Raw genomic sequence first — 144179 nt, forward strand, 5'->3', positions numbered from 1 at the left:
TAGGTAAGATTTCCGACGCTGCTCGACGAGTGTCCCATTCTGATCTCGTCAAAAACCGCCGAGCCGCCCCAGAGGCACCGGCAACAGTCACCAACGCCACGCGCGTTCGGTGCGAACGCGGATAAAACGCCGACGGCGTCGACAACAGTTCTGCGCGTTGCTGGTGCTGCTGCATGTCCAAGTTTATACAGCTGATAAAACTACCACGGCCGCTGGATAAAAACCCTGTTTTTTATCCAGCGGCCGTGAAACTACTATCCTTACTTCGTATAGCTCTCTACTAATTTGCTATCGCAATTGATGCTTCGCCTTTCGGGTGAAACTGCGACAATCTTTTTCGTTCCCTCGCTCTTTGTGCGGTCCCTAACTTGTTCTAGAGCTTCGTGGCATCAGCAGGTGTCGTCTGCTCGAGATTTGCTGCTAACAGTTTTCAGATACTGCCGCTAAATGATCTGTCATGTATGCTTCTTGGCATATATGGATACATTTTGCAAAATGTGCTAAATATAAAACACTAGCGTAGATTTCTTCTTTTTTTCCCCGCTTCCGTTGGAGATTGAGGGAGTAAAAACTTTATTGAAAATAAATAAATAAAAGAAGGCACGCTGGTTGGGGCCCCTATTCCAGGGTTCCACTGGCACGAGCGGCTCGCTGGACTTGGTCCAGAAGAGCCAATTGGCTCTCCCGGCCCTCGTCCGCAAGTCATGCCTTCCACTGCCTATACCTCATGAGTGGATGTTTGAGTACTATTGGGCTGTCTATGTGCGGAGGCATCTTGGGACACTCCCATGTGATGTGTTTTAATGTGGGTATAATGTCTGTGCACCAAGAGTCCCTGGAAAAAAGCTATTCCAGCCAGTGGCTTTAAGCTGAACTAGGGAGCCTACATGCAAAAACGGCGTTGCATGTAGGCACCCTAAGCTGAACACGCCTAATGCGCCATGTATTATAAAGCATCGTAAACCCCACGACTTCTCACTATAATTATAGGCGTGATCATGGTGGTCGTGATAGCGCGGGCGGATTATATCTTTTTAATCACGGTGGAAGAATATGTTATTCCACCCTGCTCTCAATCATTTTTCCTCCGTGATCATTCTCATCATTTGGAGGTTTATGCTGGCCACGACCTACTCAAATACTGACCTGCTCAGTTGGTGGTCCTCTATGGAGCTGCCTGCGCAAGTCTGGGCACCATCAACTTCTCAATCTTCTAAACTCTCATTGAAGGTTAGTGGTGCATCTGTTTGTACCAATTCATGACTTGTCGTTCTGTGACAGACTTTGCGACGTGCGTAATGTATACGACCGAGGGCCGTTTATTTACTGCATAAAACTCGACTGTATAACGTACGTGCTTGTACCTCGTTTCACTTCCTTTTTGCTGATTACATGTGGCTCGATTTTGGTGCGGCAGGCCTCGCAGGTGCACCTAGGGTACAATGGATAGAAGTATTGAAAGCAGTACATCTTACCTTCAGTCTTTATGTCATATTCTGGCCTTTTTTGCAAAAATATTTCGTGCAACCCTTGCCTCGCATGCTCGCAATGTGAATTTTATACCGGTGGCGAAGGTATTCGGGAAATGCCACTAAGTGACCATAAATGTATGGGCACATCTCTTTAATCACAGAACACCTACGTATAACAACTTAAGGCATGTAGCTGCATTTTCGGCACTCCAAAGAACACTAGGTCAGCCTCACTTTTTTAGAAACTTCATGCCTTGATCGATTTTTTCACCCAGGTGCGTAAGCGGGAACTCAATGTAAGGCGTATGCCAGGCGTCTTACCTTGCCGTGATTTACGCAAAGTCACTTAGCAGTGCGGCATTAGTTTTGATTTTGTTTAATCAAAGTGCTTTTGCTCATTTTCTTAGTCGTACAATGTGCATACCCACGCAAACATAGCGGCCTGGCGCGAGCAGACGACAGCAAAAGTGCGGCGCAGATGGGGTAGCTGGTAGCGCCATAAGGCTCGTAGTGGCAGAAATATGAGCTAGAACAGGCGCGCTGGCGTTCTGCTCGCTGGTCAGGTCGGTAGTACAGTAGGTCGCGGTGCTGGCTGGAGCCCACACCATCTCGTGCACGCGTTCGAATCTTCCGAGTCACAAGACGTGGAGCGCAGCGCTCAGCCATCGGGGACACCGGCCGGACGCCTGTCACATGTCTGCAAACGAGATGGAAATTCAAATCCTGAGTGATGACGGTGGCGTAAAAAAAAAGGTGGGTTCCGTGCGGTTTCCTCTTCAGTACGATGAACTGATTGCGTTCATTGATGGCTGTAGCAGGGAGTCGTAGCCACCGTGGTCGTAGCTCACTGCCTTTAAGTGAATGAACCAACGTGCTTTGAACACATGCGTGAGGCTCATGCGCGCGGGCACAAGGTCGGACAAGGCCGACACACGATTGTGCAGAACTAGGAAAGCAGATAGGGTGGCCTTCAGTCGTGAAAATGGTTGCACTGAGCGGTTATCTCATTGGTGCCATTAAAACGTTGAGCGCCTTGCGCAACGCGTCTGCATGCGCGAAGCCGCTTTTGGTGGCGTTTTGGAGCGACGCTGTTGTTGCGGCTTGAAACGTTCCAAACTAGACAGTTTTAGTAGAGTGTTGCTTACGCTCCGCTCCGCTAACATTTCACGCACACCGTTGGCTGCAGGAACTGCGTTGATTTGGCTTGTTTGACAAGCGCGTCTCCCAGAGACGCCAGCCACGCGCGCTCAGCGTGGCTGTAAAACGACAAATCAACCAGTAGACGCAGCCTAACGCTCCGCTCAAATGGCTTGGTAGCGGACCGTGGGCAGCGTTCTTCATTCCGCTGCCGATATAAGCGTTGTGCGCACGCGCATTAGACAGTTTTAGCAGAGCGTTCACGGTCCGCTCCGCTCAGACCGTCGTGTCCGAACGATTCGCGCAGAGCCGCTCAGCGGAACGCTAGCGGGAACCCTAATGCGCGTGCGCACAACGCTCATATCGGCAGCGGAACGAAGAACGCTGCCCACGGTCCGCTACGAAGCCATTTGAGCGGAGCGTTAGGATGCGTCTACAGGTTGCTTTGCCGTTTTACAGCCGCGCTGAGCGCGCGTGGCCGGCGTCTCTGGCAGACGCGCTTGTCAAACAAGCCAAATCAACGCAGTTCATGCAGCCAGCGGTGTGCGTGAAACGTTAGCGGAGCGGAGCGTAAGCAACGCTCTGCTAAAACTGTCTATTAGCGTTCCCGCTTGCGTTCCGCTGAGCGGCTCTACGCGAATCGTTAGGACACGACGGTCTGAGCGGAGCGGGCCGTGAACGCTCTGCTAAAACTGTCTACTAACACAGACGTGGAAGCATATGAAACGCGTAAACTTAAGGGCGTAAGCATCTAGGCGCACATACAGGGTGTTTCATTTTAGCTGCACCAAATATTTAAAAATTGCCTGTGGCAGATAGCACAATTATAATCCAAACTACCTGATAAGGTGGTCATTACTTCCTCGAGAAATCGAAATGCCAAATTGAATAATGAACATAATTACGCTAATTAACTTTTAATTAATTATTTTACAGCACATATTTCAAAATGCAATTAGTGTAATTATGTTAATTATTCAATTAGGCATTTTGATTTCTCGTGGAAGTAATGGCCGCCTCATCGAGTAGTTTAGATCAAGGATTATAATTGTGCTATCTGCCACAGGCAATTTAAAAAAAAATTCGGTGCAGCTAAAATGAAATAGCCTGTATAACTGAAGAGCCAGACGTCGCAGCGTCTTGATATTTGAGACAATGCGAATGTGTTAGTCGCTATAATCGTTAATCTGAACATTTCCGATAGTTTTCGAATACTTGCCGTTGTCGATTGTGCACTTGAAAACATGAAATTGACGCAAAAACGCGATAACTTTCATTCCATCCACACAGTTTTACATAATGTACTATACGATAGGTTTATTTTTGCTCGCTACATGATACGGTAATGCGATACGTGACATGTTAGGAACTTTGCGCATGCGCGTCGCATACCGAGAATTCCTGTGGCAGTTACCGCCGGCAACCGTAATAGCCACCCTAACCGTGATCGCCTATAGCAACATGGCAGCGTCCATACAGCGCTGACCACCCGCTTCGATCCGAATTCGCGCTTGTTACCGGCTCCCGCCCTGTCAGCAAGACACAAGTGGCAAAATACGTCATCGCTAAGTGCGTCTCAAGCTGAGGTCAAAGCATTTGGCATGCTTTGTCGTAATTACTGAGGAACGGCTGTTTGTTTTCACGCTGCTAGGACTGCAGACATGGCGCCGAGCCTTAAAACTGGTTTGATTTCTAGTTAGCAAATGGCGCCGCAGCATTAGCACTGGTGATGCGTTGACGATGCCAAACGCTATAAAGGCCTAATGTTCACGGCATAATTATTTACTACCCCTCTCTGGCATGGTACAGGATGACGGTAGCGAGCAAACGCCAAGCAGACGCAGAGCAGACGCAGAGCAGACGCTGTGCCGCAGGTGAACATTTATGAGGGCGTTCGTCCTTGCTATACTTGCTAAGGAGGCAGCAGGGAAAGCGTGCAGGTGAAGCGAAGACCCACTGTCACATGTATGTAGACAAAGCTTATGGTTATGGTGTCAAAACTTTTCTTTTTTTTAGTTCCACCAACCATGGAGTTTGTAGCGACAGGATGGCAAGCAGACGTTGAGCAGAGTATACGCGGCGCGGATGAGCACATTTCGAGGGACATTCCGCCTTCTTATTGGTTAAGAATTCGTGTAGCTTCTACAGTGCTGCAAGAAACTACTGAGGTAGAGTATAGAGTGCGCTATGTCGCTCTGGGAGCCAGACTTTTCCGGTTTAAATATGATGACGCACTGTAATTTTGTTTGTTTTGACATTTAATTCGGTAGTGAGTACTGTGCGGTAAAACTTATAGATACAGCACCTAGTATGTGCTCTCATCAGGTTAAATACGAAGACATTTCACTGCAGTATAATTAATGCAATGTTGTGAATAGCAGTATACGTTAAAAAATGTACGATAATAACGGTGAGGATGCTGTACATTATTCGCCAACTATTGGAAAATTATTCGATATTCAACTGAATTTGGGCCTTCGATTCATGTGCGTTTAGGTCTCAAACTGATATTCGCACACCCCTAGAAATTTTCGTCTCGTGGTAGACACACCTCTCGTACAACTAGCAACCTCGTCAACTAGCAGCGCGTGTAAATGACCTGAAAGTGCACGCAAAAGTACGTACTCTCCACACCTCGAAGCCAATGTGAAAATGCACTTCATTTGCTACATAGCGTGTTAACGAAAGCGTAAAACTGAGAAAATAAAATCTGAAGTTTTTTCTCTCTCTTTTTTTCTTAGCTAGTATGTACATTCTACAGGCATATCCACATATGGTAGCTGTGCGTCATCTCTCTCCTCCTGGGCTCGCTTAATGCTTTGCACACGATGCAAGGGAGCAGAGAACGCAAAAGGAGCCTTGTAATAGCAGAACCAGCCAGTAGATGGCAGCACACCATGCAGACTCACTTCTCACCCAATCACTTTTCTCATGGAGAATGTGTTCCTCATCTTGCACATAACCGTGTCCCATGGTGTGCTTTTTACCACAGATAACTAAACCAGGGTCAGGGCCCGTTGTCCCTCAACATGCCACTGTGACATTCCATTACAACGCCTACGTGCAAGCAAGCTGGACCGAGCGGATCGACTCGACATGGATGCGGAACACTCCCCACAGCTGCACGTGAGTGTCGCCGTGAGGTTCGGACACTTAAAACCGGATTTCTGCCGTCGCCGTCGCCGTGAGGTTTCGTATAGATAAAATCTTTGCCGCGCGCCGTATGCCCGAGCGGAAGCGTGCGGGGACGCGCGCTATCACGGAGAGCGAACGCACTCTATCTCCCACGCGCAAGCAAGGAAGCGGGAAGCCAGCGCCGGAGGGAGCGGGGGGGGGGGGGGGGGGCGCACTTCTACTCTGCCAACGACCGCGCTCGTCGCTCGCCCGCACCGTCTCTTATCTCCACACGGCTCTGACCTTTATGCGCTGTGCATTCGCCGCTCAGTTTCCGTTGAAGCGATATAGACCGCACGTACCTTCGCCCGCTGCGGCGTATATGCGCTTGCTGCCAGCGTTTTGACAGTCATTGTCTGCGGTCATTCAGTGTGATCTATTCATGTTTGTTTGTGCGCGCTCACACCACGCTTGTTCATTCAGTTAGTAATAGTCGGGCCACATTTTCCAACGCACGCTACACATGCAATGCTGCCCGGATCGGCAGTGCAGCGCTACAGGTGTGTCCCTTCGCACGCGCTGCCCACGGGAAGCGCTTCTCATCAACACCACCGTTTCACACGCGCCTTCTCGTGGTCATCGCGAGTCTCGTCATGTCGGTCTACTTGCGCCGCAGCACACCTGCTTACTTAATCAGCTCATGTTTACTACAATTCATATTGCTACCAAAGCCGCTCACCTTACTTCGTATGACATTGCTGTGTTGCTATCGCATTCATTGCTTCGCCCTTAGGGCGAAACTGTGACGTTTTTAGATTAGGGGGACGCAAGCGTTGGGGCCCGCTAACGCTTGAGACCACGATACTGCGCATGTGCAGACCCCATTGCGCATGATCAGACTTTTAGATTAGGGAGACGCAAGAGTTGGGCCGCCTAGCGCTAGGGGGCCCCAACGCTTGCGTCCCCCTAATCTACTAAAACTCTCTAGTAACGACGCCTTCCAGTGGGCGCGCATGAACGCGCTCGTCTCGGCTGCACCGCGTAGGCTAGCGTGATCCCTCGTGAGAGCGCACTGCAGGCCGTTGTGGCTGCTCCTGTTACCCATTAACAAGCCACACACGAGCGAATATTGTCATATACTCCCGGCTGCCATGCGCATGCTCAGTTTCGACGCCAGAGAATGACAGCCATTGAATCAGCGTATAGTTATCTGGTGGAAAGTTCAGGATTTATGCTTCACTCAATCCTTGGAATGGCTGAAAATATAATTTGCCTTTGCTTTTTCTTGTTCTTCTTTTAAGATTAACTGTTGTTGTCCACTTGCGTCGGTCTCTCTTCAGGATACTAATATTGTGCAGTATGCAGATACACTTCTGACTGCTACAGATTTTTCAGCGCACCAATTGAGCATTTAGTGTATTCGTCGTGAAATATATATTATTTTGTACTGTAAGGCACTTTCTTCACGCATAAAGCACTTTTCGAATCATAAAAATAAAATTAATCAAATAAAATACATCAACATGCTGCCTAAACAGGAGTGTTTCCTCTGCAACGCAGCCTGGAAGAACTAGGGATTCTCGGCTTGAAGATAATTATCCACAGTATGCGACGTGGCGAAGAATGCCAGGCCACGATCGCGCCTAAGTATGGATTCGGAGCGCAGGGCTGCCGCCCTCGCATCCCACCAAACGCCACACTCTTTTACGAGCTGGCCTTAATAGACTTCTTCGAGATGGAGGACGACGGCGGCGTGAACGGATTGGACATCGACTCCACACAACTACCTTTCGACACTCTCCTTAGGGTGGGTCGACATCTTGCTGTCGCCTTGTATGGCGCCGTCTGCTTGGCAGTGTCGTTTTCATGGGGTGTGGAAAAGGTGTTGGTTAAGTGTTGCACGGTGCTACGACTAATTCCTAAGTATGGAAGGGGCGTGCGGGCGAATTCGGCATTACACATGCGAGACCTAGCCATATAACTTCACGCTAATGCATGGAGTTGTGAGGAACTGTGCGTAGTACTGCTAAAGATGTCGATGCCTCAGTTCGAAAGAGCCCTCGGCATGCATCCCCCATACAAAAAAAAAATTTGAGGACGATTAAGCTTCGCCTTTAAGAGTGGAGCGCGATAGCGTTATCGGGCCCCGTTCGCATCGCATTTTTCTTTGAGTAGGCTTCACTGCAACACAATATGGGAAAGCCAGCTTACAAAGACCAAGCTTACATAGATCCCCTTAAAGTCGGCTGCACGTTTAAACATAATTGCATTGCTGGGACGACTTTTTTACAGGGGCAATATAAGCCGTCTTATATCAAAATGGGAAACGGCCTCAAGAGAGCACCGGAAATATACAGGGTGTTTCATTTTAGCTGTACCAAATTTTTAAAAATTACCTGTGGCAGATGGCACAATTATAATCCTTGATCTAAACTACTCGATGAGGCGGCCATTACTTCCACGAGAAATCAAAATGCCTAATTTAATAATCAACATAATTACCCTGATTAACTTTTTAATTATTTTATGTCATTGCCCCCGCATTTCGTTGCCTCTTTGCTTTAACACCATGCCATTTAACACCATTTCGGGTGCCATGTACAGTGCTCGGCCATTGAAAGATTGAAACGCGATCTTGGACAACATGGCGGCCGGAACGTTTTTGCGCCACCGGTGGACGCTGATGGCACTGAGATGATGCATTTTTGTGTCATATGTAAGCAAGAAGCTTTTTCATGCATCGTAACTGTATTCGGCTCCCTCAGCGATCACCAGTGGCGCAACAAGCGGCGACCATAGAGTAACATATGTTACTCTATGCGGTGACCGCCATGCTGTTCGAGATCGCGTTCCAATCGCCGAGCACTGTACATTGCACCCGAAATTGTGGTGACATAGTCCTATAAGCCCGCATTGCCGATAGGTGCTGTGTCCCTTTGACGCACTTCAGCGAAGGCTGCTTCTCCCCTCTGTCTGACGCAGATCTGTTTTCGGAAATATCGCAACGGCAACCGCTTCTACGTGGCCAACAGCTACACGGCTGCAGAACGCTCCTACGCGGCGGCCGCCAAGTTCCTCGAGTCGGCGCCGGATCCAGCCGATGTTAAGTACAGCAATAAAAGGCGTGAGCTGCTTCTGAACCTGTATTCAAACCAAGCACAGTGCGCCTTGCGCATGCACAATCCCAAGCTGGTACGTACGGGTTAACATGTGTTTGACAAGCGGGCCGCGCGAGTCATCCAAACGGGCTGACCCAACCAAGCCCGGCCTGCAGTCGGACGATTGGCTATAACTCTCAAACAAACCCGAAGACCGGATTTCAGCCCGTAAAACCGACTCGATCCGACTTAGCCGAATCAGGCGCGCTAGAATGCTCGCGCGGTGCGCAGTGTTGCCATTCCAGTGTATTTGTATTTTTCGTTATCTTGCAGTTAGTGGCAGAGCTGACGCTTTGATGTTGATAAAGAGTGCCGATAACAGGTGGTTGATACGTCGTAGAAATAGAGGGCTCACTGACTTCTGTGGAGCGTGTTTGAAGGCGCTGCTTTTTGATGTGCCCGGACGGTTAGTCACGTGATATTTTTCCATATTTCGAGTGATATTTTTATGAGTTGGGAAAAATAAACGGGCAAAAAGCATGTGGCTGAAAACATGCCAGCTTTAAGTTTCTTTCAATTTCCTACATATTGGCAGCATGGTATTCAGAGCAGTAAGAAAATTAGCTGATTGCAATTAATAAATGGAATAGCATCAACATTTTATTGGCGGCTGCTCTCCTTGACAGTGAACGATACGCACTGGGTTACCTTCGCGTAGAATGGCCCGTGTTCTTCGAAAACGCAATGCATGGTAGCTGGGACACCCTGTATATAATGATATCGTGCTTATATCACGCTATAAGCCGACGCAACTCGACGCGAGGCGACGCCGCTAACAATTTTTGCCGTCTGCAAATGCTGCTCAGTCACATCAGTTCCCGCGTCGGATAAAGAAGGAATGCAGCTTGTGGATCATGCATTGCGGCAACGCGTGGTCATCGGGTTACGCCGAGCTAGTTAGCAGGGAGAAATCTATTTGACCTATACTGTGCGAGTCCAACTCGATGACCTTTTGAATACCTCTAAAAAGGTCCCCGCACCCTCGTTCAGGCCGTCATGACCTCCCGGCGCGCTCTGCTGCTGGACCCCACTAACGCGAAGGCACTGCACCGGTGCGCTGTGGGACTGCGCATGCTCGGCCAGTACGAGGAGGCAGCTCGCTTGCAGCGACGCGCCCTCGCTCTGAAGCCGCAGTCCGTGCGCATCGAGAAAGAGCTCGTGTTGCTCGAGGGTGGCCTTGCCAAACTGGAGCGAGACTACGAAGATCCAGACGGGTGCGTATACGTGCGCAGGCACTCTTTCTGTGTTAACCTCTTTGCGGCTGAAGCAAAGCTCTCAGCACTACCAGGTGCAGTTGCAGTGGCGTACCAACTAGTCCTCGAGTGGGTCGCTCTTTCTCTCCATATATAATTTGTTTATACATAGCCAAACGATCAGCGTTCCTGGCAATTATCGGTATTTGCGTAAGTACACGTTAGAAAAGAATGAGTTCGACGTTTCGCCCGGAGACACTGGACTAGACATAATATCAATTGCGAATTACTAGAGAGAAGCTCCATTTCATCAGTGACAGTTGTTTTTCTAATTAACTGACATATACCCGATTCACTCACGGTGATCATTGGGGAATGGTAAAATGTTTGAACTTGTTTCTTGAAATCACATAAAATCTAGAGGGATAAAAGGCAATAAATGCCTGATAGAGGTGTTTGACCTCTCATAGTAGTAGCAGCAGTACAGAGCATATAAGGATACGCATTTGTCACAAACATTCTTAATTAAACAAAAACGTCGCAGTTTGACCCGGAAAGGCGGAGCATTGATTGCGATACCAAATTATTAGACAGCTATAAGCTGTAGGATTGGTAGTTTTATCAGCTGTATAAACTGCTCCAAACATTCGCTTACCAAGTTATCAACCACGGTGTCAGACGCGCACAGGCAAACACGAACACATCTCACTCGATGACCGCGGACACTCGCTGTCAGAACACTGGCGTGATGAATAGCGGCAGCAGCGGCGAGTGAACTCCATTTCGTGCTGCCGCTCGCTTAAAAGCGAAATAGACGCATGAGAACATAGCGCACATGAAGCCATCGCCTATCTCGGGTCGGCTAGCCTCCAAAGCCACCTCAGATTACCTCCAAGAGGCGCCCCAGCCGCTCGACGAGCAGCCGCGGCCGGAGTAGAAGCGGTGACGCGTGCTAACCCGCCCCCCTCCCCCCTCTCCTCCTACCACGCGCAGCCTCCCCGCCTTCCTCCCTTGCGTGAGCGAGAAGACGCGGCCGCACCAAGCTACCATTCTTATTGAATCACTCTCGCACTTGTACTTTATACGAAACCTCAGCACAAATTTTATAGCGATGCATTTTCCCTACCCTATTCCTTTTCTTTCGTCAGTAGTCACAGCGACGCTCCGCTCGCGTCACTCAGTGATCAGCTAGCCGTAAACTGTGGATAAGCGTCCGACCATCAAAATCACACCGCCCTGCCATATTCGAGCACGTTTGTGAACTGCCCAAAGCGTATGAATGGTTCATGCAAAGAACCAACAATGGCGGTGTTATCGGGCGATCACTTTCGGATATAGTTTGTTTCGCGAGATGTCGTAAGACTCGCCACCCGACGCATCCGTGTATACGGCTGACAGCGTTTCTGGCGCTGTGCCAGACTCACTAGTAGTTTCGCACATTGTTATGGCGACCGTATACTTCGACGCGTCCAGTGCCGATTCTCGCGAAATCTCGCGACATAGAAAGTGATATACCACCCCCAATTGCAACGCTCATCGTTTTTCAAATCACATTTAGGCGTTTCGTAATTAATATGTCGCCGGGCTGCTTCGATAATTTTGGCAAGCGCCCTGTCTATGTGCGTTTTAAAGACCAAATGATATTTTTTTTTAGCGAGTTACCCCCACTTTTTCGTATCGCGTGTGTTCGTCCCTAGCCTTCTTCGTGGGCCGAATCCAAATATAGTGCAGTCTAAAGATGTGAGCCGATCCCTGATGTGCTGCAGTCAGAATACTCAGGCAGTTACGCTCCTCCGACTCCCCTCACGCGAGTGGTGGCTTGATAGAGGGCCGTGTGAAGTGACTCATTCCCATTCTCACCCCCAACTCGCTCAGGAAGACTTTCATCGACTTAGAGACATGTCGAAGCAAGGCGTGGGACCGGGACGCGTATATTGAAAATCTAGAAGCCACAGCGCCTTAGCAACCGCAGTTGAACGCGATTGGCTGAAACGCCGCTGGAGAAGCTCTGATGTCAAGCCGTAAGGATTATTGCTTTTTCGTGTCGACTATACGATAGGTTAGGTTCAGGTTAGCTTAGTGTAAAAGGCGTTAGGTGGCGCGGCGTACTCTCACAGCGGTTGCAAAGGGCGTCGAGCCCCTCCAGATTTTCAATATATGCGACCGAGACCGGGCTAGTTGGTAATCCGTTGTAGCAACAACAGCGCACCAACAAACGGAGGACAGAAAGACGAGACGCACACGTGCATTGCGTGTCCGTGTCTTCTGCCGCCCGTCTGTTTGTGCGCGGTTGCTTATAATTCAACTAGAAGTTGAATCGCCTTCCAACTTTTTTTTCATCCCTTGCCACAACAGCTGCTTGACGAAACGAATGTAGTATTACTGCGAAGCGAGTCACTGCAGAAGTGACATTTTGAGTTACAACGCGATTACCCCGCGGCAATGACGTATTACTCAAATCTTTGAGGCATAGTGGTTTCAAGGCATTATCACTATTTTACAGTTTCGTTTTCAACCGAAAATAATTAGCAAGCAGTTAAGTCGCTCAAACGCCCGTTAGAAGTTCCTTATGATTTTTTACAATTTCTTGACAATGTGACGCTAATGATCCAGTTAGATCATTATTGTACTTCGATTTGGCTACGTTAGGTTAGGTTGAATTTACTGTCAACAAAAAAAGTTATTGGCGGCACTCCACTAGACTGTAAAAAAAAAAAATATGCACTGAACTTTTCTCGCGTAATATGATCCATTTCTTGTTATTTTAATCGTTCTGTGTATATTATGTGGAGATTGTATATTGTCCCGTTCTCATGAGGGTGAAGAACGAGACACTGTCAAAGGCGCGACATAAAAAAAAGCCGCAGTTTCGCCCAAAAGGCGAAGCATCGATTGCGATAGCAAATTAGCAGACATCTATACGAAGTAAGGATAGTAGTTTTATGGGCCGTATAAACTCGTAAACATTCGCTTACTAAATTAACCAGAATGGTATCACGGTCGCACAGGCAAACAGAAACAGATCTCACTCGATGAGCGCGGACACTCGCTGTCAAAACACTGGCGTGAGGAAGAGCGGCAGCGTGCGAAGTGACCTTGATGCTACCTATCGCTTCATCGCGAACTATGCGGCGAGAACACAGCGCACACGGATGTATTAGCCCTCGGTGAACGTAGACTGTACTCAAAAAATCTGTTTCAGGCCCCACGCGCCCGCGCTCAGCCGCGCCATACACAGTCACCGCCGGAGTTGAACCCATCCAGTGCCTTGCGCGCGGTGGCAGACGGCGCGCTCCCCGCCTTCTTCCCGCGAGATCAAGCCACCATCCTCGGCTCAACCAACCTCTCACGCTTTAACTCGCATCTACAGCACACGATGCGCGGCCACGGTGTTATCGCTTTTGGTCTTTATATGGAACATCACGGTACATCACGGAACATCAAATGTGCCTGCAGTGCCCATATAATTACTATCGCAATGAAAGCTAACGCTTTATTGGGTGCACTCGAGCTCACAAAAACAACCAACACTCGGAGCACAACGAAACGGCGAGCATGATATCGTCGAAACCAGGGGAGCTATTCTGTAAGGGTCCACCTAGTGGACATGCCCATTTCGTCTGCTGTTGAAGATGTGATTGACTGGGCTGAGGTGGCCGTCCGCAGGCGCCAGGCGCCACAGCCAATCAGCACTTAAGCAGCAGAAGAAATGGACGTGTCCACTAGGTGGACCCTTACAGAATACTTCCCCTGATCTACGGGTCAAAAGCGTCGGCTATTTATACGTGACTCATCGCACATTCCAGCGTAACCAGTGTGATCGCTGGTGCACGCGTGCGTTCTATAATGTACAGCTTCCCGCATTTTAACTATATCGCGCGAGCGTCCATCACGCGTCATTTTAGCGCCTTTAAGCGGCGATAATCAGCGGGACCGGCAGAAGTACTCTCAAGCGCACTAAGCACTCTCCTGTGCACGAGTCGTCTAATGTGATGTTCCCTTCAGGACGACGTACGACCATATTATACTGTTCTTGCGCGATATAGCTAAAAATGCGGGAGTCTGTACACCGCTATTCGTGCAGCTCATGCTACGCGAATGTAGCTTGATAAGCGATAAGGCGGTAACAGTTATGTAAACGGGTGAAAAACGGTGACTGGAAAATGTGTGCACCACTATTCGTGTAGCTCAAGCAATGTGATTAGGCACGACTCCCGCGTTACAGAATCGGCGACAACATTCGAGAGAGTTTCAATACATGAAGACGCATCCTGCGCAAAGCGATAAGGCTGTAACGGTTGTGTAAACGGGTGAAAAACGGTCACCGGAGAGAGTGTGCGTGCCAGTGTGCATTTATTGCCACTCCCTGCAGAGGGCTGCAATAAGAAGCGTAGACTAGGGCATCGAGACACCCTAGCGTGCACGCGAGTCTACCTGAGTGACAGACTTTTTTTTTTTTCGAAAGCTATGAAGAAATAAGCCCAGTATATATCAATTACAACTGTTGACGGCCTCAAATCTCTTCAGTTTGTCCAGTAATTTCTACTTTTTTTTTCAATAGTGTTTTCTGCCTTTACTTTAGCCCACTACAGCGCACGCCTCGCATCGCCACGGTTGGTGAGGTGAAGTAACAGGTACTGGCAGCGCGGCTCAATATGATGTGAAGCTGATGAAATTTGGGCATACAACTCCGAATTCTATTTTCCTGTCACGTTGACTTTACTATTTGCTCCACAGTGCGAGTGCTCGTCGTATATTCACCTTGTTCTCTTGGTCCTGTCCATGCTACTCGGATGTCTCAACAACAGGACTTGGGAGGCGCTGGATTTGAACAAGGCGTCTCAGCGCTTGTCCATCGAACAGGCCGTGGAACCGGCCACCAGGAGCCTGATTCGCCGGGCCTTGGAAGCACTGACTATGGCAAAGCCGGGCACGGAAATCTCTTTCGTGAATATCTTCAGCCAAGACGATCTCACTTACATCCACATGATCTGTTACGACCTAAGGCTTCCGTGTTACGACGTCCAGGGTGGCCTCCTAGCGCGCCGCCCTTCATTGTGAGCTCGCTCCACCTTTGCACAGCCACAAGTGTCGGCTCCGCCAGCAAAACATGGCAGCCGTGGTTCTTCTAAATAAATTCAAGCAGCCAAGAAGTGCCACTTGTGTCCCCATGAGTACTGAACGCTTATGTGATGGAACAATAGCGAAGCCTCTCAGTAAATAATTAGAACTTAACCAGATGGATAACAAAGTGACAATCACGTTCGAGGACGCACACGTCCCAGCTTGGTTACATTAGGTGTGGCCTAATATTCGAAGTGTCGAATACGAATGGGATATTGCACATCAACTATTCGTATTCGAAAAGTAACTACCCGTCGTGATTGCTCAGTAGCTATGGTGTTGGGCTGCTGAGAACTAGGTCGCGGGATCGAATCCCGGCCACGGTGGCCACATTTCGATGGGGGCGAAAGGCGAAAACACCTGTGTACTTAGATTTAGGTGCACGTTAAAGAACCCCAGGTGGTCCAAATTTCTGGAGTCCCCCACTACGGCGTGCCTCATAGTCAGATTGTGGTTCTGGCACGTAAAAATCCATTTTTTTTTCGAAAATTAACTATAATACTTCGCGACCGACTGCTAGAAGTCGGGTTACAGTGCTCCATCTGCTAAGCGAAGTATCACGAGTGATCAAAATTGAAACAATGTCGGAAGTTTCCGAAGCAATGCCGAAACAAATTGGGTAATGCAAGCTTTGTCTTCGGTTTCGCGTTGGAATTTTATATGACAACTTGTGGAGTTTTGGCTGTAGTCGGCAATGTCGAGTTTTGCTTGTAGTCGGCTTGCAGAAGGTTTTTTTTTTGTGCTACAACACTGCTGTTTCCCTTGAAACGGGTCATTTTACATGCGTGTACGGCATAAATTTAACGTCCTTCAGCAACTTTTTCTTTTCCCACAACGTATCTTTTTTCAACCACCATTTATTTAGCGTTCTTGAGAATCTAGCTATACAGCAGCCATTCAGTTTGAGAGACTTTTCGTGGAGTCCTATTATTGCCAATTTGTGATATTCTGCTTAAAATTAATTCTAAGCGTCCGTGATAGTTGGCTAGTCTCTTTTTCACTAGTCTGTACAAGCATGGCACCCAGTCATCGTGAAATAATATTCATGCTCTAAATATATGCGTTTGCGTACACCTATTCAATATTCGATCCGATATCCGATACTTACTATTCATATTCAAAAATCTTTATGTTCGCCCATCTTTGGTTATCATAGAATGAAGCAAGACTGCGCCATTAGGTCACGTCAGTGTAGCTCGGTCTGACTTGAGCGACTTATTTTTCGGATAAGTCGATCTTGTCCCGGTCCGGCTGACCTTATAGGTGTACCCCTCCGAGCGAGTGGAGGGCTGGCATACGCACAGAATGCGGAACGTGGCTGCTGTATGGAAACATCACACACGCGTATACCGCTCACTCTGCAAGCATATTTTCTGAAACATAGCAGTAGGACACGTGACAAAGGAATTTAACGACCTATACCAACATAGTTCCATAATTCGACGCGTTGTCAAGTTTAATATACCCTGTCTGTGTCAAAATACATTGAAGGAGGTCAACTACAGCGGTTCGACATAGTGGAGATCAATCCGCTTCGACGATTTTACTAGTAATTAAAATTCCAAACAGGATGTAATGATGAGCTGATTGATTGGTTTGCCTCTAAGTATGGTTTATACCCACTATGCAGGATTCGATTATTTTTGACGAGATGAAAATAAAAAAGCACGATAACAAATACCTAAGAATTTAGCAAGAAAATCGTACTGAATCGAATAAGTTTTCTCAACGGCTGCGCAGTCATCCCTCAGGCAATGTCCTTGACAATGTCCGTGACAATTTTGTCATTGGGAGCCTCTGATAAGGGAGGACAATATCCGATTCAAAATCTGCGCTTTCCCAGAAGAGTTTCGAACAGAGCTGGACTGCTCTTGGCGCGGGCCCTTCGGCGTGTGCAGGCGATTATTCAAACGTTTCGAATATTCGCACACCCCTAGTTGTGTGCATCGTTGTTCTTGAGAAGATAGCGCTGTCTGCTGTGCGAGGCTACTGGCGTCGTGGTAAGCGAGTTCAGAGGATAGGACGAATCACTCGTCTGCTGTTTGCTTCATTTGTGTTTTTTCAGCAATTAGATGCGTGATGGGCACTTTGTAGCACATTTCCCGTCATGAAATTGTATTTGATTAGGCATTCATGAAAATAATAAAAACAAAAAATCGGGGTAGCTTGCATTGAGCGCGAGTCAGAAATTCGAAAGATGGCGGCCAAGTCCGACGCGCTCGCCATGTCGCAGTCTTCAAGGCTCGTCGAGACATCGGAAATGCTCATCGAATAGGTGCGTAACCACCCCATCGTTTTCGACAAGCACCACGTGAAGCAGAACGTGACCTGACAAAGTGGCGTGACCCAGCTTCTCGCGGTCTTGCAGGACGAACCCCCCGCCACCGCTGGCGTCGTTGTTTTGGCGACTGCTTCTACGCGTCGTGCATCGCCAGCAAGGTGTATGCCAGCAGGCTTAGCATCATCGTCGTTGCAAGAAGGGGTGAAGAGCCGCAAAATAAAAACATGCCAACTCGACACGAGAGGAGATAAGTGCGTAGTTTCTATAGGGTGTATAGAAAGGCGGAGTGGGTCCAGCGAACGCCTTGGCAAGCGCCCATAGGCTGAGGCGAGCGCGGGCTGAGTAGCTGTCGTCTGCTCGACGCACCGTCTTTGTTGCTTCGTTCGCTTCGTTTCTGTCACGCTTTTTTAAAATAAAAAAAATTCGACGGTAGCTTGCATTAGTGGCGCAAGGCTAAAGACACAGCGGAGCTGAGCGGTTCCTAGCTGGTCCTGGCTATACGAAGTGATGCTAAGTTATACGAAGTGTATAACCATTTCCTCGTGGTTCGTGGCATCGGCGAACGCCTCGCGAAGCACTTGCAGCCCGAGCACACGTAGGAGAAGTGAGGAAAACGCTATGCACAGTGTACGCGCGGGCGGCGCGCAGCAGACGACACGCCTGTATGACGTCACGGCGCATGCGCAGTAGAGCTCAGCTGGTGGGAGCTCGGTAGAGCCGCCGCCAGAGGCGCCTGCTGCAGTCACGGAAAGCGCGGATGGCGTCGACGGCACCTCTGCGGGTTGCCTCGTTGGTGCTCATACAATTTGTTTCTCTCTCTCTCTCATTTTCTCTCTCCCGAGCATAGCGCGCGACGCACCGCGAGGTGGTTGCTAGGCAACGCAGTGGCAGGCGGCACACATTACGGCCGGCTTAAACAGCGGAGCTGCCACGGTGACAAGATTTCATCGCGCAAGTCCATGCACACAAACACTTGAACAAACGGGATCTCAACACATCAAGTTGCTTTTATAAACGCACATGGATTTTGCATTCGCAAAATAAGTAACAAATAGGTCGATTATAAAGAAATTTTGAAGCTAACTTTCAAACCATGACTACGCAATCAAGTTCAAACGCGTCACACACGGTGCCACGTCTGTAAAGAACGCTCCACACACACACATACTTTGTAATCCGAACTCGAACAATCAATATGTGAGCACGTCCGAAATATTATGTTAATGAAACACTATTGACATATAGTTCAGTGCAGAATACCAGACTGGCTATTTTTTGCGATCTGAACGCGCACAACTCACAATTGCGCCTGCTGCCCAAGCAGCTGACCCTCTGGGACCCTCATAGTAGCTCTTCAGCGCATGTATCATAATCAACTAAAGCGCCAAAGACATTGGTGCTGCCGTCGCACATTATCGACGTCCCGCGCGATCATGTGACGTTGCATGTCGTTTTTGACGTGCGTGGTCATCAAGACGGAAACCTCCTGTCCGTGTGACCGGAACCAAGACGGTTAGACCATCTACTATTGCTTTATGACAACACTGACGTGTGGCTAGCGCAACAAGCGAGTGCACACAATACACTCAAAACGATACTCCGAAATGACAAAATAACGTATCACTCGTCGAGCATTGAAATATAGTCAAACAGTTCAAAATGCACTGCGATATAGTTGAAAGCGCAAACAAGAAATAATGAGCACAACGCAAAAAAAAATAATAAAAATGGCTCGGAAGTGAAGATAAGATGAAGAAATAGCGTTCTTAGATAAAGAGGAGGTGTGCCTATAGTGAAGGCGCTGCCTGTCAACACCAAGCAAGCTGAGCGGCGGTGACTGGCCGCCACGTTAGCGGCGAGCTCAATGGCTGCTGGCTTCGTGGCGTCCTGTTCACGCAGTATGCGACGACGCCGGCGCCCTAGTAGAGGATGTGGGGTCGTATCTGGCGGCACTGCTCGGCGCGTGTTGAGGCCGCCAGCGAGAAGCCGTCGAGCGCGATCTCGACCGTGTCGTTGCCTAGGCCGCGGAACTCGGGCCACTCGGCGCCTTCGCGCAACTGAGGCAGCGTCCTGCGAGGAGACACACAAGAAACGCTGAGTTCGCGTTGCGCGACACCATTATACGTACGATCGGACTAAGCCAAGCGCTACTTCGCTTACATCGAGATGAAGCGCAGGGATGTAAATAAGCGGAAATGGGGAACACACAGCCATGACACCACTTGTTCTACCGTTGTGCTTGTGTGTTATCTGTTGCCGCCTTCTCGACACGCCAAGGAATCTGTAATATTTCTGACGGCCTAATGTGCGCCGAATCTTTGTAGATAGGCGTTTCCACATTGAAGTCCATAACCGAACGCCAGAGACGGAAATCGAGTCCGTGACCTCTTGGTCACCGCCATGCTGCTGTAAATATGGCGTATGCGCGAAAGCACGTACACCTCAGTGCTATGGACGTACCCTTCCTTAGCGAACGTGGCCACGAGCTTTATGAGCCGGCGGCTGAGGTCCTGCTCCTGGGGCGTTCCCAGTCCGCGGCGGAGCGGCACCCCGAACACGAAGTCCAGGTCCTCGTACTGCGCCGGAAACGAATCGTTCCAGTCGCTGAAGCTCGGCTTGTGCACGAACACGTAGCTGTACACGCGGTTATTGCCCGAAGACAGGTGCTCTGCCAGGTACTGCACCGGGCACGAGGACAGCACGTCGCCTGCACACGCCGAAGGGCCCGCGCCAAGAGCAGTCCAGAACTGTTCGAAACTCTCCAGGGAAAGCGCAGATGACCATGTCTCCCGCACGTGCGCCTTGTTCCGAAAGTCCATGATGACAAGGTGAAATATCGCACGTTCCGCTCGATCCTCTCCATTCACTGCGCGCTTGACGCACGTAAGAAGCTACCAGCGCCCTTTTTCCGGCCGCTATACTTATTAGTGTATATAGCTAGGCAAAATACGTGTAAATTAATTAATGGCGCTATCGATCACCCGCTGGGGTTACCCAGGCGACGAACTTGAGCTGATGCGTGTGATAAAGCTTTCTATGATATTAACGCAAGTTATTTCAGCTGTTTTACTCGGGTATACTTCAAGTTCCAGTTACGGCGCTTCCAGTAGGACGAGCGTTAAGAGCTTTAGCTTCTCTAAGCGTGTGGCATTCTTTACAGAATACCAGGTTACCATGTCTGTAAGCGGCAGTAGCAACACTGGAAGCAACATCTTGTAACTCTTTGTCGACTTCATCTGGAAATGTCGACGCTCTACAATAGCAGTTGGGCAGAATATTGTAGATTACTAGAATAGAAGCTCCGGCTCTTCCCTGGTTGTTTACTTGTTTTTTTTTTCTTTTGTCGCGAACTCTAGGACTGTTTTATCTAAAGTTGCAATGTTTAGAATTGTCTTCGCGGCCATAAGGTGCTCATTGATGTGTCACGTTAAATGTATATGTATTTTTTTCCTCTCTTATCATGATCTGCGATGAATTCTGTTTGACGTTTTTACCAGTGCTTGTGTAAATCTTTTGATACCCGTCCTGCATGGGCCCTAGCTTGGGCCTGCAGTATTTTGTAAATAGATAAAAGATAAATAAATCAAATAAACCTGCGCCACAAGACAGCGCCACTAACACGGCGGCTCACGTGAACGTCTCCGGTAACCGGGTGACCCGCGGATGGTAAATAGAAAGCTTTACCTCTTCCGCAAATTTCTTACCAATCGCAGATTACCAACAGAGGACGATTGCGATTCCTGTAGGCATCCCCTTTCATACGGTGCGGCGAAAAACGTCACGCAGCCTGCTTGAGCTAATCAGGTTTTGGTACGTACATTGCAGTTTAGGAATTTCCGTTTCTCCACATAACCTTCCCTCTCGCTAAAACTTATATCTCTATGTTGTGTACTTACCTGTACCTGTAACAACCCCGGCTCTAACGGTCTTTTTCCTAATTGTTAATCATTCCATCCTCTCTAAATCCCAGTGCTTTTGGAGGAAGTACGTTCGCTGCATGCGGTTCTTCTGGGTGAATATATTGGCAGTATACATTACGATGTGCTGACACTGCTGAGTCGTCCCTGAACTTTTTCTGCAGCAGACACGTGCCTCGTCCTGTTGCAAATATTTTCTTTGGCATGTTATAATGCCTGAGCATCAGTGTGTCAAAGTGGAAAAAGTATATTCGTGCGTGCGTGCTCCGGACTAACGTCAGTTGCACTTCGCTCCTCGAAGAAGCAGGACGTGTGTCGCGTGAGCTCCTGAGCAACACTTCGCAATATACGGTGAATGCCGTTTAAATCATGGATCCGGAACCTCGGAGAGGTACGACGTGATGCAATCACATTTTTCTCGCATTTACCGCTAAATCACCACTGAATTTTTTGAGCTCAGGCAGCCAGCTCGGACCTCAACTATAGATGCACTTCCCTTTGTATAATCGTAGATGTTCTTCCCCGAATTATTTCTTGGTATGTTTGTAAATATCCATGGACTTGTTTGTTTCCTTCCCATGCATCGAGTTTACCCTCTCTAGTTATCTCTCTCAATTTTCTTTTGATGACTTCGTGTTGTCTATTTGTACTTCAGTTACCCTGTACTAGGTTGCCAACTTTCTTGACCTCTCCCTCTATTCCGTGTCCACGCTTTTCGCTACCGATGTTGTTGCCGTCGTACACCACCTCTGGTAACCCGTTATTTTGCAAACGGCAATATGTTTACACGACAAGCTAAAACTATCCAATGAACTGTGCGTGTTCGTGGTCCCGGGCTGCAAACCCACGGTCAGACTGCAGCAAGAAGCTTAGGATGCGTTCGTTTTACAAATTCAAGTGACACGAGATTCGTTTACCAAGCAGCTGCTTGAAAGTGCGGTTGTCCCATTGGTCGGCGTTGGTGTAAAGCGCGATGAGCCGTGCCACGTCCACCACGCCGTACGCGGCCAGCAATTCGCTAGGCTTGATGGGCTTCCGGAGGCTTCTGTAGACCTCGGCCAGCACGACGCCCTCACCGGAGACGGTTCCCAGCAGCACCTCCTTCGAGTGGATCGCGTCCGAAAGCAACTGGCTCGGATGCGCTGCAGCGGTGACACCGCCCGCTGTTAGTGTATACGTGTACGTGTAAAACAACTCGGAGATGAAACCCCTTGAAAACGTTTTCTTCCTCACCGAATAGTTTAGGAGCACCGCCTCAGCTCCTACTTCCCTCTTTTTTTCTTAAAGCTTCCCACAAGTAATCTGTACCATTGGGCGAAATGGCACTGTTGTATGCTTTTGCGCGGAGAGACGGCAGGAACGAATGCGAAACACGACGAAAGCGCTTTTGGCGTGTCCATGCATACAACCTGCATATTTCGGATTTCCGCGCTAATAATCCTCCTTAGAAGTCCTCACAACGTGAGTTATGAAATCACCACGGTGAATTTTGGCCGTGTGAGGACTTCGAGTGTGTGAGCTCGACATCACCTGCATTCTTGGGGGTGGGTGGCGGGAAAATGGTATTTTTAGATAGTGCCATTGAACGGGTACGTGTGGTATCTTCTAGTAACAATATCTTACTACAAACAGCTGCTTTTGCCAAACTTGGCGCCGATCCTCGGCTATTAAGGTGCGCATAAGTGATGTTTTAATCCTGCTTGTAAACCTGAGGCTGACATTTCACATCCTTAAGTCGGCGAGTGCAAATCACGCATGTTCCGGTGGAGTGAGTGAATGAATTGCGGGAAAGTAATAGAAACGTATACTTTCATGCTGAGTGAGTTGTGCATCGGATCCGTAATCCAGCATGTAAGCGTTTCATCCCATGCGAGTTTTACGACTACGCAACTAGTTGCATGCAGCATCGAGTGAACGGGTCGTCATGCGGTATAGCACTATGTCAGGTGGTCATTGTTGCCGCGTCGCTGCCTACATTTGAAGGTTTTCTGTGGAATGTCTTTTGAGAACCGAATGATAACACGTTAATGCGACATCGTCTTTTTATGGTATTGTAGCTCCGGATTGAAGGGGAAAGGCAATAAATTATTTACGAGCTTGCTTGCAGGTTGAGCCCGCATATACTATAGAATACAGTGGGAGGCATCAAGGCTCTTCGACAGATAAATCATTCCGGAGCAATCTCCTCGTCAAATTATACTGTACCTTTGTTCCCCTCAAATATCCAGGCCAGCAGAGTCAAATACGTCCATTAACCTCTTACACGCTCCTATGTGTCTCGCTTGGCTTTCCAAGGCAGGAGTTAATGAGCACACAACGGCTGTTCGCTCTAGTCCCTCGAAATACACATTCAGCTGACCCCGCTAACTCCTTCAGATACTTTCTGTAACACTCCAAGCAGGGATAGCTTTCCACATACGTTCGAGAGCCCGTTACGTACCTTAAACGTAAGCAACAGGTCGAGCGTTCATGGTACGATGATTAATCGGATCGGCGTCCTCAGTCTTAAAGCTGCCTATGCCGTCGTATGCCAATGTGCTCCTCAAATAGCCAAGCGTGACTTTCGAGACCACTTCGAGTTTGACCGGGGCTGCCGCGTTACAGTATAATGGTGCTCCAAATCTTGACAGGACCAGGGTGGACACTTCTCATGCTCTTTAATTTCAGAGCACTTTGAACGGAACAGGATTCCTGCCACAGGACCTGGCGAGAGCTCTTTCGGCTCGGAGAGCGGCTTCAAAGCCCTTGGCAATGAATTTCTATAGCCGCGCATGTTTACCAGGCAGGAACTCGGTGTCGAAGCTGGGCCCGAACACGAAGTCGATGTCCTTGTGCGCTTTGCGCTGTACGAACATCTCGGGCTCGACCTTTCGCAGGCATTCGAGTGCCAGCTGGGGCTTCTCTTCCTTCGTGTTGCACTTGAGGTTCACTTGGAGCGAGCGCACGTTGCTGATGCTGGCGTCGCCCGTGTTGTTCTTGAAGAGGCGCAGCGCAGAGCCGCTCTGCAGAATCAACCTGCGTTCGCAGAGAAATGTAAAAAAACTTGTTCTCTCTCGCTTCTTCAAGTGATGTAAAACGGAACGTAAAAGAAATCAAAATTTCTAATGCGACATTCATGCACTGTGTTTGCCCCTACCAGTCGTACTTTTCAATTTATACTGCATGATTTTGTGTTTTCCTGTGAAAAAATGTGACAAGGGTTTGTTTTTGCCAGAAATGCTGAAACAAACCTCAGTTTTCTGAAGGAACGCAGTGTTGTGATTTTATGAGCAGAAATTGTTTCGTATCATGTCATATACCATGCAGTTACGGGCATAGTTTACAACCAACAGAAATGCATTTGAATCGGAGAAAACCTAGAAAAGCAGTACAACTATTGAAAAAAAGCTTGAAACCTAGCTGTAATATATAGAGTGTATTTCTCGAAGCTCGATATATTACAAGTTTATTAAAAATTTGATGACGCCATTCTTGATTGACTAAATTATCTTCAATATTTAAGCCGGATACCTCAGTGCGCTTCCTTATATGTGAATTTTGCTTTGTGTGAAGTAGAAGCTCGACGCAAGCCGCAATAGTACCTTCTTCCTCCGATAGTTCTTTTTTGCTATTCTTACTTTTAGCTCTTTGAACATGGCTGGCCCCATGCTATGTTGATAACAGAAACTTGAAATTTTCATTTTTGACATATTCATCACAATAATGGCGTCAATCAACAGATAGTCTATAAATGTGCCATATTTTTTCCACCAAATCTGTTTTCTCACAGCAAACCAAATCTCTGCTCTCGTCCACAAAGCAACCGATAGCTGCATGCTTTATAATACGTACAGTAATGCTTGTCTCGGAGAACCATCGGAATATCTTCCTAGTTTAAAACATCACGGTGCACTCAAAAAAAAGAGCCCCTGCTATTGTTACTGCGATGCTTTCAAGGGTAAGAATCACGAAAATAACCTGCTTGCTAACCTGACGCGCTGCCGGCATACATATTTTGAGAGGAAAATAACTGAAATCTAATTTTCAAGGTTACCGCTGCTATTAATTTCTATTTCCTTGGTAGAGATGACACAGATCCCGGGTAAATATGTACTGATTTCCTTTGTGTTGGTTCTGTTTAGTTAGAGTTGGCTAGAGTAAGTTGTTCTGTGTGTAACATATGATACACAGTGTGGTAAGTGGTAATAACGGGCTTCAACAATGACCGACAATTATTACTATCATTCTCTTTTGAAACTTTCAGTTCATATTTGCTGCTTTTTTTGCCACTGTGGGATTCACAAAGTTGGCCGTGTGCTTCACGATTAAAGTTAAATGTGAAGGAGCTCAACGATTCATTAGCCTACTAATAAAAAGAAACAGTACGAAGACAGGACACAGAGTGGACGAAAGACACAACGAGGCGCATTATAAGGTTATAAACGGCGGTACCAATATCGCCTCTAGTCGCCGCCTTGTGAACCTCGAATGCAAAGAGCGTTGACTGTGCATAGCTTTCATGTTTGGGTAATCAGGCTAAAGCAGGCAAGATACTCGATATTAGTCATAAGTGTTATAGAAACTTTGCTGGTTGAATTTAGAAAGAATGCTAATCCAGAAGCATACTTTCATTGTGGAAAAAGAAGCTTATGGCGGTAATACCATACATTCAAAAAATAGCACTTAACTAAAAAGGATCACCACGACAGCGGGAGTGCAGTTGGTTTTCACCGCACCACACATGTTGCGGGCTCACTGCATAAATTTATACAGTGACGGGCGCAATAATGTAAAATGCGAGACGAAACACGCAAATAACGGTCTCCCGCTGCCATCCTATGGCACGAATGGGTAGATGCATAAATAAGAACCTGATTAATCAATTGTATTCGTTCATGGAGGTGCATGCTGATCACTTATAGCTAACTACTGCAAGGATTGCTCGTATCAAAGTATGAGTGGTGCCGTTTCTAAAAATATATATATATAGGGTGCAAAAAGAACGTGAGGTATGAAAAGCAGAAAAGCATTATATATATATATATATATATATATATATATATATATATATATATATATATATAGTTCGAAAAATAGAAGCACGTAGGAAAAATATAACAGTAAAGTCCTATTATGTTTTTCCTACGTGCTTCTATTTTTTGAACTACTTCTGTGCCGACTCCTGTGATTGCTTGCTTCACTGATGATGGCGACATGACTGTGTTTGGCTGCTTCCTTTCGCGGCTATTGAGTGGGCGCTTTGATGTGGGTAAAAGAAGCGGGCAAGCGAGCACGGCGGTTCGTTCAGTTTGTCTCCCGTCTATATAATATATATATATATATATATATATATATATATATATATATATATATATATATATATATATATATATATATATATATATATATGTAGACGGGAGACAAACTGAACGAACCGCCGTGCTCGCTTGCCCGCTTCTATTACCCACATCAAAGCGCCCACTCAATAGCCGCGAAAGGAAGCAGCCAAACACAGTCATGTCGCCGTCGACGACAAGGCGAAAGATACAACCCTCTTGTGCAGCTTCAGCGGTGCCACGCTTACTTAATCATGCATTGGCCCTGTTCAATATCGTATGTATATTATCGTCAACAGCGGCATGACTATATAAACGTATGTGTTGCTGCTTCCTTTCCTATTGAGTGGGCGCTTTGATGTGTTTGAAAGACGCGGGCAAGCCAGCACAGCGGTTCGTTCAGTTTGTCTCCCGTCTTCATGCCTCCTTTTTCCTTCCTTTCCCATGTGCCAAACAGCCCACGTAAACGCAATCCTGCTTTCATGAACCATCCACCGGAAAAACGCGCGCGAAGGCTTCAGACGATCCTGACAGTTTCTGGAACATAACTTTTTTTTTCTCCCGAAAAGTACATTTTGCCACACGTCTGCAGAAGACATCCTGCACCGCGGCGTCCAAATCGACGCCCGATGGGTCTGAAATATGGCTGCTAGAAACTGCTGGGGCTTGATGACACTTTTTCTTTGACTAATAGTGCAATACCACACGCGTCAGCGAATTCACCGCTAATGTCCTTCTTTCCTTTTCCCTCTTCTCTCTCCCTGTGTTCCTTGTGTTCCCCTTTCCCATACCACCGGTGTAGGGTAACCATGCCGGACGTCATTCTGCATGGTTAACCTTCCTACCTTACTGCCTTTCTCTTTCTTCCTCCTGCCTTGGTACTTGCTGGGCGTGGTTGTTGGTACGATGGGTCGGACGCTGGATCGCACGTTGAATCGTGTTCTATGTGGCTTCCACATTAAAGTATGGCCAAACTAGCCGAAAACCGCATGCAGCGCGCCTCTTTCGCGCCAAAACTGACGTAATTTTTTTTTTTCCTGCTGCTGAGAGAATAGATCGCTTTCAGTGATTCGGCCTTCGGGCGAAACTTTTCCCGCTATGTAGTAGTATCGATCTATTTTGCGGCCAGCGCGCCTGAGGTGCGTTGTACCTGGGTACCCCCTTGACCCAGTGGGGTTCGGGCGAGAGCAACTGGTAGCCGACGGACACGGCGCCGGCCTCGTAGCCGTGTAGCACCAGACGCTCCGGGTCGCCGCCAAAGTATCGCACGTTATCGCGCGTCCACTCGAGGGCCAGGCGCTGATCGTATAGCGCCAGGTTGCCGGGAGAAGACTCGCTGTTCGCATTCGCCCTGAGGAAGCCCAGTGGGCCGAGCCTGAAGTTGGGCACCACGACCACGAGATTGCCCAGCGCAGACAGCAGCTCTCCACGCAACAACTCTTGACTGTTGCCGCCGTAGTAGAACTGGAAGCTGTGCAGGAACACCAGCACTGGAAGGCCCTGCAGAGATGCAGACTCGATACATTGGGGCCGAGCTGCTGTGCTCATGAAGTAGCGGCGTTTGTTGATTGCTCGAGAGAGTTGCTGTTGAACCGACTTAACACGGTTGGATTTACTTTTCTTCGAACGGCGTTATGGAGGTGCACAAGAACGGATCACGTAAACACAACTACATATCATGCCAACTGTTTGAATCGTAGGTTTCGTGCGCATGCTCAACCCTGTCACGTGAAATTGGCTCGAGACAACGGCAGAACGGGAAGAATCAGTTGATATCATCCTGACGCGTTGTCCTCCTCGTTTCCAGGCACCTCATTCTAGCCAGTCAGCCATAGTAGTGGCCGATCCAGTTCGAGTTGAGCACTGTAACCATGTACCGTAATTTAATGCCCTAATTCCGAAGCAACGCAGTGGCCATGAGAGACGCCGTAATTTATGGCTTCAAATTAACTTTGGGCACGCGGGGTTCGTTAGCGCGCCCGCAAAGCACGGTATAATGCGGTAACGTGCGTAGGGCGACCTTTGCGTTGATGCTGGGCGTCCACAGGTTGAGCCGCAGGCAGTCCTCCGAGCCGCTGTTGGCCGCGTCGTACACGGAGAAGTTGCGGATGCGCAGCGGCGGCTGCAGGCAGGGGGCGCTGCCCGCCGTGGTCTGCTGGGCCCACTGGCCGGGGCGCACGGGCCTCCGGAACCGGAGCTCTCCGCCCGTTGCGTTGCCGAACGGGATGCCGAGAAAGCTGTCGCACTCGAGCCCACCTTCGACACGCTCGTGTGAGCCGCGGTACGTGCCTGCATGCGGACATTCAACGAGCCCGCGGGAGTGTCACTCACTGCCGGCAAAGTGAAGAAGTTTACAGTCGCTTTAACATATGCTAAAGGGGATGAAGGCGAAAGCCAACGCGCTAACGAGGCATTCATTCAATTACTTGACATTCTCATTCGAATGCGTTATTTCCTATAACCCATTTTCTCCCAACAAAGGTCGTGGGTTCGAGTGCCTAAATAATTAAGGTGTCGGGAACCGAGGGGTCGCACCAGAGCGCCAGAGCAAGAGAAGCAGCTCAGCAGGTTTTCAGAACGGACTAGCGCGTGCCGTGCTTGCACCGTTAGCACGCGCCGCCCAACTTTATTGTCATTGGCAGCCGGCCCCAAAGCGCCGGCCAGGAGCGACGCTCCGCTACGAAGGCGGAACGCGGTTGGCGTTTGCCTCTTGCGTGGTGTGGTGCATCGGCTCCGTCATTTACTGACGAAAGCCACGGTCAATTTCGTGCAACCCCATCAATTTTGCTTCCATCGGACTCCTAAAGCTGCCCGGCACCCGAGGACACCAATCTCATCCAGGTGGGCCCATTTTTGGCAAACTTAGAGCGATTTTCCGTTCCGACCTCGCGTTGCCGACGCTGAGCCTAACGGCTACGTCGGCGCGCGGGTGAGAACGGACCGGTCTTGCAAGATGACGGATCTCTCTGCTCAACGCGGTTACGATCCCGACGCCATGGCGTGGGCGACGATCCCGGTCCTCGAGGGACAGCAATCTGCGGCTGCGGACCCCATCCGCAACGAAGAACTCTTTCGCATGGTTGAGCGCCGCTCCCAGCGCAAAGCTATGAAAATGGCTCCATCGGCCCCGCCCGCCGGCAAGGCGCCTTCAACTCAGACAGGATCCGCCACGCGTGCGGCACAAGGATCCGGCGCGAAGCGCAGCAAGCCTACAACGACGTGGAAGCCTAAGCCTCTGCCTCGACCACACCCAGAAGACTTTGTCGTCATCATCAAGCCTCGTGAGCCAGTGGCGCTACGAGACGTCTTTCAACGTGGCGCGCTCGGCGCCGCCTTCGTCACTCTCGTCGGAGTACAAAAGGCGGCGACGCTCAACCTGCTTCTCTCGCCGGAGCAGAACCTCATCATCGCTAGCACGCGGGAGGCCCAAACGGCGGACCAGCTGCTCGGCGACTTCGAGCTACAAACTGACAAAGGCAAGATGGCCGCCCACGGCCACCTGAAGCAACATGGCGAGGACGTCTGCTACGGCGTGGTCACGGTCGCCAACCACGAGACGACCGACACCCTACGCCAGGCTCTGCAGTGGCGCGCAGGCGAACTCTTGGATATACGAAAATTCGGCACATCGAACAAGGCACGACTCACCTTTGCTGGCAGAGTCAAGCCTCGCTACATTCATTACAACTCGGAAATCACCTTCGTTCAACCCTATTACCGGACCATTCCGGCCTGCGGACTGTGTGGCACCGTTGGACACCGGGCTGATTCCTGTCCCAACCCAGCCAATGCAAAGTGCGGCCTGTGTGGACAGCAGGCGGAGCTAGTGGAGGGGGTGCGGACCCCTCACGAGTGCAACCCAAAGTGCGCGGTCTGTGGAGGAAGCCATGCCACCAACTCGCGCGAATGTACAGCCAAGTACATACAACCCAAGATGACCACCCCTCAGCAGAGCGGCCTCCCCAAGTCGGGGAAGAAGACTCGTCATCATGCGGCGTTCTCGCACGGCGGATCACGCTACGTCGACGTCACAACGCAGCAGGCGCCACCACGTGGAGGTGACGTCAAGGGCCAAGCGGCGCAGCAGCAGCCACCACACGACGGCAAGGGGAACCGCGGCCAGCAGCAACAGCGAAAGGATGCGGGAGCCGGTGCCTGGGCGAACGCAGTGAAATATGGCAAACAGGTGAGCGGTCCCGGTGGGGCAGCCTCCCCTTTCCAATCCCCCCCTCCCTCTCCTACTCTAATTGCCGAGGAGATCCGTAAGCACACGGAGCCTCTCCGCGCTAAAATTGCGAGCCTTGAGGCTCAACTCTCTAACCCACCGTCTGCTCCTACCTCCCCCTCCGCCTCCAATGCGGAGTCCATGGATAGTGAGAGTACGCTGCCGAAGCCGTCGGGCCATGATTCTTTTGAGACTATGGAGGCGCGCCTCAGCGCAAAAATGGAGCTCCTGATCGGCACCGCGATGGCCCAGATGCTCGCGAAAATTGATGAGCTGATCACAAGTAAAGTTAATCAAGCTGTCGCTGCGCAACTCCGCACGCTGCGCAAAGCGGGTCCCCTTAGGGACGTATCCGGCCGCCCCTCCAAATTTTCGCGTCGCATTGTAGACATTGACGATGACGAAGACTGCACCCTGGCAGGCCTAGATGCCAAAACTCTGGTCCTGCCGACTGGCTCTGGGGCAGCTCCACTCACTCTTAACGCCCAACCTAACCATGGCGGGAACCCCTAAAGTTAGGCGTTCTGCCCCCTCCAAATCGGCGTCACCCATCATCATAACCCAGTGGAACTGTCGGGGCCTCCGCTCTCGCACCAAGAGAGCGGACCTCCGACTTTTCCTCTCAACCTTCGAGCATCTGCCCGCGGTGGTTGCCCTCCAAGAGCCAGGGAAGGGCGCCACCCTTACGAACTATTCGACGTTCCAGGAGGACCCCTCGTCTTGTCTCTGCGTTCATCGAAATTACACAGCTAACAAGGTCGATCTTGACCTCCAAACCGACTATTCCTACGTAATGGTGACTCTCCTCCCGCTCCGCAAACAGGACCCATCCATTCACATCCTCAATGTATACTGCTCTCCAAAACTCCAAAACGTCTCATTCGCGGACCTCTTCAGTCGTGCGCTGAGAGTTGCGGGCCGGGACCCCCTCCTGATTGTGGGCGACTTCAACGCCCCCAGTCGGGTCTGGGGGTACCGCCGTGAAGAGAAGCGTGGCCGCAAGTTGGCGGAGCTTACGTCCACGCTGGGCCTCACTCTTCACACTGACCCTGTCCACCCAACTCGGATTGGCAACTCCGTGACCAATCCACGGCTTTGCTGGTAACACAACTCAGCTAGCACACAAGCTCAGGGACCAATACCTGTGCACTACCCAGGATACCCGAGGGACGGCATACTCATATGCAGGCTCTGAGAATGCCGAGCTGGATCAACCTTTCCAGCTTTATGACCTGAAGGCAGCCCTGGCCAAAATGAAACGTGGCACTGCACCCGGACGGGACAAAATTACAGTCAAGCTCCTGGCAAACCTACCAGACTCGACTTACAATTCACTGTTGGCATACTTCAATTCTATCTGGCTGGGAGAAGTGCCCATCCCTATCGATTGGAAGACAGCACTTGTCACCTTTATTCCTAAACCTGGCAAAGCCGTAAATCCGGACAACCTCCGCCCCATCTCTCTCACCTCTTGTGTGGGCAAGTTAATGGAGACGATGGTGCGGGACCGGTTGTCTACTTTCATGGAAGACCATAACACATTTGCGGACACCATGTTCGGGTTTCGCCCCCACAGATCCGCACAGGATGTCCTCATCCAACTTAATCGGGAAGTCCTAGACCCCATCGAATGCCCCCATAATGACAAGGTGGTTCTGGCCTTGGACCTTAAGGGAGCATTCGACAACGTCACTCATGAAATCATCCTAATTCATCTCTCTCAAACCAACTGCGGGCGTAACGCTTTTCAGTACGTCTTACAATTTCTAACACAGAGACACGCATACTTGCACATACAGGACACCGAACATGGCCCATACATTCTAGGGTCCAGAGGTACACCACAGGGCGCTGTCCTCTCCCCCCTATTGTTCAATCTGGCCATGAAGAACTTGCCTGCCCAGCTGGAGGCTGTCCCGGGGGTGCAACACGCACTCTACGCGGACGACATCACCATCTGGGCCACGCAAGGCTCTTTGGGAGACATGCAGGCCAACCTGCAGCAAGCGGCGACCATAGTGGACCGATATGCTCACGCTTGTGGCCTCCAATGTTCCCCCCAAAAGTCTGAATTCGTGCATCTCCGCCCCTCGCCCAAATGCACGTCCAAAATTGCTCTCTCTCTAGAGTATGGTCGAATCCCTGAACAACACGAAATTAGAGTCCTCGGACTTTTCATCAACCAACACCGCCGGTCCGACACAACACTAGGGAAGCTGCGGAAGGTGGGGGACCAGGTGGGCCGCATGGTCCGCCGGGTTTCCAACAAGCGCGGGGGTCTCAGATGCAAAGATGCCTTGCGGCTGGCTAATGCATTTGTGACTAGTCGAATCTTGTATTCGACTCCATACCTCCATCTCCGCAAGCATGAGGAGGACGCCCTTGAGGTCATCCTCCGAAAGATGATTAAGCGGGCCCTTGATCTCCCGGTCAGCACCTCTAACCAGCGCCTTCTGGGCCTGGGGATGGTGAATACGTATCGGGAGCTCAAGGAAGCTCATCTTACCAACCAAATCACACGTTATTCTCAGACACTGTCGGGTCGCCGCCTCCTTGCCCGACTACACCTCCAACCTCTCAGACAGATGGAAGAGCGCGTACGTACGCCACAAGAATGGCGCTATGCCCTGCACGTGCGCCCTCTTCCCCGGAACATGGCATGCACACACCATGATGGCAGACGCCTGGCTCGGGCGGAGGCCCTGGCGCGCCATTATGATTCCAAACCCGGCGTTTTCTACGTGGATGCCACCGGCCCACACCATGGGGGATGGTTTACGGCCGCGGTGGTCCACGAAGGCAAAACAGTTAACGGCCTTAGCTTTCGCGCTAGAGACATAACATATGCGGAGGAAGTCGCCATCGCGTTGGCTGCATCCGATTCTCGCTCTCAAACCATCATTACCGACTCGCGAGGGGCCTGTCGGAACTACGAACAGGGTCAGATAAAATTCCTGGCCTATCGCGTCCTTCAATCTAGCTGCCGAACCGGGGACCCCGACCCCCGATACGTCGTTTGGGCTCCTGCTCACATGGGATTAGAGGGAAATGAGGCAGCGGATGCTGCCGCCCGCGCGCTTTCTCACCGGGCTCCTTATTTCTCTGACCCCGCCGATCAGGACTCCACCCCAAAGCCAATCTACTCGTATACAGAAATTACAGCTTATTATCAATCCGGCCACGAACTCTACCCCCGCCCGTGTAGAGGCCTCAAAAAGGAGGAGGAGCGTCTCCTGCTCCGTCTCTTCACGAACACTATGCTGTGCCCGGCGGCTCTTAAACATTTCGATCCGGCCTTTACTGGAGCCTGCCCGCACTGTGCGGAGAAGTCTTCGGACCTCTACCACATGGTGTGGGCTTGCCCATCCAACCCTGCCTTTTCCCCCTTACCCAACCCTACCCGGGAGGACTGGGAGGCTGCCCTGCTTGGTTGCTCAGACCTACGGGCCCAAAAGGCCCTGGTTAAGCGCGCCCAGGCGGCGGCTACTGCCACTGGGGTCCCGTACTAGGGACTCCACCTAGTGTTTGTAAGGGGCGGCCTCTTCAGGGTCGTCCCGAGCATACCTCCTCGTACGTTTTGTCGTACAAATAAACGTTTTTCACCACCACCACCACCGGCCAGGAGCGCCGACCTAAGCGTCCCCGCTTCGCAGCGGCGGTGGGCGCTACAAAGGTAGAGTTAAGGCGCTCGAATGGTGGCACCATGGTGGTACCTTGGTACATGCTAGCACCATGGTGGCGCCATGTGGCATGGTGGTTAAATGAATCATTCGAATACGTTGTTACTTCCTATTACTTGTTTTCTCCCGCCAAAGGTGGTTCGATTCCCACCAAAGGTCGAGCGTTCGAGTCTAGTGCTTTAATGAACGCTGTCTCAATTAATACCAAAGGTCGTGAGTGCGACTCCCACCAAAGGTCGCGGGTTCGAATGCCTTAATTAACTCTATATTAATTAACTGTACATTAGTTAACTTTGCCTTAGTTAACACCAAAGGTCTTGGGTTCGAGTGCCTTAATTAACTCTCGTATTAACCGCGCCTTACTTAACTTTACCTTAACACTAAAAATTGGGGGTTGGACTCCCACCGAAGGTCTTAGGTTCGACCATCAATGGGGGAACCATCAATTTTGGCGCAATTGAATTTTCCGGATGGTCAAATTTCCTAACCATGAGCCATCTAAGGCTACCGCTTTAATAAATTGTTTCCGTTTTCTTAGCAGTCGCGGAAATGTACCACAGTGCGTGGTGAAAAATATTTACAGTTACTTGATTCAAATATACTTTATCTCAGACAGAAGTTCGCTGACCATTGAAATGCTGGTCAAAATGCATCGATTGATCATTTGGCGTCCCGGCACTATTGGTTTGAGACTGCGCGTGCTTGGCGCATCTCCGAGCCCCTGTTGGGACAAGCTTTTCTGCGATCATTTCCTTTACTGGACTTCGATTGTCGATAACAAGGCCAATAGAAATATCGGCCAACGCCCCCCGCCCCCCCCCCCCCCCCCCAAAAAAAAAGAAAAAAAAAAGAAGACAGAAAAACATTGCACAAAGATTCTATGCAAAATGTTGAATATTCTCCGCGCCGACGACTGTCCTTGGATCGTTTCCGCTACAGTTATGTGATCAACGAGTCTCTGGACCGCTGGACGGCAGTGTTCTCGGTGGGTCTACACGCCGGTCTCATTCACGCAACCCACGCGCACCAACTCAAAGCTCGAATGACGGCAATCCTCCGAAATATTCGTATACTGGCGGACAACTTTCTGTAGCAATGAAGGGAAGCTACGAGGCGCAACTACTGCACATGTGTTACGGCGCCAAGTAGTCCGGCAGCACTTGGCAGCGCTTTTGGTTTCTCGGAACAGACGCCGTATCGACAGAACTTGCCATTCGGTCCAGAACAAATTCTTCAAATGTGAAGCTTGCTTGTCGAAGACATCAAATTTTTTTTCTTAGTCTGAGCTAATTCTCTTATAAAGAGAACATCTTGATTATGTTACTGGCTAAAAATCTATGAAGCACTTCTCAGCGGAACGGCATCCCTTTCGGCATACTGAACTCACTTTTTTAAAGTTCAGAGGCCGCAGATATGAAAGGGCTGAGCACTGGATTAGTGTTAAAGGGAAACTACTAATTGCGCTGTTACATTTTGTCGTATAGCTAGGCTGGCCTGCGGGGTCAAGTATTCATGTACCGGCTGCTTCCTTTCTTCTCTTCGCCCCAGTAAGGCCTCGGGCCATCTTGTGCGAGTAATTAAATATGCATCCATCCATCCGTCTTTACTTCGAGGTATGCAGAGAAATATGCGAATTCGCGAAACGCGCTGCACTGTGGCGGAAAGAGTATACCCCATGCGGCGTCCACTTGTACAGTTATCTGCGTCTTGGCCAGCACGGCGAACAGCACCAGCGCCACGATGGGCAGCGTGATGACGAGCACCACGGCGCACAGCAGGGGCTTGCCGCGGCGCTGGCCTGTCTCGTCGTTTGTGGCGTTGACCACGTGGCGTTCGAGCACCTTTTCCAGCATAGTCTCTTCCTCTTCTCCCCGGTAGAGTCCGCCAGCCGGAGCCATTGACGCCTGAACGCGCGCAGCGACATCGTCGATCGCTCGTGCTCTTATAACTCGTCGTAAGACGATCAGATACCGCGGGCGTACCACGGTATAGCGGCGATTCTTACCCTGGACTGCCGCCGAGACTGGTTAATTCTGGTCAGATTGTTCGGTGACATTTGCGCCTCCGAGGGTGCCGAGACCGGGGACACTGGAGGAAACGGGCTACCCTGTAACCCAGAGCAGCATATAGTTGAGCAGGAGAACCGGATCTTAAATCATTTATTCATTCGTTCATGCGAGCAGAGGGATCTATTGTGAGGAATAAAGACTCTATTCACTGATGCAATATGCGGTTACTTTTAGGTTAACCTGTTTTCTTTTACGTTTTGCTGCTGCTGCTGCTGCTGCTGCTGCTGCTGCTGCTGCTGCTGCTGCTGCTGCTGCTGCTGCTGCTGCTGCTGCTGCTGCCGCTGCTGCCGCTGCCGCCGCTGCCGCCGCCGCCACCGCCGCCGCCGCCGCCGTTATTATGGTATATGGTATAAGTTCAATTCATATTCGTTTTCTTCGGGAATAAAGTGATCCTGAGAGGACGGATCTTTCCATTGCAAGCAGCCCTTTTGTAGATACCATCCCAAATCGACCCTGGCCTCCTGGCGCCCTGTCTACAGTACGGTAATAGCTTTGGCATGGCTCTGTTAGGACAAGAGGCTCCCTTATTTACTCTTCCTCTGAAAAAAGTCAGCAACAATCTTCTCAGTTTTAAGAACTTGTTAGGGCATCGCACATTAACCAACTACAGCCACTGTATCTGATCATATTCAACCAGCCAGCTGCCATATAACGTTGTATTATATCACTACCAATTTAACACTTGTACGGTGTTTTGTAATACTTTTTATTCCTATGCTTACGCCTCATCTCACCTGGAGTCTTTTTTTTTATGTTCCATTTCGCTTCCGATTCTTTTGGCCATCCGTCATTACGGATGTCATTAGGGCTTTGGGTACTAAAAAACTCCAGGACACAGCTCGGAGACTGCTTCGCAGTTGTTATCACTGAGATCGACTACTCAGTGCGGTGCATATGAAAAGAAAGAAGAGTGGAAAACAAAATTGAAGGTAAAAAAATACGGGTCCCATCATGGTAAACCACATCAGCGCCAACCAGAGGAAGCCAGTCAGTCATTCAATCCGTCAGTCATTGAATTTTTAATGACTGTCGAATGCTGTTTGATGTTTACGTGCGATATTTCCACTTGGGACTATATATGGCGACGTCGTAGTCGTTACCCTCTAACACACTGGCGTTTTCTGCATGCTGACCCTGTTCCTATCCCTTCCTCCCTCATTTTGCAAGCACCTCTATAAACGCGTACCAATATTCAGATAAACCAGCATTAAGCTAAGCACCTTCTATGCGATCCTCGGAATGTGCTGCAACCGACAGTCCGATCTATTACCCTGCGCTCATTAGCGGAACAAAACGCCGTTGTCATTGAGTCAGCACGGACATATATACTCGTAAAATAAGCGACTTTTCTGGGTAAACTAACATACGAAGTTTACCACCGTCCCCAAACAATATTCGTCATCTATCCTACCTTGCGGTTTTTCTACTGAAAACTCTGCGCTCTTTATGTTCCTGTCAAGGAACTCTTTATGTCCTGCGCTCTTTATGTTCATGTCACGCTGAAAACGCGCATGCTGTTTCTGACCTGGAAGTACCGGGCGAACAGCGTTAAAAAAAGGAAATGCGCTTATGACGATTATCGTTTGGGGACAAGATACGCATCAAAGCGTTGCAAACTTGTGTACTCCCGTTTTGGAAAAACGCACCGAAAATAGGACACGAGTGAGACCGCGAACCAAGCGCTTTATGCTTCCAAAAATCAAGTACATCTCGTTCAACTAAAGCCTTTAGTACTAGACTTCATTCGGTCCACGTATGATTTTTCGTTGCGCCAATCTTCCGACACCTTGGGCTGTCACGTTATGCCCTGTTGTTTGTCGCACCTCTGGATGGCAAGATACACGAGCAGGTGTTACGTACGTAGATCGTCTTGCGCGAGTTGAAATAGGGCGAATTCTCGCTGAAGCTCCCTGGGGACGGCAGCGATGGCTGCTGCGACGTCACCGCCCTGCTCACCTGTCGCCACAGCAGAGAACGAGGAAAAGATAATGAAAAGGTGTTGCGCACTTCGTCAGAGTGTGCTAGAAATATGCCGCTATAACTTCGTCCAAGGCCGAGCTTGGCGCCATCGACGTTATCGCTGCGTCATGACACAGAGCAAGTTTGCTAACTAAAGGTATGATGGTGGTGCTCATAAAAATATACTGTTGCGCGTGTTTCCTCAAACTCCTCTCATGTGCGGCATCTGACGCGATGACAGAAACGGCACGAGCGAGTGTGTCGTGACGTCATCACGCATTCACCCCAATCACTTCCTGGGAAAAACAAAAACAAAACAAAACTGGTTTGTAGAAACGAGCATGCGTTCCATAGTAGATTATTTAAGGTGATTTTCTTACTCTTGCGAGTATTCTTTTTTCGCTGATTGAAAACTTGGACCTTCATTTAACACAATAAAATGACAAGGGGAAAATGTCCTGTCAGCACGGCTTTAATATTTTTGTTTGTAATACTGATATTGTTGTTTTGTTTTTCTGTCATGGTGAAACAGCGTCAGCTAGAATGTTCTTTATTTAGCTCAACATTTTTCTGCAAAGGACATGCTGTATGTCATCGATGGCAGTCCCGTTCTTGAGCCTGAAACGAGTTAGAAATCTAACATCAAGCTCTTCATAAAACGATAATGCCGGCTGAACAGCAACAATGTCGCTTGCTTGATCACACCATGGCCTAAAAATCAACTTGCGATGGCAGTTGCTCACAGTCGCGTCGCGGAAACTCTCCAGAGAAATAACTTCCTCCCTCCTCGGTATACAATGCTCACGTCAATTTGCGAACCATCCTAAGGTATCTAAAGGATGTCTGGAAGTGCCGCGGCATCTCTTGAGAAGTACTTGGGGCCTTGTGAAGTACTTGAGAAGACCTAAGACATCAATGCGTGATCTCTTAGGTATATCTCATTGTGTACCGGCCAGTGCTTAAAGTCGAGGGGGGCCTGGTGGCGCTCCCTCCCACCCACCCCTTTATATTTTAAGCAGGGGCTCAGCTCCCCCTCGGCAGGTCAGCTGTAGCACTGCGGCACCACTTGACGAGCGCTGGGCATGATTTTATTACCAGTAGTGCCTTTGCGGGGTAATCCTAACTTTCTAATTTTTAGATGAATGATTCAATCGTGGTTAATCGGTTGATGTGGCATGAGCAAAAACAGGAAAGCAGCTATTGTCGTACTGCTGCATCCATTTCCCCAGGGCGCTGCACATGACGGCCACCACCTTTGTTCGGCAAGATTCTTGGCACAGCATACTGTTTCATGAGTCACCTGAGCGTGAAGCTACCTGCTTATGAATTGGCGAAGGTTCACCTTAGTTTCTATAGGTTAACTGCAGCAGAACTGATAATTGGGCGAGTTGGTACGTATTCATAGTGAAATATCTAGCGAGCACAATAGACAAGGACACAGTCAAGTTGGACACAAGAGCGCTTACTCACAACTGTTTATTTTTTGGAAAGAGACAGTTAGATAGGCATTTATGCAGTGTAGATAGCTGGTGCATTTATGTTCTGTATCTTTCCAAAAATAAACAGTTGTGAGTAAGCGCCCGTGTCCACCTTCACTGCGTCCTTGACTATTGTGCGCGCTAGATATTTCACTGTGAATCTTTAGGTTACCTGTTAATTTTCATTCATTTGCACATTATGAGTGCTGTGTTGTACCAAAGACGCATGGATTTCGTCCACTTTTATAGATAAGTAGATGCGAAATAATAAAATATATTGTTGTAGTACCTGAGGTTGCCAATGAAGCAAGGCAACTAATGTTCTGTGTTGCAGCTGCACTTATTTGCTTTGAGTTGACATATCTTTAACCCTTCACCTTCGGGGTTATTTTTGAAAAAAAAAAAAAAAACGTTTCCAAGATTCTATTTCTTGCTAAGTGCTTGATTGAATCGGCACATTAAATGAATGCCCGAAATACTCTCAGAATAATACATTTATTTGCAGAACGCCCATAATTGTTTTTTTTAATTCTAGAGAACGTTTGAGCGCGGCAGCACGCGCCCCATGTATACGAGTTAAATTGAGGTGGGGTACAATGGCTAGAGAGCAGAGATCTCTTAACAGGACACTGGTGCGAATTAGTTGGTTCGTGATCTTAAAGCAAACTTTGACCAGCGCTAAGAAAACGAGACGAAAGACGAGGACGTGTTTCTTCGTGTTCCTCGTCTTTCGTCTCGTTTTCTCGCGTTGTTCAAAGTTTGCTTCAGATATCTTTTTGTCTTTGTGTGCGCTCTGTTCTCGCGCACCTAGTATACTAGTAGAACTAGCGCACCTAGTTTACCAGTAGTATACTAGTATACTGACGCACCTAGTAGAATGTCGCGTAATCTTAAGCCTCGGAGACCCGTCAAAGCTAGAGGCAGCGTGGAGCCTTCGTTCGCCCCTGCTGCCGCTCTTCATCACCTTATTGTTCCGACGAGTTTCCGTGATCATCGAGTGAAACTAAGTTCTGCGTGCGGTTTTGCGCGCCAAAACCACGATAATATATATATATATATATATGTGTGTGTGTGTGTGTGTGTGTGTGTGTGTGTGTGTGTGTGTGTGTGTGTGTGTGTGTGTGTGTGTGTGTGTGTGTGTGCGTGCGTGCGTGCGTGCGTGCGTGCGTGCGTGCGTGCGTGCGTGCGTGCGTGCGTGCGTGCGTGCGTGCGTGCGTGCGTGCGTGCGTGTGTGGTGTGTGTGTGTGTGTGTGTGTGTGTGTGTGTGTGTGTGTGTGTGTGTGTGCGTGTGCGTGTGCGTGTGCGTGTGCGTGTGCGTGTGTGTGTGTGTGTGTGTGTGTGTGTGTGTGTGTGATACGAACACCTCGCGCAGCAAGGTCCTATTTAGCGCGTTCTTTAATTGTCTAGTCTGATTACCCGACGTCCCCAGGGCTCGGCAGAAGCCGGTGGCGGTGCGATCGGGGGCGGTGCGGTCGCTGGTGCCACGGTCTGGTCATTTGGTGAGGCGGTCCGTTGGCTTTTATGAACGTGGCGTTCAGGGCTCGCCTTGGACGGAGAAGCCGGAGTTCGTCGCAAGTGCCGGCGCCGACCAGCACCGGACGATTTGCTGCGCACCTGCGCAAGCGCACTGGCACCGTCGCTCTTCGGCCTGCGCGGTGAAGAGCTCACGTGTACTGAGTGACAGGACGCGAGCCGCACAGCTCGTGTAGCACAGTGGAGACGGTTAAAATTGAACTATGCCAAACGCTTGCCATATATGCGTATCACCATGGTTATGCTGCAGACGTGCAAACACCTACATACACGGCCACTTCCTGACTCCTTTAATGAAAGTGGAAATCCACGTCTTGCGTGTTGAACGAGGCTTGGATGTGGGCTAGCTAGTTTTGAACTTGTGGAAATTTATGCTCCTTATTTCTTCTTTTCTTTAGGCAATGCAAACGCACACCCTTGCAATTCTTTTTATTATTTCGCGCTAGCGTCGACCGCACTGCATGTCAGCGGCTATTAACAGCGACAAGCGGCGAGGTCGGCGACAGTATGCGCGCAAGGGCGCATGCCGTCTGCTACGCTGTTCGCTGAAGGAGTGCACGCGCTCAGCCTTATCCGCGAGTCCTCATCGCACGCCGTCACATATGTAGCTGCGGCTACAGGTTTGTGCAATTATCGCTTCTTCTCCTTCTTAAAGCGAAGCTTTCTGTGCGTCTTCCTTCGACTTCTCCACTACTGCTGCTGCTGCTGCTGTTCTCACGGCACGGTCGCGCCGCGACGGAGCAAAGCGGGCGAAACGGGACACCTGCTGCCCCAGTAGCGCGCCAGGTGTTGCGTGACGGGAGGCGGCATCGCCCCGACGCGTCGCCCGATGGGCATCGCCGCGTCAGTGGCATGCGGCGTTGGCACCGAAGGCTGCTGCTGCTTCCTGCCTCGGACAGCACGTACCGCTATGGTACATTACTCGCAGCGCAAAACTCGGAAGGACCGCTCAGCGGCGTCCAGTTGGACATTAACGTTTTAGAGCGCAGCTCTGTTGGGCGCCCGTTCCCGCGGCGAGAGCGAAGAGGCGCGAGGAGGAAAGCGGAGGAGGAGATTATGGCGAAAGCGTGAGAAAAAAAATGTGGTTGATCCCTCTTATATAGGAATCGGTATAGAACACGAAAGTGAAACGTGTCTTCACAGAAGTAGTGTAATGTTTATTGCACATTGATATATAATGTCTATTGGTGTTTTGTGGCTAAAGCGCCCTTAGGCGTTGATGCACCCACGCTGACGCCTGGTGGCACGTCTCCTCCATCACGACTACCAACGTCGATGACCATGAGCAACCGTCGTGCATATGGAAGCTGCACTACGCTGCACACGCTAGCACAACGCGAAAGACGAAGCACGTAACTGACACACTAATACAACGCGCAAGACAAAGCACGTAACTGAATCGTCACCGAGTCAAATCAGCGCGTACAGCGCGTTGTAATTGCAGCCTCCGCGATCAACTTCAGAAACATTTTCAGAGCTAATTGCGGAGGCCATGCTCCGCTGTGCTGAGTACGGTGAACGCCACCTAGGTGGCGTTGGTAATGCTTCTTGATGCCAGCGTCCCTTCGAATGCTGGCATCGAGGCGTCGTAGTGCTGAGACCAAACCACCGAAGCGTTCACTGTCGGTGCGCGTTAGTGTCATAATGCAGTACTTCTCTTTTCTGCTCGTAGGCGGCGGCACCGCCCCGGAGAGTGTTAGATATATAAGGCGCGTCTGTGTAGCTCTCTGCAAATGCGTTTGTGGCGCAATGGGTTAAACGCTCGGCGATCTATCGTCGCGGACCGAGAGGTCGTGGGTTCGATTTCCAAATTTTGCGTGTTTGTGGAACTTTTTCTTCTGGTTTCTTTCTTTGTATTATGTTCGTGTACATTGTAAGCTGACGTATTTCCGTGACGGAAATACGTCAGTGAAGTCTTGGTGGACCCCGGAATAAAACACTTTCGTGTTAAAAAGCGTAGTGCGGCGACGATGGCTACGAGATGGCGCCAGAGTAGCGCGCGTCGTCTAGGAGGTCTGTCGCCGGAGGCCGCTGTGAAAATTGCGCCCACGCGTCACCCACGCGCTGGCTCTCGCGATCTCCAGCTTAGCGAGGCGGTCGCGTAACTTTTATCTCCGTTTGCAACGTGCCGCGATGCAGATTTTCCGCGCCAACCAATACATCGCGAAATGAAAACACCTATATAGCTGCACTCAAATTTCGCATTAAGAAGTATCGTAATCGTCGATGTTTTTTTTTTTTTTGCATTCACAACTCTACAGAAGTGCTTAGGTGTACTCGAATTCTTTATGGCACTACGTACACCACACGTGCTCATAAAATGTATTTCCTTATTAAATATTTATTCCCTGGCGCATGCGCGGTTTCTAGTAGTACGAATAAAATGGCAAGCACATCATCGCAGATGAAACATGTTAATCTATACCTATATAGTCTCGCGTCGGCTTTTCGCAAACGAGGCTGCGCCGATAACCCTGGCAGGTCGTGTGCCCTCCTGATGCGAAGAGCGTAGCAGCTAGACGGTGCTCGCACCGGCGGGTACTTTGCGCCGTTGTAAGGGCGCGGACACGTAAAGTCCCTGGATCTTCGAAAAGTAGCGAAGGGCTTTGATCTCGCCGCCGAGCTATGCGATTTCACAACCAGTCAGCAAGCGTCCATACACAGCTTGCACAATCGCAAAGGCGATCGATAATGTGATCGGCACGTGGTGACCCGGCCTTTCTCAATTGCCGGGCTCCTCTCCGCTTGTTCACGCAAAGGGTACGCTAGGAGCAAGCGCCTTTAAAAGAAACGCCGAACTAGTGGATTTTCCGACTAATGTCGCACGGTGAATCAAGCGGTGCATCAAGCACGCGCAATTTAAATTCTTCTCTCTTTGCACAAACCACGAGGTGCTGCCAGAAGTTGTCGATATACTGTTATCAGATCCAGAAGCTTTACTGACATGCCGTGCGGTCGACGCTCGTGCGATATTATTTTTAAAAATGCAAGAGTGTTCATAATAGTTTGTAAATAACTACGTTTATTATATACGGATATATTGCTATACTGTAAGAAAGGCTGTGAAGGAAAGGAAAAAAAAACTGCAAGTTTCTATTTCTACTGCAGAAAATTTATTTCAACAGAAATGTCAAAGATGCTGTCATTTGAAAAAAAAAAACTTTTTTTTATGCTTACGCTGAAAGAGAGAATTTCTCTTGGTTTTCAGAAAAATTGTTTCTGTAGGGTAAAGTGGACATTTCGCCATGAATACTGTATCAAAATTTAGTTTTGTCTGTTTCTTTACTGTCCTCAATTAACATCTGTGTGCTGCTTCACAACCTATACGTAACAGTAGGCAGACTGGTGTCATACGCGTGAGCGAATGTCCTCAGTTCTGAAAAAGATACGGCTATTCACCAAGTAAGCCATGCCACTCAGAACATTGGCTATATATGCAGGTAGAGTTAATTCTTGGGTGTGCCCGTAGGTGTCCTGTCACTCCTCACATGCTCCATGTAGTGTGATCAGCTATACTAGTATGTTCTGTTACAGCCGCATCGCAGAATTTGATTGTTTCGTATTTCTTAACTACTGCAGTCAGGAGGTGAGGAAAAGTTACTTCCATAGGGGAGCGAAGTATATGTAACAATTTTTATCTGGATGTACAATGACGTTTCCCGTCATTGCACAGGCATTGACGTTTCCCGCAATTGTCAGCAGAAAACTTCACTGAGGCTGTATATGTTTTTTTTTTAAATACATCTTTTCGGCTAGCTAAGAACTGTACATAAGAGTATAGTGAGACAAAAAGGCTATAAGAGCACGCAGCAGACAACGCTATATACCCGGGAGCGTCGCAGATCGCCTTTGCTAAGGAGCCTACGTACATGAACTCCGCGAAGCAAATGCCTTTGGACCCGAGCTAGCCGCGCTGCGACGACAACACTCACGAGCGGGGCATAGATCGCCGTGCGTTCTGGCTGCTCTAGCGCCACGTCCGACCTCTGGAGAAGACGCTGACGGCAAGCACGAAGCCGACTCCACGGGCTTGGTCTTCTTCTTATCCTCGCGAGCAGCATGCTGCTGCTAATGATGATGATCCCGGACATTGGCACATACCCGGCCGCAACGAGCCACTGGCCCAGAAGCGGGTGGCAGAACAATAAGAAAAGACGAAGGGTGACAATAATAATAATAAAGGTAGAAATTATTACGAATATTATTTTACGTGAACATTTACGTCAGAATAGAGGTACAAGATAAACGCATTTTGTTTGGTATCAGTCAACTATATAGAATTAACACCAGTAATTTCAAAGTAAGAAAAAGAAGAGGTTTAAAAAAAATCAAGGGAGAAACCAGGATTACTTGAAAAATGGCTGAAATAAAACTCGAAATTTGCGTGAGAATTTTAAATAAATAAATAAATTTTAAAGAACATGGCCACTGATAACGCGGCGACCTCCTGCTCTTCCAACGCCTCCTCAATAGAGGAGGCGTTGGCTCTTCATTGACACTAAAGGTATGCCAGATATCTATAGCGGAGGATGTACGCCACCAGAGTTACCATTTTAGCGATTTTGTTGCTAAATGTAGCGACTTCGTTATCTGTTTAGCGACATATTTCTCGATTTAGTGATCGGCGACATCTTAGCGACGTGATAGAAAAAAATGTCGACATTTTAGTGACTTCGAAGTTAGGAAAGTTGCTGCGAAAATAGCCTTCTAGAGCGCACTTTATTATTCAAAAGTGAACACGCTGGAATTGGCTGTATGAAGTGTATAGGCTCTGTGACCGTGACCAATTAGTGGTTACGCTCGTGGTATTCGCAGTGGACTAGCAAAACGCGTTTTATTTTATTATTATTATTTACGAAACCGATTTGGATCTTAACGCTCCAGGCTCTGCACTTTCACTAAATATTGTTATGAGCGCGCACTGCGCGCTTTTATGAACGTGCTCTCTTCCTTGCTGGAACCCCTCTCACGCCTGGACATGCAGAGCTGCAACATCCTCCTCCTCCGGTGGAATAGGCCGGCGCCTCTGGCATTCAGTGGCCTTTTCGTCAACGTGCTTCGTCCTTGTTAAGTAAACGTATTGTAGCGTTAGCTACACTGGCCTAGCCAAGCCCGTTTCGCGCGGCACATCAAGAGCCGTGCTGCGCATGCGCAAGGATCAGTGATGTCACACGGCTTGCGCACCGGAGCCACCAGAGCCGGCACCTCTCGCGCACTCCGCCGCCGCCGGTCTGTGCATTCCAGAGGAGTGACGTCGTAGCCGTGGTAGACGCACTGGCGCCGGCGCGCGCTCGCTGCGCAGTCGCCGTCTGACACTGCGCTGGAGCCGCTGCGCTTCTGACTGGCGTTTGTGTGTGTCATTGGAGCAGCAGTAAGCATGACAATCAAGCTAATCCTTGACAATCTAGACAACCAGGAAAGCTAAGAATAATCAGCTGAACCTTTGCTAACGCTACGTATATCCTGGCATAGCCGAGCTAAGCCACTGAAACATTTTTTTTTTTTTTTTATTCTTTGGCTACCTCTTGCCTCGTCACTGTCAGGATCTCCTCCAGCCCATGCCTTCGGCCCTCATGTCACGCTACCCGTGGGAGCCGGGTGCCTCTCGCATAACAATATGTTGGATGACCCGCCGGGGTGGCTCAATCAGCTAAGGCGTTGCGCTGCTGAGCACGAGATCGCGGGATCGAATCCCGGACGCGGCAGCCGCATTTCGATGGAGGCGAAATGCAAAAACGCCCATGTGCTTGCGTTGTAGTGCACGTTAAAGAACCCTAGGTGGTCAAAATTAATCCGGAGCCCTCCACTACGGCGTGCCTCATAATCAGAACTGGTTTTGGCACGTAAAACCCCAGAAAGAAGATTAGTGAGCATTTACAAATTTTATTTGCGAAATTTAAGAAGCACCACTTGAAAGATAAAGCGGCTGTAGAGAGGTGTACACATAGGAGCGGCTCGGCTCGTTCACGCGAGCCTAAACACACTGCTTCCTTGTCGCATGGGATTTGGGGAAATCAGTACTGCGTAAGCGCTCAGATAGACCAAGGCGTAGTATTTGACCTGCATAAAGGTCACGTAATTGTCATCGCGGTGTTCAACATGCGACCTTGTGCGCCTTACAAAATTTTGTTATCCTTTCAAGAGCGCCGAGAACTATAGAAAATTCTCTGGAATAATGAGGGACGAGGGCCTCTGCGTGCTGGGAAAATCAGATTGCTTGTGTGCTTTTGTTTTTCGCTGAATTTATATTCCCACAATCTGAGGGTAAATGCCTAATTTGAGCTGTGATCGTCCGTTGTACCTTAAGTAAGTACAGTAAAAGTCCATTACATACTGCTGGTAAATTCACTGTTTATTATACACTCACACGTACAAGCTTAGACAAATGTGAGAAGTTTCGGCAAATGATTTACACCATTCTAGAGTATACATTAATGTTCGAAAACGCCTGCGTTACCAAACATTTTGTAAATGCTTTAGCGACAAATTTAATGTCCTTGCAGCAAACTTTAGCGGCAATTTAGCTTTTTTTTTGTCTCACTTTAGCGACACGCTTCAAAAAATTGTCGCGACACTGTCCACCACTGATCTGTAACACTGTAAGGTGAAACCTCTCCCATCGGTCGTGGACCCACCATTGTGGCTTAGTGGCTATGGCGTTGTGCTGCTAAGCACGAGGTCACGTGATCAAATTCCAGCTGCAGCAACCGCATTTCGATGGAAAATCCAACAACGCCCGTGTGCCGACCAGTGGGTGCATGTTAAGACAACCCAGGTAATCAAAATTATCCCGGAGTACGCCACAACGGCATGCCTCATAATGTGATCGGCTTTTTTTGGCACGTAAAACCCCTGAATTAAATTTTTTGATTACCCTTGTTTAGCGTCCTCTGGAAAAGCAACCCTGGAAAAGCAACCTATGACAAAGAAAAAGACTTGAAGTAGCTATCAGAAAGGTTCGCTGCCACATACCATCTTTGAATTTTATTTACATAGGGCCGGTCTGGTACCCTCACCAATTTGTTCTTTTTGTAGGAAAGATGAGACCACAGGTACGCTTCCTTATTTGTTGTGCACGATTTATTATCTTAAAAACGGGAACTAGATACAATGATTCCCTTCTCGGATTCGATGTGACTATTACGAATTTGTTGTGCTAGGGCGCCTCGACTCTTGTGCACAGCAAAAGGAAGGTTTGATGCCATACAGCATTTTCTTGTAGGGTCAATGCGATTTGAGCTCAATATTCAAAACTTACTGTTCCCTTTTCTTTCAAATTGAGTTCAATTTTTGGCTTAATTCTCCACTTCCAGAAATTCATTCTCTCTAGCCCATTTCTTTTCATTCTCGCCTGCCTAATATCAAATTTACTTTGAATTGTCTTACATTTCTTCCATCTTATTTTGTATTGAACTACCCGGTTTTGGGCCAATTGCTCAGGGTATGTGCTACTAACTCGAAGGCTCTACGTCTACATCCTCATCTCATCGCGCCATCTAATCTTAAACCATCCTTATCTGTGTTTCCCATCCCTCAGAACCCATCCTGCCGCGTAGGTTTTCGATTGAGCCTTTCTAAGCTCTCTGGCCTAAGACGCCCCTGAGGTAATATGATCAATAAATCAGTAGAAATAATCATCTCACCACTTTTTCACTACATTCTTTATTCAGCAGATTTGCCTGAAGGCATATCATACGCAGTAAAAATAAACAATGGACATCAAATAAATGCACGCAAACTAGTGTGATGCAGTTACTACTAGCAATGAGCTTGCGAATTTTTTGTCCGTTATCCAACGGCTAAAGTCCTATGGAGAATTAGGAAACTTGCAAATGTGCGCTACAGGCAGGGCATAGGCTAAGCGCGATACAACGCGCTTTTGCAAGTTTACCATGAATTACTTTCTCGCTCAAGTTCAAATCGGAGCATTAGGCTTGAGTTTGGCCTCCGTGAGCATCTTGTGTCTATATCCTGAGTGCGAGGGCACAGCCCAGGAAAATTATGAGTATCCGCCGTTAGACGCAGGGTCACTTGCCTCAATAGCCAGTTTAGCTCTCACTATAGAGTGGCTTACTCTTCACAAGTGGTCCTCGAGAGGTAATGTTAGGGAGCAGCGGATTATTTCTTTTCTTCTACTGTTTTAGCTTCGAAGAAAGCACTGAAGCTTGACAATAAAATGTTGTAGAGGGTCACTCCAAAGAACGTTTTATGGATACGATGGAAAATTCAGTGAACGTTGTCTTAAAAAGAGTGCAATTTTGCTCTGACTATGGAAGGCTTACTCCTTCATTTCTTGTATGAATTTCTGCTTAGTTTTCACCCTAGAGAGATATAGAGAGAAGTTTAATAATGCGAAATGCAGAGGGGTCGCCCGGAGGTAAATTCCCCTAGCCAGCTACTCCGCGTTGGGGGAACGAGAAGAGGGAAAGAAACAGGGAAGACAGAGGCGCATGATGGATGACGATGACGGCCGAAGGAGGCACCAACTGAAAATTAAATTTCAAATTAAATTGTGGGGCTTTACTTCCCAAAACCACGATTTCATTATGAGGAACGCCGTAGTTGGGGATTCCAGAATAATTTGGGCCACATGAGGCTTTTTAACCTGCACCTAAATGTAAGTACACGGGTGTTTTGGCATTTTTCCCCCATCGATATGCGGCCGCCGTGGCCGGGATTTGATCCCTCGGCCTCGTCCCACGGTTGTCAGTTGTAGCTCCCTAGCCACAAGTGACAGCAGGTACCAGGGCCACCGCAGCCCTGAAGCTTCCGAAGACAAACTTTTTCCACCCGGAAAATGTTGCGGAAAAAAAAAAAAAAAAAAACAGACGTGCAATGTCGTCGGAGAATTGACTTCTGGGCTAGGAAGAGAGGTCGGAGTTCATTATGATGTATTTGAAAAACCCGCGTCAGATGCTTTGTTTCGATTTCGGTTCCAGTTTCTAGTGTTGTGTTTGCTGGTATCTTCAATGTTCTCTAAAGCTTTTTTACTGCTCACCTTACTGACAGAATTCCTATTTGTTCTACCCTTGTGAACCTTCTTGTGTTTCAAACATCTATGTTTAATTTTTCTTTTTTTCTTTTTTGTTTGGGTAATATGCATCCGGCTCTCACTCCGACAGCTAAGCAGGACTATAAATAAGTTGAAAACACATTCACGCACGCTGAATTGTTGAGCCTGTATAACGTTACTATTTTTGTAGAATTTGGCTTTCACGGTAGACTTTAGTTGACGTCATTCATTTTGCCATCGGCGTAATGTTGATCGCGGCCTCAAGTGGCACTGCAATCGCTTCAACTTTATTGCGCGCATGATCAACGCCTTGGCATGATGCAGCGTTTGCGTTCAAGGAGCGCTCCTGCTTTCGGATACTTTTAATCTTGCGTTGTTTTGCTGTCGCTGTCACATTAGCAACGTTTTTCGCTCATCAAAATCCTGGTGCTGAATAATGTCTGAAGAAAAATCTTCCAGTGATGGCACAAGCTCGTTGTTTCACGAGAGCGAAGCAGACACAAGCTTCCTCGGTATTGGTAAGGCGCCTTTTCCGTAAATTTATGACGTGTCAGCTTACGGCAGTGTGGACTTGTTTGGTTTCATCGTTATTGCATTTGCACTGTCAGAAATTATTGCTGAGGGAAGTATAGTGAAGGATTTCTTCCGTGATATACAGTAAAGTAGGTTACCGCGCAAAGCCCTACTTATACGAAGTAGCCGCATGACGTTCCAGTTACTGTTGCTTCAAGTCTGCAATGAGGTTTTCTTTGTAACGTTTTCACCAAATATGACACCGATGACGCCCAGACGAGCTTGTACGACCGTAACAGGTCTTTGGCATTTTCTGCAGTGCAAGACCCCAATGCTAAGCTGTTTTCCCTTTCTTCAAGGCTAAATGTGCCGTTTCCTTCTGAATGTTGTTCCCACACGACCGTTCGTGAATGACACTATGTGAGGACCGCCAGCTAACGTAGTATGGCATGGTGTATGTTGTGATGCAAAAATGATTGCTTAATCATTTAGCCAATATAAATCAGTGGTGTATCCATGTTTGGACGAGGATCCAGATTACTACCAAGCCAGTACTCTACTTTCGTCAGAAATATGGATGTTCGTTCGGTCAAAATGCTCATGCAGGTAAAGGTTTGTATGTAAGGAAGTCAAGTAACTGCGCAGTTGGTGGTCTCTATAGCTTCTACAGTTCTATATTTCGGGCACACCGCGTGCATTTATTTATTGCACCGCGTGCAAACCATTTATTTCTGAGCAGAATGTTTTTAAGTGTTAGTTGCATATCGAAAAGAGCATTGCACTTCAGCTCCATATCATAAAGAGCATTGCACTTAGAAAAATATTTTTTTGTGTGTGTGAGTATTCGTTAATGTTATGCTTTTACGCTATTTGTGTTCAGGTGGCTCAAAATGCCAGGGGCCTGGCCTAGTCATGTTTGTTTTGCCTATGCCTTCCGGGCCTGTGCAACATGACAACCACATATTTATCTATTAACCAGTGCACTGTGAAATAAAAAAAGAATGCTGTAGGTACTGCGGAAGTTGTCGAAAATTGTTTTGTAAGGAGGTAGCTTGATTGACGATGTAAGAGAACAGAATTCTGTATTTGTAAAAAGGGCACTTTTTCAAGGAATTTGAACAAGAAGGGTCGAGGCATTTTGTCATTTGGAGGAGTGCTGAAACGATGTTTTCGTCCTGTCACCTTTTCTTTTTCTTTTCTTTCCTTTTTTTCATAAAGTGAGTCAATATTCATATGGAAACACTAGATCACCCTAAATAATTTACTGTAGTACATGTTTCTACGAACCAGTTTCAGTACCCTGGAGGTCAATGCGCCTTGACATTGTAATACATTGGCTTGCTGCGTTCCTGTTGTCGCTGCAGTTGTCACATGCTTGCGCAGCCATAAGAAATATGTTTAGCACTCATGTTAAACATATTATGAGCAAACCATATGAGTTAAACACATTAAAAATTTTTTTTATGAGCAACATTATCATACTTAGCCTTATTGTTACATGATGTCAGCAAATTTTCTTTGTGTTATGACATCACAATAATGTCAATGACACTGCCAGCTGGGCTGGTATAATGCAGTGATTCCTCTTGCTCAATTCACTTCTATGCCATTCTTATCCACCGTTCGCGGCTGGCTGATCCCTTAGATAATGCAGGCAGAGCGCTGCTCTGACCGCTGACGAAACATGACAAATTATGGCATTGGAATACAATTTTTACAGTTATCTTGGCCCGGATCCCTCATTTCGAGACCAACTTTAGTATTGAATTAAGATATGTGTTTTCAAACCTTGATACTTGCTTAGTGTCGTCCCTTGACATGTGAGAAGTGTGTGGTAGAGTTCTTGCACCTTTGAAAGTATGTGTCAGTACTCCTTTAGAGCTCACTTGTCAATTGATAAGGAAAATCCGACCAAAGGTTATTTTAAACTAAATGTAATAAATATGAATACTAAAGGAAATAATATTAGTTGAGTCATACAGGGTGTCACTGAGCTTGAAGCTGTTGTCAGTGAACCAAGAATTAACTCAAGATCCGTTTGACCCTTCTTGCAGTTTGTGAACTGATTCGTACTAGTTCTACGCTTGTACACAACTAGTCATACACCTTTTGCACAAAGCCTACACTACTGTTTAGAAAAGTGTGAGAACTGCTGTTGATTTGTTCTGCAAGAGACTTGTACTGTGTAAAAGCGAATGGTGACATATATCAGGTGGATGAGAACATAGCCTTGGATTGCCATAGACATTAACTTTCTTATTTATCTGTCAGGCACCTCATATTGATCAACAACCTCTGTCCTATCTAGTACACTTATTCCTATGTAGCAAAATCCTGTCCGTGGTGGCCGCATTTCAATGGGGGCGAAACACAAAAATACCAGTGTCCCTTGCATTGGGGGCACGTTAAAGATCCCCAGGTGGTCAAAATTAATCCTCAGTCCCCCACTTTGGCGTGCCTCTTAATCAACTCGTGGTTTTGGCACGTAAAACCCCAGAATTTTTTAAAATTTCCTGTGTAGCATACTTATTCCAGGCTAGCAGTGCCCAGTCTGATACAAGAAATGAAGACACATGCTTTCCTAGTTGACTTAGAACTGTATTTGCACTTATTCTTTAGCAGAATAGTGCAACTTTTTTTTGCTTATTGAGCCATACAGTGTTTGAATAGTGGTCTTTATTTTTTAATACCAGTATGTTGTAAATGCACTTAGCATATATCTATTGCAGGATATTAGCTTTAACTACAAACACCAAGTATGGCATATGACTGTCTTTCTGACAGTTATCACTGGTGGATCCAGACTGGGCCCCCTGGGTGCGCAGGGTCCTTCTGAGAATGCTGGCACTTTAGTGCTAACAGTACTAAGCGACCAGTACCCCCCCCCCCCCCCCCTTATTTTTTCTTTATACTTTGATGAGGGCCTGCCTGTGGAGGCTGCCATGGATCTTCCCCTGCTTGTTATAGAATGCAATGATGTACACTTTTCTTTTCATGGACAGTGGTAAGCTCCCATTCAGGGCACTACATTTGGCAAATCAATTCTACAAAAATCTGCAATGTAGAAGAAGTTTAATAAAAGTAGCTTAATGCTATTGTTGGTTGGATTACAGTTTTTCACTTTTGATCACTACATTTATTGAGATTAGTAATAAAACAGAATGAATAAGGGTTTATGTAATTAAAATTATTTGCTGTAATTCACTGTAGCATCTCTTATTGATTGGAACTGAGAACTGTCCACGTTGAGCAATGTTCATCTTGAAGTCTGCACATCACTTACAGGAAACGTAGACAAACAGCAACACCAACCAAAGGACATGTACTGTCATTGTGTGCACTGTAAGAAATGAATATTTGATAAAGCAGCTGCTTAAATTAGAGAAACACATGTCAACCCCTCCTTTTTAGTTGCAGTGTTGCTAACATGGTAGTTGAACCCATTGCCATTAAATTATCAGCTGCAAACACAGCACAAACACTTATTCCCTTAATGATTCACCCTCTTTGCTTCCAGTTCTCAGCTTCATCTCTACAAACGGATGGTTCATCACATTTGGACTCATCGGCTTATACATGCTGTACAAGAAACTGGGCTCATATCTACCAACAATGAGCAGAGTCTCACCACCTACACCACAGAGCTATGGTATGGTGCAGCACTTGTCATTCTCATTTGAGGATTGTCAATTAGAGGTGTTAACCGTGAAGGCATGGCATGCAGCCCAGTGCGTGTGTCCCATTTTGTGCAGGGCATGCTTTCTGCTACTTTTTCATTAGCAGTGCAGTTCGCAAGTCATGATATTGCAAATGTGCTTGCTACAGGCTGCATTTTGTGGCAATTGTTTTCACTTTCCATACTTTCTTACCTTTGTCATAGGCTCGTGCACAGCTGTGCCCCTGCTGCCGCTAAAATGTTCCACCAAGCAGGACAGATGATACGAAAAAAATAGTATTGCACAAAACTAGCATTTACAGAGTATTACCCCAGGTCTCTCTTGCAATGATCTAAGTAACTATTTCATTGATAAACACACACATGAAAACCTTGATGATTGGATGCCTGTATGCCATTTTTTGGATTTGTCTCCAAACCTACACTCTGTCATTCTAAAATTTTCATTTCAGCATTCTGTGATTACATTTTCTCATTATTATGTGTTGTGTTGCAGTTGCATTAAGTTACATTTGGTCTTAATGTCCTTCTGAGCTTTAACTTTAGTCATATTGTGTTTATTCAGACTCCCATAGATCACATATCTTTAAAGGTTCAAATAGCCAATGTTTGAATTTTGCTAAGTTGAATAAATATGAACATACTGTGGTGGCTCAGGGGTTCTGACACCCTGCTGCTGAACACAAAGCTGTGGGTGTGTTTCCCAGCAGTGACAAGCGCATTCTGGTGGGAATTGAATGCGAAAATCACCAGACTATAGAGACTCTGATTACCTTGACCAACTACGCTTTTTCTTTTTTTCACACTGACTGTATTGGGCTTGTGTTCTGGCTTGTGAACATAGCTTGTGAACTTTCGGATTGTGTGTTACCACTTGGGGAACTGTTTGTGGGAAATGGACCTTCATCATTTGTGGGTGCAGCTTGTATGTTGTGTAATGAGTGGATAAGTTGATGGGGTTGCCTTTCACCACCATTAGTGAGCAATATTGTTAAATGGGCTTGAAGCATTATTTGTTGAAGGGACACCAAAAAAGAAAAAGAAAACTGAATCAGTTTAGGTTGATTATGTATTCTTGAACAACTTTACTTTTGTTGATTTCGCTCTGATAGGTTGATTATTAGAAGAGAAAATGACACTGAAAGTTTAATTTTCGAATTTTGCACAAGAACCCCAGGGTCAGTATGTCAGTGTGACGCCACAGATTGCAAAGCATTCTTTTTTTCTCCATTTCAGCTGTTGTGGTCCAGTAAAAATTCTTAAAGCTTTTTAAGGTACAGTCTTTGGCTCTTCTAGAATACAAACAATTCTATTCTTATCTATAAAAATTTAACTAGGCCTGAGCGGGTGCAGGAATTTCAACGCTGTGTCACCCCCGTCTTTCGTTTTTGCGTCTTTTTTTTTTTTTGCCTACCAAGCATCTTCTCGCCGTAAGAGTGGCTTTCTTTATATTGTGGAAGGGTAATTTACTAACACAGCGAAAATAACTTTACAGCGAAGCTGTATATGGCTAGGTTCTGGTAGATCGCGTCCGCGGACAAAACGACGCGTAAAACAACAAAGTGGGCCAATCCTGGTGATAGTGCAGAAAGGGTCCAAGCTCAGTGGCACATACCCCTGTGGGCTCGGGGACCACCTGTAATGCACCCTTTAACTACCCTTGTCCTACATGGGACCCAAAGAGACAAAAACAATTTGCCGGAGCGATGAACGCTGTTGCGCAAACGCTAGTCCATGACGCGTGTCGAAAAGGCAGTGATAAAACGTAATAGTCTACCAACCAATCGCTGTGCCTCATTCTTCTTTGACATAGCCATTTCTCTAGTGACGGCATCAGTTGCCACTTGGACTCAGTATGGGTTTGGTGGTTAAGTAAACCACTCGCCATGTACCATGGTTACAAAATACATGATGAACACCAGGATCTTCGAGTGTATGTCTCTTTATTTGCTCAATATAGTCAATATTGATAATGTATATAAATTCACTATAGCAATATTCACCATAGCAGACCCACCATAGTCACAGCTTCACTGGCTTCCATCTTCACAGTAGTGGAAGGGCTCTGAATTTTTTCTCTTTAGTGTCCCTTTAGGATTCTTAGTACAAGTTACAGGTACCCACCAAGCTGACAGGAAACCTACAAATATTACAGGGTTCCTAAATCATCACCATTACTTGTATTACTCTGTTTTTACACTCAGAAATATGACACAATCTGTCATTGAGACATTTGTTATTAGCTGCCACACCTTTGCAGTGCCTGAAGGAGCTCTGAAGCACTTTCCTAACTAATCGTAGAATCGCCTCACTATTAAAGTATGTCGTCCCACCAATCTCATGCCACAAAAATTTGTTATATCCTTCAACTATAAGTGTAGTTATCGCACCGATATTTACCCGCCGTGGTTGCTCAGTGGCTATGGTGTTGGGCTGCTGAGCACGAGGTCGCGGGATCGAATCCCGGCCACGGCGGCCGCATTTCGATGGGGGCGAAATGCGAAAACACCCGTGTACTTAGATTTAGGTGCACGTTAAAGAACCCCAGGTGGTCCAAATTTCCGGAGTCCCCCACTACGGCATGCCTCATAATCAGAACTGGTTTTGGCACGTAAAACCCCATAATTTTTTTTTTTTATCGCACCGATACACGGCTTTCTTTCCCTTTTCATCTCCACTGGCATGCTGGAAGCAACACAGTGGACAAGCCAAGAGGACATAGCCCCAGCCAAAAGTTGAGTGTCGCGGTGGTGAAAGGGCTTGTCGTGGCACCCCGTGGCAGCTGAGGTTGACTAGACTACTAAGCACGCCGCTGCCATCTTGGAGGCCATGCTCAGCTGATGCAGCTACACACAGTGCAAATATGAAATGACTTGTCTGCCTTTTTGAGCTCGCAGACATATATATTTTTTCATTTACTTAACCCAAAATTAGGAATTACTAGTATGTATTACTGGAAATGTTCTCGTGATCATGAAATCAGCCAGTAGCATTGGCTGGCTAACTTCTTCTGTTGAGCTTTCGATAACGACATTACAAATGCGAGAGCAAACGTCTGTTCACTGCTTTTGACAAGAGATTGTAAATTCCGTGCTACATACAGTGCAATCATATTTTGCTCACATGTTCAGAGGACCCTCGTAAACAGATCAACATTTTTTTACAATGTTCAAAAAGTGTTTCAGGGCCCCTTTAAAGGCACTTGGCAACACCTTTTCTTCAAAACTGAGAACACATGGGAGTGAGTGTAATGCCTTTGAATTAATATATGCCTGCTGACATTTTTGAAAGGACCTAATAATAATGCGTATAGGAAGAGTGCGATGTTTGCTTTCCCTATTTTTTCTAAACACGTTTCCTTTGATCTTGTACAAAGCCACTAGTAATACCCTGCTCATAGCCAGTTTCGCACTTTTTCACCTTTCCGCAGTGCGCTTATTGTAATAGATCTTTTCAGAAACATGCAGCACTGTGCTTTCTCATGGTGGTCTCTTTTGGCTAGAGAATGTCAATGCGAATGTCAAGGTGTTGTGCAAATTTAGTTTTTTTTTTTTTTTTCTTGTAGTTTTGACTTATCTTTTGTGACTGTCAGTTGCGAGCAGCTAATGTGCATATTTCGAAACCTTCGGCAAGCATTTTACGATTATTTCACTGCCTTCAGCATGCCGCAGAAAAAAAAGAAAGGGGGCAACCGGAGGCACTGTGTACCCGGCAAAATGTTCGATATGCAGCAAGAATAAGAGCTTAACAAAGGAGGTATCGCAGCAAGGGGCTTATATAGCTTCGCCGCATCACCGTTGGGCAAATGTGGTGAAATGTACACAGTGTATTGTTGAGAAAAGTGAGAATTGTGGACAGCCGGTCTTGAACGCGAACACCCCACGGCACAATCTGGCAGCCCCAATACACAGACTGCACTCGAGATCCTGTGCCATCCCCTTTATCATATTTTCAGGTCCTGATTGGCCTGTATTATTTTTATTTTCGCGTGATAAATCGTCTCACAACACTACATATCTTTATTGTGGCAAAGATTAGATCAGCCACTATGGAACGCATGCAATCATAGAAAAAGGATCTTGTGCTTACCGACGCTTCATTCTTGCTAAAATTTTACAGAAAGATCACATTTTATAGCATGGACCGTTCATGGCAATACGTAGAATTGTTACTTGCCTTGTTTGTTAAGAATAAACTGCAAATTTGTCTTCATCTGCACTCTCAGATGCCCGCCGGGGTTGCGTAGTGGCTATAGTGTTGGGCTGCTAAGCACGAGGTCGCGTGATCGAATCCTGGCCACGGCGGCCGCATTTTGATGGGGGCGAAATGGGGAAACACCCGTGTACTTAGATTTAGGTGCATATTAAAGAATCCCAGGTGGTCCAAATTGTTCCGGAGTCCCCCACTACGGCGTGCCTCATAATCAGATCGTGGTTTTGGCACCCGCGAGCAATTATTAGAAGTGAATCTCAAAGGCCATGTGCTGCCTTAGCGTAGACAAAGAAAGTGACTTAGCTAGCGTGTTTTAGGTATTATTTAGACGTATTCAATTACTTGCCAGGTCTGTGAAAAGAAACTGCAAAATTGTCTTTGTCTGCGCTCCTTGCAGTTGGTATTGTCTGAAACATGCCTGTAATGGCACTTTTGCCGTGTGCAATAAGGCAGAGAAAAGTCTTCGAGATTGGATTCCAATAATTGCTCAGTGGCGCATCTAACGGGTGCAGATGAACACAAATTTGCATTTATTTTTTTTTTACAATCTAGGCAAGTATCAATGCCAAGTGTTACTTTGAACAATCCGGGTGAAAAAATTTGATCCTTCTGCAAAATTTGAGCAAAAATGGAGCTGTGGTAAGTGTAAAACGTTTTTTCTACAATTTTAAAGGAAAAACGCACATACATACAACTCATGCCGACGGTGCTCCCAGTAACAAAGAACGTGAAAAGTTCTGACTTGCGTGATTTTTCAAGCTTCGAAGCGCTACAAGCAAATTTTTGTACACGAAAAAAATTCATCAAGAAAATGCTTGAGGTTGCTTATATCTGTCACAACATTCATGCAAATACATAGCAGTAACAGATGATAGTGGACTCGGCACACTTTCATCCGGTTTCTTTAGCGGCTGCCGTTGGGGCACACGTGACTTTCTGAAAAAGTCTGACCTTCAGGATGGCATCTGTGTCTGAAGAGCAACAAAAAAGTAGGGACAGGAGAGGAGAGAGGTGGTCAAAATTAATCCTGAGCTCTCCACTACGGCGTGCCTCATAATCAGAACTGGTTTTGGCACGTAAAACCCCAGAAAGAAGATGTGTTGACAACTGCCACTTTCCCAGCTGCTGGTAGTTTAAAGGAGTGTGCATGCCTGTGCAAGCTTTCGTGCTGGAATAGCTCATGAACAAACGCCCAGTGGCTGGCGTATACGCACTGTTGCAGGGGTCTATGATGTCATATGCGGGACATAACAGAGTGGGCCTCGAAAGCCACAGAAAGAGCGAGCTATCTTTTATGCAGGATTGTGGGCTTCATGCAGCAGAATAATATTTAACTTGCATGCTCATGATATCATAGTCTACAGATCACATATTTTCTTGTCTTGTCCAAAAGTGTTGCAATGCTCTTTTAAAGATATAGATATAAGATTGAAAATATTTCATTTTAATTTTTTTCATGCAGGACCTTCAGATGCAGATGAATTTGTGCGGCGGCAAGAAGCTTTGGAGCGGGCACGTCGAAAGATGCAAGAAGTCCAGGATGCACTAGCTGAGAAGCAGAAAGAAAAAATGGCACAGGTGAGGATGTAGATCTAATTGGCACAAAGATAAATGCTGTCCGGACTAAAACTGCAGATTTTGGGGCACAACTTGGTTTGCTTAAAGGGGTCCTGAACCATCCCTCAGGCTTGGTGAAAAATCATAGTCCACAGATAGCATACGCTGCTGTGAACATCTCAGCCAAATTTTGCACTCGTGTGTGGCACATGAAGCTCGGAAGCGGAGCCCGAAGTCACCTTTTTCTCAAGCACTTTCTTTTCAGCAGAAGCCTGCTTTTCACTCCTTTCTGGACGCCTTATTTCATAATATAGCAGATTCCCATGCGATTATCATCTATTGGCCAATAGCTGACATCAGTCAAGAAGAATGTTTGGATCAGTGCGCTTCTTCTTACTGTTACTGTGCATATTTATCGATGCAATTTATGAAACAGGCTGAAGGAAGCGAAAATCTGCTTTCGAATTTGTATAATAATTACGTACTTCAGGAAGAAGCAGACTGTCGTCTGCTCACGCTCGGCCGCGTGCACAGGAATTAAACTTTGGCCGCCCTGCTTATCGGGGCTGTATCCGTCAGATCTCGCTAATTTCAGCTGGCATTAAACGCTCAACTAGCCTCGAACCACGCGAAACTTAAGGTCCAACCACATGCATGCTTGCCAGCATGCGCTCACTCCTGGCCACTCCTGGTTAGACACATTGGCAGACTTCGCTTCGTATTAAGCTATTGATAACGCTTCAAAATGCGCAAGTTGGATGTGGCTACTATCCATCATTCAAGCTGGTGTAGGACAAAGCCAGTCCGCATCTTTTATTACGGCCAGGCTGGATGTCACACACCCTGTGAACGAGGCGCCAACACCAGGCCAAATCCTAAGCCGACTTACTAGCTTCCGAAAGCCCCATGAAAGCAAGGACAATTAATAAGGGACCCTCTGGTGCGCTAGCGAACACCGGATGTGGTCTAAAGACCGAGTCAGAGCCCAGAGTTGTCAAAACACAACAAAATATATTCTTCAAGTAAGGCAGTAACATACACACGTACACACTTCGGCTAGGTACATCACAGTGCAATTCAGATGGGTGTTAACAAAATTCGGGAAAATGATTAACGACAAGCACTAAGAGTTCTACACGTACAGTACAGAATGAATAGGAACACAAAGTGTCCACTCGTATTTACACGTGCTTGTCTTAAGCCTGACGATCTCGTCGTAGCTCGAGGCAAATCTCAAAGAAGGAACTTTTTCCGGAAATGCAGACGCTCAAGGAACTCGTCAACTAGCTTGCCGGGGAATCCCCTTCTTCTTTAGACGGTCAGTCTTCACGTCACATCTCTTCATCCGTCCGGTCTGATCCCCTTACTAATTCTCGCATGGCGCTTTTATCGCCTTCACTGGCGTTTCTCGGACTTTCTGACGGAGTTGCGCTCCCATAGCATGAACAAAGCCTGGGAATCTTCTAGGCATTTCTCGCGTTATAGGCCGCGGAAACGTCTTCGAGGAGGAAGGTGACTCATCTATTGGTGCTTGCTCGGGCTGACGCCCTCCCTGTCGGGGTCTGAAAGGGTGTTTCAGCGCGCACCCTCTCCTGTCTCTCAACACCGCAACCTTCGCGTATCTTGTCCAAGCTTCTAGTCTCTGTTGATTGTGTTACATGTTATGCACCCAAGGGATTCGTAGCACATCCTCCAACTGGAGGGTGCAGCTACGGTAATACGCTTTTGCAGAGCATGTGCTTCTAGGCCCTTGCGTTCAAGGGTCCTGCTGAGGCATTAGTGCCACTGACACCCACATCTTATTGTATCATCCTCTCATTGTATATATTTTATGACCATCGCATGTCTCACACGTCACGTGTCATTCTCATAGTTTTAATGCATATACAGTGTAGACTGCTTATAACGTAAGTCGCCAGAGTCGCGAATATCTGCACTCTAAGCGGTACTGCACTATAACCAAAACAACTATTTTATTGCGATAATGGGCACTCTAGGCACATTTCTGCCGTCGCTGTCACCGTGCTGTAGGTTCCGTATTCGCTTACTAAATAAATTAACAAGCACGGTGTCACGCGCGCACAAGCAAACATGAACACATCTCGCTCGTTGACCACTGAAACGAACTGTCAAAACGCTCAAGTGACGAAGCGTGGCGAGCAAATTGACCTTCGTGCTATCATGCCTCTCGCTTCAATGTGACCTATAAGCAGCGAAAACATGGCGCGCGGCGGACATTCCCCGTCGCAGATTGCTTTCAAGATAGGGTCAAGGCGATCGTATCGCCGAAGTGGATCGTCGCAGATTACGACCTGCTTCGGTCCACTGAAACCATTTCGCATTGCTTTGCTGGCGAAAATCCTCTCCTTCTGTTTGCGCCAGTCCCGAACGCAAGTTTAGGATTCTCCGAACACCCGTGATGCGGCTCGATTTTCGTCCGTCTCCGGACACATTATCACTTTCCTTTTAAATGCGGCATCATGATGAACTCGGTACTTCATGCTGATAAAGCAGACGCAGAGAACGTGAAGACAGTAAGCACATGTACTGCAGCACATGGAGGAAACTACGGGAGCTAGGCTCGAGAGTAGCTAGGCTCGACGCGCGTGCGAGGTGGCCATTTTGAAATGCCGACAGCTATATGGTAACGCAGATTTAGGGTCGCACTCGATTCTAACACGCACGCAATTTTTGGACCTGTTTTATCGGAAAAAAAAGTGCGCGTTAGATTCGAGCAAATACGGTATTTGTGGCTTGAAGAGAGCGTTTGCCGTCAAGGTTGACTGCCGAACTTCCAGGCAGCTGCACTGTAAGCGGTATTTCGTGCCCCGCAACTGCACTATAAGCGATACGCGTATACATGGAGTGCACGCCCTGCATGATGATCCAATCGCTGGACAGCTTGGATTTTCTCGCACTCTCTTGAAGGATAGAGGAGAAGGTTTACTGAGAGCACATTACCGCCAACATTGCTCACTACGCTTATGCCAACTACACATCAAACCAAAGTATTGACACACATGCTTGTTTAGGTTTATTCGGTTAAATGCAGTCACCGGGGATAAAGATAAACAAGGATGCATTACGATATTTTGGTTTAATATGTAGCCAGCATGGTTGTCGGCCATGTTGCTGGTGCTTCCTCGAAACCAAAACTAGCGAAGCCTAGTAAATCCAGCTGTCACTGACTGCGCCCAAACTGCAGGAAAACTCAAGTCACGCCTTAAGTCATGACAGCTGCATTTGCTGTTTGTCGCACAAGTTCCAGCGTTTCTTCAGTTACAAGTTAAATAGCGACATGGTGCTGGGTGACTTCTTCAAGCAGTTTTAAAGGGCTCCTCACCAGGTCTGGCATGTCCTATCCATGTCCTATGGATAGGACATGCGAGAGAGAGCAAGTGCAGCACATGCCCCACGAGCAACGAGAGAGTGCACGGGCAGCGTGAGTGCCGCGTGCAATTAACAAGAGAACACGCACAGCATGAGGGCCACGAGTGACGTGAGAGCGTGCACAGTGTGAGTGCCACAAGCAAAGAGCACGCGCAGTTTGACTGAGTGCCAGACGTACAGCAAGAGAGGAGCAAACGCAGCACGAGGTCCGTGAGCAACAAGAGAGAAACCACGCAGAGTGCAACTGGGCACTGCGTATGAGAGAGGAGCAAACGCAGTGCAAGCGCCTCGAGCCAAGAGAGCACGTGCAGCATGACTGAGTGTCGCATACAACAGGAGAGTAGCAAACGTAGTGTGAGCGCCACGACCAACGGGAGAGAGAGAGCATGCGCAGTGTGACTGAGTGCCGCTAGCAACGAGAGATAAGCATGGGCACTGCCATGCCTTTGTCTGTTGTCCCACCTACTTCCACGACACCAACGCTAATTCCTCTCGTTGCGGATAGCAGACATCGAAACCGTCAAAATTGTTATGGGCAACAAAACGGAGGACGGGTGAGAGTGTTTCTCGCCTCCTTTAGTAGGCAAGGAGGGTGCCACAGATTCCTTCTCGCTTTTATTTGCCCTGTGCTTTGTGCCTACGCGTACATTATACTTTTTGCCTTCCTTCAAGCTGTACCACATTTGTGCCAACTGAACAAGTTTGTAATTTGCCATTTTATGTAGAATCTTGCGGAGGAGAATATTACCCGCTGTTATACATATTTCTCGCATACATGCGACTCATGTAATACATTTTTTGTCACGGTTGTGCTCTGTTGACCGATTTGTCAACCCCGGTGAACACACACTGTAGCTTTATAATCACATATCATTGCAAGGAGTGTACATTCTGTGGTAATGCAAACAACAATTTGGGATAACTATACCAGTTGTGCCATCAACAAACATTTTGGTAAAGTAAAGGTGCCCTAATAACGGCATTGCTGACTGGGCCAGCCGAGTTCTTTCAAGGTCCAGGTAGTCACTGTCCACAGAATGGGCTGAGCAAATCCTGTTGCCCCGTAGCACTTTCTCCTTGGGCAGGGCCTCCATATCTTGTTAGTTGGTTTACCGAAGCCACACATGAAATCGGAAGCACAAGTAAAAAAAAAAAGAAAAAAAACTTTCGTTTCTGTCAATGTACACATTGGTTGTGTGCTGCCTATTTTTTATTTTTTTTTTCTGAAATATTCTGCACTGTATAGAACCGTGACAAATGAATGGTCGTGTCTTCTGTTGTGCCCGTGCATTGAAGCTACAAACAAACCGACTGCCTGTAATGTAATGCACACGGAAGTTTGAAATATGATGAAAACTAGGGAAAGTTGGTTTAAAGGGGCCCTGAACCACCCCTCGGGCTTGGTGAAATAACTTAGTCCGCGGGTAGCATACGCTGCTGTGAACATCTCAGCCAAGTTTTGCTGTCGTAGACGGTGCGTGGAGCTCGCAAGCGGAGCGCGAATTTACCTTTCTTTCATACGCTTTCGTTTCAACAGAGGCTATGATCCTCACTCTCTTCTGTGTGCTTTATTACGTAATAAAGTACATTCCAATGCGTGGCTGCTATTGGTCGCTGTGGTCGGCTACACCATGACCACCGCTGGGTGCCGCTACGAGCCCACTGTCTGCTCACTGTGGACAACCGCGTTTGGCTTACATTTAGCCCGTCGTAGGCACCAAAATCGGAATTCTTGGCGTCTACGTTAACTCGCTGTGGACAATCGCGTTTGGCTTACATTTAGTGCGTTGTAGGCCCCAAAATTGGAAGTTATGGCATCTGCGTTAACATCCAAAATTAAATTTGAACTGCGTGCCACGGTGACATTACGAAGGCGGAGTGTTGTGGCCCGGCCCCGCCCCACTCCGCCGTAGCCTTCGCAGTGCAAGGCATTGGAGGAGGAAGGGGAGCACAGCGGAGGCCGTGTTTGATTGCCAATAACTCCGCTTCTGCTGAACGCATTGAAATACTTTTTGCGGCAAAGTATTTCTGAAGTAGCATATTTTCACTTCAAATTTCTTTCTCCACTTCGATAAAAAGTGGTTTAGGGCCCCTTAAAGCGGCAGCGCAAATAGGACGGTGACGCAGAGAAAACAATCACCAGCCCTTCCCCTGTCGAGAAAATGGGAGGAAGCGAAGCGTCTCGTGTGTGTATGTGACCTTCGTCAAAGTAACGTAAACTTCATGACATGTCATGGTAATAAAACATAAACGTTTATTAAATGTACACATCGAGGGAAGGAAACGTACAACGCAACAGAAGGAAAAGTTGCACGAAAGGGAAACAAAAGTAGAGGCAAAGGGAAGGAAACGTACCACGAAAGGGAACGAAAAGTAGTAAGAAAGGGAAGGGAAAGTAGTAGGTCAAGTACACACACGACAAGCTTCGCTTACCCCCATTTACTCGACAAGGGAAGGGCTGGTGATTTTCTTTCTCTCTCTCTCGTTCTCTCTTTCTTGTCCTTTGTATGTGCCATTCAGCTTAGACCCTTTCTGGCCTATCACCAGGATTGGCCCACTTTTCAGTGTGACACCACCACCACCACTGAAACTTGAGCCTATAAAGCTTCGCTTAAAGAAGCAGGCAGCATGAGTGCTAATCCAGTGTGCTTTTCATCTGTCTTGCTGTCCTTTTTGTGCTGCCTTAGCATAAAAAATAAATTTTTTACGTTCATGTTAAGCTTTGGATAGCTGGAGCACCCCGTTTATCTCTGCCAAAACTTCTTGTGCACCACACGTTGAAGTTCGTTTCGTCAATATAGTGCTGCGTGACTGTGGTGCCCTCGTCTTGAAGCCATTTTGCGAACTTGCGGCACTCTTCCTTGACATCAGGACGGTTGCAGTCACCCGGCCTCTGGGTTACCAACTTAAGTGTACAACCATAACGTTCGAGAAACCGATCAATGGTCAAGTTGCTGATTTCAGTACCGGGAAACTTCTCTATCATAGACATCCTGATTTGCATAAGCGTGAAGGATGAATTCTTTTTTATAATTTTTCGTAGGGTCTCCAGCACGTCTCGGCCAAACTTGTTTGATGAACCACCACGTTTCTTGGCCGTTTCGCTATCTGTTGCGGCAGTAGAGCGCACAGTCTTTATATTTATTCCCAGTGACAGCTGCTTCAAGTCACCAGGTACGCATCGATGATGCAGAAACAATCCACAGCAGACACGCCAGCGTACTTGGTCTTCTCTTTATCAGGCATCTCTCTTGGTCATCCAGCTGTTTGCATGTTGCCTTCCTTCACAGCGCCAGTTTTCAAAAGATTCAGTTTACATAAAAGTTGAGGTACACCACTGATGATGATCACATAGTGCCTGACACTGGTCATCTGCCTGTCTGCATGGAAGCATTGCGCCCTTTACAGATGCAACAGCATGTCGTCTGTTATAATTGTTTGGTATAATTGTTTGTAATTGAATGGTAGGGGGGGGCCTGCGTTCAAGAATTTGTTTGACATAATTCCAAGACGCAGGCTTTTACGGTCTTTTTTACCCAATATAAATAAGTGTCTGATTTACGACATCCAGACGATCACGGTAGCAGCCCACAGAAAACTGCAACTTCATTGATCATCTGCTCGTGCCCTGCAAGAAATGGCTTGCACTATCTTGCACCTTCGGTGTAATTTGGGCAAGACCCATTCGACCAAGTATCAGCTGTGCTTCGTTTCTTCTTACATTCGGGGACCCAACTCGATGCATTAACACACATTAATAGGTTGATGAATAAAAATTCCCTTGAACTTTTGCTCTACGACATCAAAGCACTCTGATGCTCGGAAGCCTAGCGTGTCGAAGATCCGCCTTGCTTCTTGTGACCCCAGGGAAGTTCTTACTTACTTTTATCTAGTCAGTAAGCATGGTAAAGACCGGAAGCGAAGCTGTACTCAAACTGGGAAATTCATTGTAACCATTCGAAGGGGTTCTTGAAGTCGAACCACGGAAGTGGCAGTCTCATGTTGGTCGCGAGAGTAAGCTTTCCCGCCACTCAACATTCACCATTCTTGTCAACCATTGATGAAACTCAGCTGTGCCGGATGTTTGCGACACAAGCGCACATCCAGTGGACGTACACAGTCAGCAGAATTATGCAGGTATATAGGTAAGAAGAGAGCGTCCACAACGCTTGACATGACTGATGATCACATGCAATGACCGGGAGAGATGACGATATGCAAGGCCTGGCCTTATATTTACAAATAAAGGAAGCTCTCCCTGAAAGGAATTATTTACACAAAGATGCATCAAAACAAAACAAATACAAACATTCTTGGCATTCATTTACCCTGTTCATAGTATGTTCTTTTTTAAGTGAACAAAAACAAAACACAAATAGCAGCACACATGTTTATGCTTGCTTCTCAAGAGGTGGGATGTTTATTTTATTGTAAAGCCATTTTACCGAATGCATCTTGAGCATTTATGTGTCCATCCCAGACCTGTTCGGCATTTCGTCCATTGTTGCCCTTTTTACTGCTTCATGCCATACGCCTTTTCAAGAAATTTATTGGTATACCAAATGGTCAAATTGGCCACCATTCTCTGAACGTAGTAGATTTGTGAAAATGTCCTGTACGTGTCACAGCTAACGTCCGCATTGCAAGCGCTTTAAACGCTGTGTTCGCTTCGGTAAGCATTACCACAGTTTACATATGTGTGATGTACGGGAAATGTGATGCGATTTGTCATCTCTAGGGAGGAAAGCTTATCAGATCCTACACCCCATAATTTAATTACCCTGCTAATGACTGTTAATATAAATCCTTTGCAGTAAAGGATTGTAAATACCCGACAACACAGAACTGTGCAATATCACTATTTATCGCTAATGACTCGCTGATATTATTTATATTCTTCAGCTCATTGCTGGTATATTGACACTTTATTCTACTCAACGGCAGCGCGTACAAGTAAATGCTATCATGGTAAAAAAAGTTATTGATATTTACTACTGGCTCAAACTTCTCAGTTCCCAATTGTCATAATTGAATCACCTTTTAAGCGACCTTTCATTTTATTTCCATGAAGCTGCGATTTGTGAATAGTCGAGAACATTGAAGTTAATATGGCCTCTTTGTACTTTGCACTTCTTGTGTTTTCGAATTTCTGCTATTGTGTTCTGGTTTTCTGGGCTTTGTTTATTGCTAAGAGGACTAGCGTTGAATTTGGTGTAATCTTTTTTTTTTTTTCCTATTGTTGTATAGCCTCGTCACTTTTCAAACTTATTGTTGTAGTGCTCCTCCTGCTTGGGCCAAAGAATTGGCCTGCAGTATGGTTAAATAAAATAAAAATAAAACAATTACTGGTAATCACCACTGTTTTAACCACATCTGCAATCTCAAACAGAGGAACGTATTTAAAGAAACACATTCATTCCTGTGGCAAAATGAATGATGGCTACTGCTATCATACCAAACAAAGTGATTTGCGTTCACTAGTGACTCTTTGTTAGCATCTACTAGTTATTAATCTTGAATTGCCGTTCAAATTATCATTTGCCATTCATGACACTATGCTCTATAATAGTAGGAGAACACTGGACTGAGCTTATCACTAGTGGTCACTAATCAACCTTCATTATCGGTAGCAATGTTAGCAGAAAAAATGCTTATTCAATGATATTTTGATAGATATCAATGATTACATGTACAATTGATGGCTACTGCTGTCATACCAAACAAAGTGATCCAGGATCACTAGTGACAATCCTAGCATTTCCTAGTTATTAAAAAGGGCCATTTGGCTCACTTTTTATTTGATACCCGTGACTTTATCCTGCATGAAAGTACGGAAATACCGAACTGAGCTTATCACTAGTGATGACTAATCACTGTGCATTATCAGTTACCAATGGTAGCAGAAAAATGCTTATTTAATGAAATTTTGATAGATACCAAAAAAGACATGCTCGAATAATAGCTACCACTCTCATATAAAAATATGCGATCCGTGGTCACTAGTGACCACATTCTAGGATCTCCTAGTTATCATAATTGAATCGTTGTTTAAAGGAGTTCTCATTTGACATCCATGACGCTATGCTGCATAAATGTATGAGAACACTGAACTGAGCTTATTACTAGTGGTCATTAATAACTCTGCAATATGAATTAAGTGTTTACTGATTAAAACTCATTTATTGACACTTTCATTTATACCACTTACGACGTGTACGAAGGACTGCTGCAACTGTCGCACTACACAAAGTGATTCGTCATCACTAGTGACTCAAGCTTAGCATATCCTATTTATTATATTGTTACCGGGCGAAAATATATGTATTTACAATATATACAGTTACAAGGTTGTAGCTCCGTGGCCAGGGTAACACCATCTACCGATCTCCTAGACACTTCAACCTCTTCTTCACCTCCCAACGTCATTTTGTCCACAGTGGCGCAAACTCGTATGGGACAATATTGTAGTTATTGAATCGCCATTTGAATGACGTTTCATCTGATATCCATGACACTATTCTGCATGAAAGTAGGAGTACATCTCATTCAGCAGATCACTAGTGATCACTAATGACTCGGCATTATTAGTTAGCAGTGATAACAAAAAAGTGCTCATTTTATTGCAACTCGATAGATACCAATGACGGCATTGACGAATGAAAGCTGCCGCTGTGACAGTAAGATAGGTGAATAATATTCACTAGTGACTTAAGCATACGAGTTCATAGTAGGCACAGTTCAGTTGCTCGTTTAATGACGTTTCATTTGATATACATGACATTATAGGGTACAAAATAGTGAGAACACTGAAATGTGCATTGTAATTCGCTTGTGCTCACTAGTGACTCGACCCTATCAGTTAGGTGTGTTGTGCAATTAATTATTTCATGACCGTTTTAATGGTACAGATGATGAGGAGTTCGATTGGAGGCTACGGATATCGCACTAAAATAGTGAATCGTATTCACTGGTGGCAGATGCCTACCAGTGTCTAATGATTATCATTGGATCACTCTTTGTTGTTCTTTTTGATAGCTTTACCAAATCGTACGGGTGTCATTAACTCTCTTAACGATCGCATGCTGACATTTCCTCTCAATTAATTGCGAGAATTGTCATCTGCTGTGTCGCTTTCATACTTTGATTAAATCACTGGCGTTTGGATTATTTCGCTTGGTGTTAAGATTAAATTGATTGGCGCTTGGATTAAAATCACTGGCAAATGGATTAATTTGAATGGCGCTTGGATAAATTTGCTGGCGCTTGGATTAAATTAAGCGGAAAAACCTGTATAATGAATCTGGTCTGGTCACTTACATGTCTTACGATTGCTGTGGTGTCATGCAAGAGGGGGATGCAACTGTTAGAATAAGGTAGGGCCGAAAACTATCCCTGCCCTTTTCACTTTTTTGATGGTGCTCTTGAAGGCACACGTTAAAGGCCAAACTACACGTATGTGTGCCGGCATGCAAAAGCTCGCGCCCAAGCGCCTCACGCATGCGCAGATTGTGCAGAACAGATCATATGCGTCGAAGCGCAGCTCGAGCACAGAGATGTACGCTAAGAAACAGCATTGTCCAACATGGTGGCACCCATGGCTCCCGCTTCAGCGTGAATTCTCGTTATGGCTACGCTCTCACTCGCAGTGATCGCCAGTAACTATTGAAATAAGCTTTCGCTTTCTCTAAACTGACCTCAAACGTTTGTTATAAGTGCATAGTGTGTCCATTTTGTGAGATCGTTCTGCAATTCCAGTGCCCGTAGGCCTAACGAGACGCGTCCGCATAGTAACAACACAGCAACAACAGGATGGTTGCTAATGGATTCTCTTGGCTTGGGTATGTTTAGCACAAGGCACTAGACGAAACAATGTCTACAAAGGCGAAAATGTGAGCCAAGTAAGCGTGCGCTGGCGCAAGTCTTCTAGGTTCAAACCGCCATTACTCGCGAAGCGTGGCAAATGCAAGGCGCGTAGCGCGAGCTTTTGGGCGTCAGCACGCGTACGTGTAGTTTGGTCTTAAGACACCAACCACTTTGCTCCTTCGTATTTTTGACCACGTTGTTACTGTAGTCGACGAACGAGTTCCAATGTTTCACGTGGCAAATTCGCTTCTTTTTCTTTTTTTTTATTGGACAAGTCAGCCTGCAAACCTCGGACAACTTATTTGGAGCAGAAAAGACAACATTAACACCTCCTCGCTGGCCTATCTTACTTAATTGATGTGATACATGGTGCATGCACTGGTTTCCCGTTTTAAATTTAAAAGAACACTCATCATGTTTGCTCCTTGATGCACGAGGGAAAGTGGAAATGACTGGGTTTCCCTAGATAGACTATTCTTTGCTGTTGTCCATGTCATTGCTCTTGAAGCAGTGGCACATCACACGTATGCACTCACTTACGGTCAGCACATGAGGGTGCAATCCAATCTCATTTTGAGCGACAAACCTGCTTGTCATTCCACGCCTCCAGTAAAGCATTTTTCAGGCTCCATCGAAGTACTAAACACTTTTCGAAAAGCTGTGGCAATGTGGCAAGGGGTGGAGAGCTCACAGTCATGTATATTTTTGGGCACAGTGGTCTCATCCAATGAGTAATAGAATTGAATTTGTTCAGCTAAATGTGGGGATTGATACTGTGGGACTTACATAGGGGCCAACTTTACAATTTTATTGTAATATGCCCAGATTTTAGAGCATGTTCACGATTGTTGTAAAGACGCTAATGGTTGAAAAAATTTTTGTGTCCAGATTAGAGCAAAATCAGTTTCAAAAGATACAAATACAGTCACTGACCACTTTTGAGAGCCATCCCACGTTACGTCGTCCAAGTGGGAGGTTGCTCTACGCAGTCCGGATTTTGAAGCGTAACTATGGGCAGTCCAACGGGCCCTCGACGTGGCGGAGAAGCTAGGCGTTTCTGTCTCGACGTGGGAGCTGCCTGCTACGTGCTAGTGCACGTTCCGAAGCACCTCAATAAAGTTTTTCTATTCCATACCCGCAGCAGTGCCAACCACGTTACTGAACCCGTGTATTATGGCAACCATATTTTCAACCACTGTTACGTATTTATTTCTTAAATAAACATCACCAATAATTGCGTCTGTGACGCAGATCATTTTAGGTATGATTATAGAGGAGTGCGTCTGTTTACAGCGTTACTGCTGCGCAAATGCTGTGAAGTTTTTATTAACGGTCCACATCTTTAGTACTAAAGCAATCAAAATTTAGTATTTTTGGACTTCGACTAGTATATTTGTCGAACTTAAATTTGTCAGGTCAGGACTTATGTTTTGCTTTATAAGACCTGTGTTGTTCGTCTGGTGTTGTCATTCTTCATTCCCTTATCTTTCTTCAAGTTCCTTTTTCTGTTTTGTAGCCACCTCCCTTTTTCCCTCAATGCATTCAGCTCGCAGCTTTTTCCTAAACATCTCCTTTATTCTTTCTACTTGTTCGTCATGTTTCATATCTTAACCATGTGTGCCTTGTTATTATTATTATTATCATCATGGGTTGTTGCCGAGCTGAAATTCAGTTGTCAGGCTTGTAAACAATCTTGGTGGCATCGTGCTGCTTTCTTTCACATGATATAGTTATCTCTTTTTCTCTTCACTGGGGTCTTGTGTTGCCTGCAGAATGTTTGATCAACCTAAGTTCAGCTTGGGTGCTTCTTAGTCTTTGCTGTGTCAGTGTCTCATAGGTGGCTTGTGTATGTAACCTAACTTTGGGAGTTAGCATGATGCCCACTGGAGTAGTGGGCTGATTTCAACAGCTGGTTGCCTTTTTGCTAGCTCACTCTTCTATTTTGAAACTTGTTCTTTATGCGCATTGCCCTTTGTTTCTCTGCTGCAGCTCGAAGAGCAGAAACGACAAGAAAAAATCGACAACTGGGAACAGTTCCAGAAGGGACGTGGCCTGGGCTCGAAGCTTCGAGCCACGTCTACAAACGAGAGCTCTGCCGAGTCTAATGGGCTCTCGCGGAGACCCAAGGGTAGTCAAGACAGCAGTGACCGCCTTCGTGGCTCTGATTACAACCCACTCATGGGTTCCTCGGGAGGCTCCTCGTATAGGCCAGAGAGGAGATGCGTGAGCCAGGGTGGCGGATGAGGTTAAAGCATGGGGTTCAGTTTTTAATTGATGCAGTGGTGATGTTGCTTTTCTTGGTGCTAATGTGTGATGGGCCACTGTACGGCTGTTAAGAAGGCAGTGCATATTTTTATCAACACGGAGCAGTTCTCCTAGCCATAGCAAAACTGCTATGTTAGCCACCAATTGTTTTTAGAAGATAAGAGCATGGAAAACAAGTGAAATTGTTTTGCAGTCAAAATTTAGATTCTCAGAAACTTGCAGATGCGCTCTGTATGTTTGTGTACATGCAATAGAAGCTTGAGGAAATTTTAATGGCTCTCGTGTTTCAGCAACTTCTAAAGTAAAAAATGCCAGCTTGTTTGTTTGCACTTTGACTATCTAAATTGGGCTAACGCGTGCCCGTTTTCCGCAACTTCAGCCTGATAGTTCAGAATCACTGTGATGACACGATTGAGTGAGGGTGTGCCTTTCACCTGGCTGCTGGCACAAGTACAAGAAAATACATGACATATTTTTAAGGGATTGCAGTTTTATGAGTGAATTTTTTTAATGTTTCTATCGTTGCAGCAAATTCTTGAAGTGTAAGTTGCCATCGAGGTGCCAATTCTCAAAGGCTTTTGACTGCAAAAATTTGTTTTACAGGCTCGCAGCATCGAAGTGCTCCTCGACAGCCTGTTATGATTGTGCTGTCCCTCTTGCTCCGTACTGTCAGTCACGGTGTACATACAAGTGAACTCGAGTGCTTTTTCCTAGAATGGGCACATGTGCCTTGCCATCTGAGAAATGCTGCACCACTGCTGCAGAAATATGAACCCCCCTGCTTTCTGCCACTTGAGTTTACCTCACTGCGTGCTTGTTGTATTAGTTCCTTGAGACCAAAGGTAGCATAGGATGTACGCAAGCACACAGACTCATGAAGTCGTTACTGGAACTGGTTCACAACCAACGGTATTGATGGAAGGAGGCATCTCAATGTGGTACCTGCTTTTCCAAGACACAATGTTAATAAAGTTACATCTCCATGTTCATAGTTCAGAATCTCTTTATACATCCCTTTGGACATTAAAATTACATTGTTAATAAACTAATTTGTTCGTTTCAGGCTTTGGGATCTCTCTATTACGTCCCTTTGGGCTTAGAAATTACATGAGCTGGCCGGCCACCATCAGTGCTACTGTTGCTCACTTTGCTACCTGGGGCAGTTGTGTAAAGAGAAATCGTAAATATATAATGTGATGCTGCTAACGTCATGCTCAGCTTGCTTGCTTGCTTGCTTGCTTGCTTGAAGTGATTTAAATATTTATATTACAGTAGAACTCTGTTGATATGTTTTTAAGGACCACTGAAAAAGAATGTATGATCCAGAAAAATGTAACATCTGATAATGCTTGCAGCAGCACTAATAATGATGCATTCATGAACTCAAACTGAACTCAAACTCAAAAAGTTGTCGCAGTTTCACCTGAAAGGCGAAGCATCAATTGCGATAGCAAATTTGTAGAGCTATACGGAGTAAGGATAGTAGCTTTATCAGCTGTATAAACTTGGACATGCAGCAGCACCGGCAACACGCAGAACTGCTGTCGACGCTGTCGGCGTTTTGCCGGCGTTCGCACAAAATGCATGCGGCGTTGGTGACTGTTGCCGGAGCCTCTGATAGAAATAGGCACTTGGTGCCGCAGCTAAACGTCGCCTCCCTTCCCCCCCCCCCTCCTCCCCCACGGCCTTTCGTGTGTCGTAAGAAAGCGCGTTTGCTCTACATATATGGTGATTGTAAAGGAGGAAAGGGACACCTACTTCTGCAGCCCTTAAGGGAGCACGGCGCAGAACGCCCATTTGTTCTCCGCCGTGCGTTCACTCCTCGTGAAAGCGCGCTTCCCTCGCGCCCTTTCACTCGCACATACAGCGTTCGGCACGCGGCGACAATTTCATCTCCATTGACGTCATACGGAACCTCACGGCGACAGCGACGCCAACGGCAGAAATCTGCTTTTCAGTGTCCATATAATTGCTATCGCAATAAAAAAGCTACGGTCACACAAAGCCTTATTTGATGTTGAGTAGAAAGCCTACAAACTATTGAAAACCCGCTCGGTAAAGTACATTATTGCTGCCTGACAGTTATACTGCTTTGGCAACTCTCAAAATCTTCCCTGGAAAGTTGCAAAAAGTTTCCGAAATTTTCATTTACTTCCCCGAGGGCTTGCATATAGTGTGCTCAATGAAAAAATATTAAACATATGCTCTATTTCTTGTACTCAATGACGACATTGAATGACAAACCACGTTTTGAGAAGTCAGTTTTCTTACTTCACATAAATGTTGTGAATAATATTCTCTTAACAGTAAAACAAATGTAAAAAATAATGCAATATGCATGAGTGCCAAACTCAGCAGTAGGATGAGCAGGCCCGTATGACTTGTTCAAGGTGACAAAGCAATAGAAACTTCGGCATGGATGAGTAGGGCTCGCCCTTGGTGGTATTGGTACAAATTGGTAGGACGAGCACAGCTCGGGCTTGAGAGTAGAAGGGTTAAACACTTTTTTTTTTGGAGTGATTGTGGCCGTGTGTCACACTAAATGAATCTTGGTTTCCATCTAGTGTTTTGGTTAAATCTTCGACAATAACAGCCTCTTATCTAGCACTCGCAGCCATTTATTAGTTTTTGTGCAGCCTTGTGCATTAAAGTTATAACACAAGGTATTAAAAGTCGCGAGATAGCATCCATGAATGTGGGTGTAGGGTGACCGCTTTTGACCCCGTCAGCCATGTTTAGTTAGGTGGTGATCCTTCCCCCCACGGCAGATTCTGCAAACATGCGGCAGGCAACGCTGACGAATGGGGCCACGTTGGTGATGTGCTGTTTCCGAGAAGAGAAATGCAACAAACTTGAAGCTATTGCGCTTGACCCTCTGGAAACTAAATTGGACTGGTGCTTCAGGCTGCAAGAGCGAGGAAAATTTAATAAACATATCAATGAGGTGTTTGTGTAATTACATTTTTTAATCAAGTGCCTAGTCCTGTTACTGTGAAGATTGCTGTTTATATGTGTGTATAATTGCCATAATCTTGCCTTTACCTTAAGTGAAAAGCTTATTATATGATATACAAAAGTTCTGTAGTTTTCTTATTGGAGTTCAGTCTGACTTGGAAATGATGGGAAGGCATCGTAAGCTTGGTTTATGGCTATCCAGTGATATGACTGCATGAGCTTACCTCATTACAAGAAAACTATTGGATAAAATGTCTCCTCTGTCTTCTATCGTAATTAGGTTACAAGTTTCTGGCCATGTAATTGTGATAATGATTGATATGCTTCCACACCATGTGCCCTTGACTACAAGAGGTTATGGAGTACAGGATCAGTGAAAAAATTTCATTATGATGTATGCATCAGTCTACCATAAAATAGGTGTGCAGTGCATGCAATCCCATATGACCACCACTGTGTACCCCTGAATTACAGGCTGATTGGAGAAGCTGCAAAAAAATTTCAACATTTCCACAACTTCCATGCTCTCAAAACCTTTTCTTTTAGTCATTTCAAGATGGGCTGTTTGCAGAACAATGTCTTGCTTTTAAAGATGGGAAATCTGCCAAGCAATAGACTAAGCTCGTTCAAACTGATTACCAAATTCAAGGCATGTTGTGCAAATAAGGATGGCCATGCTAAAGCCTTTGCTCACCGTACCCACACGTAAACAGTTTGTTAAACTCTGTTTCAACGTTCAATACCACAACTTTCTGCATTTGTTGTCGTTTTGTGCATTTCCTTTAGTGCTTAACAAATGCTTCGGGGGACTAAACCAGACATCTTCGATTGAGGCTCAAATACACTGGTCAGTGCACACCATGAATACTTGACAAAAGTCTTTCTAATTTTAATAAATATGCCGGTGCCAGCGCAGTTGCATTCAACAGGATCACAAACACTGTTCCCCCACACGGGACCACAACAGTAAGTGGAAGTCCATTCACGAAGGATGATCGGTATGTTCTCAGTGTCCCTCCATTCACGACAGGTAGCTGCACATGTCAGCTACTAGGTGAGGAGTTCGTCTTCACTGTAGGAGTTGGCTTGCGTATCCTAACTGTGCATAGCTCTCGCAGAACACTTTAATTACCCTGCTTGCAAAGCCTTCATTGCATTGCTGACTGAAACTTCCCAAGGGCATATCTGGAGAGCAGCATTGGGGCCCCAGTGCATTTGTAAAACCTATGGCACTCGGCTTCAAACACTGCATGGCCAAGTGTGAATGTGCCACCCTTGGCTGCTTTTGCTTGTGCATAAGAAAGTGCTGTACACGTTTCACTTTGGTTTAGGCAGGCTTAACTAGCCGTCGTAATCGCGCCCAACTTCTCTAGCGGCGTTACGTAGGGACGATTTGAGTATGATGGATTGTAGTGTTTGTAAATGGCAGCAAGCAAACTGGGGCTTGAAGGCTTCTGCAAGCTGGTGAAAAGAGTCCAGGAGTGGCTAATCACAGGTACACAGCTGGCAGTTGTGCGTCACTGGAGCGTGCATGGTCTCGGTTGATGTTTCTTCGCAGAGTTGTAGTGGTGTGCTCTTGTCAGCAGCGCATTGCGTTGGCACTTGCGCCGTTCATCGGCAGCCCGCGCCGAAGGGTCTGCCCGTTCCTTGAATACGACGAGTAGGCGCTGATGTTCCGGCCGCTTGCCGCTTCTTACGTGTTCTTCCGCACTGTGTGTGTCGTGGCGGTCAGCTGCAGAGCGCGGACCCTTTGCCCTGGAGGAAGGACAGGCAGGGGCTCTTTGCTTCTTTGGCGAGCGCGAGGCACGAGTGTCCCGCGTAGTCTTGGGCCTCTATGCTGGCGCCGTGTGACACGAGCTGCTTGACTAGGTGCTCGCGCTGCAGGGCGATGGCGTGGTACAGCGGCGTCCGCCCGCTCCGACCATCCTGCGAACAAAAGCAGGAGGTATGTTACATAACTCTGTGTAAGACGCTGTACAATGACGCGAAAGAAAACATTAAATGTAATTATTATTATTTTTCGTGCGGTACCTAGATCGCTCTAAAGGCCGTGAGACATACTTTTCGCACCAGCTTGGGAATTTTGCAACCAGCATAAATTGTTTCCCGACATCGCAATGAATGAATGAATAAAACATTTATTGAAAATTATATGTTGTATTAGTTATTGCTCGAGAGGGTCGGGCGGGTCCCTATTCCGGTACTCCGTTGGGCAGGGCTGCCACTCCCGCCCGCTCCACGAGGCTCCGCTGGTCCTCGAGAGCCGCGCTGGACAAGGCCTCCTACATCGGCTGCGTAATTTGCTCTATGCTGCTGTTTGCTATGAGGCCCCTGGTCGCGCTGGGAAAACACGGCTGTGCTCTTGAGTACGTGTCTCGCATACCTGTACGCAGCACGGTAGTCTAACCGTACACTGCAGCGGTGACTGGTTTTATCCGACTTGCTCGTGCAGGACGTGTACGAGCTGAGCGTCTGATTGGCTACATGCTGCACCCGTCATTTTTGCATTGTATGTGAAACGCTTTATAACGATCACTTTAGGCTTAACTCGACTGCACGAATTTCGCTGCGAGACTTGCAAAATTAGTGCTTAGATAGTGCTTTATGAATATGGAGATGAAAGCAGATGTTTTCGATCCCCTTCTGTAGTCTAGACTACAGCCTCTTTTTAGTAAAGGCTCTTCCATGGACTTTGCTAATCACTAACGCATTTAGCTGGCTAGATGGTTTGGATTCGTGATAAGATCAAGATGTGCGCTATGTGGGCATGTAATCTTTTTTTTTTTTTTTCCTCTTCGTCTATATAGTCGCGCTGCACGCCCTCTCCCGCCTCCCTTCCATTTTGATCTTGCACGCGTACTTCTGTATAAACTGCAACGGTTCTATAAGAAGGGAAGCCTTTCTACATTCCATTCAAAACTGCTCAATCAGTACTTCATCGTCCAGTCCTCGATCCGCATTATACGTGGCCACGTCAGACAAGACCCATTTTGTGGCTGGGCAGTGACTGGTGCTAATGTGGAGGTGATGATAGAATGCCGACATACTTACAGAAACATTGATATCACAGTTGGCCTTGATTAGGAGATTGACCGCTTCTGGCTTGTTGAGGAGTACTGCCAAATGCAGCGGGGAATAACCTGCGAACAAGATAATATAATTTGTTGAACGCCGTCGGTAAGCATATTTACGCGATCAGTGTGCGCTGCGGATTCGGCTTTGCTTAGGACATCTAGGTAATGTAGCTATAATGCTGCTCATTGTAATTCGTCAGTTCCATCATTTTCAATTAAAAATAAATTGTTGTTTGAAAGCCCTTTGAAGAGCACAACGGGTTATGAGAAACGCCGTAACTGAGGGACTTTGGGTTAACTTTGACAACTTGGCGTTCTTTAACATGCACCCATCGGAATGTAGCCACCGCGGTCTGGAATCGAAATGCCGTAGCCACAGAGCCACTGCACGCTGCAGCTATAACTTTCATTCGGTACCATTCCTGTGCACTTAGAAAGTAATTTAACCTCTACTGACAAGTTGGTGGGTTTCGAAGGCACTCGGTGGCAGTTTTAGCGGAACCGATTGCGGCTTTATCCCAGTGCAATTCCCGCGCTGCCTTCTTGACCAAGCGCAGGCTCGCCTCTCTTTATGAGGGATGCTACACCGGCGAGGCGGCAAAGAGTGCTTGCTTCGTCGGCTGCTCTCTTCGTCCTGTTCCGTTTCGCGTTTTCACTCGCACATCAAATCGTACGAGTTGTGTGTGTGTGTGTGTTTGTGTTTTTCCTACAAGCTTTGCAGTCTTGAATCTTCCCGGAGGGCAAGAGTAACAGACTTAGCCAAGTTTGAAATAGTTGCTTGGCAATTATCGTTCCCATATAGACGAACAGAAAATAATTTTGTCAACGTAGGTGTCCTCGTTTTTTTTTTTCGTTTTTTTTTTTTTGTTGTTGCCTGCACTATGCCCGTTTGTTGACAAGCATCCAGTTTTCCTATATATTGATTGTGTGCCTTCACTCGCTAGCAAACAATGCGTGGCGCCGCCATCTCGAGAGCGCTTACATATGAGCGAGGACAGTTCCTGGGAACTTTGTAGTTCACGCCGAACTACAAATTCGCCGACAGCTCTTGCGACGCTAAGCGCCTTTGTATGATACATGTGCTGCTTCGGACTTCCCGTAGCATCGTGTTTTAGAGAACAGTTGGTCTCAAATTCAAATTATCGGTAATCTTCGGCGGTGACAGCCGCGCAGGCGCTCTGGGGCTAAAGTCGACTGCATACATAGCTTTATGGACAGATGCAATGGTGGACCAGATGGAGTGTGACAGTCTTGGCAAGTTTGTTGCGGTGTTGCCGCCCCCAATCTCTAACTTCACTTTTTTTTTCAACTTTACATTTAATATTGCTGCCGACTCTCGCCTCTCTTAATTCACTTAAATCCACAGCACAGAGTGGCGTCGGCCGGCGCATTCCTGATTTTTGAATGTATTGTTTTAGCCAGCCCGTGTATCGCTACCGTTTTGCGGAATACCAGAACTCGGACGACGCTGGCCACATGAGCAGCCGCTGGTAGCGACCTGTTTTTTGACTTATGGTTCAACCATAATGCGTTAGAAAAGTTTTTTTTTTTTTTTGTGACGCGTCAATATTCTCGTCGAAGGAGAAAAACGGAGCCACTGTACGTTGATAGTTGTGTTGCCCCCTACGCCTTTACGTGAGCAACTAAGCAGAACTAGCTAAGTCCCGGTGGTGTTGGAGAACTCAGTAGGTCATTGCAGTTATAGTTCTGAGCGCTCTGATTGAACTTGGCGTTGAAGTCGGCGTCAGTAGGGTACAAACAACGCTGGCACTTTAAATGCCTGCGTATGTACGTGACCGGTATGCGAAAGGCCCTTTATTAAATTTAGAGGGCACCAGCTGCTCACCGTCGAAGTCGGGCGCGTCGACGATCTTGGCCGCTAGCCGGTGCGAAAGCACGAGCCGCATGCATCCCAGGCTGGGGTACTTGAGCGCCAGGTGCAGCGCCGTGTTGCCGTTGCGGTCCCTGAGCAGCACCGAGGCGCCCTCGCGCAGCAGCACCTCGACGGCCGGCTCGTTGCCCACGATCAGCGCCAAGTGCAAGGGCGTCTGCCAGAAACAGAGGGGACGTACAGTGTTACGCACGAGGGCTAAGTTGATAGGATACTTATACGATACTGTATACTAGGATATAATACTATATAATATAGTATTTTAGTATAGTATAGTAAATTAGAAAGAATAACAGGATACTGTCAGCACGCACGTGTTCGCCTGATAATGAATTGAAGGTCTTGGAAAAGGTGCAATCCAATTTAAGAAAACTATAGCAACGCACCATATTTAATATTATGCCATAGATAGATAGATAGATACTACTGCATAGTTCCGTACCTATTTTGACTACGAGTGGGTAAAGATAACGAAGGCGGTACATACCAAGAACAACGAGACATGCACTATTTCACATTGCGCCTCAATTTTATCGCTGGCGTATTTGCTGCTGTCACCTTTGAAGCCGCTCGGAGTTGGTGCACTATCGCACCATGTGCAACAGCGGGACCAGATACACTGTCGCTGTGTTTTAATCCTCTTTTTCTTTTACATCTTTGTCCCATTTGGCATATGTGGGACCGCTGCTTTTCGCATGCTTTTTGTAAGTCGCCCTGCAACACACGCCTCTGAACTCCTGCCTTTAGGAATGTGTTTGATTAATATCGTACATTTATTCTTCAACGCAACGTGGCCCCAACTGTGACTCGGCATCTATGACAGTCTATTCCAGCACACTAGTTCAGGGGTTATAGCTCCGCCAAGCAGCTATATTTTGGTAGGAGGCCAGGGGCGGTACGGAACAGGTGGTAAAATTATCCGCACACTTTCAGCCAGGCAGTCCACACAAGCGTTAAGCCCGTGCGTTAAGTTGCCTCGAAGTGTATAGTACTCTATGTTCCATTCTGGTAAAGCTCTCTTCGTCCCTTCTCATTACACTTTCGAGCCATCATCCTACTTCAGCTCTGGCTGCGACTGCCATACATGCTCCAGAGCCTGGATACTCGTGTGAAGAGCAGCTCCGCTGCTACATTGCCAACCGGCCAATTCCGGTGGGCGCCGGCAGCTAGGCGCCCACCAGCGGAAGCGCGTTCGTTCACCGTGACCCGTTTGTGCGCCGGCCTCGATCTCGCTCCTAGCATCGCGTCCCTGCTGTCAGCATTTTGCCCCAGCTGCTGCCACGCTGGGAGGGTCAACACTCGCTGGTGTGGCGGGAAAGCCCCATTGTCGGGGCCGGCAGAGGATGCTCCGCCTCTCACCCGCCTCGGGAGCCTCCCTGCTCGTTGTTTTTCCGCTCTTTGTTTCGCCAGCTATGCTCGAGCATCGGGCGCGCACGCGTTCTCTTTTTCGCAGGCCGTGCGCGCGCGCTGAGTGTGCCTCTGCCGGCGCTGCAAAAAAAAAAAAAAAAAGAAAAAAAAAAAAAAGATGAACCGCGCCGCCGCTCGTTGCTTCGATCGTCTTCGTTGCCGGGAACGGGCAGGGGGGGAAAACCCCGGAGCTGTTCCGCCGGTTGCTCCTTTTCACAAAAGAGCTTCAATGATCGCGCACGCGGCGAGAAACAGAGTACCAGAGAGCGAGTGACTTTTTTGCTCGCCTCCTCCCCCCTTATTTTTTCTTTCTTAGCCGCAAGTGCTCTTCGACTCGAAGTGACTTTGGCTTTGCCGGCGGCGCCAGATTTGGTGCTGTGGCCCCTCGAAATCCCACCTGCCTTCACACGCCTTATAAATTAAGCGCCACCGGTGTCATCCGGAACGTCCTGCCAGATGTGCGGGGGCTACCCAACCGTATTCAACACCTACATGTCCTCGGGATAAGTCGATCCTCACCGTATTTTCTCCACATCCCGTCCCCATCCCATCTGCACTCGTGGGTGAGCTGGACCACTCCACCCCGAACGCCTCCGTTCCATGCTCGTGCGGCACAGTCAGCACGTCCTGGGGATTTCCCAACCCCAAAGCACCACATGACATGTCACCAGCGCCAGAGGATCGGACAAAGAGCCGATGGTAAAATAAAGTTGATAACTCTCTCGCTTTCTCATCTCCAGCTATAGTCGCACTTCGCTCAGCGCACCGTCTACAATTTCCGTCCGCTCGGCGCCGATTTTCCCTCGGAACGTATCGTTGGTCGTTGCTCTAAGGAAAATTTCCTCGTCCTTCTTTGCATTTTGCTCCTGCTTCTCCTTGCCCTCGCTCTCAACCACGTACGATGCCGCACCTTTCGTTGCTTCATCCCCTTTGTTCTGCCTTTGTTGGCCTCGTGAGCGACCGCATGCCTGCGCTTTGAGTGGGCGCCTGGGAAAACCGGCCATTGCGTAGCGCAGGATCGCACTGCGCTGGATTGTCGATCAAGATAAGGCGGCAAACCTCCTCTTCCGAGTGCTTCGGCCCGATGAAGGGTTGAGGGGCGGAGTCTGGCGAGAGTGAGAGATGAGCTGCCACGCTTGTCCGCCGACTGCGCTTCTGCTGCTGCGCAAACACTGGTCGCTTCCTCGCTGTTTATTTATTTTTTTTTTTTAACTCTCTCCAACTTTTCTCTTAGCCTGCCTCACTCTCTCGTAACTCTTGGCTGTAATGGGGGGTCTGTGTCGCTGTTAATCATAAAGCGGTTCCGGTCTACTGGGCTAGAGCCACGAAGCGCGCGTTGTCGTCGCCCGTAACCTTGGAGGCGCGACGTATTTTAAACGCTAGAGCGAAAGAAAACAAAAAACTAAGTTCGCCGAATGGTCAGTGCCACGCGCAGCGGAGACGGAGAATGAATGGAAAGGTTGTCAAAACGAGCGTACACCTGATAAAAAGTGGATAACGCTTATTACCTTATCCATCATTCGAACCAATTTCGCGAACGGGAAGTTTGTAATACCACGCCCTCAAGAAGACGTGTTTTAAGAATTCTACCATACGATGAGAATTTCGGGCGACGAAAATGACTAGATAATGAAAAAATAGAAGTTCCTGGGAAGCTGAGCATGCTTCTCTGTGTCTTTGTGGACACTAAATGTTGAAACCACAGCTGGTCTCAAAATGGCGCCGTCGTACGATTTTGAGTTCGAGATTCAACGTTAAGGTTATTACGGCCCCAATGAAGGAAGAACTATAGCGCCATTGTGTGATGCCAGGATACACCTTGAATGCAGACCTTCTTGAAACATTTAATTTTTCTTTCTTTTATCTTGAACTATATTAATGAATGACATGGAAGCTATTTTCACAGGAAACGACGCTTGAGTATACGTGCCTGTCTCACAGGCAGGAAAAGATGCCCTGAAGTGCGCGTCAGGCCGCTGCCGATGAGCATTTTACATCTGCTGACGCACAATAAGCAGCGACCAAAACACCAACGAGCATCCTTAACATCGGCCGCAAGCTGTGTCAGTTACTTTATTGTACTCGGAGTGTCTCCATAATGCGGATATCAATAGCGCGAAATTTCATTAAATCGGGAAAGCGCTGTGTCCTCCTTCCCAGTTTTCAAAACACATTTCGCTGCAGGTCAAGTACGTTGCACGTCCTTCACTCAGTGAGTCAGCTTCGCCAATATTTTTAGTATTACGGTATTTTACCTGATTCGGCGGACAGTCATTCTGTGATCACTTCCGAAAAATTAACAAATGTCCATTTGTAACAACAGCAAAGAGCGAGGGGAAATATATATATCGCGTGATCCACTTGTGAAAACAAGTGGTTTAACAATCAATTCTGATTGGGGATGGGACTTATGGAAGACAGATGTATAGGCGAATGCAGTTCCTTGTGTGCAATTCTCCGGTTTTAAGCTGCTCGCACGGGAGAGAGATTTATCATTGGCCCAAGATTGGTCGAGGCACGGGCCCCTTCGGCCAATCACGAACGATCCCTAAGTGCGAGCTGTACTTGCGGTATAGGTAGTCAAGATTTGCTGGCGCCGCTTTTGCTTTCGCAACGTTCCTGGTTATAGCGAGGCATGCAAATATGTATAGATTCCGGAACTTGGAGAGTCTCTTGTGTGCACCCGCACTCTTACGCTGCACGCGCCAATGTTCATCTATTTTAATTCCTCACGCCCTCTTGCTGTAGGGCTTTTCTTTAGCTTGAGTGGTATTCAAACTGGAAAAAAACCGAGAACGTGTGCTGGCTGACTAAACTGACTTCACATCGCGTCTGCCCTTTTTTTTTTTTTTTTCGGCTTTCTTTTTCCTCCGTTGCGTATATATGCTCCTGGCGACATTTGCGTTTTCTCCCGACGGGTTGCGCAATTAACTTGTCAACGCGGAGGTCACGAAAGCCCGCGGAGTGGTGCGCAACCGTTCTCAGCGTATCGCGTTCAAATATCTTAGTGTGGATGCGACAATGCCAATTTCTGCTGCATTTTCTTTTTTTCTTTTTTAATCTTCTCTTCTTTTGTAATCTTTTCTGCCTTTACCCCATCCCCCTGTGCAGAGTAGCCAACCGGACACTTAATCTGGTTAACCTCTCTGCCTTTCACCTCTTGTTTTCCTCCTTCCTCTGCTGCATTTTCTAGAACTTTGTCTCGCACAGATTTTGTGAACTTCGATCTTATAGTTCCAAGTAGATAAAGCCTTACATTTTATTAGAAATGATATTAGATGTCTTTTCTTGGCGCTATATGTCCATTTGGACGGAGACCGCTTGCGGTGGCAGTGGCAAAAAAAGCAAGAGGTTTACTTTTGTGGAAAACTTTGTGGAAAACTCCGTCTTTTTAGCTGTTTAAAACATTGACTCGATTTTCTATGACTTCTGGAACAAAGTTTTCACGGTACAATATTTCTCTGCATCGACGGCGAACTGCAAAACAAGCAGCCATTGCCGACGCCGACAACTGGGCGACGACGTATATTTAATTTTTTTACAAACCACACACGCACTTAATGCGAAACGTTCCGCGCTGCATTAATTAACGCACATGAGATGGGATTCCTTGAAGCACTTATCCCTACGTGACCGCGTGCTGTTTCAAGGCCGTGCAATCGGCGTTGCGTTACCACTGCTGGCGCAGTGGCAGTACACAAAATAGAGAAGCATAGCTCTGCTTACTTGCACTGTTTACGGTGTCTTCCCCACTCTTGGTGCTTCGTTCAAGCGCCTGTCATATATAGACTGAAGGCCGATAGTTGCACGCGCTGTACAAAGGCAGCTGCTGCCACTTACGTAATAACCTTTGGAATGTCTTTATGCGCTGACGGTGGCGTACAATGGTGACGCAAGTGCTTTATTCTCACCTGCCTGAGGCTGTTCAAGACGTCGACACTGGCACCCGCCGCTCTCGTGAGTCGGCAGAGCCGCTGAACGAGGGTGATGTCGTCATGGAGCACGGCGATGTGCAGAGGCCTGTGTGTGAGTCAGAAAAAAAAGAAATACGAAAGATATAGAATGCTGACTGGACTATATAACCGTCGGGTTGTGGGTGGCGAGCAGTATATATAATAGACGTCGCTTCTATACCGAGGACCGTGTTCTCGACAGATTACTCTCGGGTATATTACTTTCTGTGTGCGATTGTTGGCCAGTTCATTGGCAGGACGCCCGTCGCAGCATGCGAGACATGTCACACTGGGCATGAAGTCACACGAAAGTGAAAATATCCCCGAAGGTGATCGACCGAGCGGTTCTTGATCAAAGCACAACCACGAAAACCAAGTGCGGTCATAAAGCAAGTTCACCGACAAGTATCCTGCACGTGCAGACAAGACGGATGGATTCGAGCTAGCGTCACAATCACGGCACGCTTCAGAGATCGTGGTTGCGGGGTGCAACCTCGGTCGTCGTTCCGCATCGTCCCATTTCTCTGCGTTTCCTAACGTTCGAACAAAGGCTTCCCTTCGCGCATGGCCTGTCATGCGCTGTCTTGAAAACTCCGCGTTTGCGTCCTGCTGGAGCAGGTAAGCACAGCGCAATAAAGCCGGAACCTTGTTCGCATACGACCGCGCTCTGCTTCGCAACAGCAATAAGAAAATAAGGAAAGAAACGATAAACAGGCGGCGGTAGGGAGGCAACTGTGCTCATGTAATTCCTGGCGCTCTGATACCGAAGTTTCTTTTCAGACGCCGCTCAGATTTCTTGCACATTGTTAATAATAATAATAATAATGATGATAATATAAAAGGTCGGTCCACCGACCGAAACTGTTGGGTAAATAATAAACCTAATATAACCGCGAAGTTGTGCTTCTGATTTTCCCTCATATATATATATATATATATATATATATATATATATATATATATATATATATATATATATATATATATATATATATGAGGGAAACAATCAAACGAATATTGCCCTGTAGTGTCTATAGGCAACTTTTTCTAAACAGCCATTTTCCACGCGAAGGTTCAAGCCTGTAAAACGTGTGCAGTGCTCAGGAAGACCAAGCGCAAACACGAAATGAAGACAACGGTTTCACGGAAGCATCGCCTGATTGGGATTAATCATAGCGAAATGTAAAATAGACGCCTACCCCAACCGACAAAAATGCAAGACGTGTGGGAGCCGAAGCTTATTGCATTTCGCTTGTTGGTGGTCGGCGTTCATTTTACCTCTCACTAAAGATACAAAATGCTCCGGGACGAGCGCTGGGCGTCATCTATAGCTTTAGTATACGCGAAGGACTACACGCTTGACAGGCTCACATTCGCGGCAAACTTCGCGTGTATACATCACCATTCATCACGCACGCGTGCCAGGCATCATCATATTCAAGTAATCAGTTTCGCGTAATCGAATATTAAAGTACGTATTCCAGCAATCAATCAGTTTTGAGTCACTGCACTTAAGTGTGCACCAGAGAAAAGTGGCGCTTTAAATGCGTATCGGAGATATTGCAGGTAAGTGCTGACACACACTGTGCATTTTCGAAAGCTCATTTTACAATGGGAACGAAGCAACGCAATAATTCGGTGTTAATTACTCTTTGATTACGCTCCGAAAGTACGCCGCGGAAATTCCCTGGAAAATCGAGGCTATTCTCAACCCGTCCAGTTGCGTGGTCGAGGCAGAGTGTAATGTGCTTTTGCTCATGTGTATATATTTTGATGTAAGCCCAGCGTTATTAGCTTCGTGCAGCAGAACAAAAAAATGTCATCCCAAGGGTACCTGTGCTTTCCACGATTACGGCACACGCTCGTGGCGTGTCTTCGCTCACGCGGCCCCGTTCCCTCGCACGCAGTATACTATAAGCCGCGCCGACGGTATCGCGTGGCGGAAAACAATTCGCTCGTCGTCGATGAGAGGAACGGGCTCGACGGTCTATATATATATACAGAGGCGGCCTGCATGGTTGTGATTGATGGGTTCTGCACGTGGCCACCATGGACTGTGATTTATGTCAGCCTCGGGCGTGAATGAAGCGGACGCCTTTCCGGAGAGAAAAGCAACGGCACGACTTCATTTTCTTTTTTTCCGAAGTGGTTTGTCGTGCCTAACCAATGCTGTGCACCATTTAGATTGGCGCCACTTCAAGAAGAGCCGAATCCGCGGACGTGGGATCGGTAGAAACATTGCACAAATTGTTCGTTATTTTCGAGCTATATATCGGGCGTTATTGCAACTTACGGATGATTTAATATATTGGTGTGCTCATTAATGCGCAGGGCCGTGGTAGAGACCAAACGTGTCGTCTCTGTTATCTTGTGTAGGTCGGTTATTGCGAAGTTAGAGGAAGATGGCTACGCTTATACGTTCCTTCTCGATAAACATGGTAGCTTGCGTACGCGTTGCCGGCTTTTTGTTCTCCTCTTCGTTCTCATTCGCCGGGCTGCGCCCTTAGTGACAATACTATAGGCCTCACACGAGCAAGTACGGTAACCGAAAGTCAACTAAGACGCATGCTAAGTCGCTTATTGTGGGGCTCCATATACATATAAGCCCTGACATTTAATTCGACGAGCGCAGGTCGTGCTCGTATCGCACGCTTATAAGGTTATCGTAGTCAAATAAAACTGCGCTCGCTGCGATCGCACACTGACCGTGGGCGCGCGAACGGTACCGCGCTATCAGCGGCTATCAGCGCAGCCTAGATAATAACAGCGGTAAAAAGAAAGCGCGAACCTGGCATGCAAACGTTGTCACGAAATAATACGACAAGTGAAACCACATTTTTAAAGTCTACCAGCTCGAAATTATGTTTACCGAGTCGCGACTTGACGTCGACAGGTTTTTTAGAACGCTGTAGTCTCGTTAAAATGTCACTTTCCAGCGCTGTACGCAATGGCCTCAAACCAGTTTCGTACTTCTCGTGGTGCGGACTCAAAAAAACAAGATTCTGGGTCGGTGTAGTGCGAGTGTTATCGCTCTGTTTTATTCCGTACATCAGTGTCATTAGGCGTGCCTACAGGTCGATCATGGTGATAAGTTCGTTGCAGCGCCGCCCGGGTCAATGACAAGAAGCAAAAATAATTGGTTTAGAGTTCGTAGAATCGAAATATCGGGCGTTCCAGCGAAGAGACAAAAGTTACACAGTGCATTGCGTTAGAGGTAAGAAGGCGATGATATTCGCGACAACAACCCTCATGAATGACGTGATCGTCTGCAGAAAACTCATTAATTAACGCTCACTAAGTAACTTTTAAACCACGATTCTGTAGGGCACCCAAATTGCTGTTGCGGAACTGCAGCCAGCGACTATTCGAGACATGTTGATTTACTGCGTATGTTGAGCTCATTCATTCATACGCATTCTGAGAAGTGCTGCTTGCTGGGCCAGTTAGTTCATGCATGTATACCTTAAGAAAACCAGCAAAAAAATTCAGACGCAAACACGAAGGTCTCTTCTTTCCTTCGTGTTTGCGTCTGAACTTTTTCGCTGGTTTTCTCAAGTTACAGTATTCTGAGAATATCCTCGGTTACAACTATTCTTGGTACATGGTCGCTCCCTTCACTGGTGCAGGAAGCCATACGAGCACTGCGGCACTTCATGAAGTTGACTGGGCTCAGCGACACGGAGTGCAGTGCAGACGTAAGTGTGGACACGGTATCAATTATCGCCCGCCACCTCTTCTATTCCCATTCTTCTATCAACTCCCCAGAATAGCGTAGAAATCCGGACATGCGCCTGTTGGCCTGGCAGACCGCCTTTCCTTCTCTGTGATATTAGCGCAAATTTGAAATATCAGTCCCCGATTGAAACAGGGCAGGAATGTCCTGCCGCGAGACGAGTAATGAAATACATTGTTAACTCGCATACACTGTTGTCCCGAGAGAGAGAGAGAGAGCGAGAGAGAGAGAGGGAAGAAAGGAAAGGCAGGGAGCTAGGTTAACCAGACGCACGTCCGGTTTGCTACCCTGCACTTGGGGAAGGGCGTATAGGGATGAAAGGAGAGAGAGGATATAGAGAAAACAACTCTGAGATATATATATATATATATATATATATATATATATGAAAGAGGTCGGTCCACCGACCGAAACTGTTGGGTAAATAATCCGAAGATAACCGCGAAGTTGTGCTTCTTATTATATATATATATATATATATATATATATATATATATATATATATATAACAGGAGAAAAAGAAGAAAGAGAGGCCTGCGCATTGCGCCGAATGAACGACTTGCATTTTGATTTCCATTGCTAAACTTTGCGAGTGTAGCTTGCGGTGCTAATATGATGGCCATCATCGTTACCATGCTAACATAGCAGCGTTGTGCAGGTGGTGCTAAAAGCCACTCCCTAATTCTTTTCTCTATTTTAGCTGTGACGATTTTTGCGACGTATCAGGGCGCAGGACGCTTCGCTACTACGAAAACATTCGTTCGAAGGCTTGCCATCACCTTGCCGCGATCACACTGCTTAAACGCGAATCTAGCAGCGAGCTGTCCGTCAGAAGTTTAATTTTCCTATCGCATATCAACTCTCGCTTCACGGCCGAGCCGCGTCGCGTGTGTTGCAGCCACCGCAGACTGCGGAGCTCGACCTCCGGCGAAGAGTGCGAGGGAAGCGAGCCAGATGGACGACACATCCAAGCTCGTCTCGCCAAAACCCGTCCGGCAGTGGCCGCGCGGGGAATCCCCGTCGCCCGGTCGCGTGGTTGTTACGTGCACCTCGAGGCGTGTGCGTGCAGGCATCCCATCTGATGCCGGGGCCGGTCAAGCGAGGTCTTCCTGGGGCGCTCGCGGGCCAAGGAGAAGTGCGAATTCGAATCGCGCAACTGGAGGGGTGACCGCTCGCTATGTTGTCGCACTTCGGCACTTCGACACACGGATGCCGACCGCCGGTGGTGGCGTACGAGCTGTTTTCTACACAAAGCGTGGTTCCATGTAAAATCAGAGCACCATCCTTTTGTTCTTCTTGGTGTTGTTGCTCGCCGTGGAAAACCGTTCTAGAGCGGAGTTTGTTAGGGCTCTATTTCGGAGGTGCAATCTGCCATGCAAGACACATTGGATTGTTTGAAGTGCTGCTTCACTGCTACACTTGCGCGACATGTGGCACGGAACTGCTGCAACAACAACAAAAAATTTGCTGGCGCGTCCACGCGATTTGCATTCGCTATCCGGAATGGTCGTACACAAATGCCGAGGAGGAGGAGGAGTAGATTTCAATGAAGAGAAGGGAGGAGAGGTCGGCCTGGAGATCGTGTCTCCAGCCTGCTACTCCTCACTGGGGTAAGGGGAAGTGGGAGATGCAGAGGTAGTTGGCAGGTGATTATGATATCGTACAATGAGCTACTATTTACACACTTTGTCCAATACGCGGTTGTGCACTTTTCACCACACACTACACGCAGGAGTAGTGTTGTCCACACAACACGTCATCGCGCAAACAGATTTCGCACTTTCTTCACTTCTCAAGTACTGACTTCACAGGTCCTAGAGACGACCGTCTAAGCCCGTCTCACACATAAAGTTCAAAAGTGATCTTATGGTGCGCTGGGCATGATCGGGAGTCCAAACAGTCAACACTACGCTTTAGTGTCCTTCGCTCGGCCGCATATTGAGGGCACACGCAAAGCATGTGGTCTATTGTCTCGTGAGTGTGACAGACGCTACAATCAGGGTCCCGTTCTCCTCGATTCTTGTGAAGGTATTTGCGAGTGTACGCCACACCAAGCCATAATATATGGATTAGTGTTTCCTGGCCTCTCCGCATCCGAAGTGGAAGCCGGAATCGCAAACCGGCCTCAAGTATATATAGAGGCGCTCTTGCCGATGTTCGGGGTTATCCCATTGTCGCGCCATAGACGTTTTGATGGAGTTATGTAGCAAGGCATTGATGTCATAACGGTAAAAGGGAAGTTTTATAATCTTCCCGTCAGTGTGCGCCATTTTGCTTCCGCATCAACCTGCTCATTTCCGGCTATTCCACAGTGGCTGGGAATCCACTGCAGTGCAATGGTATGCCGGATTGAGACGCCTCAGTAAGCAGAGCCATGATGTTGTAAATTAGAGGACGATATGCGCATCTGTGATTCATATAACTGCTTATGAGTTGCAGCGCCAGTTTTGAGTCGCAGAACACTGTCGAGTTAGCGAGGTTTTGTTGCAGTATGCAGCGGATTGCTTCTCGAACGCCGGTCAACTCAGCTGCTGTAGACGATGTGTCCTATCTTGAACCGCTGCGCAATCCCCATTGCATGTACCGCGTAAGCTGCCGCGGAAGAGGTCTGTTTAAGGGAACCATCTGCAAAAACATGTTCGGTATATCCGTACTTGCAAGCAATGTAGGATAACGCGAAATGTTTGAGACCCGCAAGCGCGCAAAAACACTAGGATGACAAAACAACTGTCCATTTTAGCTGGAGTTTACTTTAGCGACGGTGAGTTGCTGGGACAGCCGTGGAACACGAGTATCATTCGCAAGAGAAACGCAAGTAAACAGTGTAGCGTTATGGTATGAGAGATCATTAGCTTTGGACGTTCATATGCAGAAGGGCGCGCGTCTTCGTCAGAGCTGAATATGGGTCTCGCGAGGACACGCTAAGTTTCTCTGTTCCCACGTGTCTAACGTATTTCGATCATTGAAAGAGGCCGGAACTTCACCGTCGCACAGTTGTTGGCGATACGGCCGCTCCGTGTGGCGCGGTCGCGAATCGCTGGCTTGCCGACCCCTTTTGCATTCTCGTCACACGCCCCGTCGTAGCGGTCGCAGCAGCGTTTCCTCCTCCGCGCTCTGGGACTCGTAAGGAGGAGCGAGGAGGAAACGCCGGCAGGGCCGGAAAGTCGGGGCACGCCAACAACTGCCGGGGGCACACGCAACGTGCTCCTCGCGTTCTTGCAATGCGCAAGGGCGTGACTGCCGGCCATTCATGCCGCGGCCGCCGCTTACTACGGCGCCTCTCGCGAAGCTCGTCGCATGGTCCGTGCGCGCTGCGATCAAAGCACGATCCAGGTGCGCTGCCTCGAGGGTCATGCGCCTCTGCAAACCTGCCTCCTCTGACCAGGCCTTGCACCTGGTAGCGCATAGCCGGTTACGCCGCGGTGTTTCACGTTAACGTGAAACTCTGCCGATTGTGCTGCGCTAGAGCGTTCGGCCGCTGTCGATCCTAGTGGTCTTGGAGGGGCGCTACGTACATTTTGTCTTTTGAATAAACTTGCAAGGTAACGGTATCAGTCGAACGCTGTTAATATGGCTGCAAACATAACGAAGACTTAGCTTAATTTGGCGCGCCACATTTAGCTAATCCAGCGCTGAGACGGAACAGTGCCTCCTTCCTGTGGGCCGCTCCCACCACTTGCAATTTATGCGAGAGCAAATCTCTGACCCCAAAGGTGTTGTTTAGGGTTGATTGGTTTGGTTTAAATCCGTCTTATACTAATTAACCACCTCAAAACACAAGTCCTCAATTATCCGTGTCTTTTCTCTGCTTCGGCAATTATCGGTCTGCCGTGCGCCGTCGACACGACGGAACGTCGGCGGTGCATCGGAGGCGCGGAGATTCCTCCCGCTTTCAGCGCGGCCACTTGCGTGCCCCGGAGCTTGGGCGAGAGCGTCCGTCTACATCGAGAGAAAGGGACGGAAGTTCTCGGCACGCTGATATCACAGCGGCTATTACTAAGAGCCGAGGGGATCCCGAGCCTAATGACAGCGTTCGGACAGGAAAAGCTGAAGAAATATGAGGTCTTCCAACTGAACGCGACGTAACGAGACGTATGAAACCCGAAACACGCTTTGAAGCATCAACTTTCCCGCGTGGCGAAGCACACGAGAGAATGAGAGAGTAACAAAAAAAACCCAAGCTAGTAACAACAGGAAAATTAAAGAAGGAAATAGAATGTTACAAGAACTACGCGAGGTAATTGCGTTGCGTGCTCGTCTTACGGGCTTAATTGACTCGTTTGAGACAGAGCAGCCTGCATTGGCTAGCAACGTACACACAAGCAGACACACTTGGCTATTGAGATTGCAGTTTGGAGAGTACCCACTTGTTTCTGAGTTCGGGCAAAAGGAAAAAAAGACACAGAGAGAGAGAGAGAGAGAGAGAGAGAAAGAAAAAATCCGCCATGTTTTTGCTCTTTCCTTCAGAGGGAGTCCCTGAGACATGTTCTAAGCAAACACTGGCCCTCAACAATGTAGTTCAGCTGTCCACTTGACCTCGGCATCAGCTGCGCAGATTGAGTCCGTTTCCTATCTCTTTCGGGCTTCGGTGGCTGCTGTCTTGCTACGTGCCAAAAGCCACCGCATGCTCCGACCCATTTACATTTGATTATTCGCATGACTCTGGACAAAAGGTTTTACATAACCTAATTTTGCTTTCTTTTCTCTCTATTTGGAATTGCACCCTTACACACACCGACCGAGTTGGTGGAAGCATATGAAATGTAACAAAACGAATGTGTGACGAAATTTTAGTTACTCGTAGGAACTTGCGCATATCACGTGAATCAGCTTATTTATTTATTTATTTATTTATTTATTTATTTATTTATTTATTTATTTATTTATTTATTTATTTATTTATTTATTTATTTATTTATTTAACAATACTGACAAATTAACGTAAAGTTATAGCAGGACTTGGCCAATAAACATCCCTGCCACCACTCCCCGTTCTACATACGCGTACATGCAGCTGCCCGGTACCGGCCACAATGGCCACCGGACACCATGTAGATAGTTTTACTTTCAGCCGGTGGGGAGAATGCCTTCTTCAAAGCGCTAAGCCGTTCTTAGTGCTCACTGTTTCTGGCGACAGCTTCAATTAAACCGCCACTAGAGCGCAACGCGAAACAGCCTGCACGACTATATTTCCCGCTGCAGAAACAGAGCACGTTAACGATATACCGCTACACTATACTTCCGCATGAACAATTCGACGAGCGCGTTTCTTCGCTCTTGGTGAAATCATCTACAGAAGGCGCAAGAAGTAAGAGAGAGAGGGAAACTAAAGAAGAAAAAGGAAATAGACTAGAAAGAGAAATTATTGCGCGGCTTAGTTGCGCAAGGTGGCGGAGTAAAGTACGTGCCCAGTATACACTAAAAGGAGACCTTTCTTATGCCGCGGTCTGCTGCCAGGTGAAGAGTGCAGACCAGGAGAACCCCCTTAAACTGACGTCTTTTTTTCTCTCACCGAGTTCAAGGAAAAGAAGCGCGCTGTTCGGGTCGCGTGCGCGTGGTGGGGAAACCACCTGCGGGACGCAGTCGCGATCGGCGTTTCGCGGAATCGCAATTGCGCACTTCCGTCCCTCGACACGCCAATAATCGCATTCGAGCCGACGACGATGCAGGAGATAATGTAGGGCGCATAGACCATATATCTCGCGGCGTCTACTTCGCTCGAACTTTTTTTTTTTTTTTCTGTTGCAAGGTTTGTTGTTTGTGGACTGAACCAGGAAACTCGACAGCGGCTCGCGTGCGCATTTCTGGAGTGACGAAGGCCGCTGTCGAAGCGTGTGCGTGCTGCCCGTCTTTGCCATCTGGGGCGCAGGGCTTTCTGGGAGCCGTTTCTTGGAAGTCGTGCCTCGCACGGCGATCGCGATGGTTCGCTCGGCGCGACTCAGCCGGCGAGGGTGGGGTGGGGAACGATCCTGTCCTCACATGTCTGCAAGGCAGCAATGGGAGGGCTTCTTATTTTTGAAATAGATACACGCAAGAGGTTAGACTCCTTCGAAAGACAGCTAGTGAGTAGCGCGAACGCTCAAACCGTCGTGCGCTCGAACACAGTTGTCCAGCTATCTATCTTACGCAAGCTATGTGCTTGGTGATGGAGTAACGCGACTTTTCTACAATTGTTCTATTCCGGTGTGTCTCTTGTCGCTCACTGTCACTCACGTTTGTCACCAAGTTCTCTTACCTCTCTCTCTCTCTCTTTTACTTTTCTTTTTTCTTGTTTTCGGTTGTCCAAGACGCAGCGGTACCGATCGCTCTTCCTTCCTGTGCTTCCACTACACAATATTTCATCTAAGACGTGCGGAGTCCGCCTTTGCGCGACTCGATCGAGAGGTTAAATTCTCGCTCTCTCGTATACCCAGTCTATGCACTGGCTTCCTCGAGCGAAATGTCCGTATAACTGAATACGCAAATGCGTTACGGTGTCAGGAGAACGTCACTCGGGGAGGCCGCTGAGCTGACGCAGGTGGAAGAGGCGCCCGCGTGAGCAGTGCGTCAGCTCAGGGTGATGCACGACGACGTCTCGCGTCCTCGCGACAGCAACAGGAGGCCGCTGTCTGTTGGCTGTTTCGTTACGGGCTTCTGCTCCGACCATGTTCTGGCCGCTTGCCAGAGCCGACCTCGTGTCTCCACGCGCATGAACTCAACGGCCCGTGAAACCGATCGTCTAAATGCACCGGTGCCTAACTAGTTCTTACTCCCCCCGTTGGGGGAAAGAGCTAATTGGTCTTTGACAAAGTACGAACTACGCTTTCAATCAAAATTGTCGCGCTGATTTCAATGTGACGACGTTGTTTGAAGGACGATATTTGGAGCTCAGAAGCGTCTCGGAAGTCTCGACAGCTCTTGCGAATGTCTCGGTGAGGGATGTGAAGGCGTCGTCGGACGTCAATCACTGTCGCGTCGCAGAGAAGCTAAATTTGGGCCGCTAAAGTACAACATAAGTGTACCCGAGGCGAGCCACACGATTCGGCAGTTTCCTTCCTCAATGTCGGGCAAAAGAGAAGTCGCATTTCATATTATTCTGAAGTTTCAAATGGACCTTCCCTTATTTGCTTTTTCGGCATCTGATGATATTTCTCTGCGTGATCACGATCAGCTTTGTCGTGCTGTGCTCCCTACTACATGTTCTTCCTATTGCAAAAGAAAACATATTGTCACGACTAAAGCAGCTAAGAGCCACTGAAGACAACAAAGTGAGGGACTCGAGAGCAAGCACGTCTCTCTCCGGAGAGGATAAAGTTGGCGCGGCCAATTATATTCTCGAGTCCCTGAGCTTGTGTTTGTGGTCGCACCGTCGTCCTGTGTGCGGTTCTTCGCGTCTTGCGACACTGGTGGAGGTGCGCGGTAGCGGGTAAACGTCCTTCTTAGTGACCTGGTTGAGTTTGCGGTAGTCGATGCAGAAACGCAAGCTGCCATCCTCTTTCTTGACTACCGGCGATGCGTAATAGGCGTATTTAGCGATCATCTCACCTTCTGTTCTCTAGCCCTACGCTTTATTGCAGTCTTTAATTGCCGTGCATATAGCTTGTGGACCCTTCTCACGTTGCAGGCTGCTATGCTTTCAAAACGCCGTGGGGCAGGGGTGTTCCGCAACTTTCTAGAGCGGAAATTTAACCCGCTCGACCCACGAACGTAGCTACACTGTAAACATCTGTCGTCAGCCGCGTAGTGCTGTGAGGATTCTGCCCAGGTTGCATAAGCCGGAGCATGTAAAGTAGCCAGAAAGCGGCGAGAAAAAAAGTAGGCAACATCCTGAGGATGTTGCCGCATCGTCACGGAGTACCACAATATACGATGCAAGTAGCTACAACTGAAGCAGGTATACATGCAGAAGCCAGAAGTTGTCCATGGTTCCACTATTAATGGCCACAGCCATATGGACCCCAGTGTGGCCGTGCACGAAACATAACCATCGGCCGGTGTATACGTATACCACACCGCAACGACTCAACTCGGCGCACGTCAACCAACTAGCGATTCTTTCCGAAGAATGGACGATAATGGAGCGAGCGGCGTCAATATATGCGCGGCAAACAGAACCGAATTGCAAGGCGATGCGCGCAACACGACCACTTCGCACCTGTGAGCGAGCGCCCTCCCAAATGGATGGCTGCGGCCAGGAAAAACCTCGCGCACGCTCCCTAATTGTTGCGCTCTTCACTTGGGCAGCAGACGGACACGGAGCCCCGCGGTGTACCGCCCGCAATGCCGGAATGCCAGTGCCTCCGGGGAAGACCCAGCCGAGCTGCCGCTGCTGCGCAAGGAACTCGTCGGATCGAACCCACGTATCTGCGACAGCGTTGGGCGGACGAGCTATATAACGTTAGACGAGGAAACTCCCAGACAGCGAGCAGAGCCTGCCGTCTGTCATGAATGAAACGTCCCACGGAGACCTGTTTGCGATTTTCTGCATTACCTCCATCTTTGCTACGCCTATAAAAGCACTCTCTCGCTCACCCAGAAATATGGTTATCCTTGGCACCACAGGATACTCTGCGCGCTGTGTTAACGTAGCTAGTTTTACTTTATCTAAAGGCGCGCACAGAGGACCATCGATAGGCGTACGTTGCGCCATTGCGTGCTGGTGGGACAAGTTTAACAGAAAGCAAATCAATCAAACACTGCCTAATAGTCGGCGTGCCGCAACCGGCAGGGTCATTCTGGTAGTGCAATATCCGAAACAAGGGAAGCTGGGGGAGATGAATTTCTCCGAAGGTCATATTTTACGTAATCACAAACGTCGCCGAGTGGCGATAAATATTGAAGCTAAAGTCCACTTGAGCCTGAGGTTCACAAGAACTCCTGTAACTTCCGGTGTTCCACAGGGTTCAGTTTTGGGACACCTGTTATCCCTTATCTACATTAACGATTTACCTTATAGTATTTCTACCTCAATAAAGTTATTTGCAGGCGACTGCGGGATTTACCGCGAAATTCTAACATCTGATGACTCCGTTAACCTGCAATTTGGTCTTGATAACGTTTCGTCTTGGTGTAGTAAGTGGCTAATGACGCTTAACACTTCTAAGGGCACTTTTATGAGGCTTTCCCCGTCATACTCATAGCAATATCCTAACTGCTTATCTGCTTAACAAGGCCCCACCAATGCAGGTTAGTTGTTACAAATACCTGGTGGTTCACATTTCTGAAAATCTTTATTAGCAAATACACGTTGAAAATATATTCTTTCAAATGCTAACCGTACACATAGTGTATCTTTTCTCTCTCCGGCTAACTTGGAACTCCTTCTCTACAAAATCTTAGCACGATCTAAACTTCAGTATGCGTCGTCAGTATTGGACCCGCAAATTACGTATTTCTTGTAAATAATATTGAAGCACTACAAAATCATTCTGTTCGCTTTATTTAATCTTACTAGTGCCGTACTTCCAGCTTCAGCCAAATGAATAGAATGTAAAGATCTACCTAATCTATCGCTACGCCGAAATATATCGCGTCTAATTCTTTGTTTCATAAAATATACCATTTTAACCCAACTCTCCGAGACGTGCTTTTCCCCCCACCAACACATATCTCAGCCCGCAATGACCACATGTTCAAAGTCGGTGTGCCCTGCAGCCGCACCAAGTTTTATACTGATTCTTTTATCCTAATAACTAGCACTGAATAGAATCACCGGCCTGCCTTCATCGCTTCGATCACTGACGTCACTACTTTCAAGATAGCCATCGATAACGAATATTGTGCCTGCTCTGTGTTGTAATTGTATTTTTTTATATTTTCCCACTCCTCTCTGTAATGCTTCGACCTTGAGAATAAATAAATAAATAAATAAATAAATAAATAAATAAATAAATAAATAAATAAATAAATAAATAAATAAATACAGATAATATTGTTTCGTAGTTTTGGAGCTGAACAGAAGCAGGGCCTGTTGCGACAACGTGTTCTTACTTGCGAGCGGTCCTGTTTTAAACAGTGTCGTTGTAGCAAGTTAAAATACCGTTTTTGTGTGTTCAAATGCCAAATGAAAAATAATAAGGGTCCACATTGGCGGCCGATATAACGGATACCTCCACATTCGCACACAATCTGAGTATAGCTGCCATAGCGGATACCAACATGCCTCTCTCTCCTTCCTCTGCATGTGTCACGTGGGAGTGGTGCTCGTCGTAAGCAAACTTTTTTCCCAGAATAGAAGAATGGGTGCTCCTTCGTGTGCATGCATATTTCGGGCCTGCACACGGAGAAAACGCGGTGGGCCAGTTCTCTGCGTCACGTGCGTTTCACGAAGAGGAGAAACTGGCTAATGACAGAATGCCACACTTTGCTGCCGTGACGCACGGCCTAGACACGATTCTAGGAGAATCGATTCTACATCCGTGTATAAAGACGATATAGTTACTTCAAAACATGCGCATATGCATAAATTGCATGATGTATGAAACATGCTAGTGTGAAAGCAGCAAACACTGCCTGGGCGGTTCTGGCGGCACTATAGTGTCTGGGTTTGCTTGATTATACCGTTTGCGAAATCTTTATATATTTTTTTTAATTTGGCTTCAAGATCGGCGGCACGTTGCGGTCATGTTCAGGAAAATAGTGAGCACATGGACCCCTGCTAGCAAAAATAAAAAGAAAAGAAGAGAGAGAGAGAGAGATAATGTGTATGGACATTTATTGCCCAATAGAAAGTGGTTTGACATATATGTTGTCCACAAGCAACGTCATGTATATGCAATGGTTGAGGCCAAATAATATGTCGGTGTTAAAACATGGGGTCCACGCGATGTTTATCGCGTAGTGCTATGCGACTACTGCTTTTTGATGCGGTGGGATGGATGGTTAGTCACGTGATTTTCTTTTTTCATTTTTTGTGGGCTTTCTTTATCAGCCTCAAAATAAATGGGCAAAAAGTACCGTGCTGAAACCATACCAGCTTTAAGTTTCTTTCAGTTTTCTACAAAATTTTCAGTGACAGCACGCTATTCAGGGTAATAATTAAAAATTTTGCTAATCGCAATTAATTGAATGGTGTCAACAAAATAATTACTGGCGGCTGCTCTACTCGACTGTGAACAATATGCTCTTGGTTATCGTCGCGTAGAATGGCCCGTCTTTTCTTGAAAACACAATACATGTATAGTGCAACTGACGGCGCTCTGCTCCGGGCCTTACCGTCACTTGCACTTCGCTCCTCCAAAGGAGGCAGGGCGTTTGTCGAGTGAGCTCCCGAACAACGCTTTGTAATGTGGTGAACGCGGCTTACATCATGCATCCGGGACCTCAAATAGATGCGACGTTATGCTAAGGCATTTTCTCTCGCATTTACCGCTAAATCTCCACTGTTTTTCTTTGCAATAGACGGAAATTCTGTGTCGTACGTAAGCTACGCGCTTTTTGTACTACACAGAGGCATTCTTTTGCACCCCGTCGTTCAATGTAAACAACGATGGGAAGGGTTCAGTTAAAGACGCCGTCCTTCAAGCGAGACGACCTTTGCGGCTTCCTAGGAGCAAGCAGCTTGAAGGACACTAATTCATAATATTGAGTAATATAGCGGATTTAGACATTTCATCAAATCCTCGTTGCACTAGAACGAAAGAAGGACAAAGAAAAGAGAGAGAAGTTACGATTGAGAGAGCCCGTAGATTGTTTGTATACTCTCAAGGAAGAAGGTCCGCCTGTCGAGGCCGTTACTGCGAATCGGAGGTTGGCGCGTAGCAGTGCCTTGAGTTTCCACCGTCCGCGTTCCTCCCACACATGGAAACCCCGAGCGCGCGGAAAGTCCAGTATTGAGCGGGGGGAAAAAAAAAGAGAGAGAAAATGAGAAGGGAAAACCGAAACCAGTCGTTCTCCGCAAGCGACGGCGGCGCGTAGCTGCTGAGTCGCGTGTGGTTTTTCGCGGGTTATGAGTAAAACTTCGCTAGCCGGCCTGTAGTTTCTCGTAGTTGTACCGCGTAGCATTCGACAATTTCGGCATAAAAAAAAAATGTAGAGGCATAAAAAAAAAAAGAAAACGGCTGCCTGGCATCGGTTACTGAAGCAGCTGCATCTTACCTAGGAAAAACGAAAGATTCACGTATGCACATAGAGAGAGAAAAGGATAAATGAAAGGCAGGTAGGTTAGCCAAGACTGAGCCCGATTAGCTACCCTGCAACGCAGCCCAACACTTCAGCAAGCTAGCGCACCGTATGACATTGGAGAAGTGGCACACACCTGAATTCACCCACCATCGATTGCATTCTCTCGGCGCATCTATGCAACTACGGCTGTTACCTGGGCTTCTGCGAAGTGAGGAGACAATGCTAGTGTACCGCTTACGCATGGGCGCTGCATTCATCAATGCATATACATGTTTGATTTGAATGGCCGATAGCGCAGAGTGCAATGCCTGCAGTGTCGATGAGACTATAGAACACCTCCTGTGGCCATCTTTTGGAAAGCAACGACATGACCTCTGCACAGCTCTAAATCAGTTGGATAGAAAACCTTGAACAAGATCTTGGGAAAATGGCCTCGCATATCGCAGCTGCGAAAGGCCACCGAAGCACTGCTGCGATTTTCGAAGGCTACCGGATTGAGCGACCGTCTGTGATCCGGAATGAGTGACTGTCTGTCATATAGAGCAGAAAACTGTCACTACGTCGGCGATATCCACAGCGGACTTTCTCTTCTCTTAATCTCCCCCCCCCCCCTTTTTTTTTCTCCCCTTCCACATATTTCCATAAGGAATCCGAACGTATACACATTTGAAGAGACGTGTGAAGCGAAGTATACCTTAGCGGTTTTCTTGCAGGAATCTACGTAAAAGCCTGAGATTGCATTGAGCATATTCTTCTCCTTTATTAAATGTAAAAAATGTGAGGTTTGACCAGCAGGTAGGGACGGCTGTCCCGGAATCACAGGTATGGAAGAAGAAGTGTTTGGGAATTGGTATCAACGAACTGGTGCAGCGAATAACTCGGCTCGACGCATTGAATTTCCATGCGTAAGGTAATGTTAAGAATAAAAGTACAGACGTTCGTTGAAATAAAGTCATACTTGAGAAAACACGAGTTGTGTAATGGCCGGAAAATAAATTTATCTGCACGTAGACTTGGGTCCAGCTCGTATGGTTTCAAGAAGGCTTTCGACGCGCTCTCACCTTGCTGATGACTGAAGTCAGTATATACCTGCAAGAAACGTAAACCTAACCGAACATGGCGGCTAAATAGCAGTCTGCTACTGTTATGCTGTCTACTGTAAAATATGACACGCATTCAACGTGCCTCGCTATGCTAAGGAAGAGTCGTGCGGTGATGCTACGCTTAGTTGCCTGGTATAGCTGTCCTGACGTTTAGAATACGAGAATGCACTCTCAGTACTCACTGTTACGCTATATTAGATACTCGCAGCTTTGTATCGACTTGTCGAGTGTGCTATTATCTAACGCGTATCGGTATCTCTATGTCGGATCTTTGTTCTTCACTCTGATCAGTTTCTTTACCTGTGCAATGTTGGTAGACCAATGGTGCGCGATCACACACAATCCGTGGCGCGCGGCAGCGCACCACCTCAACTGACTCATCACAGCGCGTCAAACCAGGAAGAAGGAACTCGTGCATGGAGTGTTTGAGACGTGAATTGCGAAGTGAGAAATGTTCCAGCACGGGCTTACGCGTGTCTGATGGAAGGCTGTTGAAAGAGAAAAGACGGTGACTCATCAATGCAGTAAAAAATGAAGGGTGCTGACCTGTCTCCGTCGGCGTCGGAAAGAAGCGCGTACTTCACTTCGAGCGAGCGCCGGTGCTCCAAGCGTGCACTGCGTCGTGCCCTCTTCAGCTGCAGAGCCTGCTGCATGGACGTTGGAGACTTGATGCCCGACACGGCGGCCGTGGTCGGGGCGCCGCTCGCCGGAACAGCGGTTCGCGCGGTTCGCACCACCATTCCGGCAGAATGAGATGCTGGCGTCTCGGGGTGTTCCGTGCCGCTGCCGGCGGACGAGTAGTCCGATGTCGCCGAGTCCTCGGAAGCCGCCGCAGACGACTCCCTGGTCGTCGAAGCCGGCGGTAGCGAGTCGTCACACACCAGGCCGCTGTCGGTGGTGTTCGCCGAGTCGGGACAACCGCTGTCTTCGCTATGCGAGCGCTTCTTGCGTTTCTCGCAGGTCACGTCCGACGATTGTTCCAAGTCGAGGAGCGTCGTCTTTCGCGGCACGGCGCCGCCGCCGCAGTTTACGCCTAGGATCAAAGGTGACGGCGCTCGTAGTGGCGCGCCGCGGTTCACGTCTAGTTCACTGCCGTCTGCCGCCGTCGGCATCACTTCTCGGGGAGCACGAGGGGATTGCGTGAGGTCGCGTCCAACAACCTTCCTGCGCTGCGGGGAACACGCGCGCACTCTAGGAAGAAGTGGTAGGCATGGTTGCACACACACGCGCGATGCGCGCTGACTGACAACGGTGTACCGCTCGCGCGCGCTCAAAACGGCCGCTCGTTTGGCGCGGGGCAGTTCGTCGGGGAGTACGGAGCGCGCGCGGGGGGAGAGGGGGATCACTTATCGGATGCACCACCAACACCACAACCGCCGGTTGTCCCCCGGAGAAAGGAGGAGAGGCCAGGCAAGCGCTGCGGTTGCTGCCGAGAAACGCCTGACGTCGCGAGCGAGCGCGCCGGCCTGGAAAACCCCACCACCGGCGCTCGCGGGCGCCCTTCTCGCAGCTTGTGTGTGAGCGCGCTGCGTGGAGGAGCGGGGCACGGCCAGTCCCCCTTTCCGCAGCCGGCCCGGCCCGTCTGTTGCGCGGTCGGCGTTTGGGACGCCTGCTATGGGCTGCGAGCAGTACAATGCTTGGACGGCGTCGACCCCACCGTCTTCACGGTCACGGGCACTGGCCAGCCGACCTGGAAGAGGCCGAGGGAGAGGGAGGGAGCGTGTCGCGATGTATCGTCCCTTGGCGGCGTTCTCTTTGCCTTGTGCTCGATCGCCGGCGCCCACTTACTTCCTCCCCGTGCGCTCGGAGCAGGGCTGCTCTGGTCGTTAGTGCACCGCCGGACGTGCCGCAGACGGCTTTCGTGCGAGCCAGGGCCGGGATTCCTCCTCGGCGGGGGGAGGTCTTCTATTCACACGGGAGAGCGCTTCTCCGCTCCGTGTGAACTCCACTGGCCTCGCTCCTGCAACCACCCTCAGTTTCCGTTCCTCTATGGATTCTCTCGTTTCGCGGCACACGATTTGCCCGCGTTGCCGTCGAAATGGCGAGCGGTAATAGTGCGGCCAGCAGAAGAATGCAAGTAATGATACCGGGCGGGATATATATATATATATATATATATATATATATATATATTTACTTACGAAGAAAAATCTCTCACTTTCCTCGCAGACGACAATAGTTGACCTCCTCGAATGTGTGAACGCCCCATCCCCCACCCGTCCTCCCTATGCTCCACCATGTACAATCTACATCCAGTTTTTATTTTCGCCTAGCCTTGCTGAGCGGTAGTGTGAGCTGTGTTCTCCGCAACCCTTTCATCATTTCGTTTTTCGTGGGATGCACTTGCTACTTTGACTGGTAGTCTCCGGAGTTCGTCCGTTCACTCGCCCGCAGCTGCAGAGGCGATGCAAAGCACCGGCAATGACACTTCTCTGTGCTTTCCCTGCGTTTCGGTCGGCGCGAGCAGACACGCCTCCGCCTTCTTTGTCCTGGGAGTTCCACACAGTAAGCGCACCTCGAGGCGCTGTGGTTAGGATTTTCTTTTGTGCAGTCGATTGACTGGGTTTTTTTCTCTTCACGTAGCGCCTGAGGTAGCACGTCTAGTCGTTAGTTTCTCATGGCCACACGCAGGTCAACTTCCTCTGGTGGTGCTATACATTTTTTATTAATGCCGTTAGATTTCATGAGATGATGAAATTAATTCTCATGAAATTAAGTTCATGAGATGTCCCATCGAACTGATGCAACGACTATACCGCATTGAATGCTTCAAGGTGGTCTGTAAAATCAGCTTGGTTCTAGTGGTGCAGTGTATCAGGCGAACTAAACTAAACAGGTGTCATTTCTTCATCTATATATAGGGGCTGCTTGGACAGAATAATACGGTAAGGGGTTTGGCTACCCTGGAACTTCGCATTGCACGCGGTATATATTGCTGGGAGAACTTCTGCACTGAAATTCAAGGACTGTTTCTCCTTTTGTGTATTTTACAGGAACCATGTCGCTTTTCTTTATCAAGTTGTGCTGCGAAAATCGCCAGAATTTTAACCTATCCGAAGGTATGTATGAAGTTCTGCTTGCGCCTTCAGTTGTCAGATGGTTCTAATTCTTATAGGCGTGCAGCACGTATACGTCAGACGGGTCACCGTGGCGATGGGCCACCACCATTAGATATATCCGTTGTACTTTATTGTTATAAATAAAAGAACACCATCCTGAGTTGAGTTGCACTGTTTCATCGGTGCCGTGTTATTTTGCCTGACTCATCAACAGAAAATGTCATTTTGTTTTCTTACCTGGAAAGGTTATACTACTTCGCTCAGGAGACGAATTTCCCCAGGGATGTATCATTCTCATGAGCAAGCGTTTGTAGCCGCAAGAGAACGCGTTTAGGAAATTGGCAAAATGCTTGCCGTGTTCGCTTTTTTTGCATTGATTTATTATACATGCTAGCGATGCTGATATTCAGTACATCAAGCGGAGTCCTGAAACCAAAGATTAATCGGACAACGCTTGTGTGTCTGACACTAATCAGGTAATATCCGCAGGCATCTCGCAGAGAACAAGTCTCCGAACACAAAAGAGACACCGCGAGATACGTCCGAAAAGTAAACGTATTTGTCGTCTGTTGCTTTTAGTTGCGCGCGCTATTCTCGGGTGAGGGAAAGAGAAAATAAGAGCGAGATAGAGAGAAAGAAATTGTAGCAGCACCAACGAGGCAATGCGCAGAGCTGCGCCGATGGCGTCCGCGTTTCCCCGCGTTCGCGCCGAACGCGCGGTGTCCGTGACTGCAGCCGTCAACGAGAGTTCTGCCGCCATCGCGGCAGAACTCTCGTTGACTCTGTGGCGAGTACATACATGTAGCCTTGACATGGGACGACCAAAGAAGATCCGGACACCCGAAGAATCCGCCGCTCATCTTGAAGCGCGTCGCGCGGCCAAGCGAGAATCTGCGCGTCGGCGGCGAGCCGATTCGGAATACCGTGCCTAGCAGCACTTAGTATTTCCTAGCAAAACTTAGCCAAGCCTAGTAAAACTTGGAAGAAGCTAGGTCGATCACCAGCTCCGCTGTCTACTCCAGCCTTGCACCACTAGTGCAAGCTGCCCACATTTTTTTTTCTCATTCGCTTCACGCTTTAATCCTTCTGTGTCCTTGTCCTGTGTAGTTTGTGATAGCTTCGCGCTGCTGCGGCATGGCTTATGCGAAATGCATGTTTTCTTAAAAGGGCCCTGAAGCACCTTTCTAACTATATCATAGAATGACCTCACTATTAGTACGTCGTCCCACGAATCTCATGGCGCAAGAAGTTTTCGAGTTCTTCAATTATAAGTGTAGTTATCGCACCGATACCCGGCTTTCTCTCTCTTTTCGTCTCCGCTAGCGCGCTGGAAGCTAGCTACACAGAGGAGCAGCCAAAAAGGCAAAGCCTCGGCCAAAAGTTGAGCGTTGCGCTGGCGAAAGGGCTCGCCTCGGAACCCCGTGGTGGCCGCAGGTTGACTGCGCTACCCAGCTTGCCTCTGCCATCTCGGAGATCACGCGCAGCTGACGCAGCTACGCCCAGTGCAAATATGAAATAATCTTTCTGTCGTTTTGAGATCGCAGACATATATATGTTTCGTTTATTTGACTAAAAATGAGCAATTATGTATTAATGAGTATATTCTCGCGATCACGAAATCAGCCAATAGCGTTGGTCGGCTAAATGCTTTCGATCAGCTTTCGATGACGACGTTGCGGATGCGAGAGCAAGCGTCTGTTCACTGCTTTTGACACTATAGATTCTAAATTCCCTGCTGCATGCAGTGCAGTAATATTTGGCCCGCGTTTTCACAGAAACCTCGTTAACAGATTGGCCAAATGTTTTTACTATCATTCAAGAGGTGTTTCAGGGCTCCTTTAATATGTCAGTGTGTCTTTCTAAATTTATTCCATCCCTCATGTTTATTTTTCTTTTGTGGCATTTGCGAAAAAATAAAGCATGTTGCCGCATGACAACATGGTTGCAGGTGCAGACTGGAAGGCGAGAACGAAGTTGTTGGAGCAAGAACAAGGCTACACCTGGAAACTACGATCCCCCATGGTGCGTTGAGCCATACTCATAGGCACCAAACAAACCAAGCCAAGCCTGGAAACTATGTGGTTACACAGACACACGGTTGCGCAGCTTATAAGCGGAAGTACAGATCAGTTTTAATGGTTCTAAGCTTGTCGAAACGTGGAGTAATTATCATGCCTTAGTGAGGATATAATACTCTAAAACAGTACAGAAGTCATGAGTTCGCTTAGTCACACGGGACGCTTATCTGTCTCCTGAGCCATTTCGTCATGTTCAAGTGTACTATTCCGAGGTTACAGAGTTGCACGCGTTGCTGGGAAGTCATAAACAGAGATATAGACTACATTGGAAATAAGATTGCTATGTCGTGCATTAAAGGTTTACAATCACGCAGGTATGTTTACATGACTACATGGCGTGACTACATGACATGACGCTCATAAGAATGTACCGCGCGCACTACATTGCTGCGATCTTGTAGAACCCACAAGTCCGTTTGGTGATATTGCAGCAGATTTGTACCCTTTATTCCACCGAGCTTCGGCGTCGGGCGGCCCACGTACACATCACTCGAAACAGGCCAGCAGAGAAGAGGGCAGGGTACGAGGGAGGAGACGCAAAAGTAACGAGGCTTGCTTTTTTTTTTATTCGAATATTTCTTCGAATATCCTCAAACATGAATCACCTGCAAAGTAATCTCTCCTGGACGCAATGAACTTCTCATGCGACTTCATTCATTGTTCACAACTGTTCTGCAACTCTTGCGAACTGATGACCCTCTGTGCATCCGTTGTCTTCTTTATCTCCTCCGAATCTTCAAAACGCTTAACGTTAAGCTTTTGTTTCAGTTTTGGAGATAAATAGTCAAAAGAGGCAAGAGGCTAGAGGGTGAGGTAAAGTAGCGTTGTCATCCCATTTTTTGTCAGGAAGTGCTGCATGCTCAGTGTGGTCAGGGCAGGAGCGTTGGGAGGCACAAACCGCTCGCATGAGTTTCACAGATTGTAGATATATTTTTTAAACTGTATGACGCAACCACTTGGGCACTTCGACGTCCAAATTCTGATTGACTGTGATCTGTGAAACTCAGGCGAGCGGTTTGTATTCGGGATTATATATATATATATATATATATATATATATATATATATATATATATATATATATATATATATATAATCCCGAATACAGAAGAGAGCTTGATGTACACACGTTATTTTGGGACGTCTGTCACTGCAAAACCGTCGCTGATGGCGACAGAGGCTCAAAAGAAAGCAATGCAGTCAGCAGACAAAACTTCACACAATGACGCTACTTGGTCAATTGATGGGGAAAATAGCATTGTACACGGGCGTTGTCGCATGCGCCGGTATTAACTACCATTCCGCCTCAGTAAAAAAAAAAAAATTATCGTTACTTCTAGGTCTTCTCTCGTATATGCAGTGAGTGTAGGTGCATCGATATGGGAGCGCCGCGGCGCTTCCCACATCTCATCTGTATACCAGCCAACTTCGCTGCCAGCTCCTTCTGCAAGCCCCGGCTAGGTCCCGGTAGTCTAGCAGCGCCGCGTTTGTTCGCGTTTCAATTAATCGCAGGCGCGCAAGGTCGTCGTTCCTATCACGTCCCACGCGCGTACATCATCGTGCCCTCGAGGCAGCTCGCAGTCGTGCCCGCTATGACATCCTCAACGGCGCGCCGCCGTTGCCGAAGGTCGGGGAGTGCCGCCACTCTCTCGCTGCACCCAACCTACGAGTACCTCTCTTCCTCGATCACAATGGCCAGTATTTTCCTTCCTCGCAGACTCCGCTGCGCAAATGGCCGCCACGCGCCTCGCTCCAGGACATCCTCCGCTCGCTTGGGGGCGCGAAAGACGCGAGCAGCCGAGCAGCGGTCCAAAAAGCGCGCCGAGCTGTTGTTTTTGTCGCTCCCTGGCCAGACCACTTGACCATCGTTTGGCAAGGCGGTTGATGCGCTGCTGAAGCTATCGGCGACGGGGTCCACGTGCGCCGCTTCGTGCGCATCAAAGGGGCGTATGGGCGTGCTGATGAGATTCTATGATGGTGGGGGAACCCTCAAGTCGCCGTCTCCACCCGCCTGCGTTGTGATGCTTCCCTTAATTCGCCCGGGACGGTCTCTAAAGGCGGGCAATCCATTCGCCGTCGATGTATACTTGCGCTAAACCGACTCGAACTGCGGTGTCGTGTCGTGGTGTCGGTGTCGGCCCTATGTGGCTTATCGGAAGTATTGCACCTGGAACTACGGCAGACAAACACGGCCGTATACAGAGTACACGCACTCAGGCGCCATTCTATCGCCTGCGCCACTGTGTGTTTGTCGAATTACTTTTCACCACCTACTGTTCTACCATCTACCACCAAAAGCTTGTTTCATTCCATGGTCATAGGAAGGCGGCCGCCGCGCATCGTACCCGCGACTTCGTGATTGACAGCCGACTGCATATCAATGTAGAAGGAGGTGCCTATATAGTTGGTGAAGCTCTTGTTCAGTGTGTCAAGCGGCGCTTGGAAGTAGCACCACTGGAGTGACGTCTTACTATAGGGTTGTCATGGGAGACAGTGTGGTCACTGTGGCGGGGTCGTTGAAGAACGGCGCGACAGCAACGTTTATTTGTTCAGACGACGGAGAACACCGCGACGGGACCTCCTGACAGAGGAGACGTTCGCTCTGTTCAAAATCCATGTCATTTTTGACGGAAGTATTTGATGAAAAGCTAGAGATGCATGCTTGGCTGGCACTACACCATGCACTGAAATGCACACACGCACTTTGAATACACTTAGCTATGCATATTCAATACTCGCGTATACGCGAATTGCATTGTCTTTCGATGGCGATGGCAAGGGGAAATGTCGCTATGATGATGGGTACGATTCACCATAGGATTTATTAGCGGGTGGCATGAACACATTGGGGGCTCCCCGCGCGTGTTGGTGCTCGTCCAAGTCCCGTCGGCCTCGTCTGCCTCGCCTGTATCAGCACTTATGAATCCTAGCGCTGGCAGGCTGCCCGCGTACCTGGACAGGTGAGACAGTGGGCATCCACCGAGTCCGCCAGGGCCCTGTACTTGCGGCAGACTTGAAGGACCCGTTTGCGGTAGGTCCTATGAAATGAAAGCATTGGCGGAGTGACAGCGGCCCGCTTGACCTTTTCGACTTAGTTCTGACGTCTCGATGAACGTTTAGAAACTTCCGCTGCAGGATGTACGGCAGACATGCCAAAATGTGTTTGTATTATCGCAAATGTAGTGCTCGTTTTTCTTCTTTCTTAAATGCTGTTATTGTTTGCAAAACCACGACGTTCTATCCTATGAAGCACTGCGTGTGAGGAACCTCAGCGAAGCAATGGCTGTACGACTTCTTGAAACCCTCTAATGGCTGTGGCATCTCATATATTGTGACACGTCTTTCTTTCGTTCTCTCTCTCTCCCCCTTCCACTCTGGTAAGTGGTTCTTGAGGGAAAGGGAAAGGTTGGCGCTATCTTCTGCAGCCCTTGAGGGAGCACGGCTCAGCGCCAGCCCCTTCCACTCTCTTTCTCTTTTTATCGCCCTGCTCCTTTCCCCCGTGCAGGGTAGCCAACCGGAACTACCTCTGGTTAACCTCCCCCTTTCTATGTATTCTTTCTCTCTTTTTTAGCAGTTACAAATAACGCACCTCAAATACACATAACAATGCACTTCCTAGAACTTCACTCAAAGTACTCGTGCCCAGAATTTCGCAATGATGCATCAAAGTCGCGTGCCGGGGTTTCTTATGCTGCAGTCGGCCCATCCTTCTCGGAATCCGGCTGTATGCACCGGAAACAAGCACCTTTACGGCGGAAGCTTGTGCACTATTGTCGGCTACAAGACTCATCAAAGAAATAAAACTACAAAAGGGAATTGTATTTACAGATTCATTAAGCGTCATCAAAGCCTTAATGTATCTGCGTCATCAAAGCCTTAATGTATCTACAAAAGAATACAAATTCTGTCTTTACTTAACTTTATTCAATCCTTAGCAACATATCATAATATGATGGGTACCTGGCCACAGGAGCATCGAGGGTAATATGACTGCCGACCATATAGCTACATCAGTAACTACGTAACCAAGTAATTATTCCATAGCTGTCCCTGCTATAGATTTAAAGCCCTTCCTACACAAGAAACTGAGGGTCCATTGGCAACGTACGTGGAACACTGAAACACTTAATAAACTTCACTTTATTAAGCCAAATGTAGGAAACTGGCCACCAATGACAAAAGTACGACAAACGGAGGTTATTTTGTGCCGTCTTAGGACAGGCGACACGTATGGCACTCACTCCTACCTGTTGACCGGTGATGAACCTCCTGTCTGCGACAAATGTGGCGAGACGCTAATGGTCCTTCATGTCTTGTTAGAGTTGTTAGGGAAGTAGGAGCTCAAGGAAAAAAGTACTTTGCCCCGCATAGAGACAACACATTCCCCTCCACCAGGCAATGTTTCTTGGCATTGAACCAATTTTAATACATTCTATGTCCTCCATGTGACAGTAAGCTAGTTTTAAAGGTTTTACAAGATGTTCGTACATTGCAAGTTATCAGCCCAAGAGATTCGTAGCACATCTTCTCACTAGAGGCTGCTGATCCGATAGCATATTCTAAAGCACGTGCCTCCCAGCCCTTGCGTTCAAGGGCTCACTGGTGAAGTACGAGTGCTACCTTTACTCACATGTTTACTACATCACCCCTTTGTAACAGACATTTTATAGTCATAGCGTACATCACTAGTCATGGTAATACTTATATATATTTTACGCGCTTTACAGCGATTAGTCTTTAGGCTAGATCTTTAGAGCCATGCTACATCCACCTATAACAACTCTATTTTTTTTTTACCATCGGCAATCCGTTCATTATCTTTTGCTTGGCGCTCTTTGGCCATATCTGGCCCTTGCGCCAATAAAATCTATGAATCATCATTGTAATTATCACCATCACTAAGTACGGGACTTGTATACAGTGTGCTCCACCGCAGCTAGGTTTTCACACCGCCGGTACTCACGATTAGATTAGTTCGAAAGAGTAGTATATGACGGCATTCAGAATTATCACCGCCGCCAGGTCTCCGCAGCTGATAAAGAGTATCAAATAAGTATATCGATCTGTTGTACATTTCTTCAGCAGGTTCCGCAAAGTGAGTATCTGAAATAGGTAGTGAAGTAATTGATAGCATGTGATAAGAGCTCCCATCTCATCGCTTCTTTAGGATGGATAACGGTATTAAAATTTTCAATTGCACGGGGATGCACGTATGTAAAATAATTTAATTTGGGGGTCTTAACTGGCCATAACCATGATTTATCTGATTATAAATCACGCCATAGTGGTGAAATCCGAATTAATTTTGACCACCTGGGGTTCCTTAACAATTACTCAATGCTCGATACACGAGCGTTTTTCGCATTCCGCCCTCATGAGATTGTGAGCGCCGCGGCTGGGATCGAACCCGGGATCACGTGCTCAGCAGCGCAACGACATAGCCGCCGTGCTGCCCCGGCGGCTACACGTCTACAGCGAAGCCATAACAAACTTGTATGAAGGACAGCGACGAAAAAAAAAAAAAGAAAACAGACAATGTGCCGCTCTGCTGCACCACTTGCTGTTACGTGACGGCAATTGCAATTCTTCTACTGTCTCCATCGGTAGCTTTTACCATTTTCCTCTTCTCTTTCATTGAGTTTGGTGTTGGATGATGCACGTATTGTGCAGCAAATTAGAAAAAAAAGACCGAAAGAGAAAAGGAGAGAGCGTGCCTCGCAGGAGAACCTGTTGCTGCCATGTGACGACAATGTTAAAGCTAAGGCTCGCACGTCGATATCACTTCATTATGGCCTTAATTTTGACTCCTTCGGAGCTAAGTCCTGCGCCTATGCAGCGACCGCTAGATCTTTCCTTTAATGTACATGCTTTGAATTGCTGACCACGCCTCGGCAAGTACGCTTGTGTGACGCCTTCATTACCTGCGCCAGTAAATTGTCACTCCACGAAGTAGAACGGGTTACGCCGAATATGACGCTGCGCGCCTGGTGAACACGTAGAAAAGTTCGCGCTTGTTCGGAAGCTGTAGTGTATAAAATAAATACAAAGTGAAATTAAGTTTCTTGAAAAAATGTTTCTCATCCATCTACGATGCCTGCAAGAATAGTATACACTGGCCAAGGCTCAGGAGGGTGTTAAACGTATACCGACTGGTTTAACGCTTCGCACTTTTCAATCGAATGTGACAAAATCCGCTCCCGTGAAGTTGACCTACAAAACAAACGTGCGCAGACTTTAGGGAGAGCTCGAATCACATCGAAGACAAGTTCGGACGCTATAAGGAGAAGAGAGTGACGATGACACACACGCACAAACACACGCACACACGATTACTTATACAGCGGCGCATGTAAACGATCGGCGTTGTATACACGTGGCTCTCTGAAGGCGCCAGCCGCCATACCAAACTAAGTTGGTTTCAAAACCTCGGGACCACCACTGCTTTCCTAAACCTTCGTGTAAATGATTCTGCTTTACAATATGGAGTGACCCTCCTAGAAAATCCACAAGTGACATTGTTTATATGCACTAAGCTTATTCCCCCCAACATATATTCTTTTATTCGCATATATAGTACACGCATTTCTGCACTGCTTCTAAAGTCGTTCTTCGGTGTTAAACTCCAGTGTAGCCTGGATAAGCGAAAAGTTTTCTGGATTCAGCCCTGGATACCGATTCGATTCGATCATGGGGTTGGTTCGTCAGTTTGGCTCATCGGACACTGACAGACGCATGTTAATACGTTTCTTAAAATCGCAAAGAGGCGTTCAGGCCGATCAATTGCCCACCCAGACTGCCACGCTGACCCTGCCCGCAGCAAACACCTTCACCGACCAACTGACCAACTATCTCGCCCTGTGTCCCAGTGTTTTTTTTTTTTTTTCCCATTGCTTCCCACAGCATTCATACAAAGAGAAAATTGGAGACAGGCCTCACGAACGCGTGTGTTTTTCTTTCCAAAATTCCAAGGACAACGTGTCGCATATGTAGGAAGCGTTTGTAGTAATTGTTTGTCATTGACTGGTGACTTCGACTATATGTTCATTGCCACCTGTGAGTAGTTTAAAACTTAATGTACACAATTTTATTCGGCTGCAGTTCCGCATTGCTGTCGAGCGCTCACCAATGAAGCCACTGCTCTGTACAACACAAAACCGCACACTCCAAACGGATTTCCCGCCTCATGACTCTTTCAACTGGTCGCGCAACTATACCGTATTCTTTAGTATTCTTGAGGCATATAATGAGCGTGTGGTGGAGGTATCCACGGTGCCACCGCTTACTGACCAACGCTAATGCTATACATGCGCCCAAAGATATCCTCGCGAGTCACGGCCGCGCAGCACGAGATGTCACAGCCCGGTGTAAAGCGCGCGGTCCGTTTTCGTCGTTCTGCAGCCGGTATGACCAGGCAGCGCGTGAAGGCTTATGTCTTGCGGTTCGTGCACAGATTACCAAATCGGAGGCAAACGAGGCAGAAAAAGAAAGCAGAAGGAACAAGAGGGGAAAATGCAGAGTTGTGCACCGATAACCGGCCACGGCATCGCAACGGTTCATTTCTGCGAAAGGCAAGGGGGATCGGAAACAAAACCACGACTAAAGTAAAACGGCTATAAGCAAAAGGAATAGGCCGAACGGCATCTCGAGGCAGAGCTTCTGTTCGCTCACGGTCGAAGTGGGGGATTCCCGGTCGACTACGCGTGCTTTGGGAGGGCGGCCGACAGTCTGGGCCAATGTTAGTGGGTCACCGGAGCAGGCCGGGTATCCCCCAACAGCTGGTGAGGTAATTGCGCCCGCCGCAACTGAGGCCCGGTGGACCGTTATGTTGTGCCCGCGATAAGGCCGAGTTATGAAGAGCCTGTTACGTCACGTGACCTAGGCTTTGTATCTCTGGAAAAAGATGGAGGGCCGACTGTGCAGTCGATGGCTGGCAACCCGCTTCGCAACCGCTCACCAAGCGAAGGTTGAAACGCAAGCACTGATGCTCTATTTGTAGAAAAACGTGCACTGCTTCGAATGCCTGTTTTCTGAATGTTGTATAAATAACTGTCATGTGTTCTTAAATCAGTATATTAAAATCATCACCATCATTGCACCCTTTGTTTTACGCGTATGTCCACTGCTGGACGAAGGCACATTCCAGTGATCGCGAATTACTCCTGTCTTTTACCAGCAAATTTCCTAATCTCATCACACCACATAACGCTCTGCAGTCATCGACTGCATTTTCCTTTCCTTAGCACACCGTGCTGAAACTCTAAAAGACCGCCAATTATCTGCTCTGCGCATTACATGGCCTGCCTAACTCCCCCCCCCCCCCCCCCCTTTTTTTTTTTTTTTCATTTCAATCTCAAGTAGAATATCTATTGCACCCTTTATCTCTCTCATCTATATACTTCCGCCTTTCAGGCTCTCACCTTACGTCTGTCATATTCATTCCATCGTTCGATACGGGGCTCTTAGCTTAATATTATTGTACACAAGTATCGTACTATTATAGTTATTCTCAACACGTAACACGTAGAAACTGAGGAAGCACGTTGGCGCAGTCATTCGTAGACAAGCGTTGCGGTGTTCTTATAGTTCTCGTAATGCCGTTGCCTGCCTGCAATAAAGTGTAAAGAGAGGAATAATATTTCATTCGTTCGTTCATGTTATCGCGCTGGTCCAATGACCACGGTTATGAATCAGTCGTGATTATTGGCAACTTGTGCTCACTGAACAGTCTTGTCAAATACCATTTTCAAACAAGATCTGTCGTCGAGCCACGTAGCGATGCCGTCCGTGAACTACTTTCGTTGCTTCAAAGCCCCATAAAATTGAGAAAGCCAAAAGGCGCCCCCCTTGCACAAGCTTCGAGGTAGGACCACGCCTTTTACGGAAACCTTGACGGAGCAGATCTTGTTACTCACCGAATGACCTCGAAAATTTTGACAAAGACTGTATACGTGCGTGAAACCTGCTATTTTCATGAGCTTATTGCAGTCGATTAATCCTTCTTGCACTTCGCGAAAGTGTGATTTTGTTTCATTTCGCACGCCAGTACATTGTAATCAAGAAAATTCAACGAAAACTGACATGTCTTCTGTGGGACAGCACTTCGGTGCATTGGTATCACTGGATATCACCGGTCACTTAAACAAGTATACTAACACATGTTTTAGAAGTTTACATACCAAACACTTCTACAACGCAAAAAAAAAAAAAGATGACACTAAGCATGCATGAATGTTGAGAAACATAAGATATTTTAATTTGGCAGTACAGTTAGGGAAGGGTCTCAAAATGTTGGACCTCGCGGCATCGTCATCATCGTGAAGTCATGACGCAGAGAAAAATTTGCTGACCTCGTGTGGCAATAAGGCTTAGTGTAAGAGCGTTGCTCATAAAAAAAAAAAAAAATGAACGATGAGTACGCCGCGTTTTTATTTCGGCAGAACTCGCGTGGGGTAGTCGCAAGCGATTGCAGGAACAGAGCGACACAGTGTACCATGACGTCGTGACGCGTCTATTCCTTGTCAGTACCGAAACCAGTTAATAGAAACAAGCACGGGGTTATATGGGATGCAAATAATTTAGTACGCCTTGTAGTTTGCCACCCGCCGTGGTGGCGTATAGTGGCTTTGGCGCTGGCACAAATGCGTTCCGAAGGCGCTGGAGCAAATTCCTACCGCGGCGGCTGCATTTCGATGGGGCGAAATTCAAGTGCGCCCCTCTACCGTACAATTATGGGTGCACTTTAAAGAGCCTCAGGGTGTCAAAAATAATCCGGAGTCCCTCACTACGGCGTGCCTCATAATCAAATCGTGGTTTTGGCACGCAAAATCCTTGAATGTAATTATTGTTTGCAGTTTGCTAGTATTTTTTTTTTTTTGTTCTTGTGGGGTGGGGGAGGGGAGGAGGCAGGCTCTCTTTTAAGTCAGAAGTATCGATGTTAGCACGCCTTTAAATGATCCAATAAGTGTTTAAATGCGATCAAGATGACCGTGGGCTAGCTTGATGAATAGACGAAAATACAAGATTTTCTGAATCATGGAGCAATATATTTTCTACAGTTCACAAGGCAACCGTATTACTCTTTCACTCCACTTCGAAACTTTTCTCTCCATGAATCCTGGCGTCAAGCCGGACCTCTACTGACGCCGTACAACGACGGGATTCCCAATAAACAGCAGCTGTCCGCTATCCCTTCACACCACGGTTCCTCATAAGCTGCGTTTACAGCGCAGCATAATTCAAATATTTCTCCTCAATTGCATGTTGTGCTTCTAAGACATTTGTAATTTTTGTCGCGCACCCTGGATCAATAGCAAATGCCGCTGTGCTCTGTAATGAGTGCCTTCCGTCGACAGCTTTATTGTGACAGAGGCAGTATTTTCCTCCCTCGCACTTCCTTCTTTCCCACCACGGCGGTGCGCCCATTGTGACGCGCTCTTCCGGACCGATTTGTAAACGTCGGAAAAACCGTGTCAGAACACGGCACGAGCCTCGTCCGCTTTCGCGGCTACGACCACGTGACCTTCTCTGGTGGCGGTTATTGCAACCTACGGTGGCACAGGATGGCGCAGAACGTGGCAGTTGTCACGCAGCTGCTCGCAAACGATAGAAACGATGAAAAAAACACAGAGATAAAAAAAAAAACCCTAATGAAAGTCAAGCAACTAAGATATCTGAACGTGCCTACTGAGCGACCGTTAAGGTCATTTCGGGGACATGTACACGAGCTTATTCAAAAGTTCCGTGGTGGACGACGGAAGATTCCATGTAGGAACAATTAATGGAGTTTAACTCTGTAATGCCAAAGCATAGTTGTACATCAAGGAAAGTAAAACGTTTTTTTTTCACGTTTATTTCTGGCTATAAGGAGTGTATATATATATATATATATATATATATATATATATATATATATATATATATATATATATAGTGAAGCGTTGAATGACAGGATCCGGCAGTGAAACAGGTAAAAAAATTGAAGCACGTAGGGAAAAAATAACGGGACTTTACTGACGTTTCGGCCGCGGGACCGGCCTCCGACGAAGGCCGGTCCCGCGAGCGGCCAGTCGCGCTACAACTCATTTTGCGTGTATTCGCGGGCTTCTTTCACGCTCAGAAAAACACTTTTACTTAGCGCGTATTGAGCAACAAAGCTGCATCGGGAGTTTTTCATGTTGCTCGAACAGTTTTCTCATTGACACTTTTCATCTAATTATAATGTTTGATAAGTTGATTAATTAATTAGGACTAATTAATAATTATAAGCGGAATGCAAATAATAATCTGAGTGTCTCCAAGCGACGGCAAACAACATTACCTTGGTTCTGTCCAGCCACGTGGCATATGCATATTTTTAAACCTTGGTGCATGATGTGATGCACATCACTGCAGCCCATTTGGTGGGCTTTGTGATGTTAAACCCGGTCAATCGATTAATAAAAGAGCACAGGCAACCCTGTCTCAACGCCAAAAGATGGAAATCAAGTGTATCGTGCTATCTATCGGCCTTTTGAACGTCGCTATTGGAAATGACGAATAAAACTTGAGCGTACGAGAAGTTACAACTTGAGTGACGCTGTGAACAAACATTAGGAAGAACTCGGAAGCAATATTTTTTGTAACTTGTTTGGGCAGTAGCTAGCGTATGTAATGTGGTCCTGTACAAAGGGTTGGGGTCCAGAGACCGCATTTCCTTAACTTTTGACTGGTTGCCCGGATGATCTAGTTTTGTTCTCTCAACGATGCCTAGATCTTCTCGTTTGAGTGCCCGGATAATGGCTCTGGCTTTTGGCTCAAGATCACTTGAAGGTCTTCGACAACGGGAGCTAAACGCATTTCATGCTTAAAACAGCCGAATGACGGGAGCCTCACACGCCACATCACAACGCCGCGCAGTGCCCCTCCAACCCGCGCTACGCACTTACCGCTATCACCGACGCGGAAGCTCGCGGACATCCCACCAGGGAAGGGTCTCCGTTCGCGTTTCCCGCTCTCTGCCGACCTGGCGTCCGCGCCCACATTCAGTTCCGGTGCTCCCACGTCGCAGTTCAGCGTCGTAATTGAGGCATACTGTCGTGCTCGAGTCGAGCACTGTCGGGTTGCTCTTTATCGCCGTAAGCGGTGCGGAATATACACACATATATGTGCGCTGATAACGTACAGTGGTAGTTTAAACTTGCGAAGGCCATTCGATAAGCAAATTCTGCTCATAGTTGTTACTGATACGGCATTGCGGTGGTAATCGCGTGGCTTTGTGCGAGCTTATTTCTACGTTCGTGAGTCGCAGACGCTTTTTTAAAACAGTCAAATTGTGTTGATTCGACATCCAGCATCCAGTGCTGTTTTGTAAGTAACGGATAACTCACCGTCATTGGCATTCACTCTGTGATTACCTATCGAAAAAAGTAAAAAAAATAAAAAAGGGAGTAAAAGAAAACGAGAAAATTAAGGGCTAAAAATTGAACACGTAGAACACTTTTAATAAAGAGGTGCTACCAAACAACTGGCTTCATACCTGAAGCAAGGGCTTATAAAAATACTCGTGCGAGCAGCGAAGCGCAGGAATGTCTTTGTTTATCGACTAAATGGCGTGATGCTGTCAGAAAAAAAATGCATTAAGTAAACCTTAGCCAGAACTGACGGTTTAGAATTTTCGTGAGATTGCGTCGCTTCGCATTTCTTTTAAATTACGTCATCACACGCAAAAAAAAATGCTTATAAGTGCCTAGGGGTTCTATAAAAAAATTAACGCTACATATTAAAAAAGAGTAGCTGAAACGTGTTTAAAATAAATGTATGTTAAGTTTTTAACATTGAACTCGAAATCACTTTGTGGAAAGCTGCGCAGAACAGGGCTTTAGTGTCACGCCAAGCTCGGAACAGTTAGAAAATAAAGATAACTTTAATCTAATTTTTGCAAAAGCGAGACATCATTATTTGCTTTAAGTTAAAATTCGGCGCTTATTTATGTACATACGAAGTCCTACTAGGGCCATCATACTGGAACACTTATATACTTTTTCTGATAGTTTCACTCTCGGCTAACGGGAAGTCGAGTAGAGGACGGTTTAACTGTGCTCCGAGCAAACCTCACCACAGTTGGAAGCCAAAACGTTAGCAGTGAATTAAAAAAGCGAGCAAAAACAAAGAAGCCTTGGGGAAAACAACTTCTGCCGCAGAAGTATTGAAGGTAAATCAAATTAACAGACAAAATATTTGATAAAATCGTGCCCGCGCAAATCTAGAGAATTCAGGGACCTTTCGGAACAAAACGGCATTGGAGGTTGACGATTAACGCTGCTGTACCCGTTGATAATGCTTGGGTATTAAACATGTGAGGAACCTAGTAAATAATAATAATAATAATAATAATAATAATAATAATAATAATAATAATAATAATAATAATAATAATAATAATAATAATAATAATAAAAGAACTAATCAAATCGAGGCATTGGTTGCACAGCATTTTGTGCCGGCTAGGAAATTGTAGTCTGATGGTGGGTGGAAACGTATACACAGATGTTTTGGCTTTTCCCGTGAGGCTGTGGTAGTCAGGAGTTCAATGTAGTGTGAGAAGAACGGGTATCTTTATCCTCAGTCAGTGGGCAGACGTCGTCATGTGATGCGCGGAGTGTGTCGCAGCCTCGGATTGCGACGTGTGTGGCGACGAAAAAGTCCTGCCTTGTTTCGCAGCCTGAGAGCTTCTGCAGATGATCAGCCGTGAAAAGATAAATAAATAAAAATGAAGTGACTTCTAGTCTGGAGCTAATGAGTGTCATTACGCGGCGAAAGAGCTTCGCGGTTTGACTGTAGTCATTAGTACGAGGAAATTTTTTTATCGTAAATTGATTCAGCTCTTCCGTGTAACGTCGAGAACCCCCATTCTTCATAGGCTTATACGACAGACTGCCGGTATAGCCGTCGTTGGCAGAAATTCGCTGCTGCAAGTATGTCGCGTGTGCACTCGTGGAACTGAGGATTGTTATCAGCCAACGTGTCCATCGGTGTACTATTACGTGCTCCTCAAATACGACGTAAATTATTGCACCAAGGTTTTGTTAATGCACTGGGACAGGAAATGCTTGATTAGGAAAGTATGCTATCTTAATCGATGACGCAACTAATGGTGCGAGGAGAGGGGATGTAGCAAATTATGCGTTCTCGTGAGGATTGAAGCCTGGGCTATTTAGTTTGACGTTAGGAACGCTAAACCAACGCGAAAGGCACGGACGGGAAGCGAGGCGTGTACAAGACCATATACATCCCGCTTTCTGGAGGGCTGACTGTTGGGCTTGTTGGTCTTGCATTATAATTAAGTGCCCGTCCTTGCTCACGTTGTTATTTTGTGTCCGTGTATTAGTTAGCGCTAAATTACTATAATTATAATCTCGCTTTCTGTCCGTCCATTTCCTGCTGCCTTACGACTCCTAACGTTCTGATCGATTTATAGGTATTGATGCTCCTTAACATTCCGGTAGAGGAGTATGGTGATAAAAGCCAATGAACGGGCTAAAACGTAAACTGCCTCAAAAGCACTCAAGTATGTTTGAAAACGAGCTCTCCGAGAAAACATGTCGGCACCCTTCTATAGAGGATGCGTGTTTGATGCGGTCACTTCGAGTTCGCTATTCAGTCGATTTTATTTGCATCGAGTATTGTTGCCAGCATTCGTTATCATTTTAAAATTTAGTGCAAGTATTACAAAGGAGTGACAAAATAGCGATCATGTGTATCTTTTTACTTTGACACTGGTCTAGTCAAGAGAAATCATCCCGAACCACGCCGACCACGCAGGCTCTCCGTGTGGCGCAGAGGCGCTGGTGAACTAATCGAATTTATCAAAGTAAAATGCGTCAGAAAAATCGTAAAGTACGACGTAACCACAACCTACCGACGAGGTAGCGTCGGATTGTAATTTGAATATACGAGAAAACATAATTCTCTTACACGAAAACTCAAACACAAGCCCCCTTTTCAGCATTTCTACCACGCATACAGCGGCGCGCTGCGGTTTCCTCCTTGCAAAAATACCATCCAGATGGCGCTCGCCTCCTCGGCAGACTAAAGGCAGCCTACAACAACATTGCATGTAGGCTCCCTACGGCAGCCGCATGCGGAGGCGGAGTTGGAGAAAAAGAAAGCTGCAGTTGTCAAGAAGCCTGATAAGCAGCCAGGGATCTTTGAATGCTATCGCGTTCCACTCTAAGGTGAAGCTTAAGTATCCTCCAATTTTTGTTTTCTAAAATTTGACAAATATTGCCAAAAATTGACAAGCTTTAAGAAAGGGAGGTAACGTATAGAAATCCGTAACTGTTCGCCAAAACCAGATATCGCTGTTATATAAACTGAATCTGCTGAGCATCTGAAGCGGACAAATGTGATGGACAAGTTTACATCGTGCATGAAGTTGTTACAAAACTTACGAGTCTTTCAACTGTCCCGCTCATAAATTGTTCCCTTGAGATGTCTCAATAGGTGGCATTTACCGAATTCTGTTATCGTTTTTTATTGTCGAGTTACAGACTTGTAAACGTCATTCTTCAATTTCCTGAAGTCTTGCGATTTGGAAGAACTTTCCAAGAAAAATAGACCGCTTTTATTGAAAATTGCCCGCCTGCAGTCGGTATATTTAGAAAGTTTTAATGCAACAAATCTAATTAAATCCGGTGCAGTGGGTGCCGAGCAAAGCGATTTCTCCGTTCTCATGAGCGTTTACACTATAGATAATAGCTTCTCAGGTAAACGTACCTCTTAATAAAGCACAACAAGGCAGAAGCGAAGCGGAAGACGTGCAGAGTAGCCGTGGCTGCCACGGAGAGAGAGCGAAATGAACTTTTATTTTCTGAAACAGTAGTCTGAGTCAGGAACCCGGTTCACCCTAGGTGGAAGGATTCCAGGAACCATCTGGCTTGAGTTGCCTCCTTGGGTGTATCCTTGGCTTGGGTGCCTCCTGGCTTGGGTGCCTCCTGGCTTGGGTTGCCTTCTGGACGAGACTGCGCTGATCGTCCAGGTCGTGTCAGAGGGAAGCTTGGCCTCCTACGTTTCAACGGTGATAAAAGCTTTATTCTTGCAAAAAACTGTAGGGAAGCGTCGGCTCGATAAACCCCACCTACAGCATCTCGCCACAGTACGGTACAAACCTGCGACGTTGTGGGCCCAGTAACATCTGGATATATCGATATCATCACATAATCACTACGTCATCACTACAGTCTGCGGCTTAACAGTGTTTCACGGTCTATGATTATGTATAGCTCCTTAAAGTTGCGCAGATTTTTCAGATTCCTAGAGAAATTATTCGAAGTTCAAATGAGAAATTTGTGGAGCATGGTTATTCGTGTTACTGCATGCACTTCAGAAACGTAATCAACAGAGCGCGTATTCGATCTAGAAGTTCTTGCGCTAGGGTTGTTCGCTATAGGGCAGACGCTAGCCAATTGTGACATTGGACACATTAGCGAAGGCGGCCGGCAAGCATCACTTAAAAACGAAATATATATATATATTTTTACTCTGGCCTCAGATTTTCGAGGAGTGTTCTCTTTCTTACATTATTCAGGCGGACGGGCGTCAATTGTGTCTATTTATTTGCAATTTCACGAACTTCGCAACGAAAGGCTGCCTTTCATGTCAAGGTTGTGGCGCAGAGCAGCAATTATGCACCGAACACGCTGAGAGGAAATGCTCGTTTCAACGTGCGGCGTTTGTAATCGTCAGAAAGGTTTTCCACTCACTACCTTAATGGCTTCAAACTTGGGAAATTCCAGCACATCCCTTTCCAGAGGAGGTGCCGATAGGTTGCGTACACCGTGCGGACGGCACGTCGACCAAACAGCGCAGCTGCATTACATGGCGACCAGGCACTCTGCTATGAATACCGCGCCTGGCGTGACTGTCTCGTTGTCTAGGAGTGGCCGTTCATTGGTGTCCGTGGGACGGTGTTGCGTAGCTTGAATTTGGCACTGATACTGTGGTTAGGAACCGCAGCTGTTGCTTTCGTTCTTTACTTTAGAGCGACAGCTGTTACAAGGTGTGTTGGCTCTCTTCGAGCCATTTACTTTTCGCCATAACCAGGATTATCAGTGCGAAAATAAGATACCGCTGTGCTAGGATAAATACCGCTGTGGAAAGGATAAATGTGACCACATTTATCCTTTCCGGAAAGCAGATGAGTGCGTTGTAGTCTATAGAGACACTAACTACATCTTGGCATATGTCGGTTTCGGTATGCATGCGAGAAGTCTATCATTATGACAGTTCTCTAAGATGGTCATTCTGCATGCACAATGTTTATTTGTGATAGATTTGCGACAAACACATAGAGAAGATGCTTTACCGCAGTATGAGGGTAGGGCAGTTGACAACTGTGCACATATAGTACGTAAACAGCAGCTAGAGAGAAGCGTGCACCTAAATATGAAGGGAATAACGCAAGAACGCACCTATAGCACACGACATTCGTTCGATGTAATTGTGATCTTCTCCTTCTTTCTGGGGTTTTGCGTGCCAAAACCAGTTATGATTATGGAGCACGCCGTAGTGGAGGGCTCCGGATTAATTTTGACCACCTGGGATTCTTTAACGTGCACTACAATGCAAGTACACGGGTGTTTTTGCATTTCGCCTCCATCAAAATGCGGCCGCCGCGGCCGGGATTCGATCCCGCGACCTCGTGCTCAGCAGCGCAATGCCTTAGCTGACTGAGCCACCCCGGCGGGTGTGTACTTGTGATCCGAAGCCTACACAAGGTGCAGAAAACTACCTACGTCACGTGCTTTTCCCTTTTCAGAACAAAGGGCTTGTCAGACAGAAGCGCGTACCTAACTCGTAAAACCCCGGCGTCTTCTACTATGCCCTTTCCTGATAAAGTACGCGATCCATACGCGTGTAAGCCTGCTGTGTGCATATCACACAGGGCATACTCCATAATTCTTATCACCGCGTATTCTCTTTGAATCTACGTGGCGTATCTCGCTCAGCCCGCACTATCTTTGAGTAAATGTCGCGAGATATCGCACTCAGGTTAATGGTGTATATCACAACATTCACCTATCTTGCCCGTTCCCGCTTATTTTCATTTTTCCTATTATGCGGCTATCAATGCTCAGTTCGCGAAAGGAGCACTCGTATCGCCACAACACCGTTTCGCCTCCTGCAAAAGCTCTATGCTTGCTACGGAAAGTCTACGTTTGTGAAAAGGCGAGAGCCCGCGACAGTGGGTCTTGGACGCATACTCGCGTGCGCAGAAAAATGTACGACGGAGCTCGAACGGCGAGCCACATGCGCTCTCATCAGCATGTGTTTCCCCGCTAGCACGTTACCGCCTCGTCTTGTGTTCGGCTACTGCAGCGTATGCCGAAGCGAAGCACCCCCACGGGCTTTCCATGGGGATTCCGAGAATCGCGGAGAAAACGCATTAGGTGTCCCAAAGAATTGCGGTTTCGTGGTTCGCGGTGTTGCCGACCTGTTAAATTGCATGTTTAACAGCTCCTCCTGGCGGACAAAAATGGGAGACGAGACTTAATCATGCATTTACATTTGCAACTATAAAGGTCATTCCGAAAGAGATGTGTAGACCCCTAGTGGAACCAAAGTGAACCACGCGTATTTCATGTGTCCGGTTTTGCCCGAAGGAAATAGTTATCAAGCATTCTTAATGACGTCCAAGTTAAAGACTCAGTGTGTTGCTTGACTGCTACCTTTGGTTCTAAAGACAGTGCACCTTTCGAAGCGGATTTGGTGTGGCGCATATACAGGGTGTTTCAGCGAACATCTTCCAAACATTTCTAAAGGTTGCCTGTGGCAGATGGCACAATTCTAGTTCATGAGCTGGTCTACTCGAAGAGGTGGACATTTCTTGCACAAAAAATTGAAATGCATAATGGACTAATTACCTAAAATTCACTAATCAAAATTTTAACTAATTACCCTGTTGATCACATTACAATTTACAAATTCTAGCCGTGGAGTTCGCAAGACGGATCCACTTGGAACGAATTCTTAGGATGATGCCAGTTTCGAGATATTATTTCCCAAACTTTGCGGAAAAAGCATTTTGGTTCCAGTTACTTTCATAACAAAACGTCGTCTTATGCATTGTAGCACAAAAGTAACTGGAACGCCAATGCATTTCTCCGCAAAGTTCGGGAATTATTATCTCGAAACTGGTGTCATTCTGAGAATTCGTTCCAAGTGGATCCGCCTTGCGAACTCCGCGGCTAGAATTCGTAAATTGCAATATGGGCCACATGGTAATTAGATAAAAACCTAATTAGTGAATTTTCGGTAATTAGTTGATTATGCATTTTAATTCTTTGTGCAAGTAATGTTCGCCTCTTCGAGTAGACCAGCTCGTTAACTAGAATTGTGCTATCTGCCACAGGCAACATTTAAAATTTCTTGAAAGTGTTCACTTAAACACCCTGTATATATTATATGCGATGGCGTTGTGCCTTCGTGCAAATTTCTGCACGTTAAACGCAAAGACGTATACATTTTGTCAGACGAAAAGAGCTCTGCAATGATTCGGAAATTGTAGGTTTTTGCCATGCATCTCTTGGTTTTATTCTACGCGATAATAAGGTTCCTGCTGCAAAGCAAGCTCGGACAAGAAAATCAGCAGACTTCAGTGAGTCCTCTGGCGCCAAACTATTTCGTATAATTGCTCTCAAACAGACATCAAGAAAACATCAACGAAGGCACTATCAGCCTTCCTCTGGAAGACTAGTGCTTTTCCTGCACCAGGCACTCTATGGACATTGGTTACCGTGTATGCTTGTTTGGGTATGCTGCCATGCGCCTGCACTATACATGAGCGTGTAATTGCAGGCATCGCTTGCCTTTGCCATTTGGAATAGCATGCTAAGCGTAGGGCCTAGGTAAACATCTCTGTCACCCATTAAAGAATGTATTTCTTTCTTTCTCAAAGCGAGTCTAAAACGCCTGAAAGCAAGTAATAAGGCGCACACAGCTTTCGAAGTTCTGGTGGTTGATTGGTTCGTGAGGTTGAACTTCCGAAAGCAACGCTCCATGGGACAGTGAGAAAGCGCTGAATTAATTTTTACCACCCGGGGTTCTCTAACATGTACCTAAATCTTAACGAGCGTTATTGCATTCCTCGCCTACCTGAATGCGGCCGCTGCGGTTGGGAACCGAACTCGCGACCTCGTGCTCAGTAGCAGAACGTCATAGCCACTGAACATCGCGATGGGCATTTCTGCATTTGCGGAGGACGTTCTGTGGCTATGCACGTAATGCTAAATGAGGGCTTAGCTTCTGCACCCAACGCCAGGTAACCCGGGAAATTGATTTCGTGGTCAATGAAATCGTTTCCAGTTTCGGATTGGCCGCTTCCATCACTATATCGTTGCCGAAAAGCAAAGCTTCTAGCTAAAGCGAAGAAAAATCACTGCCGCAAACAAAACAAACATCAAATAACCAGATTACACACAGCTTTATTGTTCGGCCTCGTTTTGAGACAAATCATCTTAAACATTTGGACATGGCGGCCTCTTGTTCTGACGTCATCTTTTCATAATTACGTAAGCCAACAGGCTTATATGGACGCTCAGTCACAACGCAGCCTTAGGAACAAAGCCGTATTATCACTCAATCTTTGCCATTCAGGTAATCTTGGAAACAAGCGAAAGCCCGTTGCACCACTCGTTTGCTGTGAACGCGACTCCCAGCCACAATGTGACAGCCGTTTGACAGTTTGTGTGTGTTGTGTGTGTATGTACTGGCGATTATTATTATTACAACGCCTGTGTGGCTCTGTCCGTACAGAAAGCTTATCACTAATCGAACGCTAAGGTAGTTTTGTCTGAAAAGTTGCGGTGAAGCGGACTGCATGGCTGCCACCACCTGCCCTGAGGCTTGTTTACGTTATACTATCTGTAGCCGCGGATTTACATCAAATGGTGACGCTACCACTGGCGTACAATTTTTACACAAATAAGAAGCATGATGAGCTGAAACGAGATTGCGCAGTCATTTCGATAAACGAGGTTATCGGATTCGTCTCTACGTGTGCTCAGCAGGGCTATCATACGCGCGCTTCGGTCACAGAAAGTTGTCCGTGATTTGCAGGTGTGCTGCCTTCGCAACATACCGTTGCGGTTTTACCACCACCGGGGCTTAGGCTCTAAACGAACTGTGTGCAGCAACGGATAACACGCCGCCCAAATGCACCGTTCCTTGCACCGTTCCCCCTTCCGGTATGTCACCCAAGGCGCCCTCGACGTGCGTCAAAAGAGAAGGCAGGGCACTTAAGCGAACGACGACACGAATCGCCTGTAGCAGGGCGCATTACTTATGCATTCCGGAAGGGCGCCTCGTTGACGCGTTTGTACCGTACTGCCCGAGTAGAATGTGTGTCAAACATGTCGAAAACAGCCTTGGGTTTTCTCACGTGTCGGAAGAGCCGCCAGCCACGCGTTCTCCCCGTGGGCAAACGAGGAGGCGATGTCAAGCGTTTGTGAATGTTGATAGCTTCTCTCTGGGATGTCCCTACCTGCGTGCACTGCAGTTGACAACCGATGAGGGAACAGTGTGTCGTGGAACAGATTTTGTGTTTCAAGGTTGTTCACGAGTTTAATTTGGGTGGCGCTCAAAGGTGCATGGGAAGCCGATGTTTTGCACATCGGTTATCCCCTGATTATACTCTGCGAGGACGCGCGAATGGATCGGATAGCATTTGACTGAATGAAAAGTTAGAAACGAACTAATTGTAAGTGCGCAGATTCGTACAACGCAGGAAACAATCATTTACTTTGTACCCCCATGCGCCTTGCGTTGCGTGTTTTTACATTCGCTTCGTCGGTCTCAAAAAGTGCAATACTTTGTCGACATTTAGTAAATATATGACATACTTCATTTCATCCACGAAATTATTATGCTATGGTGTAATTTATTTTACCTCAGGAGGCTGTGCTTATAGACTTATCCGTTTCTGCAATTCGACGTGAATAGTATCGTCGGGTTTTTTGCCTGAGCGTATCGCCTGCGCAAAAAAAGTTGTGTTCGCCTTCTCCCCTCAGCATCTGCGCGCTTTTCTGCTTTAGCTGATCTGAAGGGTGTAGTTGATAATGTGTCTGGCCGAACAACAAAAATAAGGTCTACGAGGCTTTTCAAGGGCAGATACGTTGTCAGTCTCCGCAAACACTGCTTACGCCACAGCCCACTTGACCGCAAGGTTGCCTCCCCGAACGCGACTACCGTATTGTGCACACCTGGCGTAGCAGATACTATACCATCTGTAGTATTATTCTCGGTAGTCTTGATTCGCCGAATGATACTAGAAGCAGCTATACGTGTCAGAAATCGTCAGAATATATATATACACGACTTCTAGAACTGCATTTGCGTGCCACCTCACAGCGTTCATTTTTGTTGAAGCTACAAATGGTCCAGCGCAGTTCAAAACTACTGTATTAAAGGTAAGCAGCGATAGTAAGTGTATTGATATATATATATATATATATATATATATATATATATATATATATATATATATACGACTTCTAGAACTGCATTTGCGTGCCACCTCACAGCGTTCATTTTTGTTGTAGCTACAAATGGTCCAGCGCAGTTCAAAACTACTGTATTAAAGGTAAGCAGCGATAGTAAGTGTATTGGGCTGGGCAAAAACTGAGCTGTGATGCGTGGGTGGAGAACGTCTTTGGCACGCACGTTTGCATTGTAGGCGGGGGTTCGATTGCGATTCACTTGGCCAGGCTTCATGACGAAAGACGACAATCGTATTCACGGACCAATTCAAAGCGGGGTAGGATGAAAGATGGTGTTTTTCAAACCACTGCAGGTTCCCTTTTTCACTATCTTATCTGCAAGACAAAGTATATACCTCGTCTTTCACATATGCATATTACTTATGCCATTAGCAATGGCCACGGCAGTACGGGCATATCTGCACGGAAGACTCTCATAGGGCGTTCGCTAACTGCGAAAGGTAATTTCCACAGCGCTTGCTCATGAGAATGGACCTCGACATTCTTTTCCTACCAGCGCAGCTCGAAGGGGAAGCCCGTAACTAAAAATGCTCGTCTTCGCCGGGGCCGTACCCGATGGCCCGAGCGGTAACACGGTGAACCTGTCCATGCGGCCAGCAGAAGCAACAGCAGTGGAAGCTGTATACTGCAAAGGCGCTAAAGACTGCGTTTTTTTTTTTACGCACCAGGAATTCACAGCCGTTGTGTCCGCGCTGACGACGCCCACGGTTGCTTCCTCAAACGTTTTATTCCTCTGTCGACGAACAGGCGCATCGAGCGGCGCTTGCTCTTTCTTGTTTTTCACGTGACGACTGAAGGAGATATGAAAACAGGCAGAAAAAAAAAAGAAAAAAAAAGAAAAGAAGACGGAGTTCTAACTGATGAGGCTTTATCCTTAGGTGCCGTGTTTGATTTGGATTTGACGATATCCTGTTGCGCGAAACACGTATAATGTCGACAGCAGTTGTCGTGGGACATGTAAAACAGGAAAGCCACGCTACACCTCCTGAATTAATGCTTTGTAATGCAAATTATAAGCGGATCATCCTATAATATCTGTGTAATGACAATAATATCACAAAGTAACGCTGAAACAGGAAGCTTTAAGTATTAGACACGGAGGGATTATTGTGCAGTACATAGACGTGAGTAAACGGAGGTGACAGAGTTCGTGAAAGAGGAGAAACTATATCTTAAAGCCTTAATGAAGACTAACTAAAAAAAAGTAATATGAAAGGAAACGCGGTCACAGATGTGACAAGAAACTGAATTATTGATTTATCTATCAATTGACCGACAAAGCATAATATCCGAAATCAACAAATAGACACAGCTGGTTTGAAAGACGCCGCAGACGAGCAGAGACGCTCGTGGATTAATTTTGACGACAAGTCTTTTTTTTTTTTTTAACGTGCAGCTAAGCCAAGTACGTGGGCAATGTCTGAAAGCAGCTGCTGTAGCCGAGAATCGAAACCACCACTTCGTGCTTTGCATCAAAACGCAGTAAGGTGAAGCCTCGTAACATCAGTCCATCCCCCGCTGGGATGCAGCCGAATTGATCCCGTTATATCTTGTGCGCAAGTGACAAACATTCATGACCGCTGAACCACGGCGCTTTAAACTGTTTACATTATACGAAGAATTTGTACGGATGGACCACGTTCTGTTTGAAGTGTTTCTAACAGTTGCAGGAACCATGGGCTGATTTTTTTTTTGGCGCAAGTGCAAATTATAATTTGATGAAGGAGAAATAAATCATGGAAATATGGCAAAGTATGATTAATATAGAGAAACGTACGTTAACAATTTAATCGTTTTGCTTCACAGAAATGACCACAGATGGCTCTTCAAATGTTTCTACCGATTTAATCTATAGCAGCTATTTTCTAAGTGAAAGTACGGCAGTTCCACATAAACTGAACCCGAGATTACGAAGCGGAATCTCCAAAAATTGTTTCCGTTGAGTGTGAAACCGCCGACAGGATTAAAAAAAGTAATAAATAGATTACAACTCATGGCAGATGTAGCATAGAAGGGAAGACCAGATCTGTGAAGTGAAAATTAAGCGGTGGAATACGACAACACAACCTTGTTTGTCAAACTTGGAATCGCCGGGTAGGACACCACGACTGGTTCCAAATATAAATAAGATGCAGAAATGCTATAGATTTTGCTATTCATCGGATTGTTCTTGTTCTAAAGAAATTCCATATCTAGCCGCAGTTCAAAAGAAAGAGAAACAAAAGGGAAAGAGAAAAAACCATGAGAAGTTAAATTAGTATATATAAATAACAATATTTGCATCAAATGAATGTTGTTTTTCTTCCTCAGCGTGCAGTGACGCTTACCAACTCTGGGGGATTGATCAAACGCTGGCTGAATGGTATTACTACAATAAAATACGAAATCTTAAATGTGTTTTGAATTATATTGTATAGTGGGTATAACACCTTAACTGAATTAATACTTATCATCATCAAAGAGCGTGTCTATACATTTCTGTTCTTCTTTTCCTCTCTACTCTGGCGTGGATTGAAGAAGTTACCACCACATCGCAGTAACGCGAAATCATACGTGTGACACCTAACGACAAGGTTGACGACGCAGTTAAGACGGTGGCGCGAAATTGGTGGGCGCGGCTGAGAAGGGCATATTGCGAAGGCCCAAGTGACGGGGCAGGCAGGAGGTTGACGCGTCTCCTTCCTGGATTCGGGTGAAAAGCGGCGCATGCTTTTCGATACCCGCAGAGGAAACGAAGTAAGCAAATGGAAGACTTGGAAAGGTGACGGCGATGCATCACGGGCGGACACGGCGCTTCGCCAAACATTTCCACGGCAGGACAGTTTCAGTCGAGCCGTGTAGGCAGGGGAAAAAAAGGACGTGCCGCTTGCGTCATCGAGTGACCGGAAATGTCTTTCTCGCTCTCTTTTCTTCTCTTTTGTTTTCAGTGACTTTGGATATGCGGATGAAACAGTCATCCTGAAAAGAATAGTTTGGTTGGTCATTTCACTTTATGTGCTCTTCCAAAAGAATTGCGCTGCTAACAGTAAACTATGGTGGCTCTTTTGTAATGAATAGAGGCCCGCCTATATAGGAGAATCAGCAGCTCTGGCGTCCTGCTGCTGAGATCAAGGTGATGGGTTCGATTCCCAGCCCCGGCGGCCGCATTTCAATGGGGGCGAAACGGAAATGCCCTCCTGCACTTAGATTTTGGTGTGCGTTCAAGAACCCTACGTGGTCAAAGTTATTCCAAAGTCTTCTCCTACGGCGCCCGCGGTAGAACGTTGCGCAATTTCTAGACGTTAAACTTCACAATTTACTTTCATTTCATGGTAGTTCCGTTGTCCGTTAGAAATACTTTTCTGTGTGTAAGGGCAAGGATATTGTACGCACAGTAAAATATACACGTAAACCATGTAAAGGCGCAGACTTCAGGTAAACGTAAACATGCATCGGATCACTCGGGAAAGATATGTTCGTAAAATTTAGCTCGCGTGGAAACGTTGAGTACCACATTCTGCACCGCCACACGTCTGACTCAGCTTGTTTTCAAACAGCGCGCTGTTGTGTGTCGCTGTTTCTAGTGGGAAAGTGCTTCCACAGAGAGAGAAAAAAATAATAAAATAAAGCCTCCATAGTTGTAAACAGCACCGCGCATCATACCGGGAATGTTGCCAACAGTATAGCACTCGAGGGGCGAGTTGACAAACGGCGGAGAGTGCTTGACCTTAGTGCCGAGGTATTATGTTTACCGTCCATTTTTTTCTTTCTCCTTCGTTTCCTCGCTGCATCATAGGAATTGTACCGGGGTGTGACACTAGACTGGCCAGACCACTCAGAATTTACGACCTATTCGTTGGACCTTGCCGTTCTCATTTCCCGTTTGAGTGTCCGTGCCCGCTTCTTGCGACAACGATACAAAAGCATAAGACCAGCTCTGCCGCAGACCTTTTTAAATTCGACCTCACGTGCGAATTGGTGTGAAGGCGGTGGAATACTTACGGAAACTTTCCATGGCGACGGAGGTGCTCTTCCTAAACTCAGAGAGCGCGGGCGAGACGTTGCGAAGCCTTTCTTCTGTCCTTGTCAACTGCGCCTGTACCGTATTTACTCGGATGTGCACCCTAGCTCCACAGCGTCCGATGAACTAAAGAAGATTATTTGATCAGCAGTTTATTGGGACATCACACGTAAATTTAATGGACGCTATGTGCTGATGGGTCCAGGGATATATCACGCCTGGACGAGTAGCACATATTGATCAGAAGGTGACACGTGATCATCAGCATCAGCATCGTGGTCAACTAGTGTCAAGAATATACGACGAACATCTCACCCTAAATGAAAATTCTTGCTAAGTATACATGTCTCATTACGAATATCTACGATACTTTTCACATCACTGTTTTAAGACGACGAACGAAAAATGCCACGCGCAGACAGCGAGGCAGTGACAGTGATGTCCGGTGCAATATTACACAGAGTGAGATTTGCAGCAATGTATGCACTGATTGGGAGCTTACCACTGTCGTTGAAAAGAAAAGTGTACGATCATTGCATTCTATCGGTGCTAACATATGGGGCAGAAACTTAACAAAGAATCCCGAGAACAAGTAAAGCACCGCACAAAGAGCGATGGAACAAAAAATGTTAGGCCTAAAGCCCGACGCACACGGAGCGATTTTCTTGCGAAAAACTGGCAAACGGCCGCGCGCGGCGTCCGCCCGGTGGCCGGCGGCTGTTCGCCGTCGATGAAGACGGGCTAGGTACGAGTATGTTCGCAGGCGGTCAACCGCTCGCCGGAATTGCGGCTAATGAAGGCTGCCAGCGCGAACCAATCAGGACGTGGTCGCGTCCGACTCCCTGCCGCCGCATTTGACTCGGCCAGCCAGCCAAAGAACCTAGAGCGAACATGGCGACAAAAGCTGCGCGCATCGCTTACAATGATCGACTGATCACAGCCGTCCAGGCGCGACCAATATGGTTCAATTGCAGAATAATAGTTCAGTTGCAGATACAAAACTATTTTTTCACCTCATTTTACTGGGAATGGAATCACGCTGTTTCTAGCAACACTGAAATCGTGGCGGCGGCGGCCGCCGGGGTGCAGCACGGCGGCGGCACGCTGGCATACCGCCGCGCTGGTGCGGGCCGCGCGAAGTTCGCCGTGGAAGTTCGCTCCATGTGGGCCGGGCTTAACGTTAAGAGACAGGAAGAGAGCGGTGTGGATCAGAGAACAAACGGGGATAGCCGACATTCTAGTTGACATTAAGAGGGACAAAATGGAGCTGGGCAGGCCATGTAAAGCGTAGGATGGTTAACCCGTGGACCATTAGAGTAACAGAATGGATACCAAGAGAAGGGAAGTGCAGTCGAGGACGGCAGAAAGCTAACTGGGGTTATGAAGTTAGGAAATTTGCAGCTGCAAGTTGGAATCAACTGGCGCAAGACAGGGATAATTGGAGATCGCAGGGAGAGGCCTTCGTCCTGCAGTGGACATAAAATATAGGCTGATGATGATGATGCACTGCCAGCAGCAGTAAACATTCGCCGTGGTACGTGAAGTATCTGCTTACCACTGTCAGCCCGAAATCGGCCTTTATATGCAGGCCGTCAATCAGCCATAACGGTATCCCTGGTCTTTGCCCGTGGCAAAGTATGGTGAGTGGTTCTTGCGTGTAGTCAAAGGCCCGGGCCGAGTCAGGGCTGTCTTGTAAATCCGAACGCTTGCAGAGGTGCGCAGTAGAAGCGAAAATTAATAGAAGATTCCACTTCATGCCTTCATGTCTCTCATCCAGAGCTGTGTGCCTATGTAAGCATCTTGTTCTTGTCACTTGGTCCACTTCACGCTCCCGACAGTTCGAGCTGTGGTTGGAAAACACATCTAGATGCAGAGCGAGTTGTGAGATTTGCATATGCTTTCTGACAGAATTCTCATGCTCAGCGGTAACGTTGCGGACTCGAATCACATCAAAAATCTTGATAAAATGTTTTTCTGCTTACCTCAGCATAGGTAAAATCCAAGTTCCTTGCCCAGCTGACAAGGAAGCGAAAGCAAAAAAAAAAAAAAAAAAAAAAAAAAAGAGCTACGCCCTTAACTCTGAGTGTTCATTGTCACAACAAGGCTGGTCATTCCTGCTGCGATGCTGTGTTGGCATACTTGATATACAATTTCTCGGTCTACGGTGTCTAGTTCTGGCTGAGCGCTAAGATAAAGCTACTGTGTCGAGACGGATGTAACATGAGTACACTTAAATACATGTTACAGTCATCTGTAAACAAAGAAAATTTGAGGGCAAAAGCCGCACTTTGTCTAACTACTTTGTCGAAAGAGCACCGGACTGCTACAATTAACTCACACACACACCATACTAAGCGAATATCGAACGAATGAAATAAGTAAGAAAAGCAATTCGTGACACCGTAACCGGCAATTAATAACTGCAATTTCACTGAAATGTCAAACATGGTGACGTTTTAATGTTTTGTAGCGTTAGCTACACTGGCCTAGCCAAGCCCGTTTCGCGCGGCACATCAAGAGCCGTGCTGCGCATGCGCAAGGATCAGTGATGTCACACGGCTTGCGCACCGGAGCCACCGGAGCCGGCACCTCTCGCGCACTCCTCCGCCGCCGCGCGCGACTCACCGCCGCCGGTCTGCGCATTCCAGAGGAGTGACGTCGTAGCCGTGGTAGACGCACTGGCGCCGGCGCGCGCTCGCTGTGCAGTCGCCGTCTGACACTGCGCTGGAGCCGCTGCGCTTCTGACTGGCGTTTGCCAGTGTGGTATAGCCATGGAAAAGGAGAGCGCAAATGCTGCTCAACCGCGCAGAAGAACGGAGAAGCTTGACTCATCGGATCCCGAAGTAGTTGCCTGGCAATTAGCGGTTGAGCGTAGGAGACAACCAGGAAAGCTAAGAATAATCAGCTGAACCTTTGCTAACGCTACGTATATCCTGGCATAGCCGAGCCAAGCCACTGTAACTTTTTTAGTTGAAGTGAAGGTGCACCAGCTGTACAAGCTCGTACAGCTGATGCACTTCTGCGAAAGTGGCCTTGATATGTTTTGTGCTGTTGACAACGTCTTTGACCCTGAAATAGATATTTGTTTTGTTACTGTTGCATTCGTTGGTGTTATAAGCTCACCCCATTGTCTGTTCTGACTTTCACGCCGCCGTTCTCCGACATTTGCGTTGCCGTAACACGCGCGATTACGAGATTGTCGACGCGTTTCCAGAAAATAATGACGCTTTCTCTAACGAGCGCATTGTCTTACCTTGGCGCGATAGCGCTCAGCTAGCGTGAAGGATCGGAGAAAGTTCCACCAATGCGAAAGGCAAACGGCCAGAGACCGACGAAGGCACAACAATTTATTTCAAGAAAATAGACGCCCGCCTCGTTTTTCTGTTGTGTCTTCTCCCGTGACCCGAGATGAGAAAAACAACGCGAGCGTACACAAGTGTTTGTCTTACGTACGGCACTCGTATAAGAGATGCATGCAGCTGGGGTTGCCCCCTCTGAGTCACGCCGTTGACGACATCAGTAACCATGCGATGCTGTTTTGCCAAATGCGGTTTCTGTTGCAGGCACTGTCACAGTTCGCGGCTTCATTGACGTCTAGCTGTATGTAAATGTTGCTTTATGAGTTATTTATTGTCATCATCAGTAACAGTGGTCAATCGGTGATACTGGTTTGTTAACCAGTGTCGCCGTTGGCCAACAAGCATGACGTCAGTTGTGACATGTCATTTGTATGTCAGTTGTGCGATAAGCCGCAACATCTACGATCGTAGAGCGTCTTATCGGAGGACGTATAAATATTAGAAAGCAGCAAATATCAAGGGACCATCTGTTGTCCATAGGGCTTGATTTTATGCTGTACGGAATTAACGACTTCTAAGGAATGATGCGCCGTGATCGTTCCCCTAAAAACGAGGGAGTCAGAACACGAACACTGACAAAATGCTCACAATCAGTTGGAATACAGAAATCATTTTTAAAAGCTACAACAGGAATATTGACTGCCACTGTACCACTTCCCTCAATTTATATTCAGGTGCTTTCAACTTAAAAATCAGTTTCCTTGATTATGTAAAGTCGGCCAAAATTCAAACGTCATATCAGTTCGACAGTAGATTGCTCAACGTGAGATCGCTTAGACCTTGTTTTGGCCGTATTAAGAAGTAGCAGGACCCCACCAATAACACTGCTGATGGTCTGCAAACGCCGATTGTGGCACAAAATGAAATGGCCTAATGACAGGCAGGATTCGAAGTCCTATGACATATGTTCCTTCGTCCGTGTCTTATTTATTGCGCCTAAAACCATTTCTAGTTATGTAGTTATGTGCCTTCAGTACAGTGATTAGATGGTTGAATAGCGTCAACCAAATAACACTAACTAACCTTCTAATCACTCCATTTCTATACGACCATTGTAACTAGCATTGAAGTTATGTCCACCTGTCCAAAAAACGACGCCGTAGATACACAAGCGGCTTACTAGAACGGTCAGATTTATTAAAGTCGGTTAAATATAAAAAAGAAACATTTTGCAGAATTATCTGGTGTGCAGTTATTGTGACTTAACCTTCCTTTCTAACGGCAACTGGTTTGACCGGAGTTGTATCAGTTATTCAAACTAACGCCCCCAAAACCATAGTCCGCTTCAAAATATTCTTTAAATTGAAGCTTTGTTTGTCTCTTCCTCGACGTTGCTAGGATGGTTGTCTGGCCAGTAAATTGGGCCGATCCCAGGGACTCTGTAATCAAAGGTGGTGACATTGGTGACATTGGTGGGCCGATACTAGCGCTCGTTATGTGCCATCGAAAGGGTTTTAACGTGCCATGTATATCGTTTCCCGGTCGTGGAGGCCGCACAGCGTCACAGCATCCACACGTCTCGTTGCATTAACCAACAAAGCTAACCAATGAATGTCCCCTGCTGCCTATATCTGCACGTCTACCGGAACGCTGTTGCACATAGTTTGTTTTTAATGTGGCCTGACACTATTGCTAGCCGAACCCGGAACTTTATAATTCCTCAAGGACTGAAAAATCAAACATAGCACGTGCCTCAAGCGAGTCACAGAAACACTTGGAGAGAGAGAGATAGAGCAAGGAGAGGAAAGGCAGGGAGAGAAACACTTGGAACTTATCAACAAATACACTTGGAAATAGCAAACAGAAACAGTCACACAACACACACAAACTTTCACACAAGGCAGGGAGAGAAACACTTGGAAACTTATCAACAAATACACGAACTGCATAATTCGTCGCACCACCGCATCGAAGTTGACTTATTGACGGTGTTTAACGCCGTAAAGCAACTCGGAGCCTGTGAGAGACGCCGTAATGGAGGGACAGAAACCGCCTCGGTTTCTTCCATGCCAGCATCGAAATCACATTTAGTGCAATGATGCAGCCGCAATCGGTCGTACCATATAACCGACCAGTTTACTCGATCGTCTTTCTCATCTGATGATACCTTGACGCCCGAACTCTGCTCCATGAACCCCATATATTTCTTCTCCCGAATGAACATGTCTTGTAATTTCTCCGCGTCTGTTTCGCCCTTTAATTCGTTTATTCTGTTGCAGTACGTTCCACACTACTGTTTAGTCGTATAAACTAGATGAAGAAATAAAAAAATACATAAATCTAAACGTAAGGAAATCAATTTATTTATAAATAAACATGTACATTTATTTATTTAAAAATAAATAAACGCGAAAATGTACATAACATCACCTTGCTCGTGTTATCACTCGACAGTGGATACAACATTGCTGCATGGCGTTTCTAAACATGCGGTGCACCAGTACATGGCGCTTGAACCATGCCAATATCGATCATGAGACGCCGTTCTGACTTGTTCTCGTTTTAGTTTATGCCGGCAGATATAACTTTCAGAGCACTGTTTCTGTTTGCTATTTCACAACATGGCAAACCATATTGCTGTAGAGAACGACTCGCAGCATAGCTGCGTTTCTCGTACTTCACGCTAATTCTAACGCGAGTGCGCTTCTACGGAAGAATGTTGCCGACCACCAGAGGTGGCGCCAGGCATTGAATTTTCTGTATCCTATAAGCACGCATCGTAGAAGGCCCTTTTCGTAACTCTGTTTGTTTCGTTACACAACACATTTTCCGAGCAAATGTAAGAAGTGTGAATCGCGTGTACAGAAGGTGTACGAGTTGTCAGTCATATGCCATATGCGTACTCGAGGATTTCAAAGTTGTCTATTTCGTCATCGCGTTTGCAAACTGCTGTGGTCACAAAGCTGGCCTTATTACAACAGGAGGCAAGAAGGCTTGCAATCTGAACTTGTATCAGCGATCCTCAGTAGGCCTCATTTCACTCCTTGCCAGCGACTAAATCATTGTTTTTGTGCTTGCATGTGTTATAAACCTTGGTAGTCTGTACGAGCATTGTAGAAAGTGGACTAACTGCACTCTTTCAGCATAACTTCTGTTGCAGATTGCTGACGGGAAATTGAGGATCATGCACAGCCGCCGTGTTCGCATGATCTCCGATGAATTCGCCCCGCTGCCGAGCACTGGCATAACCAACTCGAAGATCGACGCTGAACTTCGCTCTATCCCTTGGACATAAACGATTGTGATGTGCTGGCATAGCAACATAACGCGCCGTTAGATGTTCCAGGAAGCTTGTCATCCCTGTTGTCTCGTGCACCCAAGACATGTGCTAACGTCTTTGAATGTTTCGAATCAGGCGTGGGCCCTCCCATTTACTAGCAAGATCCCGTCACCTGCAGGGATACTTCCTTCTTCATGCGTTCTTAATCGGCCTGTAAGATACTATGCTTATCGAAATCCGCAAGACATTTGGCACTGGATAGAAGGCACACGTGCTTTGCCGCTCGCGACAGTGCTCGAGTTTCTACGTTTAGCAGATGACGGACTGTCGTGAAGAGACATGCCGTGCACATACACGTGCGTTCGCACTATTGCGCTGTCGATTGATTCGCACCAATGGTAGATTTTACCTCAGTTAAGCATAATCGAGAGGAGGAGGAGGAAAAAGAAGAAAGGAAAGGCAGGGAGGTTAACCAGACGCACGTCCGGTTTGCTACCCTACACGGGGGAAGGGGTTTAAAGGGATGAAAAGAAAGGAGAGAGAGGGAAGAAAGCACTCGCAGTATGAACACGTGCGGTTGTCCAACACTTCACAATCGGTCACTGAGACGAAAGCGTACGCTTTCCTCCAGGGCATGTCCGACACACCAATCTGTGACTCGTGCAACTGTGAGGAAACGGTGGAGCACGTGTTGTGTTTTTGTCATCTTTATGAGACCGAACGCGACATTCTCCAGAGCATTGTTACTCGGGCATTGTTACAGTTCATGAAGCATAATCAAGAAATTTATAGTAAAGCATGGAGCCTGTACACGACAACCTGTACAAGCTGTGCACCTACGCGTGCGTTCGCATTACGGTGCTTTTGATTGATATACACTTACAGTAGTGTTTACCCCAGTGCCACATAATTGAGAAATACCTACTGACGCTTTGGGCCTCCTCGACAGACACGCAGAGTAAAAATAACACTGACAGATAATGCGCGCAATTAGAAGTCTTGGGTGCAGGTGACGAGACGGCTGTGTGACCTAAGTTACATGCTTAGGAGCTAACTAGATGCCTTGGGGCACTTACCAAAATTTCATGAATTTCTGATCGGAGCCATAGGCCGTTGTTAAAGGTCGTTAGTGGTGAGGCTGTAGTCGCACCAACAGGGGGCTTCGCTATAAATTGGATTGCGATTCGGCCCTTTATTCTCTCCCTTCTTGTTTGCTTCCACAAAGTTAACCAGCTGGCTCAGATTAGAATTGTTACCGTGGAACGTTATCGATTACAAACCCCACTCAAAGCCTCATTGTGACGTGGCCGTCAGTCCAAGTCTGGCGCGATATTCCACCAGCTTCCTCTGCACCAGGCTGCGGCGGACGGATTCCCGCGGTCTTGAAGAGAGCTTGAAAACGTTAGGACGATCGGATCTTTAACACCATTGATTAGCCTTGTCTGTACATCGACAGTCAAAGGCGCCTGGCTAGGCAATAGCGACGATCACAAAGCTGTCAAACTCCCCATCCCCATCACAGTCATAGCACCGGCGTCCATCATCTGAGAAAGCATTTCCTCGCTGGTT

The 144179-nt window shown here is 47.2% G+C and overlaps 4 protein-coding genes across 5 annotated transcripts; 2 read left to right on the plus strand and 2 right to left on the minus strand.

Annotated features, from left to right (window-relative positions):
• Positions 1–1699: 1699 nt before the first annotated feature.
• On the plus strand, positions 1700–15224 carry LOC119457070 (inactive peptidyl-prolyl cis-trans isomerase FKBP6-like). 2 transcript variants are annotated; one of them, XM_037718897.2, is made up of 6 exons: positions 1701–2225; positions 5602–5735; positions 7284–7530; positions 8706–8915; positions 9872–10095; positions 14883–15224. In XM_037718897.2, exons 1-6 carry the CDS (start codon positions 2166–2168, stop codon positions 15133–15135), a joined length of 1128 nt encoding a protein of 375 aa, XP_037574825.2. In that variant the 5' UTR covers positions 1701–2165; the 3' UTR covers positions 15136–15224. The 2 variants fall into 2 exon arrangements, with proteins under 2 accessions (XP_049524618.1, XP_037574825.2); XM_049668661.1 differs by lacking the exon at positions 9872–10095 and having other exon boundaries at positions 1700–2225.
• Positions 15225–19398: 4174 nt separating this feature from the next.
• Positions 19399–38742, minus strand: LOC119456445 (acetylcholinesterase-1). The gene is made up of 9 exons (XM_049669197.1): positions 38546–38742; positions 36622–36723; positions 36289–36520; positions 28732–29000; positions 27862–28211; positions 24176–24411; positions 22314–22538; positions 19865–20186; positions 19399–19549 (listed from the first exon to the last, which is right to left on the minus strand). The coding sequence occupies exons 2-9, from the start codon at positions 36670–36672 to the stop codon at positions 19399–19401; spliced, it is 1836 nt and encodes a 611-aa protein (XP_049525154.1). The 5' UTR covers positions 36673–36723; positions 38546–38742.
• Positions 38743–50951: 12209 nt separating this feature from the next.
• On the plus strand, positions 50952–75131 carry LOC119456447 (selenoprotein S). The gene is made up of 4 exons (XM_037718234.2): positions 50952–51186; positions 54699–54830; positions 60532–60647; positions 73869–75131. Exons 1-4 carry the CDS (start codon positions 51105–51107, stop codon positions 74121–74123), a joined length of 585 nt encoding a protein of 194 aa, XP_037574162.1. The 5' UTR covers positions 50952–51104; the 3' UTR covers positions 74124–75131.
• Positions 75132–77964: 2833 nt separating this feature from the next.
• On the minus strand, positions 77965–106333 carry LOC119456446 (B-cell lymphoma 3 protein). The gene is made up of 5 exons (XM_049669874.1): positions 104909–106333; positions 87383–87491; positions 82020–82221; positions 80151–80239; positions 77965–79025 (listed from the first exon to the last, which is right to left on the minus strand). Exons 1-5 carry the CDS (start codon positions 105472–105474, stop codon positions 78828–78830), a joined length of 1164 nt encoding a protein of 387 aa, XP_049525831.1. The 5' UTR covers positions 105475–106333; the 3' UTR covers positions 77965–78827.
• Between the last annotated feature and the right edge of the window lie 37846 nt (positions 106334–144179).

This window comes from Dermacentor silvarum, chromosome 6 (genome assembly GCF_013339745.2).
Source record: "Dermacentor silvarum isolate Dsil-2018 chromosome 6, BIME_Dsil_1.4, whole genome shotgun sequence".
Lineage (NCBI taxonomy): Eukaryota > Metazoa > Arthropoda > Arachnida > Ixodida > Ixodidae > Dermacentor > Dermacentor silvarum.

Excerpts from the sequence above, each read along its gene's own strand:
- LOC119457070 (XM_037718897.2), top strand. The coding sequence starts at position 2,166 with ATGTCTGCAAACGAGATGGAAATTCAAATCCTGAGTGATGACGGTGGC. Across the intron at positions 2,226-5,601 it reads ACGGTGGCGTAAAAAAAAAG|ATAACTAAACCAGGGTCAGG; the intron begins GTGGGTTCCGTG and ends TTTTTACCACAG. Across the intron at positions 5,736-7,283 it reads AACACTCCCCACAGCTGCAC|CCTGGAAGAACTAGGGATTC; the intron begins GTGAGTGTCGCC and ends TCTGCAACGCAG.
- LOC119456445 (XM_049669197.1), bottom strand. The coding sequence starts at position 36,672 with ATGTCACCGAACAATCTGACCAGAATTAACCAGTCTCGGCGGCAGTCC. Across the intron at positions 36,521-36,621 it reads AGTCTCGGCGGCAGTCCAGG|GCGTCAATGGCTCCGGCTGG; the intron begins GTAAGAATCGCC and ends GCGCGCGTTCAG. Across the intron at positions 19,550-19,864 it reads AGCATGGCGGTGACCAAGAG|GACGCTGCCTCAGTTGCGCG; the intron begins GTCACGGACTCG and ends GTCTCCTCGCAG.
- LOC119456447 (XM_037718234.2), top strand. The coding sequence starts at position 51,105 with ATGTCTGAAGAAAAATCTTCCAGTGATGGCACAAGCTCGTTGTTTCAC. Across the intron at positions 51,187-54,698 it reads CACAAGCTTCCTCGGTATTG|TTCTCAGCTTCATCTCTACA; the intron begins GTAAGGCGCCTT and ends CTTTGCTTCCAG. Across the intron at positions 60,648-73,868 it reads AGAAAGAAAAAATGGCACAG|CTCGAAGAGCAGAAACGACA; the intron begins GTGAGGATGTAG and ends TCTCTGCTGCAG.
- LOC119456446 (XM_049669874.1), bottom strand. The coding sequence starts at position 105,474 with ATGCCGACGGCGGCAGACGGCAGTGAACTAGACGTGAACCGCGGCGCG. Across the intron at positions 80,240-82,019 it reads CGACGCGCCCGACTTCGACG|GTTATTCCCCGCTGCATTTG; the intron begins GTGAGCAGCTGG and ends TCTTGTTCGCAG. Across the intron at positions 79,026-80,150 it reads ACTGTGATATCAATGTTTCT|GATGGTCGGAGCGGGCGGAC; the intron begins GTAAGTATGTCG and ends TTTTGTTCGCAG.